At 47.0% G+C, this 121,896-nt stretch overlaps 2 protein-coding genes and 2 non-coding genes across 9 annotated transcripts; 2 read left to right on the top strand and 2 right to left on the bottom strand.

Moving 5' to 3' along the window:
• Nucleotides 1–747: 747 nt before the first annotated feature.
• On the top strand, nt 748–819 carry Trnac-gca (transfer RNA cysteine (anticodon GCA)). Its single transcript has one exon. It is a non-coding gene; the product is annotated as a tRNA-Cys (tRNA).
• A 1,658-nt stretch (nt 820–2,477) lies between these two features.
• On the bottom strand, nt 2,478–2,549 carry Trnac-gca (transfer RNA cysteine (anticodon GCA)). The gene has a single exon. It is a non-coding gene; the product is annotated as a tRNA-Cys (tRNA).
• Nucleotides 2,550–2,582: 33 nt separating this feature from the next.
• On the top strand, nt 2,583–42,902 carry Lasp1 (LIM and SH3 protein 1). The gene is made up of 8 exons (XM_075990880.1): nt 2,583–2,767; nt 3,214–3,429; nt 9,863–9,957; nt 19,435–19,519; nt 28,954–29,061; nt 37,703–37,853; nt 38,238–38,341; nt 40,320–42,902. Exons 1-8 carry the CDS (start codon nt 2,639–2,641, stop codon nt 40,491–40,493), a joined length of 1,062 nt encoding a protein of 353 aa, XP_075846995.1. The 5' UTR covers nt 2,583–2,638; the 3' UTR covers nt 40,494–42,902.
• An 11,725-nt stretch (nt 42,903–54,627) lies between these two features.
• On the bottom strand, nt 54,628–85,453 carry Fbxo47 (F-box protein 47). Of its 6 annotated transcripts, none has more exons than XM_075990875.1 (12): nt 85,319–85,453; nt 84,973–85,058; nt 81,416–81,620; nt 79,835–80,002; nt 75,161–75,237; nt 71,029–71,106; nt 67,897–68,005; nt 65,416–65,592; nt 61,632–61,778; nt 60,171–60,313; nt 59,436–59,595; nt 54,628–58,010 (listed from the first exon to the last, which is right to left on the bottom strand). In XM_075990875.1, the coding sequence occupies exons 3-12, from the start codon at nt 81,594–81,596 to the stop codon at nt 57,898–57,900; spliced, it is 1,353 nt and encodes a 450-aa protein (XP_075846990.1). In that variant the 5' UTR covers nt 81,597–81,620; nt 84,973–85,058; nt 85,319–85,453; the 3' UTR covers nt 54,628–57,897. The 6 variants fall into 6 exon arrangements, 5 of the variants coding, with proteins under 5 accessions (XP_075846990.1, XP_075846991.1, XP_075846989.1 ...); XM_075990876.1 differs by lacking the exon at nt 85,319–85,453 and adding an exon at nt 83,931–84,000 and having other exon boundaries at nt 84,973–85,143; XM_075990874.1 differs by lacking the exon at nt 85,319–85,453 and having other exon boundaries at nt 84,973–85,143.
• Nucleotides 85,454–121,896: the final 36,443 nt, after the last annotated feature.

The following is a 121,896-nucleotide window of genomic DNA, read 5'->3' as shown; positions in this document are numbered from 1 at the left end:
ACTGAGTGGTCTAAGACTCAAATGTTCTAAGACTAAACTCCAAATGCCTCTCAGTGGGTGTTCTGATTGCGGTGGCATTTGTATTCTGATGAAAGCAGGGGGATACTGTTTTGCAGGAGAAAGATAAATGGAGATTGGATAAAGTATTAAGCCTAGCAAAAGGAGCTTGCATTCCAGGTCAGATGGAGTTACATTATGAAACACTGCTTTAAAAAAAAGAAAAAAAGGAGTTTGCAACCTAAATTCATGTTTGTATTTATTTATTTATTTATTTATTTTTTGTTTTTCGAGACAGGGTTTCTCTGTAGCTTTTGGTTCCTGTCCTGGAACTAGCTCTTGTAGTCCAGGCTGGCCTGGAACTCACAGAGATCCGCCTGCCTCTGCCTCCCGAGTGCTGGGATTAAAGGCGTGCGCCACCACCGCCCGGCAATTCATGTTTTTAAACTGCTAGTGTGCGGGGCAGTGGGGGCGCACGCCTTTAATCCTAGCACTCAAGAGGTAGAGGCAGGAGGATCTCTGTGAGTTCGAGGCCAACCTGGTCTACAGAACTAGTGTTACACAGAGGATTCCCAGTCTCGGGAAAAAAAAATTGTTTTTATAGTTCCTTTTTTTTAAAAAAAAAAGTATGCCTTTTATTGGTTGAATTCAATATTAACAAAAACACGCTACTTTTAAAAGTATAAACAAGTCTCAAAATGAAAGTATGCAAGTTATGTAAAAAGAATTTTCTAAGCACTCACCACCAGAGGGGGTATAGCTCAGTGGTAGAGCATTTGACTGCAGATCAAGAGGTCCCCGGTTCAAATCCGGGTGCCCCCTTAAAGGTGATACATGTTTTTCCTATATAATTCCATTGCAATACAAAAAATGTCGCCTACCCTTCAAAATTTCCCCATCAGAATGTTCCTGGCACTCCAGAATCAGCAATACTCATGCACTTCTGACGTGGTGGGCTAGTGCTGGTCACATCTTTCTCTTCTTTTTTGGGCCACAAGAGTGTTGAGGTGTGAAAGCAGTATTACTTTTACCTAGTTTATCTCCTGACTCAAAAGACAAAGGATGAATCCAGATGCAGAATGTTTATATACTTCTTTAAGATATGTTACAGCCAGGTGCGGCTGTACGTGCCTGTTACTCCCAGCCTTTGGTGGCAGTCAGAGACAGGAGGATCAGATTTCAAGGGAGTATAAGATTAGCCAGGGCCTGTATATCAAAATGAAGGCCAGCCTGGGCTCCATGACATCTGTAGGGAGGGGAGAAGAAAAGACATGATCATAAGATATAAAAATGAGAACCTTCTTCACTGAGAAGTTGAGGCCTGAAAAGTACAATTTTGAGCCCAGTGCCTGGGAAGCTGGGAAGCGAGAAGCACTAGTCAGGTATTTCTCGGCTTTGCCCTGCAGCTCTGTTCTATCCCCCTTCCTGTTCAGCCCAGCAGAGAACCGCAGTGGGAACTGGGAGGCAAAAAATGCACGAGAGTATTCCCCTGGGGTCCTGGGATGACACAACCAGATTCCGTGTTTAAAATACCACAGCCGCACCCTGACCCAGGCAGCACGCCTCTGCACGTCTCTTTTGCCTTTTTTTGGGCAAAACCTAGTCGAGGGGGCTGCCTTTGATCCCCTCTTCTCACCGAGATTTCTTCCAGCACAGGTACCTTAAGCCAAACGCTCGGCGGATGAACACCTGTCCCCATTTTGAGGATTTGAAACCCGATGGCTTTGTAGGAACACTCCTGTGATCTTCAGAGTGGTCCTCGGGTCCCTGAGTGCCTTACCTGGAAAATCTGTCAAAGTTAACTGGCAAGGCCTCACCACTCCAGGTCTACACAATAGGAAACCGGGGATGTTTTAATGAGCCCTCCAGGTCATTCTGGAGCACGCTCGAGTTCGAAGACCACCTCATTAATTCATATTTCTTGGCTTTGGGATCCTACTCCTTGGCTCTGTAGAGAGCTGATGGGTTCGCATCTGCGGGTTTCACGTTCTGGAAGCGCTTTTACTCGGTCCACATCACCAAACAACAAGGAAGCTAGAGAAGAACATAGAATAATAAAGAGCACAGGATGAAAGAAACAGGAAAAAAGAAAGCTTAGGTCGGTGAGTTTCCCTCTTCTGACCTACCCCTTACCCTTACCCTCAAGGGACACAGAACGCCAACCTCGGGAGTGACCTTGACTCCTGAATCCAAAGTGTTGAACCATCCAATCAAAACCCGCAAGGCTACCGTGGGTAGAAACTACCACTCTGGCGCCAGTCAAATGAAGTCGCGCAACTTCTATTTCTGACAGCTGAACATAAACACGCGGCATTCTTCTGCTGCGTACAAGGCAAAATGAAGGCTTTCTGCTTAGACTGTAAAATGAACAATAATATTAATCTCTTCTTCTTTACACATTTTAACCCAGGACTGAATCAAGACCACATTTGAAATGATAAATATTTTTGTTTGGCTATTAAAGTGAGGAAAAGACTCCGAGGGGGCACCCGGATTTGAACCAGGGACCTCTTGATCTGCAGTCAAATGCTCTACCACTGAGCTATACCCCCGCGCCGCAACAGAGCTTGGAGCAAATTCCTTTCAGTAGTAAGATACTGTTGTCGTTGCTACACGGATATTACGAGGGTAAGGGAAAAGAATGAAAGAGCAAAGGGGTCAAGCTAAAAGTAGAGGATGTCTGGATCCTAGGAACCCCAGGAATGCTGCAGTTCAGAGGCGTAGCGAGCGTGAACACCCGGACGCGCTGAGTCCAAAGGGAAAGGGGCAGGTACCAATGTAGGAGAAGACGTGGTCGGGAAGGGAACTAGCTGGGGCACGGGGCGGGGCAGGTGGGGTTCCCCGCAGGTTCACCCTGGGTACCCACTGGTATAAAGAAAGTCCCCGAATCTGGAGAATCCGTATCATCCCCACCCTTGTCGGGTGCGTGGGGTCGGCTCTCTCACGGGAGATCTGGCTTTGCCGCAGTGGCGTACGTGTCTTCAACGGGGGAAGGGCCGTGGCCAGGGGCTGCCGTCAGTCGGGGAGCCTAGGGGCGCGGGAACCCAGGGACTTAGGGGCTTCAGCACCCACGTCCTGCAGCCCTCCCCGGAACCCGCCCCCACGCAGCCCCCACGTCGCCCGGGGAGCGCGCCTCGTCGCGCGCGCCCCTTTCCGCGTCCGAGGCGCGTCCCCGCCCCAGCCAGTGCAGCCCCTCCTCCCCACCGTGTTTATTAGGGGAAGGAGGGCGGAGGCGGAGGCCAGTTCCCCAGTTCCAGTCGCCGTCGCCTGCACAGTTGCAGCCGCCGCCTCCCAACTGCTCGCCCAAGGAAAAGGGAACGCGCACGATCTCGGGCATCCCCGCCCCAGTCTTTCTCCGGAACCATGAACCCTAACTGCGCCCGGTGCGGCAAGATCGTGTATCCCACGGAGAAGGTGAACTGTCTGGATAAGGTGAGCTCCGGCACCCGGCGCCGCGGGCTAGGCAGTTCCAGTGCAGCTCTTAATCGGGGAAGGAAGGAGGGACGGGGTCCTTGTGGGCTCTTTCCTGTGATCCCCTGAGCAGGGAAAGAAGGCGGGAGGTGACTTGGGGTGCGGGCACAGACCCCAGTCTGGAACCCGGGAAATCCAAGCGAGGCGGTGGGCAGCCACCGCTGGAGAAGGGTGGGTGGGCTCTGTGTATTGGGGCTGAGAGGGCTGGGAGGGCGGGAGGGCATCAGGGAACCAGGATCGTTGGGGTGTGTGCTGGAGGTTAGAGGTGCAGTCCCGCCCCTCCGGGGCCGGGAGTGAGAGAGGAGACGGCCGCTCCCTTTCCCCGCGGCGCCCAGCGCCAAGTAGGCGGAAGCGCGGGGCGCTGGGGGGGGGAGGGGGGGGAGGGGGCGGCGGGGGCGGGGCGGAGGCTGGGGCCAGCACAACCCTCCGGGCTTGGGCTTTGGTAGTCCAGCTTCCTGGCCTGGAAGCTGGGTCGGGTCCATCGGCCAACGAGTGCCAATTGTGGTGAAAAGGACTTAGGGGCAGGACTGGAATCTCATTTCGAGACCCCCCTCTTTTGAACGACCTGCTGGACTGCCCCCCTTGCGGGTTCCGTGGTTGTGGAACCCGCAGACCTTCTTCGTGGCTTTCCCAATCCCCAATTCAAATTGCAAGCCACTCTGGGTGCTGGGCAGCCCAGCAGGAGCTGGGCGGGGTTGGGTGCTGGGATTGGGAGGGTTGGAGAGGACGCTTCTCCGAAATCTGAAATTGTGCTTAGCCTGGAGACCAGCTTGGAGAACAAAGAGCTAACTTTTCAGAGCTGGTTTCATCGATGGAGGGTGGGATTGGCTGACTTCTGGGGAAGCCAAGGAAAGGGGGATTTTTTTTTTTAGCGTGGGGAGAGGGTAACCTTCTGGAAATTAGCTGTCCCCTAGGGGCTCTTACATGTCCCCAGCCCAGGCTGGACTCGTTCATCTGGTTGCCATTACACTTTTGCAAGGGGGACTGAAGAGTAGATCTGGGTGTTTCCGGTATAGTTTGAGGTAGGACCCTTCTGCCTAAGGCAACTTGTTCCTTCTCTGTGTACCCTTCTACAGGGACACCTCTGTGGTTTTGGCTTCTCATAGGTACATTGTATCTAGCATCCCAGGCTGAATCGGAGTTTACCTATTCCCACCTTTATGTCTGAACAGGCTATAGGCCGGTGCCTGAAAGAGGGGATCTAGTTTTGTTGAAAATGGATACTTCATTGGATACTGTGTCTCTCCTCTCCGGGCTAAGATTAGTTCATTCTGAGGAACCTTTGACCCCCAAGTTCAGGTTAGGAGGTGTGTGGGGGGGACTCGTTGTTCTGAAACATTTGAACTTTTTTTCTGGAGGAAAGTGACATGGGGTTTGCGAGAAAGGAGGCTTGGAGGAGTTTATGGAAGGTGCCCACCTGCTTAGTCACTGTACTAGCCCCTGGAGGGTAGGGCTTGAGTTTGTTACTACTAGATTGAGACCACCCCCCCCAAAAAAAGCCCAAACCTCCAGAGATAAACTGTCTTTACATGAAGGTCTTTGCCGTCCCTGGCCAGGTATTTTGACCCCTGCATTTGCAGTTCCCTAGGCCATCAAGAGGCGATGAACGGTGGAAGGGATTGCTAGCCTGGGAAGTGGGGGACTTTTCTAGCTCCAGGTCTGTGCCCATGAGCTTTATGAATGGTTCCAGGCCTCCGTATTCCCGGTCACCAGATGTGTATTGATGATGTCATTGGCTTGGAGGTGGGCAGTGCAGGGAGTGTGGTCAAGGCTGTTCTCTCCTCTTTTCTGCCCAGTACTCCAGCCACACTCCTTGTAAAGACCTTCAGTGCTCAGTGTCACGGGGAAAAGGGCAGGATCCTATGTGTCCCAGCTAGAAGAGGATACTTAAGTTGGGGTTGCCCTGGGAAGTGGGAGTGGGTGATTCCTTCCCGATTTTAGAACTCCCCCTAGCGGAAGTGACCCCGGACAGGCATCTGCCTCTCCCCCCCCCCCCCACTGGAAAATCCTGCTGTCCCTTCTCTCCCTTCCGTGCCCTCCAGGCAGTAAGAACAGATGGGAGGAGAGTGCTGAACTGAGTCCTTGGGTTTGGGGAAAGCTCAGTCCCACAGGCCGGGTCGCCACTCAACTTCCCAAGGCTTCCTTTCTGCTCCACAGTTGGGAGAGTCAGGTGGGCTGGCCTGATTTCCTGGAGCAGGGCTGGAGCAGGGCTGGAGCAGGGCTGGAGCAGGGCTGGAGCAGGGCTGGAGCAGGGCTGGAGCAGGGCTGGAGCAGGGCTGGAGCAGGGCTGGAGCAGGGCTGTGTCCTTGATGGCAGTCTTTCTCTTCCCTGAGCCTTATCGCTCAAAGGCAGAAGTAGGTAAACTTTCTCACCAAGGAAAGCCACTCTGTCCCCAACCGGTAGTACCGGTGCAGAGATTGGATAGATAGGTAGTACCCGTGATGGTGTTTGAGGAAGGAGGGTGTCTGGGATTAGAGCAGGAAGGAGAGCCAGGGTGACCTCATTCATTTAGCAAATATTTATTGAACACCTACTTTGTATCCAGTGACCTACACTGTTGAGAATCTGCCACATCTTTCTCTCACTTTCTGTCTCCCTCAGCTTCTGAAAACAAGCGGAGACAGGGGATTGGCCCACTGACAGCTGCTTTGGAATGGCCCAATAGAGAGGGCCTCCTGCCCTAAATGGCTGTCAGGCAAATGGGGGTGGGGTTCGAGGAAGGTAGCTCCGATAGATAGGCTATGAGCCCTATGAGCAAGTGTGTCCCGCCTTTTGACATTGGGGCGAGACACTGTCATTACAAAGTTCTTGATAGAGAAATATACAATGAAGTTGCTCAAATTGCAAAAAAAAAAAAATTCTCATACTATTTTAAGTAAGTTTACTGTTTTGTGTTGTGTCGTCACTTTCCCGATGACCTTCCCCACCCAGAGGGAGGAGGCTGATGGACAGTCAGTCTCCTTCCTTTTAGCTGAAGTTTTATCTTTTATTTTTTAACCCTCCTACCTCAGCTCCCTAAATGATTATAGTCATGTGTTACTATGACTTGCAAAGTTTTTTTTTTTTAAAGACGGGGTCTCATGTAGCCCAGGCTATCCTTGAACTCCCAAACCTCTTCTTGCCTCTACCTCCCAGCTGCTGGATGTCAGATGAGTTCTGCCACCACACACAGTTTTTGCAGTGCTGAGTTGTGAATGCAGGATTTTATCTTTGAGGCCAGTAGTCTGGACTACATAGTGTATTCCTGGGCCAGCCAGAGCTACACAGTGAAACCCTGTCTGGGGGATGAGTGTTGGGCCTGGGACCCTGAGGGCTGTGGCCCAGGAAGCTTCAGGTTAACTAGAAAGGAACTGTAGAAGTGCTTTGGGTTTATAAGCTGGGGGCCGAGTTAGGCTGGAGGCCCGAGCCTGGGTCCTGCTGGTGTTGTGACCCTAACTCTAGGCTACAGGAAGGGAGGAGTCTCATACTCCAGCCCTGAGTCACTGTCACCCTAGGGAGCAGGTGACAGGCTGCAGGTACAGGGACCTGAATGAAGCTCCTCTGCCCTCCTCTACAGCCTTGGAGCCACAGGGTCTGGTTCCAGAGAGTGGGATGCTTGTGGGGGCTTCTGTCCCCACTGGCCTGCTTGTCTTTCTGTGGAATCACCGTCCTACACAGCATTTCCGACAGAACGGGTTGTCCTGGCGCCTGGGGTCTGACTGAGCAGCATCACCTGTGACGAGGGGACACCTTTGGAGTACTATGTCCCCAGGTGTGTCACAGATCCTGGGAGCGCATGCTCAAAGCCTGTCCCAACCTCGCAAACGGTCACTCTGGCCCTCTTGGGATAGTACCATTTTCTTCTCTTAGCGTCCTTCCCCCATACCCGACAAGAGACGGGATGAAGTTTCTCTCATTCTGGAGTTGGTTCATAAGCATTATTGAATGAATGGCCATTTCCTGCCTCCCCAAAGCAGTGGCCTTTTGGTTCTCCTACAGTCCCTGGGGGAGATAATTGTTGTGTCCCTACTTTACAGATGTGGAGTTAGTTCTCCCTTGGTGAGTCACCCAGCAGATCCTCAAAAGAGTTTCTTTTACTCTTCTCCTGAGCAGCCCAACAAAGGACAGATAACCACTCTCCCTTGTCCCAGACTGATGTATCAGATTGAGAACACTGGATCCCTTAGGATCTCTAGGGGTAAACCGCTAAAGGGAGCAAACTCTTGGGGGCAGCCTGGAGTCTCCTGAGGGAACCCTAGGCCAGGTGTTGCTCTTCCTCCCAGGGCTTGGCTCTAGGGTGAGGGCCTGGCCATCTGCCAGAGATCTCTTTCCTGATGCAGAGTCTGACAGGAGGTGGCCTTGGAGGTCCCTAGCCCTAGGACAGTGTATTCCTGCCTACCGTGTGAAAGTGGGTCATGGTCTGGATTCTGCAGAATGTTTTTCCTGGCAGGCCCCTGCGGGGGTGGGGGAGGCAGGGGCCCCGGCAGGGGCGTGCAGGCAGAGGCGCAGACTGGCTGGTGACAGAGCTGGGGCAATCTGCCAATGCCTCCCAGTCAGGGGAATCTATGGGGGAAGGACCACCCTGTTGTGATTTTTCTGGGGGTTTTTATGTTGGGGTTCTGTGACACCAACCCCCAAACAGTAAAGATTCTGAAAGTTACCGAGGGTGGGGAAGGAGGCCGTGACTCTAGGTTGGACCCAGGTGGGGGGTGGGGCCAAGCTCAGACCAGCCGACCCTTTACTTCCAGAGGTACAGCTGGCTTTCTTCCCAAAAAGTCGTTTCCCACATTGCCTTGCTAACATTCCCTGTTAGATTTTTTCCCCCCTTTGGGTCCCCTTGATAGGAAAAATGTCCCAATAGAGGACGATTGCCCCCAGAAATAGCCCTGGTGTCCGGTTGAAGTGTGCTGAGGTTTGGGGGCGGAGTCCCAGCGACTGAGCTTCCTTTCTTCCGGCCCCTCCTCCAAGTGTGTCTGAAACTCTCCTAGTTTGGGAAACGCGTTCTAAAAAGGACTTTACCGGAGTCCTTTGACAGATGCCTGGGAGTCAGACCAACCGTTCGCTCAGGCACTTTCTGAGGTCTCCCTGGCCCCTCCCTGGCCTCTGGCTACCTCCTTTGGGGATCGGGAGTGTCTCCATTGACTGCTGAGACAGGCAGATACAAGCAGCCAGATGCCCAGCCAGCCTAGATTCTGGAATGGAGTCTCTCTGCTTGGTTCCCCCCACCCCCAAACCTCCCTGGATTAGTCTTACTGGCTCCGTTCTAGAACTCTGGGTCTACCGGGCTTGCTCCTCTGTCCCACGTACACATGAGCTCTAGTTGGGCTGTGTGAACGCCTCCAGTGTCCAGCACCTGCACGGAAGAAGGAGGTGCCAGGTGCTTTGCTGGGGGCAGGTGGTTTCTCATAAATCTTTAACAGTCCCAGGAGGACTGACATTATTGTATTCTGCAGACAGGAAGTAGAATCCTACTCCCAGGTGTGGTGTGGACAGGGGTGAGGCCAAGGTCATCCAGCTCTTTGGGTGGGGTGGTGACGTGGACACACCTGGAGTCTAGCTGCAGGACTTTAAGACAAAGCTCTCTTCTGCCCCTGCAGGGTGTCTCCCACCCTTCTCCCGGTGGGGGTGGGAGAGGCGGCACTGGACAGGATGTGGGTGTGGCTGCGGCACTTGGGACTCCTCTAGTCGGGATCTTTTGGGAAGTGAGAGCTAGCTGAGCTGGAGCATCCTGGAGGGTAGCTCAAGAGGGTCAGCCGCTTAGATGGAGGATAGGTGTGCCCTGGTCTGGGCTTTGTGCCACTGCCTGGGCTTTCTTCTCCAGGCTTGGTAACAGAGGACATGCTCCTTCCTAGTGTGCTGCTTAGCAACGGAGTGCCGCTTTGCATAATCAATGAGGCCCATCCAATTCTGGCCTGAAGTGGTCTGGGGAAGTGGAGATGGCCTTTCTGGGGGCTGCTACCTCCTTCATGACTGGGTTTCTCCCCCCCACCCCCGCCCCTTACTCTCGGATCTGATCTACTCGCTGTCCAGACAGCTAAGTAATTGCCTGGTGGGACGTGATGGGGGGAGGGGCGTGTCAGCCGCCGGAGCCTGTGACCTGAAATGGCCCTGTTCACCAGGTGGTGTTTTTTTTTTATTTGTTTGTTTTTTTGTTGTTTTTTTTTTAAAGGCAGGGTTTCTCGGTGTAGCCCTGAGACTGTTCTGGAACTTTCCACTCTGTAGACCAGGCTTGCCTGGAATTCAGAGATCCTCTGCCTCTTGAGTCCCGAGGATTAAAGATGCGCACCCCCACCCAGCTTCCCCAGGTGTTCCTACAGCCTTGGGCATGGGTCCTACCTGGGTGGAGAGCTTGAGTGCCCGTGCCTAGGGAAGTCCTGCTGTCTAACAATCACGTCTCCCTTCTGTTCCCGCCCAGTTCTGGCATAAAGCATGCTTTCACTGCGAGATCTGCAAGATGACCCTGAACATGAAGAACTACAAGGGCTACGAGAAGAAGCCCTACTGCAATGCGTGAGTTTCAGGGGGACAAAGGAGTTTTCCGGGCACATGACTTCCCTCCCAAGCTCTTCTTTCCCCTCTGATAGCCCAAGGTGACATTGTAGCACTTGCACACCCTACTTGATAGATTGTGATCACATCGTCCCTTCATAGCAGAGTGTTCTGTCCCCATTTTACGGATGAGAAAACAGGCGTGCGCAGGGCAGGAGGGGACTTTCCCAGGATCACCTGGCAAGGCTAACGTGAGGCTGGCTTGTAGACCGCCTCTGGGCTGTAAAGCCAGTGGGCTGCTTCCATTGTACCCTGTTGTGCAAAGGGCACGGCAGGGATTAAGAGGCCTGTCCTGTGCCTGCTGCATTGTATCCAGGCTTGGGGAGTGTGAGTCTCCCCTTGGCTTTCTCTCATTGGGTGGTTCTTTTCTCTATTGTCCCTTCTAGAAGGTTCTATAGACCTCTTGCTTCTTTTCTTTGTTTTTGAGAATACAAAAACATAAAAGATTTGTTCATTTATTTTATGTATATGAATGTTTTACCTGCATATATGTATGATACCACTTGTGTGCCTGGTATACATGGAGACCAGAAGAGGGCATTAGATCCTCTGGAACTGGAGTTATAGGTGGTTGTGAGCCTCTATGTGGGTGCTGCAAACTGAACCCAGGCCCTCTGCAAAAGCAGCCAGTGATCTTAAACACTGAGCCACCTCTTTAGTCCCCTTATCGTAATTGAGATGGAGAAGGGTGTGGCCTGACACTGTCCTTTATTCTGAGAGTTGCTAGTTTGGGTTCTGTTCCTTATATAGAATCCTGTATTGTGGGCCAACTGGATGCAGGGCTTGGGGAGAGAGGCCACTGTCTCCCACCCTAGAGGGACACCATCCAGGAGGAGATAGGGTTGAAAATCTGTCTCTAAGGGGACTCATGAGTAGCAAACACAACCTCGGTGTTAGGTCCAGAGCGGGTGCAGCAGCTGACCTCAGGCCACTTGCAAGGGCTGGGCTTTGAGGTAGGTAATCAATTAAGTTTCTGTACTCGTTTGTCTCACATATTCCAGGCTAGTCTAGACTCGTTACGTAGCTGAGGATAGATAACCTTAAACTCCTGTTCCCCACGCCTTCCCCTCCAGATGTGTGGGTTTCTAAACACGCTTCACCATGAGCAGCTGGTCTCCTAATTGAATTCTCCTTAGCCAAAGTTTACCCGAAGGGAAACTGGAGACTTGTCTCTTTGAGGATAGACCATATGCCCCATCTCCTTGGCCCAAGGACCTTGGGGGCTTGAACACTCACCAGACACTTGTTGCCTGCCCTCTGCTGCATGCCAACCTGTCACAGGTGCTGGGAACCTGATTTCTGATAAAATCTCAAACTCAAGAGGCAGCATGACCATTGTTCCTTCTAAAGGCCCAGGCCATGGTGGATTTGAGTAGAGGAAGGCCCACAGATTTTTTGGCCCCTTAGTTCTCCTGATTTCTATGGCTCCTTGGCCTACCCAGCCCCAAGGGAAATGGGACATTCTTTGAATTCTTAAGGGCTCACACAAACCCTGATTCTCTGCCACTTCCTCCCTCCTTTGGGGAGTGGGGTGGGGTTCAGAAAAACCAGGGCACTTAACTCTTTGGGTGCTGGACTGCTTCAGACTGGTCTGCCAGGCTCCTTTGCGGGCATCTTCTGGGCGGGCCTCCACTTCCCAGAAGTCTGACTGAGCTTCTGTGAGCCCAGGCTGTAGTTCTCCGCTCTCTTCTCGAGAGAGTTTACTTGCTGCCCGGTGAGCTCTGGAGAGACAATGCTTTCTTTCAGAATGTCCGTAGCCCTGGTACCGGAGTTCTAATTTAGTCTTCTTGGGGGAGATGGGCAGCAAATCGGAGAGGAGGAGAGCCTGAAGCCTTTGGGGTTCTGGGAGAAGCAGGAGCTGAAGTCTTCCCTGCTTGGCCAGTCACCAGTCCTATCCCCTTCCTGACATTTGGCTAGGGAACAGATTGGTATCTCTCCTAACTTTGGCCCTATACAGGTGACCTTTGACCTCTGGCCCAGTGGGTGTTTGCTGGAAAGGACCTGCACTGAGTCGTGTGTGTTGGCATGCGTGCATGCTTGTGTGTGTGCTGGCATGCTTGTGTGTGTGCTGGCATGCGTACATGCTTGTGTGTGTGCTGGCATGCGTACATGCTTGTGTGTGTGCTGGCATGCGTACATGCTTGTGTGTGTGCTGGCATGCGTACATGCTTGTGTGTGTGCTGGCATGCTTGTGTGTGTGTGTGCTGGCATGCGTACATGCTTGTGTGTGTGCTGGCATGCGTACATGCTTGTGTGTGTGCTGGCATGCGTACATGCTTGTGTGTGTGCTGGCATGCTTGTGTGTGTGTGTGCTGGCATGCGTACATGCTTGTGTGTGTGCTGGCATGCTTGTGTGTGTGTGTGCTGGCATGCGTGCATGCTTGTGTGTGTGCTGGCATGTGTGCATGCTTGTGTGTGTGCTGGCATGTGTGCATGCTTGTGTGTGTGCTGGCATGCGTGCATGCTTGTGTGTGTGCTGGCATGCTTGTGTGTGTGCTGGCATGTGTGCATGCTTGTGTGTGTGCTGGCATGCGTACATGCTTGTGTGTGTGCTGGCATGCTTGTGTGTGTGTGTGCTGGCATGCGTACATGCTTGTGTGTGTGCTGGCATGCTTGTGTGTGTGTGTGCTGGCATGCGTACATGCTTGTGTGTGTGCTGGCATGTGTGCATGCTTGTGTGTGTTCTGGCATGCTTGTGTGTGTGCTGGCATATGTGCATACTTGTGTGTGTGCTGGCATGCGTACATGCTTGTGTGTGTGCTGGCATGCTTGTGTGTGTGCTGGCATATGTGCATGCTTGTGTGTGTGCTGGCATGCGTACATGCTTGTGTGTGTGTGTGTCTCAGCTGTGCTGCACTTCATTGCAGCTGCATCAGCCTCTTGGCTGCTGCACCCTGCTGGCTTTGTGTCTGCTGTCTGCTGAGCTCCTTGTCCCTGGCCAAACACAGATAGGTGGCCCCTGCACCTGTCTGAACTAGGGCTTCCCCTGCCCTAGACCAGATTCCTCCTGTGTGCAAGGCCCTGGGTCAAATGGTCACTTTATTCTCTCCCATTTCCAGCTGACTCTGAGCCCATGTACATTCAGGTTCCTGAATCTCAGGGCTTCTGGGGACTAGTTCCCTCCTGCACGCTGCCGCCGGACTCCTTTCGGTCCTGGGTTGTCCGTGGACCCCAGGGTAGGCCTCCTGTTGCAGGGTGCTACTCCCCTCCACCGGACTAAGCCTGGCTAGGGTGGGGACACACAGGACCAGGTGACGTCTCTTGGCACTTTGCCAAGGCTCTAGGCCACCCAGGGAGTGCGGGCTGAATCTGGTGTGCAGGGAATTTCTGTGTGCTGCCTATTCCTGGCTAGTGTCAGCCTGGGGGCAGCTTAGGCTCCTGTGGAGACGAGGAAATGAGGGAAGAAAGCCGCGTGTCCCTTCTGCCTTTCTTAGAAAGTGACTGAAGAGTGGAAAGGGCTCTATTTCTCTCCTTGCAGCGATGTGTTTGAGGTCGAGGCAGGGGCATGGACACAGGCTAGTGCTTGCAGCCAGCCTGCCTGGTGTGGTGAGCCACAGTCATGCAGTTACACACTGTCCTGGAGTGGCCCTGCACCCTCCGCTGGGCACCCTCGGGGCTCCCACTGAGATTCCTGCAAGTCAGCTCTTCACTGGGGGTTGGGGGTGGGGCACACTCCTACCTGTACAGCAGCCCAAGGTGCCTGCTCACCTGTTCTTTCATGAAGCTTCCAGGTGGGTGGAGTGGGCCCGCTTTGTTGGCTAGAGAAATATTTATGCCCTGGATTATTTGCTTTGTAAATTGGATCATCATCATCATTATCATCGGAACCCTGGCTCCTGCAAACCTTTTTCCTCCCGCTGGTTCTATGCAAAGAAGCCACAGAGTGTGGAGGTCGGGGCTGGGGGTGGGGTGACAATGGGAATTAATTGCTTTGGGAACCTGCAGGCCGGCTTGTAGGCTAGGAAAGGAAGTGAGACCTCCATAGAACCTTTCCCCTCAGAGTGACCGCAGAAATCTGGGTTCCTGATTCAGTTTACCTGAACTGTAGGGTGAGGGGCTAAGTTGAGAAGAGTGGAGATGTCCTTCCTGCTGGGGACTGTGACTCTACCCGTTTCCAGGGTCGAAACTGGCAGTAGGATCCAGTCACTCTGTTCTAGCATCCGGATCCCAATCCCAGTGTGCGTGAAACAGTCTCAGGTAGCCCAGGCTGGCCTTAAGCTATGTAGCCAAGGATGACCTCGAACTCGTGTGTGTGTGTGTGTGTGTGTGTGTGTGTGTGTGTGTGTGAAGGGGAGATGTCCACGTCTGAGTGCCCGCAATCACACGCCAGTGCACTTGGGTAGAGCTTGATGGGTGACATGCAGGAGTGGGTTCTCTCTTTCCGCATGGGGTCCTATGCCTCGCTATGATGGCCCTGGGTGGGGGGCACTGGTGGCATCTCAGGCTTGCCTACCTCTCCCAAATTATCTGCTTCATACTGGAAAAATTGAATCAAATATGTTGGGGAGTTGGGAGAAACAGGGGTGAGGGGTGTGTGTGGTATATTTGGGGGTGAAGGAGGCCGGCAGAAATAGGGAGACAGAGTGTCAAATGCAGCCATCAAGCCCCACTCTGCCACACTCCCCCTCATGTAGACAGTCAGGGCCTTAAGGAATCATGGGGACCACTCTCTCTCCCAAAGCCCCGTTTTTATTGATAAGGAGTTTGAGGCCCAATATGTCCACGCCTTACTTAGCTTGGCACAGGTTTTTCTCTTTAAGAGAAAAGTATGGCCATTGTTTAAAGTTGTTAGTGAATGAAAAAAGAATGGAAAGGATGCAGGGTTTCACTCTGTCCGCAAAGCCTGAGCTCTTTCTCCAGGCTACCCCTCATCTTCTCGATTGCTCACTTGGACCCTCTGGCCAAACAATGCCTCCTTGTTTCTTTCCTACCCCTAACACTTCAGTCCTGTAGGCTGGGGTGTGGGGATGTGGGGGTGGGAGGGGGTAGCTGGTAAGAATCAGGGCTAATGGAACCCGCCCTCTCTGCCTGCTTATGGGCAGTGTTCCCAGCAGGAGCTTTGCGGGGAGCCAGAGGCCGGATGTTAAGGCCTTTTTCTTCTCTCCTTCCTTTTGGTAGAAACCAAAGTTCCTTGTATTCTGCTGATGTATTTTTACTCCTTTCTTTGAACACAAAGCTGTGGTTTTTGAAGAAGTCCCAGCCTAGAAGGGATGATGCTCCCTGCAAAAATGGGGAGCTGGGCATTGAGAGTCTGTAGCCTGTCCTTGTTCAGTCTCTGGGATACAACTCTTGCCCACGCTGTCCCACACACCCCCTGTCATCTTGGAGCAGCTTCACGATGTTTTCCTGCCGTGGAAGAGTGTCTTAGGTCCTCGTTGCCTGAGATGGAGGCCACTTCTGATGCCTTGGGTCGTTGTCCTCTCAAGGGTTTCAAAGGTCAGACTGGGAAATAGGCTGGGCCTGAAGGGTGAAACAGTGTTTGGCAGCTACCTTGCCTATGATAGCTTTCACAGAGCTCTGGGAGCTGGAGCCAGACCAGAACCATCTGCCCTAACAGGTCTGCATGCCCTCAGCTGGCCAGGCAGCTGTGGGCAGAGGACAGTACGCCAAACAAAGTCTCTCTCCTCAACTCCAAGCCTTAGTTTGTATGCAAAGTTGGCATCCAGGTGATGCCTGCCCTTTCCAGCCTCGTTGGGTATTTGAGGAAGGTTGTGCACCTGACAGCCCATGGAGGAGCTGAGCTGTGAACTTGTGGCATCTGTGTCTGTGTCTATGCCTCCCCATTCCCGCCCCCAAGCAGCTGCCCAGCTCCCCAACTACCTTCTGGATACCACAGACTTTTCCTGCTTTCATCTTCCTGGATGCCAGGTAGCTTCCTTGTCCCTCAAAACCCAGCTTCCTGTCCTGTTGGCCTCTCTATGTGTCATTCTCCCACCTCCCACCTCCGCCAGAGCTGTCACAGGCAAAGACAGGTCTGTGGCTCGCGAAGGCACCACAGTCTCTGGGAATGATTGATAAGGGGCTAGCCCAGGAAGGGACAAAGCAGCTGTGCTCTATGGCCTCAGCTCTGCCTCTGTACCTTTACACTGCCTCTCATTTTGTTTTTGTTGTAGCCTGGAGATGTGGCTGGGGTGGGGGGGGGGTCTTGTGGTCTTCCACACTGGTGTGCTCCTGTCTCACCCCTTCCCCCTGAATCTGAAGGTGAAAGGTGACTTCACCCCGGGTCGGAGAAGGAGGAGAAAAGTAGAATCCTAGCAATGGTTTCTGGAAGGTCGTTTGGAGTCCTCTTCAAAGACCACCATACTGGGGGAGGGGCTGCGCTGGGGCTCTGGTGTCCTGCATTCTAGAAACAAACCTGAGCACAGCTGTCTACAAGAAACCAGCCCAGGCCCCTTGGGCATCTTCTGGGTTGAGGATACTCTTGCCGTCTGTCTTCCCCTGCCCCCATACCCCATAGACCTCTCTCTCCCTCCTTCCTCTCTCCCTTTCTCTGCTCTCCTGCCTGGAGCTGAGGATGAGGTTGCCATGGGAACCTGAAGCACAGCAGCTAGCAGGAGAAGGGAAAGGCAGGGTTGTCTCACCCAGGGTTGGGGGCTGTGGGGAGGGGACTGGGCTAACCCATCAGGAGGAAGGCAGTGGCGTCCTTGTGGAGCCCTGGGGTTGGGTGTAGCCGCCCACTGGACTGTCTGGAGCTCCTTAATCCACTAGCAGTGATAAAGGATTAAAGTCCTTTCCTGTCCCTAGCACTCTGGAATCCACATGTAGGCCCCCCCCATTAATATTCCTGCTCTAGGGGGTGGCTACAAAGAGGTGATGAAGTACCCCCAATCCCATCCAGAGTGAAGGATTTGGTGCTTGTTGGAGGGGCTCCTGGGATCTTCTGATGGGGTACAGGGTGTAGCAGAGGGACAGGGTGCGTGGAGGAGCCATGTGAACATGGAGGGTCCACAGCTGCCAGCTCCATGTCCAGGAAATGCTTTTCAGTTCAGAGGACACACCTATGTGTTAATCACTCCCGAGGAGGATGCTGTGTGTGCGGGAAGCTGCAGAACTAGGGAGGGGGTGTGACTGTCTGCACGTGTCTGGTTATCCCTGGGCCGATGGAGATGGCTTTCTGCCTTACGTCTGTGCATGTGGTCAAAGGAGAACAATGCGCAGGGTTGTGAGTGGGCTTCTGTGGCTGTGTGCTTGTTGGGTTCCTGCCTTCTCTCTCCAGGCCGCCTCCACTCTGCCCCGCAGGAAGAGAATGCTAGCTGGTTCTCAGACTTGACCCTTCCCAGCTGGCCAGAGCTGCCTGGATCCTGGATCCCCTATTTCTGCTCTATGCATCTCTGCTGACAGATGCCCCACTCACCCTGGTTTGTGTCCCACTTCCCTTCAGAGTGGGCCCAGTTTGTGTGGCGGGTCCTTTCTTCAGTCTTATCTCCCAGGCTCTCAGGACCCAGACAGCTCACTTCTGTTCACTTCTCGTCTCTAGGAACAGAATCCTGCTTGATCCTCCTGGCCCTGGGCAGGAGCAGGAATTTTTGGATGGGCTCCTGAGCTGTGGGTGGCCTGGCTGCAAGGCACTGGGCCAGACCTGGGGGTAGGACCTTGCCTTTGCCTGCCTTCATCCACAGCCATGCCAGCTGCCAGCTGCGGGCACCTGTGTTTGCTTTTCCCATCATCTCCCTCCTCTGGCTAACTGGGATGGATGGCCAGGACCCACATGGGCATCACCTAGGCCTAGGACAGTGACATCAGCAAGGGGGTGAAGATGGTCACTTAGAAACGGAGCCCGTCACTGTGTCCCTTCTAGACTGTGTCCCTTCTAGACACACCTTCTTTGGTTGTCCTCTCTATCCAGAGTGGCCCAGGGGCATGTCATATTTTGGTACAGGTGACTGGAGAACATGCTGGGTTTGGCTAAAGCATCCAGCATGCGGCAATTCATGACCTGCTGTGAGCATGTCGGCCAGCCTGCATAGGTCATATCTAGAAAAAGGCCCCACTGGGCCATCTGTCTCTTTCTTACCTAGTGTTTGGCTGCCTGTGAATCAGGGGGTCTGTACTGGTCACTGCTGTGATAGGTGCACTCACCCAGAGCTAAATATGTCCAAGTCAGACTTGTCAATACAGTTCTTGCTTGGAGCAGCCACCCACCGGTCCCTGAGATGGGTGAGGTCCATGTGGACCCTACCTATCACATTCCAGCACCAGACACAGATCATGGCCCGTCAGCACCTCACTGTGACACAGGAGGTTGTGGAGGAGTTCTCTAGTCCTGGCCCAGCTTCAACACCTGGCGTGACACTTGTTCTTTCGAGTATTTGTTGAGCTTCAACCGCTGTTCTGGAAAGCTTAGATCAATCAATAGACAAGTGATCAAAAACCCTTTCCTCCCTTCGTGGAGAACTGGAGCAGAGAGTGGCGGTGTGATGAACGCATGAACTCAGACCGCTGAGTGGCAAGCACCAGTACCCACACACTGTTACCTCTGTCAGTAAGGACATTTTCCTTCAGGTTCTTGCAGGCAGGCTTCTGGGCCACCTCTAAGGGACCGTTTTCTCAGGGTCAGACTTCTGACCCATTTCTGTGTGTTTAGGCTGTACTGTTCAGCCTCTCTAGCCTCTGCTCTGTCAGAGAGCAGTGACAGCAGTTCATGAAGTAACAGCGAGTTTGATAAACTAACTCACATAAGCCCCGAGCGCAGGACAATATTAACAGCTGTTGCCTGTCATTGGAGTGTGACTAGCCACAAGCCGATCTTCCCAGCTACCCTGTGATTTGGATGCTATCAGCCCCTTGAAACACCATGTTGGACACGTATTCTCTCTCTCTCTCTCTCTCTCTCTCTCTCTCTCTCTCTGTCTGTCTGTCTGTCTCTGTCTCTCGTTTTCCAGACAGGGTCTCTGTGTAGCTCTGGCTGTCCTGTAACTCACTCAGTAGACCAAGCTGGCCTCGAACTCACAGAGATCCTCCTGCCTCTGCCTCCCGAGTGCTGGGACTAAAAGCGTGTGTCTCCACCACCCAGCACTTGCATTCTTTTAGCGCACCAGTTGAGAGTTCTGACAGGGAACCTTCTGGGTATTTGGTATTCATTTTTCCTTCAGTCCTGGGTCTCTCCTTTTGCTCTCCACTACTGGTCTCAGTCCTGATCCTGTGCCCGTCTGCACAGCTGACTAGGCTCCTCCTGGGTGAGCTCTCCCTGGGATCCTCTATGGGAGACTCCAAGGCATGGATTACCTGAAACAAGGGTAATCAGAAACCCTTAGAAGCCTTCCTGTGGCTCTGGACAGTTCAGTCTGCCAGTCAGTCACTCAGGCCTGCTGTGTCTTGCCCACTCAGCTAGCCTAGGCTGTGCCTGGGAAGTTCCTGACTCCCTTCAGCGGGCAGGGGTTGTTCAAGGATTGGAAAACCCAGAGTGAGTGATGTCCAATCTTCTTTTTTGTCCGGCAGACACTACCCCAAGCAGTCCTTCACCATGGTGGCTGACACTCCGGAAAACCTCCGCCTCAAGCAACAGAGTGAGCTGCAGAGTCAGGTGAGGGGCGGGCACTCTGTGGCTGGGAGAAGGGGAGGGCCTGTGTAACCGGATTGGGCAAGGGCTCCTGTGGTCTCTGTGAGGCCCGAGATGCTGAAATCCTGGGCCCTGCTGTCTCCCCACCCCCACCTTTCCTCAGTTACTTCACACTTCCTGACTTCTGTGGGGCGGGGGTGGGGGGGGGTGGGGAGGGATGAATACTGTCTACCTACTTGAAGTTGGTTGGAGAAATGGGGGCATCTGTTTGACTTTGTTAGGGTTCCTACAGCCCGCCTTATCCAGGAAGCTGTCCTCTGCCTGCCTCTCCGTTCACACCTGGCACAGAAGGGCTTGGAGCCAACCAGAAACTTGCCAGTGTGGGTTACACAGCCTGTCCTCTGTAACCAGATATCTGGATGCCTTTTGCATCCCTAGGAGAGAGGACAGTGTGAGGAGGCCCGTGTTCTTTAGCCTGGCTTTCCTGAGTGGCACAGGCTCCTACATCGTCTTCCCTGGCTCAGAGAAGATTCTGTCCTTTAGGGTTACTGAGCTACAGTGAGCTGGGTGGCCTGGAGCCCCGAGACCTTATTAACAAACCCTTGCCTGGATCCAGCCTGCTCTGCCTCAGCAAGGATTAAAAGATTAAATGAGAATACAAGTAGGGGAATTTGCTGGGTTGGCAAGGTGCCCAGGGTGGTGCCAGCTGGGCCACAAGGACTCACTCCTCATCCATGAGAATTGAGGTGGCGTCCTTCGCAGGACTGTTTTTGGTGGTTGTTGTTTTGAGATGATTATGTCACGTAGCCCTTTTTAAAAAATTGCCTTGGGGGGGGCGGGGCGGTGGAAAGACAGCTCAGAATGCTTGTCATTACAACCTGTGTAACTCCAGCTCTTGGGGATCCAAAGCCTCTGGCCTCCACAGACATCTGTAATAACATCCAGATAGCCCCATGGAGACACATACACCTACATATAAGTGAATGTTAAAAAAAAGAAGAAAGAAAGAAATTTAGCTGGGCAGTGGTGGCGCATGCCTTTAATTCCAGTGCTCGGGAGGCAGAGGCAGGCAGATCTCCATGAGTTCGAGGCCAGCCTGGACTACAAGAGCTAGTTCCAGGACAGGCTCCAAAGCTACAGAGAAACCTGTCTTAAAAATCCAAGGCAGAGGCAGGCGAATCTCTATGAGTTCAAGGACAGCCAGGGCTACACAGAGAAACCCTGTCTTGAGAAAAAAACAAAACAAAACCAAAAGCAAAAACAAATAGAGGGGCTGGAGAGATGGTTCAGTGGTTAAGAGCACTGGCTGCTCTTTCAAAAGACCCGGGTTCAATTCCCAGCACCTGTGGCAGCTCACAACTATCTGTAACTCCAGTTCCAGGGGATCCGACACCCATGGCAAAACACCAACGCACATAACAATCTTAGGAGGGGGAAAAAGAGTGACCTTGAACTTCTTATCCTCCTGTTCTCCCGTGTTTTGGGATTGTAGGTTGTAGCACACCTGCGGCTTTATGTTTTTCATCCACTACAGGAAGGGAACAGTCTCCTCCTTCTTAAAAGACACACAGCAGTCTCTACTGCTGCTGAGAACTTGTGAAACCTAACAAGTGTAGTTGCTTCTCCTTTCTTGTCCTTGGTGCAGCTCCAGGGGTAGGTGGAAGGTAGCTCCCTTCCTGTACCTGCTTGGAAAGTGAGTCTCCAAAGAGTCCCCAGTCACACTGAGCCAGGTTGTAGGGTCTGGGCTCTAGTCTTTTCGCTCATGCACACAGGTGTGGTGCCTTGAGTGTGTGAGCCCTCCTGTGTGTTCCATAGGACAGGCAGCTGCTCGTCCCCAGCAGTTCCAGGGGAAGTGACAGAGCAGAAACTCCCGCTGCCTCCAGTAGGCAAAGAGAGGGGTCAGAGGGCCAGCTGCCTGGGTCAGGCAAGAGACCTTTCTTTTCCTTTCTACATCCTGCTCCAAGGAGTGATTCAGCACCCTTGCCCTTGTGAGCCCAAGCTCACCCTCAGCCCTTTTTCTTCTGGAATTTTACCCCTATGGGGTGGGGCCGATATCAGGAACCAGCCAGCCCTGCCCTTTACCCACCCCTGCTTCTCTACGTAAGCACCCAGGGCTGGGGTTGCAGTTGGGAGGGCTGTTCTGCTCCCCAAACCCAGATCTGGACGCTCTAGACTATATCAGGGGCCTGGTGTAGACTCCTGCGGGTAAGAGAAACAGCGTCATTCTTTTAGGTTCTTGGTAAGGGACAGGCCTGCACACACCACACACACACACACACACACACACACACACACACACACACACACACACACAATCTGTGTGCATCAGTCTTCACAAACATGCATGATGTCAAAAAGGGAAAATTCCCTTTTTGAGGGGCTCCCTCTCTGGTTGTTGGTGTTTTGACACAAGGTTTCTCTAGCTTTGAAGCCTGTCCTGGCACTAACTCTGTAGATCAGGCTACTTGAACTCACAGAGATTCGCCTGCCTCTACCTCCCCGAGTGCTGAGATTAAAGGCGAGCGCCACCACTCACCAGCTGACTGTTGAGATTTTTTTTTTTTGAGCCAGGGTCTCACTTTCTCCTTGACTGGTCTGAAATTCCCTATGTAGTTCAAGCTGGAATTCTGCCTCAGCCTCCTGGGTTCTGAGATTTTAGGTGTGAGCCGCTACTCCTAGCCTAAGAAGGGATTGTCTCTATTATAAAAAAGGGGGCCATTGAGGTTTGGGGAGGTCATGCTGACGCATCTTTGTTATCCAGTCACAGCCCCTGCTCCCTCTCTGTCTACTGGGGAATCTAATGGCTTGTCTCTCAACACCGCTTGACCAGGGAGGGGCCCAAGGCAGGCAGATTTTGTGCTTAGCTGGTCGGGCCTCAGAGTATACGGCTGGAACTGCTCTATAGGGCTGACTTCCCATAGCACCAGCTTACGGGAGGTTCACCCAGGCTAGCCTCAAACCCCATTAATCCTTCAAGCTCAGCCTCCTGAGGGTTATGTGCCAACATGCCCAGACTAGGGCACTCTGGAAGCTTGCTCTGCTGAGTTGCTGACTAGGTGGGAGCTGGGTAGAGCTTTGGGATGGTGCCACACTGGAGGATCCGTGGCAGTCAACAGAGTGGGAGGCGAGGGTGTTGACCTCTCCACTGGGGGCACAGCTCTATTCCTGGACCCGGGGACCTGGAGGAGGATGTGCAAAGCCAAGAGCCTGGTCCCTTTTGCAGCGTGTGTCTCTCCCACCTCCTACCATCTGTGCAGTCTGAGGCTTTTTTTCCCTTTTCCCCCTCATAGTTTTTTTTCCACCTCTGTTAGTGGTGAAATGGGGACAACAGAGACCCATTTGCCGAGACACTGGGGGTGGGGCCTGCTATGAGGCTTGGAAGGACAGGCCTGCCTGGCTGGCCTGGCTATAGGACTGTGGCTGCTGGGGGGTAGGGCTCCTGAGAGCTTTGTGTGGCTGGAAGAAAAGTGGGAGCCTTCTGTCCCTGTGCGGCCCCACCCCAGCAGGGTGTCATGGACTCCTTCCAGGGCTGGCTCCTTCCTGGCCTGGCTTCGTGTGTCGGTTCTTCTTCCTTTGGGGAGTTGCCCGGACCATTTCAGCTTTGTTTCCCCACGGCTGTATTAGTTCCCAAAGTGGCACTTTGGGTGTTTGGGATATCTGTAACCTCTCCAGCCCCAGACTGCCCAGTAGTGACGCTCAAAGTGGCGCTGTCAAAGCTGGCACCTGTCCCCAGGTCCCCCTCTTCTCACTTGCACCCCACCAAACGGAGGCAGCAACTTTGGGGTGGGGCTGGGTAGAGGATGTGTGTGTGTGTGTGTGTGTGTGTGCGCGCGCGCGTGTGTATGACTGAGTCCAGGCCCTCTCCCAGGCAGAAGTGCTGGGAGTGTCTCTCTGGGTTTTTTTCTTCCCTGTCACCTTCATAGTGTGTTTCAGGAAATGCCCTTGAGGGGAGGGAAGTGTGTGGCGGGTGCTTCCCTGCCACTCTTCTTGGGTCCCATGACCAGCACTAAAGTGTCACACCCCGAAGAGTGTCACTCTTACTAAGTGTGGTAGCACCTGTCTGTGATCCCCAACTAAAGGACTAGGGAGAAAGCTTCAGTGGTAAAGACCTTGCCCCCTCAAGTAATCGGGACCCAGATAAAGAATGCCGGAGTAGTTAGTTCTTGCTTGAAATCCCTCTGCTGGGAGCCCAAGACCCATGGATTCCTGGGACTCTGTCCTGATTGGTGAGCTTTGGGTCTATAAGAAGCCCTGTCTCAAAGGAAGAGGAGGGGTATCCGTGAGGAAGCATCTGAGGTTGTGCTTGGTGCTTGTGTGCATGCGTGCTGGATGTGTGCGTGTGTGCGCGCGCGTGTGTGCATACCCAAACATGAACATGCACACGTACGTGTACACGAATCTTCTAAAGATGCTCTACTAATAGTGTGAGCCACTCCTGGAGGTGCACAAGGAGGGTGAGGATTGACATGCCTAGGCTATGTACTGAGACCTTACCTCATTCTCACCAGAGCCCGCAGCCTACCGGCTGAATCTTAAATTGCTACCACTAGCTGTGACTCGGGGCTAGTTATTTAACCACCCTGCCACGGGGCCACCCTGTGTAAAGTGGGGATCATCTCCCCCGGGGTTGGCTGTAGGGATGTTAGTATGTGTTAGGTGGCGGCCACTCTTGGCGCGGTGCCAGGGCTTGATAAATGTTTCCTTTTACTGTTCTCTCTGAAGGGAGAGGAAATGGATGCAATGACTGTGACCCCCACCCCCACCCCCAGCTCTTTGCGGCCGTGGGTCTGATGTAAATAAAATGCGCTTGCTGTTTTGTTAGAAGGGAACGGGTTATGTAGTGTGGGTCCAACACAAGGATGAGGTCATTGCATTGCAGTGCGGAGGAATTGGTGGGTAGAGTGTGTCTGTGTTTTTAAGGCATTCTTAATACATACCCCTCCCCTGCTGGCCTTGGGCTTGCCCAAGAGTCCCTAAAACTCAGAGAGAACTACTTGCCCCTGTCTGGGGGTTAAAGGTGTGCACATGCCCCCTCCCCACCCCCCCTTTTTTTTTGAGAAAGAGACAGTACAGTGTCTTGCTACATAGCTAGGCTGGCCTAGAACTTTCAGTTTGGCCCAAGCTTCGCTAGGATTACTGTGTGCTACCGGGCCTGGCTCTTTATGCCGGATCATGGTGGATGATGTATATGGATGGATTCAGTTCGTTGCTTACTTATCCGGCAAACACTGGTATGTGCCTGCTCTCAGCTGGGATCAATGAGAGGGTAACCAAACCTGCCTGAGAAAGGTAGAGCTTCATGGACACCGGCAGTCTGGGCGTCATGCCCTGTGCTTTGTGGGAATTTCCAGAGAGGGAGGCCCTGGCAGCACCAGCAGGGCTGGAGTCATCTGGCCGAAGTTCAGGCTCTGTTGTAGCCAAACTGACAACTGGGTTGAGTGACCTGGCAGACTCTGTCCCCTGCTTCCTTGTCACAGCCGCCGAGCCATCCAGAGAAATGCAGGCCCTCCTGCGTGGGTGAAGGGAAAGTCTCCCCGAGGCCCTACCTCTCAGAACTTTTCCTCACCTCTAGTCCGTTAAGGCCAGAAGCGACTTCAGAACCAGTGGACCTTAGAGACTGGCTAGCCAGCTTTTCTTCCCTGCATCCCAACCTCAAGAGGGGACCTGGCTTGCCTTGGGACCTGTAGTCACACTGTGTGGCACCCAGTTAGGGCGAAATGGATGATCCTTCCAGTGAGGCAGAAAGGCCATTCCTAAGCCTGGGAACCAGCTGATGTCATCGCAGTGTTGCCATGGTAATTGTTCCCTGGATTAGGGGCCTGGCCCTTGCAGAGCAGAGCCAGGAAACTGGAGGGAGCGGGATTTGGCCTTGGGTCAGCACATTGGCGTTCACACATTGGCGTTGACAGAGCGCCTGCACACTTGCCCTCATGTGGCGTGCGACACAGCACTTCTGCCTCAGCACTGGCGCCACCGACAATTGCCCATTTTACAGATGTGGAACCTGAGACTTCAGGGGTAAGGCCCCGGTCCAAGATTATGAAGCAGGTTCTGGTTCTGGGCCAATATTTAGTGACAGGAAAATCTCCTGTCTTTTGACATGAAGGAGAGAGAATCTGATCTCATTGTCTAAACTGGGCTGGCCTCAAACTCATGATCTTCCTGCTTCTCCCTCTATTCATAATGTTACAGGCATGCGTCACCAAACCCAGCTGTGTGCATGCGTGTGCGTGCTTGTGACTGCATATTTTGAAATGGGTCTCATATAGACCAGGCTGGCTTCAAACTGACTTTGCTATGTCTCATCCATCTATCTATCTATCTATCTATCTATCTATCTATCTATCTATCTATCTATCTATCTAATCTACACACACATCCTAGATTGTCCGTGAACTCTTTTGTTTTTTCCTTTCCTAGACGGTTTCTTTGTTTAACAGCCCTAGCTGTCCTGGAACTCACTCTGTAGACCAGGCTGGCCTGAACTCACAGAGATCCACCTGCCTCTGCCTCCTGAGTGCTGGGATTAAAGTCTTAAAGTTGTACGCCACTGCCCGACGTCCGTGAACTCTTACCTTCCTGTACCTTGCGAGAGTCGCGACTATAGGCGTGTATTGCCATCCCTGACGTCTCTCATGTTTTAGCCAGTGTCTGTGATGGCTCTTTTACAGGAATCTACGGCTGGGTAGGACCCTTCCTGGTCTCTGCGCTCTCCATTTTTCTTCTTTTTCCAGATGTCTCTTTCCGAAGGGCCTTCTAGTGGTCATGTGATATTTCAGGCCTTCCTAGTAGGGTGGCCTGGGCCTGAACCTTTCTTCTGTAGCTTCAAGCGTCTCTCCCAAGCCTGTCAGTCCAGGTTTATTTCCTTGTCTCCTGTGAACCCACTGCACTCAAACTGCAGATATTTTTGGTCTCTAGATACATCCTAATCTTGCCGGTTGAATGTTGGATTACAAGCCTGAGCTACCAAACCGGTTTAGGCCTTTTTTTTTTTCTTTTTCAATCTGCGTCAAAGAGGAAGGATGCACCAAAATTGTGATCCTGACTGTGGAGGACCGGACAGAACACACAAGCTGTAAATCCTCCGTGCGACAGCTCAGTGTGTGACCAGTGACTTTAGGCCTGGGAGCTGCCTGGGCTTCCTGGAAACTCCCAACATCCTGGCCCCTCTGTCCTGGGCTGACCCGTTTCAGGATAGTGCAGCCACTGTAGAGGAAATGCAGGCAGCTGGTGCGGCCTGGAACAGACACTGAGGTGGAACCGTGGATATTCGAAGCCAAGAAACAGTTCTCTGTCCTGCAAGTGTTTCCCAGCCTCTGTTCTGTTTTCTAAAATCCCCAGGGAAGGACAAGCTGTTCCTTCAGTGTCGGGGAAGTCCTTTCTGTAGTATCTCCTGAGTGCCTCTGGTTTTCCACAGAGTTCTTAAGAGAAGGAGCAGCAGTGGCGTGGGGCTCTCCCCAGAGCTCGTACCCCTGATCTGATCTGAGGTTCTGTCTGTGCAGCTGTCTGTCTGTCCTGTAGTTTCCTCCATCTTGGCAGGCTCGATGGGGTCGCCACTCTCCTAGGCACAACCCTTGTCTAGTTGGTTGCTGAAAATCTCCCTCACGCTCTTCGTGTGTTCCGCCACGTTGTGGCTGGGTTGTGGGCTGCTGAATCCTCAGATTTGGCAAGGACTTTCTTATAGTTTTAGGCAAGAGGAGAATGTTAGGAGCCAGGTGTCCGGGAACCTCAGGACATTTGCTGCTAAGTCATGTGACCTCAGACTGGAAAAGAGACTTTGTGGGTGTGGGTGTGTGTTTCAAGACAGGATTTCTCTCTGTAGCTTTGGAGCCTGTTTTGAACTCACAGAGATCAACCTACCTCTGCCTCCCGAGTGCTGGGATTAATGGCGTGCGCCACTATTGCCCAGTGAGACATGACCTTTTTTTTATAAAATATATATGTGTGTGTGTGTGTGTGTGTGTGTGTGTATGTATTGCTGGGCAGTGGTGGCACACACCTTTAATCCAGCTCTCTGGAGGCCAGCCTGGTCTATAGAGTGAGTTCCAGGACAGCTAGGGCTACACAGAGAAACCCTGTTTCTAAAACAAAACAAACAAAAAGGTATTATTTTATGTATCTGGGTGTTTTGCCTGCCTATTGTGTAACATGTATGTGCCCTGTACCCTCAGAGTAGAAGAGGGCCCCGGAGCCCCTGGAGCTGGAGTTACAGATGATTGTGAGCCACCACGTGGGTTCTAGGAATGGACGTGGGTTACATGTACCCGAGAGGCACTTTGGTGTCTTTTTGGAATGAATGGTTTATTGGTCACATGTCACACTTTAGGGAAAGTGAGTAACTCCAGCGAATGAATCTAGCTCTCTAGCTCTAGGTTGATGCCACGGCTATCTGGATATCCACTCACAGTAAGCAGATCCACGGCTATCAGTAGATCCATGGCCATCTGGATATCCACTCACAGTGAGTAGATCCACGGCTATCTGGATATCCACTCACAATGAGTATATCCACGCCTATCTAGATATCCACTCACAGTGAGTAGATCCACGGCTATCAGTAGATCCACGGCCATCTGAATATCCACTCACAGTGAGTAGATCCACGGCTATCTGGATATCCACTCACAGTGAGCAGAGTTGGTAGAAGCAGGTTGCAAGTCCTGTGCAAGCCTATTGCACAGCAGGCCACCATGTCCCCTGCTGGGGAAAAGACAGCTGCTCAAGGCCTCAATTATACTTATCCAGGTCAACCAGGAAGTCTGACGTTCAGGGGTCACCAAAGTCACTAAGGTCAGAGCCAGGCTGAGGCACAGGATCCTGGTGGGAACTCCGTTCATTTGAAAGGGTCCTTTGTCACTAGAGTTCACGGCCTGTGTGCACTGAGGTACACTGGAAACCAGAGTCTCCCAAACTGCCCGGAGTTCATCTTTGCAGACTTCTGGGTTTGTGTGTGTGTGTTTTCCTTGTTTTTGTTGTTGTTGTTTTGTTTTGTTTTCAAGACAGGCTTTCTCTGTAGCTTTGGAGCCTGTCCTGGAACTCTCTCTATAGACCAGACTGGCCTCAAACTCACAGAGATCCACCTACCTCTGCCTCCCGAGTGCTGGGATTAAAGGCATGGACCACCATGCCCAGATGTTTTCTGGTGTCAGCATGTTCTGATGTCAGGAATGCCTCCATCTTTATTTTGTGTTCTAAGTGCTCGCTGCAAGTCCTCTGGAAGAGCTGATAGTACTCATAACTAACGAGCCATCTCTCTAGCCCCAAGAAGTTGCTTCTTTATGGGCAGGCATTCAGTGTGTGACCTTCCCTCAGAACCTTCTAGATAGGTGGTTATTATTGCTCTGACCCTTTCTGCCTCAGGCTTCTGCTTTCTATGGGGGTTTCTGCCTCAGGCTGGGCATTGCCTAACCTCGCATTCCTCCTGACCTCAGGCTTTTCTCTTCCCTCTTGGCCTCCAGGTGCGCTACAAGGAGGAGTTTGAGAAGAATAAGGGCAAAGGCTTCAGCGTGGTGGCAGACACACCCGAGCTACAGAGAATCAAGAAGACCCAGGACCAGATCAGCAATGTGAGCTTCTGCCCCCTGTTACAAGTTACCCAAACTGTCCTCCTCTCTCATCTGCTCCCCAGGAGGGCCTGGGCGATGGTGGTTTGAATAGAGGGAAGGGAGAAGTGGAGGCTCCCAAGTGCCTTTTCTTTGCTCCCCCTCTTTGCTAGGCATTCTGCCCAAGTAGCATTTACTCCTTAAAGAAACTGGCCTTTTAGTGTGCATGCGTGTGTGTGTGTGTGTGTGTGTGTGTGTGGTGTGTGTGTGTGTGTGGTGTGTGGAGTTATCTTCCGATCTCTAGAGCAGGCTCCCTTCACCGCCTGGGCATGGTGGGGATCAAAGTACAGATCAGATGTTTGCTTTAGCACCAGGGTCAAAGCTGGGGTTGGGGGGGTTGAGCCTCCTGTCTGCCTCTGGTGCTAACACTGCAGTCATTTCCGCCCTCCCTCGCCAGCCTCCCACCTCAGCTTGCTCTTCCTTCCTGTGTGAAAACCCAGCTGGCGCTGCCCGCCAGCCGGCCCTACACCCACCTCCAGGCCTTTTCAGGCCGGAGCTGGGGCTGGTCACCGGTGTCTGTTGGGTGTCAGCTGTTAGATGGGCGGGCGTGGAGAGTGGGTGGTGTGGTGACAATCTCTGTGTGGTCCCTCAGAGCATCTGGGGTTAGAGAACGGGCCTCAGTTTCCTCCTTTGCGTAGCCACAGACTAGCAGCTGGGGTGACTCTGGGCTTGCAGGGGCCTGACTTGGTGTACGTGGGAGTCGGATGCTGCCGTGAGTGACATCACAGAGTACGGGCACGTGCCTGGGCACGGAACTTTAGAACATGCCCAGTCAGCTGCAGCAAGACTCCTATAAATGAAGGACGAGGCAGGCCATTGTCCTTCTGTCTGTAACAGGAAAGGGTCCACCAGGTGCCCCTGTCACTCTGGGCTGAGGGACTAGGGATGGGTGGATAGGATGCAGATTCAGATGGCCCACCTATGCTCCCACTCTCTAGGGTCCACAACCCTCCCCATCCTGCCACCCTCATAAGCTAGCTGGGCTGTGCCCCTGGTGAGCTACAGTGGAGGGTCAGGGAGATTCCATAAACACAGCGCCGAGACGGAACCGCCTCTGCCCAGGGTAATAGCTTTCAAATTCTGCCCTCTGTCTAGAAAAAAAACCATTTCCTTTGTTTAGTGGTACATGCCTGTAATCCCCACTCTTGGGAGGCTGAGGCGGGAGAGTCTTGGATTCAAAGCCTCTCTGGAGGTTGAGGCACAGATCAAGAGGCTGAAGCCATGCCTGTATGAAACAAAGAAAACTTCCTGAAGGAGGACTGAGGATGTAGTTTCGTGGTGAAACAGTCACCCAGCATGCATCGGGCCCAGAGTGCCCTCCTCAGCACCAAAAAGAGGAAAAAAGGAAACCACTGTTGTGAATAAGTGCTTTGTAGTTGGAGTGCTCATTCAGATACTTTCTGTTCTTGTTTCATAAAAAAAACCGACAGGGACAGTCTAACCAAAAGTGAGTTTTACAACCCAGTTGTTGAGCTGAAGTCTAAAATGAACGGCCTGAGGACATGGACTGCGTCTCCTGGGCTGGAGAGTGAGCCTCAGATTGTTTCAGGCCCTGTCTGGCCCGCACGAAACCCTCTTACAGTCGCCCTCTTCCAGTCTGGGCCAGACTCACAAGCCCTGGAGTTTCCTTTCTGGCTCAGACCACACAAAGGGCCAAAGGGTGTGTTAGGGAGCTCTCCCTAGACGGAAAGAAGGGAAGTGGTCTGGTCTTGGGTAATTGGGAAACCGTGAAATGGCTCACAGGGCTGGAATCTGTAGCTTTGTGTTCTGAGATACCTCCAGGCGATGCTGCCAACTTCTGGGGCATTCTTTCCTGTGAGTTTGGAGACTCAGGTGAGACAAGTGAAGCCCTGGTCTTCCCTGCATCCCGTGCTGGGAGGTTTCTGACACCCAGTCTGTTTCTCCTGCCCTCCTGCACCCCGCTATCGCACAGTGGAGACATTAATGCCTGAGAAGCTCTGGTAACAAAACACTGGCTGTGTCCAAGATATCCACATGGGAGCTAGATAGCATCTTATCAGCCACCTCAGGGCTGCAATTAGCTGATTGTCCTGGTTCTGAACTGGGGGAGGTACCTTGAACCTGACCTGGGCTTTCAGAGCCACCAGACGGAGCCTGAGCTGGGAGGACGTTAGAAGCCTTTGCTTAAAGTCTGTCTCTGTCAGAGCCCCCGACCCCCAAGTCAGCTGGGCTGTAGCTCGGTGGTAGAGCACTTAGCATGCACAAGGACCCATGGGTTCAGTTTCCTCCCTGTACGCACAAAGGGTCCCCGGCTATCATAGGGCGCTTGGTGAAAATGCTGTCTTTCTGTTCCCCCAGCATTCTGGTTTGGCATCCCTGGCCTGGAGCCGGAGATTCAGCATTGTAAACACATCCCCTGGCTTACTGTGAGCCTTACTGAGAGAGAGTTGTCACTTCAACTCCAAAGGTTTCACCAGCCCCTCAGTCAGAGAACGCCAGGCCTGGCTGTGTCCCAGAATCCTGAGGGAACTTTAAACCGCAGGCAGAACTGTGACTAAGTTGTGCCAACCTCCAGCAGAACTCTGGGAAGGCTGCTGTGCAGAGCCACCCTGTAGTGTGGTTCGAAAATGACATCCCTGTGTGTGGCTCGTCCCTTCCCAGATTAGCGCCTAATGACAGGTTCCCAAAGGTCAGGCCGTCCTATAGACGGAGCGGTTGAAAACCAAGTGCTAGTCCTCCTGGGATGGTGATATTTGCTGTGTAAGGCGAGAGGGTGAGGGAGACATGGGCATGCCGGCTGGCGTGAGGGCTCCTGTCTTGCCCGTTCACAGTGGCTAGACTGCTCTGAGCTTTAGTTTACTCCTCTGTAAAAGTAAGAGTAGTCACGTGACTGCTGGGGCATACTGAGTGCGCCTCAGTGATGAGCTGTCAGTGTTCAGAGGCAGAGCTAGCTCCTCTACACTGAGAAAAGGTGGTCTGCTCTGAGGCAGACTGTGGAGTTAGCATGTATGGAGGCCGTGAGTGCATCTCCAGGAGTGAGGGGGAGAGGAGGGAGGGAACTGTATATCTCTTACAATTCTGTCTTCCTGGACGTGTGCCCTGGCCCTGTGCTGTGTACAGAAGCTTAAAGTTCACATACGTGTTTGCTCCAGATTGCTCAGGACTTTATTAATTTTAAAAAATAGTTTATTATAAATTTGTATCTATAAACAAGATCCTAATCAATTTTTGGAGGTCCCCTGTCGGCTCCACAGGACCAAAAAAATAGTTTATTTATTCTTATTTTATGTGCATTGGTGCTTTTCTTGCCTATATGTCTGTGTAAGGGTATCAGATCTTGGAGTTACAGACAGTTGTGAGGGGCCCTGTGGGTGCTGGGAATTAAACCCGAGTCCTCTGGAAGAGCAGCCCGTGCTCCTAACTACTGAGCCATCTCTCCACTCTCGCTGAGGGCTTTAATGAATAAGAAATGGCTTTTTGCTGAAGCCTTTTGTGGAAGCCTTGCTTTCCCTTGTTCACACGCCTGTACCTCCAGCCCCGATTTTGTGTCTTTTTCCCCCTTGTGAGCCGAGCCACACCGTCACAGGCACAGAAACAGCTCCTCCTCTCACTATGCAAATCAAGGACTAGGGGTGTCAAGCCATGGTAGAACACTTGCCTTCCATACATGAGCTCTTGGGCCTGATCTTCAGTACCACTTAAAGATAAAGAAAAAAGTCAGGCGGTGATGGTGCACACCCTTAATCCCAGCACTCAGGAAGCAGAGGCAGGCAGATCTCTGAGTTTGAGGCCAGCCTAGTCTACAGAGTGAGTTCTAGGACAGCAAAGGCTACACATAGAAACCCTATCTCAGGTGGGGTGGGACACGAGTCTCTGATCGGAAGCCATATTACATGGTGGTTCAGAACTAAGGCTCTTAGGTCAGTAGTAGGTTGTTGTAGCCTGTTTAACTTCCCTGTCTCTTCAGCCTTGGTTTCCCCATCTGTGGAATGAGGACAGTCATGAAATGCTATTCTTGGCCTAGGGGAGAAAAGTAGAGGAGTAATATATTAGGGCACAAAGTAGGACTGCACCCTGCCTCCCTCACAAAAGGGCAGGCTCAGGAGAGCAAGCCGATTATTCCGTTTACAGCGTGATGTTACTGGCTAAGCCATGACGCAGCGTCATGTGGGGACAGACATATGGCCAGTCAGACTTTTCCACCGCAGCCAGGAAGCAGGTGCTTCAGAAAGCAGAACATAAGCCAGCCAGCCTTGGAGGGGACCCACCTAGTCACACCAAGGGCTTGCCCAATAAGAGTCGTTCAGCCCTAGTCACTAAACCCACATGCGTGGAGACCTCATGGGACAGTAGATGACTGGCTTCCTTCCCTAGAGGCCCTGGACCTCGTCTGTCCTCATTTGCTCTTTCTCTGAGTTTGAGGCCAAGTCTGGTCTATAGAACGAGTTCCAGGACAGTCAGGGTTACCCCCCCACACACACACACACAAAAAGGATCAGAACTGTGGGGAGCACTTATTGCTCTTGCAGAGAATCTAATTTGGTTCCCAGCACCCACATGCTGGCTCTCAATCACCTGTAACTCCAGTTGCAGGGGGTCCAATGCCCTCTTCTGACCTCTGAAGGCACCAAGCATGTGACATGTGACAAAACACACACACACATAAACTAATAGAGTTGAGGAAAGCGAAAGGATCAGAGTCACACGTGAGTCACGGTCGCAGGCCCGTCTGGAGGATGCTGCTTTGCCTGTTTGCTTAAGAAACTTCTAAGTGGGCCAGGAGCAGTCACGCAGCTTCCCTGTTTTGCTGGAGAGAAAGTAGAGGTAGTGGCCAGTCTGAGCAGGGTCTCGCTTTTCAGCCATTCTGCCCCGTGCTTCCCCTTCTTGTTTGCAGATCTAGGTCCTCCCATTTTGAGGGGGCTAGAGGTACCCTCAGTGTTTGGGAAGAAGAGAGGGTGATGGGTAGGCGTGCAGTCAGCTCCGCCCTGCGCTTGTTCTCAGGCAAAGTCCTGTCTGTCTACCTGGGACTTTGTCCCCAGTGTCCGCTGTCCCAGTGAGATCCCATCATGGAGCTCTCCAAGCCCTTCTCCCTCCCCCTCCTCTCTGAAATGAAAATGAAAGTGTGTCTCTGTCTTGAATTATCGCTTACTTAGCTTGTGTGTTGTGGAGGTCAGAGGACACCTTGAAAAGCCCCCTGCTTATAGTTTAGGGTGACTGTTTTCTGGACCAGGGAGATAATGTGTGGGATGCTTTTATGACCTTGGTGTGAAGAGCTGTGCAGACGTTAAGGTTGGGAATATTTTTGTTTTGTTTTGTTTTTTGCTTTTTCAAGACAGGGGTCTCTCTGTGTAGCCCTGACTGTCCTGGGACTCGCTCTGTAGACCAGGCTGGCCTCACGGAGATTCACCTGCCTCTGCCTCCAGTGTGTGCCACCACTGCCTGATTTGCCAATATTTATTGATTTGACAGTGGCAAATGGCGTCTGTGGGTCAAGGGAGGATGAAGATGTCTTGTGCTCAGGCTGCTACTGTTTACCGTGCCTGAGCTTTTGGGATCTAATCTTATACACATCTTAAACATTTTTTTTGTTTTTGTTTTTCGAGACAGGGTTTCTCTGTGGTTTTGGAGCCTGTCCTGGAACTAGCTCTTGTAGACCAGGCTGGCCTAGATCCGCCTGCCTCTGCTTCCCGAGTGCTGGGATTAAAGGCATGTGCCACCACCGCCCAGCTTTTTTTTTTTTTAAAGACAGGGTCTTTCTATGTAGCCCTGTCGGGCCCAGAGCTCACTGTTTAGACCAGACTGGCCGTCAAAGTTTGTGGCATTCTCCTGTATTCACCTCCTGAGTGTTAGGTTTGTAAGTGTATGTCACCATGCCTAGCAGCACGAAATGACTTCTAAGGAGTACGGTGGGTGGAGCTAATGTGGAAACACAGGTGTCCACACACCTGCCTTAGGCACTGATGGGCATCCCCAGGACTACATGGGAGTAGGTGGTACTGCTGCCTCCCTTATGAGTGAAGATGCAAGGCAGTAGTAAACAATGCAGATTGCCAGTCTTTCAAGAATGAGTGTGAGCCTATAGGGTAGTGATGGAGCCCTGTGTTCCCCAAGAGCCCTTGTTGTGGAGGAGGAGCTGTGGGCCCCACGTGCATGGTTTTTTTTCCCTCTTTCTTTCTTTCTTTCTTTCTTTCTTTCTTTCTTTCTTTCTTTCTTTCTTTCTTTCTTTCTTTCCTTTTTTTGGTTTATTATTATTATTTTCCCCAAGACAGGGTTTCTCTGTGTAACAGCCCCTGTCTGTCCTGGAACTTGCTCTGTAGACCAGGCTGGCCTCGAACTCACAGAGATCCACCTGCCTCTGCCTCCCAAGTGCTGGGACTAAAGGCATGGGCTACCACCGCCTGGCTCCTGCATGCATTTTACAGCTCCCTTTCACCCCATTGATAACACAGAACCCCACCCAGGGAAAGGTTTTCATGCAGGGCCATCTGCTCTGCAGCCACCAGCTGGAACCCAGGGCTTAGGTGCAGACCTGTTCGCTCCTTGGCCATGGAACAATAAGGAACTGGAGCTGAAGGGATTCCCCCTTTACCCTGCTTCTGTGCAGGCCTCACGCCTGGGTGCCCTTCTGGGTGGTGTTAGGGGTTTACCCTGTGGAGTTTGAATCCAGCCGGAGCCGGCTGTCTTATCCCAGCCTGTCTCACCATCTGGGCGTGAAAAGGAGAGGTCTTAGTCTCCACCCAAACTCTGAGAGTGAGCAGCTCCCTGCCTCTAGCTGACACCCCTCCCACACTCCATGCCAGCTGCTGCCCTGGCCAGCCCGGGCTACAGTAATAACCATTATATTTAGCCAGTGGTGGTGATCCCAGTTGACCACAGCTCCGTGCCTCTTGCCAACTGTGCACAGAGAATGCTAGGAGAGGTGGCAGCAGAGAATGCGTGGGGAGTGGACAGTCACAGCCCTCAGCAGGACTCCAGAGCCAGGGCTCCGCTTCTTCCTTTTCTTTTTTCCTTTTTAAGGTTTATTTATTATGTGTATAATGTTCTGCCTGCAGGCCAGAATGAGGGCACCGGATCTCATTACAGATGGTTGTGAGCCACCGTGTGGTTGCTGGAAACTGAGCTCAGAACCTCTGGAAGAGCAGTCGGTGATCTTAACCTCTGAGCCATCTCTCCAGCCCCACTTCTTTCTTTTCTGTCCTAAGAAAATAAACGGGCTTTGCCCAGCTCCCTTACTCCTTCTTTCCACTATCATTCTCCAGAGTCAGGAAAGGGCAGGGCAGGGTCCTGGTAAACAAGCGAGGAATAGCCTCCAAGGCAGAGCTGAGGCCCCTTTAGGATGCAACAGTCAGGCACTGTTCTCCCCGGGATGAGGAGCAGCTTGTCTCTGCCTCGTGCCTTCAACTGGAGTTCTCCTGTCCCCTTGCTTGGTCTCCCCACCAGAGAGCGGGGAGGTGAGGGTGTGTCCCCCGAGGGTGTGGGAAGCACACTTAGAACCTTTGGACCCACCTGCCGCGTCCATAGTTCTGCTTGTGCACATTTTCCAGGATACACTCTGTCAGTACAGTGCTGTTTCTGTGTTATCCTTAAAGGAGTATGTGCTCTTGAGGATTGGCTAACGTCGCTCGAGGGAGTATTCCGCCAGTCTTTTGTCAGGCACAGGGGCTGGCACAATTGTGTCACATTCTGATCCTGTAAAACGAGCAGGCTGCGATAGTAACCCAGCATGTGCCTCAGGGCTTGACCATAGGGAGAACCTAAGGCGTGACTCCGGTGGTTAGGACTGACCATAGCGGGAGCTAGAAAGGTTCAGCCCCTACCATGTGCCCCCTCCTCCCTCACCTTCTTGCTCTCTCTGTGTAGCCAAGGATGGTCTTGAACTTTTGCTCGTTTTGAGATCGGGTCTCACTGTGCAGTCTTAGTTATCCCGGAACTGGCTGTGTAGACCAGGCCGGCCTCACACTCAGATCCACCTGTCCCTGCCTGCCAGGTGCTGCTGTTAAAGGTATAGACCACGGCTGATTTTGTGCAGAATGTGGGGCTTTGTGCATGCTGTAATAGACCACTCCATCACCTGAATTATAGAACCAGCCCTCAAGACACAAAGCTGGTCCTTGCATGAACTTGGCTCTTATCTCGTTACCCCTGTAGTAACTTGTAGCATACACATCCGCGATCCATTTTAAGGAGGTCTAGCTAAGCCAGGAAGCAGGTGAACATCTGTTGAGTTCAAGGGCAGCCTGGTCTATGTGATAAAACCTTGTCTCGAAAGGAAGGAAGGAAGGAAGGAAGGGAGAGAGGAAGGGAGAAAGGAAGAGAAAAAGGAAGAGAGAAAGGAAGGAAGAAAAACAGGAGAGGTTTAGCTGAGGCTTGTGGTTAAGTTACTTGGTTACTTAGACAGCTGGCATTCTGTCTGTCTGTAGCTCTCCAGGAGTAGTCTCTTATGTTTTCTCTCTCTCTCTCTTTGTGTGTGTATGTGGTGTGTAAGGGTCTCACTATGTTGCTCAGACTGGCCTTTAGTTCCCAGCTCCTCCCTCCCCCTGCCCCAGTTGCTAGGATGACAGGTAGCCCACCCAGCTTGAGCGGCAGTGGGAGAGGACTGGTTGGCTGGCAATGGAGCCCTTCATCCGTTCCTTCTGCACTGCAGATCAAATACCATGAGGAGTTTGAAAAGAGCCGCATGGGACCGAGTGGAGGTGAAGGAGTGGAGTCAGAGCGCCGAGAACCCCAGGACAGCAGCAGCTACCGGAGGCCAGCGGAACAGCAACAGCCACATCACATCCCAACCAGTGCCCCTGGTGAATGCTAGCCTGGGATCTGGGGCAGTCTGGGGGGGCTCTGGGCAGGGGAGTGGGGCAGTGAAAAGTGGCTGCGCGCGCGCACACACACACACACACACACACACAGACATCTGTGCCTGTAGGACTGCTCCTCAGAATCGCATTGCCGTCTCTGCTCAGGGTGTGAGTGCAGGGCATCTGGGAAAGTGGTCCCAGTATATGAGGGGCATGCAGTTCTCATGAAGGTCCAAGACCCTAATGAGTGTGCACGCCTAGGCATCAAGCCTTTGTGGGGAGGGGGTTGCTGAACAAGGCTGGTGGGATTGAAAAGTCATGCCTTCGGCTTCCTAGGGCCTGGGGGAAGACACAGAATTCCTGAGTCCTCTCTCTTCCATCTTTTAGCTTACCAGCAGCCCCAGCAGCAGCAGCTGACCCAGTCCTACGGGGGCTACAAGGAGCCTGCAGCCCCTGTCTCCATATCGCGTTGTGCCCCAGGTGGCGGCGGGGTGAGTATCTGTCTGGACTGGGGAGACCCTGGGGTAAGAGAGTTCATCACAGCTGTGTGCATCTGTGTATGGGCTGACGCGCGCGCGCGCGCGCACACACACACACACACACACACACACACACACACACACACACACAAAGGATAAAAGAGTAGAGCACTTGCCCAGTATGCAAGTTGGGATTCTGTTCCCAGTACTGTGTCCCTTCCCCCTAGAAAACAATAATGTACGTCCAGCTTTTGTGTCCCCACGTGGGCAGGAGGTCACCTTGTGCTGCCATCTTGAGCCAGGCCTATCGTAGGACCCATCGGGTTTTTTCTGGATGAGAAAATGAGCAACAGTAAGAAGCTGGCAGTCCTGGGTGTGAACTTGCTCACCTTGATGTTCATGGGTACCTCCCGCTAGGATGCTCTAGGCTGATCTCCATGCTGGGTGCTTGGGCATTCAAAGCAGTTCATGTAGGAGTGGAAGCCAAATAAACTAGCCTGGGATAGGTGGCCCCAAGAGGTGGGTGAAGGCTTAGATAGGGAGTGACCTATAGCACGCACACAGCGTGGCAAGGGCTCTCAAACAGCAGAGTCAAGCTGTAGTGTTTCCTGACAGTCCTTATTAGAGCAAAAAAGGAAATGGTACAGGGAGCAGCAGGTACAAAGGCCCTGTGGCAGAGCATCCTTGAAAGGCCCAGTATCTTTTGGGGAGGTCCAGGTTCTTGGAGACAGGGGAAAAGGAAGCAGATGAGGTCAGGCCAAGGGGAAGGAAGCCTTTGTGACCAGTGCGCTTGACTCTTGCTTCATGAAAATCACCCTGGGAGTTGGATAGGGGTGTAATCTCAGCACTTGGGAGTATGAGGCAGGAGACTTACTGCAAGTTCAAGGCTTGCCTGGTTATATAGCTAGGTATTATTTCAAAATTTTGTTTTTTTTGGGAGGATTTTTGTTTGTTTTTGGTTTTGGTTTTTTTCAAGACATGGTTTCTCTGTGTATCCCTGGCTGTTCTGCCACTCGCTCGGTAGACCATGCTGGCCTTGAACTCACAGAGATCCTCCTGCCTCTGCCTCCCGAGTCCTGGGATTAAATTAAAGGCATGTTTGTTTTTGTTTTTTAAAGACAGAAAAGAGAAAGTTCTCCCTGGTGCCTGTGTGGGGAAAGATGCGGTAGCAGCCTGAGGGGGCTAGTGTGCTGAAGCATAGCCGTAGGCTGTAACAGGCAACTCCACTGGAGAGAAGGACACAGTCAAGAGACAGACAGAATCTGTTGGCCTGCCGTGATAGGTTTGGAAGGCAGAATCTCTGAGATGCTTTTGTCCCCTACTTGGGACTGAAGTCAGACTAATAATGGTTTCAAAAAGAAAACATTGCAACTGAAAACACTTCAAATAGTAGTGGCCACCTGTACCCCTTTTTGTTTTGTGGTGTTGAGAATCAAACCCAAGACCCGAGCATACCAGGGGTTTTATTTCAGACAGCTATGTAGCCCAGGCTGGCCTTGAACTCAGGATCCTCCTGCCTCAGTCTCTTGAATACTGAGATTAAAAATTCTGTTACCACATCCAGTGTGGTATATCACATTTTATTTGAGTTTTGCATTTTGAAGACAGGGTTTCTCTGTGTAACTTTGGCTGTCCTGGAACTTGCTCTGTAGACTCATTCTCACAGAGATCTGCCTGTCCCTGCCTCCCAATTGCTGGGATTAAAGGTGTGCACCGCCACTGCCTGGCTGGCTAGTCACATTTTAAAACCACTATCTTAGCGTTGAGCCTATGGAACTTTACTGCTGGCCTGTGGAAACAGGTACAAGGCACTCCATGGCAGAGGCCATCCCCAAGCCAAGCCCTATCTTCTGGTTCATTGTTCTCCTGAGGTCCTTGAGGGGTCTGGGAGCCCCTTGGTTGAGCACTTACCTGGCTCTGGTGAAGGAAGGTCTGGGTATGGGAGAGCCCCCATCCAATTCCCAGGCTGACTGTTGACTGTGCTCCCCAGAAACGGTACCGAGCCGTGTATGACTACAGTGCCGCCGACGAGGACGAGGTCTCCTTCCAGGATGGGGACACCATCGTCAACGTGCAGCAGATTGATGACGGCTGGATGTACGGGACCGTGGAGCGCACCGGCGACACAGGGATGCTGCCAGCCAACTACGTGGAGGCCATCTGAGCCCTGCCTGTGCTACCCCACCCTCTGTTTTCAATGCATTCCATGGCATCACGTCTGTCCTGGAGCCTGACCCACCCACCCTTCAGTGTCTCTGTCTTAAGACCTGCGACTGCTTCCTCATCCCCACCCCTCCTTCCAGCTTCTTTTGCCAACCCAAGCCTTGCTCTGCCACTCTGTCTCGGGCTCCTTCCTCCGGCAGATTTTCCCTTGGACCAACTGACTGATTGATTTTTCTCTCTGGATGGAATAGGCTGGGCACTCTGGGGAGGGCAGGATTGTTCTGGGGAGGGTGGGCTCACAAGGATGGGCTGAGATGGGAGACCCGTTAAAGAGATCGGATAGGCTAGGCAGGCATAGTGGCATACAGCTTTAGTCCCAGCACTTGGGGGACAGAGACAGCCAGATCTCAGAGTTCAAGGCCAGTCTGGTCTACATCCTGAGTTCCAGGGCGACCTGAGCTATATGATGAGACCCTGTGTGGGGGAGGGGAGGATTGGTTAGCTTCCAGCTTCACTTCCTGCCTTCAGAACCCCTGGCCTAGCTCCCTTGGCACCCTACATCCTAGGGCTGGGATGAGCCCCATATTCCTCATACCTCCAGATGGGGTTCTGCACATTCCCCGGGGGTAGGTATTAGGCCTCATTTATGTTGGGACCAATGTGGTGAGTTTACCTTTCGGCTAGTCCGCCCTCCTGACCCTGTGTGTGTTCCTTCACACACTAAGTGTGCTGTCCTGCCCACACACACACCTAGGGTGGCCAAAGAACTCCTTGGGAAGCACAGCTTGGGTCAAGTTCTTGCCTTAGTTCTAGGGGCAGCAGCAGGAAGGAGGGAACAGGGTGTTCTCCCAAGGCCTGTTTGCTTCCCACCTCCCCCAGCCTCCAGGAACTCTCTTTATCTCCTTGGCCGGGAGCATGCTGTGAAGGGTAGAGCAAGGGCTGCCTTTGGGACTTGAGTTAACTGAGCTGTTCCTTCCTGCTCCCCTGGGAAGAGGTCCCTGGGTCTCCTGTGGCCTTCCATCCCTGGAACAAGGCTGGGCTTGTAGCTCTGCGAAGCCAGAAAGTTAAAACAGTCTCCCGGCCACACGGGAGGCCCCATCCTTTCTCTCACTCTCTGGGGAGGTGTGAGAAGGCTTTCCTGTCCTTGTGTCTGAGGCTACAGAGTACAGTAGGACCAAGTCACCCACACTGTGGCATCTCCCTCGAGGTTCTCCTGTCCTTGGAGCCAGGGGGAGAGTCCAGGGCTCCACAATTGGCAGGCAGCACCATCTCTGGACCGGTGCTAAACTCAGGTTCCTCCTTTGCACCTGGGGCCTGAGACAGTCCTCACGTGGCTTCATTCATCTCTCCTGGGTTTCCTGACTCTCATCTTCACTCTGAGTCTCGTATCCGGTCCCTGCACAGCACACAGACCCTGCTACAGATGAGGTTTGAACCTGAAGGCACTGGTCAGGTCAGCAATGTCGTGGTCAGGACAACCTTCGAGGGCTTGCTAGATGAGCTAGTGACCACCCTCCTTCCTGGTCACCTTTCCTTCTGACCCTAACCTGGGTGAGCCAAAGCATCAGGAGTCCCCTGGGGAGGCGTCAGCCAGTCCATTCCATTTCTTCTTGATCTCAAAGCACAATGCGGTTCCAGGGACCAGAGGTCAGGGACTCGCTCTCAGAGGGCCTGTGCTTGGGAGGTGCCCCCAGCCTGGTTCCAGTCAGCTGAGCCTCCTTCCCAACATGTCAAGCTAGTTGCTCTTCTATTGCCCTAGAAATGGGGGAGACTCTCACACGCCCACAGAGGGAAGAGGAACTATCTATTGGTGCTGAGGGCCCCAGCTGGAGTCCATATTCTTTTCCCAGAAGCATCCACCCCTAGAAGAGCACAGGTATCCCCAAACCCACGTCTCTTCCTTCAGAAATGTCTTTCAGCCAGTCAAAACCCAGGAAAAGAAAGGCACCTTGGCTAGACTGTGAACTTAACTTTTGTGGGCCAATCCTGCAATGCGAGAAGCCCTGTGGTGAGGGACTTGAACTCTCCCCACGCCGCTTCCTGTTTTCCGCCCTCACGTCCCTCCAGGGAACATTTTCTTTGTTAATAGCTGGACACAAGATAAAAAGTACCACCCCACAAAGCCTGTATTTAAAAGGAAACAAGTGACCCTGTGAAATTCGCCTCTGTCCAACATTTCATCTGTGTGTGTGTGTGTGCGTGCGCGTGTAGTGTGTGTGTGTGTGTGAAGCCACCCACTCATCTTTTTTATGGGGTTGTCATCTTTCCTTGGTCTGTTTGGTCCCCTTCCTCCTGGCCTTGTGCTCGGGATCAGTTCTTTCTGGCCTGTAATGACTCTGAACATTGACTTGAACCACAAAGGGAATCTTTATCCTGGTGACGCAAATAAAAATCTAATTTTTACCTGCGACTGGGCTTCCTCTTTGGCTCTAAAAGTAACTTCTGTGTGTGTCCTGTCTGCTCCCCGACAGTGAGCCCAGGTACCCGTCAAAGAGGAGGGCTGGCTCTTCATCAGGCCTGCCTCCGCCTTGAGGATGTGGCCCCGCCCTCCAGTGTTTTCCACCAGTGACGCCGTGGGATACGATCCAAGACCGGCTTTCCCTGCGCAAGGCTGGCTGGCATTCCCTGCTTTCTGAGACCCCTCATTCTGTCCCCCCTGTTAAGCATCTTCCTCCCTCCTAGCCAGGGTACTCGGTCTTTTGTTGAGCTCATTCAAGTTCCTGGTGTCTGGCTATGAGAAGGAGCACTCGAGGCAGCCAGTGAGCTCAGCCCAGCGAGGCACAGTCTAGCCCAGTGTGTACCGCTGCCTCATTTGAAGTGTAAAATGCTAACAACTAGGACACTGCACAGTGCCGCAGAGCCTGGATAAACCCTCCATCAGGAGGCCTGGCAGGCAACACAAGGCAGTCTTCCCATTTTTCTACCTCTTCTCCCAGCCGTGTGATGGGCTGTCCCCAGCCAGCTTGACCGCAGGCAGTATAACCAGCCTCTTTGTTCAGTGGGTCTGGGAAGGGACCTGTGGTAGGCGATACTGCTCTCCTGGACCCTGACTCCTGGTCATCAGCTACCTGTCCGGAGGCTTTGTGGGGAGGGGCATTTTCTACTGGGGCCACACAGGATTCCCTGGCCCCAGGGGAGCAGTAGATGAGAGGCAATGAGCTAAATGTCATCAGGGGAATGGCCAGACTGAACCCAGCAGAACAGGAGTCTGGGGAGTGTTCCAGGTGTGGGGAGTGCTCCAGGGGTGGGGAGTGCTCCTGGCAGTGCTGAGCTAGCCCTCAAGGAGCTGTCAGCTTGTGGTTCCAAACAGCAGCAGAACAGCCTGCTCGCCTGGTGTCTATGTGCCTGTCTCTCTGCTCCAGCTTCCATCCTGGAAGCTTGACTTGTTACCTGCTGAACTGCCTGCTCAAGGAAGGCTCCTTTTCTGGGAGTGGCCTACGTTCTTGAGGCCTCCTGTTAAAAGGGATAACTAATATCTCAAGGCTTGGGCTCTACAAATAAAATATGTAGGCCTCAGAGGTGGCCTACAGGAAAATTTCCCTTTTATAATAAATAATAATAAACATTTGGTGCACACAGCAGAAGTCAAGAAAATATATCATTGCTGGGCGATAGTGGCGCACGCCTTTAATCCTAGCACTCGGGAGGCAGAGGTAGGCGGATCTCTGTGAGTTCGAGACCAGCCTGGTCTAAAAAAAAAAATATATATATATCATTGAGGTGTGGGTTTTTTGTGGTTTTTTTCAGTGTACGTGTGTGTGCAAATGTGTATGTCTTTATACCACAGGGTGACATCACAGGACAATTTACAGGAGTTGGTTCTGTGTTTTCCACCATGTGGGGCACAGGGATCGATCTCAGGCCGTCAGACTTTGTGCAAGGCACCTTTGCTCTCTGAGCCCTTTTGTTAGTTCTGATGCTACTGATTTTTCTTTCTTTCTTTCTTTTTTTTTTTTTTTTTTTGGTTTTTCGAGATAGGGTTTCTCTGTAGCTTTGGTTCCTGTCCTGGAACTAGCTCTTGTAGACTAGGCTGGCCTCGAACTCCCAGAGATCCGCCTGCCTCTGCCTCCCGAGTGTTGGGATTAAAGGCCTGCGCCACCACCGCCCGGCGATGCTACTGATTTTTAATAAGACACCATCTTTTCTCCCTCAGAAAAATATTCTTGAAAGCCAGCTGTAATCTAACACTCAGGAGATTGAGAGGTGGAGGCTGGCAAATCCAACCAAGGCCAGTCTGGGCTACATGAGACTTTCTCAAAACAAAACAATAAAAAAAATGGGGAAAAAAAACTCCAGTTAACTATGTATTTCTGGACACTCACTACCCAGGAGTGGGTGTGTGGGTTTCTCAGGGTCTTCTCTGAGGATGACCCTGGGCTAGCCTCTCTAAAGAGACAAAGAAAGCAAATACAGGTAATGACAGAATGCCATGTAACACAAAGGAGCCTAGGCTCTCGGCTCTCCCAGACCAACAGTGCAAGCCAATGTGAGGGGACTACGGATCTAGGCCAGGCCGTGGTGGCGGCCGTGGTGGTGCATACCTCTAATACCAGCACTCAGGAGGATCTGCAAATCAAGTTCCGGGACAGCCAAGGACTGTTACACAGAGAAACCCTGTCTCGAAAAACCATAAGTAAATAAATAATAATAAATACATTTAGAAATGAGAGCCTTGCTTTGAGTCCTGCCCCCTGTTGACAAACTGAAATATCTCAAGCTCTTGACCACCTCTGAGCCCAGGATATACAGACTTCAGACAGGTTGAAATTACCCCTTGTGTGCAATACCGGGCACGGTGTAAAACTTGTGTCGGTGCCAGGGATGTTCCCTGAGACCACGTGAGTCATTTGAACTAGCCGATGGCCCACACAACTGGTAACAATTCGTTTTTGAAATAAATTGCCAGAGGTGCGAGAGGGAGAAGGAAGGCCGGCAGGAGAATCCGATCCTCAGGGGTCTGAAGAGATTCTCCACTCAGCTCCCCGAGCTGCCCACTCAGTGCGGAAACTCTATCTAAATACAGATAGCGGTTCCACGCAAAGGGGCGGGGCTGGCTTCCTGGGAAAAAAACTGAACCTCTCCGGTTTTGCCTGGTCTAAAAGTAGCTGTTCCCTGGATACCCATCGTGGGCTTTGTGATTGGCTGACCGTGATGATGGAGGTGGAGAGTAAGCAGCGGATGGAGTTGCAGCATCCCTTAACCTCAGGTCCCCGGGAGGTGGGGGAGGGAACAGGAAGGGGGAGGGAATAGGAGCCATTTCTCTGCGCTGACCGACCTCCACGCTTGCAGCTCCCGTTTTCCCGGAACCCGGGCGGCTCCATTGCTTAGTAGTGCGCCATGCTGGATATTTTCATCCTCATGTTCTTTGCCATCATAGGCCTGGTGGTTCTGTCTTACATTATCTATCTGCTTTAGTGGCCTGGAGCTGCAGGGGCTGCGAGGGGAAGGATGGAGCCGAAGCGCCGAGCATCCTGCTTGCTGACGCACCGGTGGAGTTTTGCTTCTGGGCATTATTCGGGTATTGATTCAAAAACAAAATGAAAAGAGAGCTTGTCTTTGTATCTATTTCTCAGACACGTTGAGGTAGCATTTCTTGGATCAGTCTGAAAAGAACAAGAAAGGCAAGGTTCCTTTGGGAACCAATTTAAACTGTGATTTCTTAAAATTAAAAATAAACCTCACAATGCACTGGGTTTGAGGGAGGGAGAGAGGGAGGTGTATGACAGAGAGGGACTAGCATGTCCTAAGTTCCTCTTCCATTCGGACATTTTCTACTGGCGATGACTACAGTACATCCTTATGGATGGGGCGCGGTGGTTTCCAAATCTGCCCGCATAACTGCTTTCATTAACTATTAACTCACTAGTGATCCATTCCCACTCGAGAAACAATAGCGAATGACATTTCCTTGGGGTAAGGCCTGGGGGAGGTGCCCACTTTTCCCAGCTATGGAATTTGATGTGGAGGGGTTTCCTGACCCGCTGAGCACTTTCTTTCTGGTTTCCCACAGCTCCGGTGTTCCGGCCAGCAAGAGGGCTCTGCCCAATAGCAGGACTGCTGAGGTCCTGGCTTCTTCCAGTGCGTCCATCCGGAGACGGCTAACCCTTGGCCAGCAGGGGCTCTGTGAGGCAGAGGGGCTCCTGGGGACATCAGGAGTTCAAGGACGCCACTGGCAGCTGCTGCGTGTGTTTAAGCTGTAGACAGGGTGCACGGAAAATGTGGAAGGTTGAAACGCAGAACCAGTAAAGTCAGTGGAGAACTGCCCAACATTTCATGTGGGCAGCCTTTCCTTCGGTCTAAACGCAGTAACTGCACACGATGCCAAACTTTTCTGTCCTTTCTATCTTCACGAGCAGGCGTTCCCTTGTAAACTCAAGGGCACATTCAGCTTGTCTGTCTTATCAGCGTCTTTATAGATTGTACAGTATGAGGTTGGGTGGTTTCCCTCGATCTCCAGCCTCCCCCCCAAAAACCCCTATCATTTGCAGTTTTTAAGATTTATCATTTCCTCCCTCCTGACCCCATATGTCCCCAGCTTCTTATTTGATGAGAGACATGGTTGTGTAGTTCTTATTCTTTGTGGTTACCTATAAAGCATTGAAACAAATGTCTATACTAATTTAGGAAAATAAGTTTTACCCCTAAGGATGGGGTTTTAAAACTTTTTTTGATTGTTAAATGTTCTTTTGGTTTAAAAACAAAACAAAACTGTTTTCATATTTCCTTGTCCAGTTAGGGTTGGGGAAAAAAACCCACGTTTTAGGAAACAGTGGATTTGGCCCCCATCTGTGGTGTCTGTTATTCCCTTGGAGACCCCATCTTAATTGTTCCATATTGGTTTTCTTCTCTAGTGTAAGAATAAACAAGGAAAAAGAATTAATTAAGAATTTCTTGTGATAGTATTTTGTTCTGTTGCTGAATTTAATTTATTTGGGTTTTTGAGACAGGGTTTTTCTGTAGAACTCTGGATGTCCTAGAACTGGCTCTGTAGACCAGGCTGGCCTCAAACCCACAACTGGAAAGATGACTCAGTGGTTAAGAGTACCTTCCAGAGGACTGGGGTTCAATTCCCAGCACCCACATGGCAGCTCACAACTGTCTGTAACTCTAAGATCTGACACCCTCACTCAGACATATATGCAGGCAAAACACCAATGCACATAAAATTTAAAAGTGTCTCACACCTTTAACCCCCCTTCTTGGGAGACAGAGGAGGGCAGGTCTTTGTGAGTTCAAGGCCAGCCTGGTCTACAGAGTGAGTTCCAGGACAACCAGGGAAACCCTGTCTCAAAATAAATAAATAAATTGAGAAGGAAAGCAAAATTGAGATTTGTGTAATTTTTTTTTGTTTTGTTTTGTCTTGTTTTTCGAGACAGGGTTTCTTTGTGGCTTTGGAGCCTGTCCTGGAACTAGCTCTTGTAGACCAGGCTGGTCTTGAACTCACAGACAACCGCCTGCCTCTGCCTCCCGAGTGCTGAGATTAAAGGCGTGCATCACCACTACCCGGTTTGAAATTTGTGTAATTTGTATCACAAGTTTGTATCTTAAATAATTTCCTGGACAAGACCGCACAAGGCGGAGAGCGAGCCTGTGGTCCTCCAGATGAGACAGGAGGACCGCTTAAGCAGCAAAGGAAGACCTCACCTTTTCCCATTTTTTACTTTTGCAGTGCTCAGGTCTGACCCCAGGGCTTCGTCCATTCTAGTCAAGCACTCTACCACTCCCCCAACTTCAGCCCAAGATCCTCACATCTTACAAGTAATGATGATAAAATGTAGGCAAGAAACGCTGCTGACCTTCAATATGACATTTAAACTTTAGGGCTTTAGTTCACTCCTAGACTGGAAAAGATTTTCTATCCTTTCTCATGTTAAAATTCTAAAACTCACAGAGCTACATGGCTAGTCCCAGCACCCGGGAGGCAGAGGAGGCAGATCTCTGAGTTGAGCCCAGCCTGGTCTATGGAGTGAGTCCCAGGATAGCCAAGGCTACACAGAGAAACCCTGTCTTGAATTTTAATACTTGGGAGGCAGAGGTAGGTGGATCTCTATGAATTCAAAATTAGCCTGGTCTACAAAGCAAGTTCCAGGACAGTCAGGACTGTTACACAAAAAAACCCTGTTTCAAAGAACAAAGAATAGATGGGCGGTGGTGGCGCAAGCTTTTAATCCTAGCACTAGGAGGCAGAGACAGGTGGAACTCTGTGAGTTCAAGGCCAACCTGGTCTAGAGCTAGTTCCAGGACAGGCTCCAAAACTGCAGTGAAACTCCGTCTCAAAAAACAACAAACAAACAAAAAACCCAAAAAACAAATCTAAAACTTTTGGTTACACAATCTTCAGAAATGAGAGCACTTAGCGCAGTGTCCCTAGACTCTCATCCTTCCCCAAATGGTTTTGTTCCAGGCTGGCCTCAAACTCAGTCCTCGTGCTGAAGTGACAAGGTGTGTGCCCACCTTAACACAGTACCTTATAATGAAAATGCAACTGCAAGATAAATTTGAGGAGGAAATCTACTTATTTATTGCAAATATTATGTCCGATAATTTGTCTGTGGTGTTAGCACATTATCAAATACAAACCTACGTGACCATGTGGATCTGAGACAAGAACCCCACAGATTCACCAATGTAATAAGCATGACCTTAAACACTGATATATTTAGGGGTGACCTTCATGGGCACCTTGACCTTCCCCTTTCAACTATTTCTCTGACTTTAGCATAATTTTATTATTTCAAGCTCCAATTCCTTCCTTCCTCCCTCTCCTTCCTTACCTAACCTTTTTCTTGAGACGGGAGTTGGGAGGGGGGGTCTTCTTATGTAGCCCAGGCTGGCTTCAAACTTGAAATCCTAACAGCCTCCACTCCCGAGAGCTGGGATTACAGGTCTGTACTACCACGCCCGGCCCAAACTACAATTTTCTACCAAGATAGCAGTTCTGTATCCTTACCTAAGCAAGTATCAAGATTGGAAGGAATCCAAAGTCCAGAGTTAATTACGGTGGTTAAATCTTTATGGTGTAGTCTCTAATCAAGCTCACTCTGAAGTTTTATGAAACCAAAGTTCTGCAGTCTGTATCAATATGAAACTGAAATACCTTGTCAGTAACTCAGGGGGAGGGCAGGGCTGATCTCTGTTATACACAAGGTGACGTAAGTCTCTAGACGTGGGCCCAACATAAGAGCAGAAAGATTATCCTCTAATTTTTTTTTTAATTTAACTTGTATGTAAGTGTTGCATGCCTGAGTGTATGTCTATGCACAATGTTCTGCTGGAGCCAGGGAGGTCAGAAGAGGGTGTCAGATCCCCTGGAACTGGAGTACAGATGGTTGTGAGCCACCATGTGGGTGCTGGGAACTAACTGAATCTGGGTCCTCTGCATGAGCAGTAAATGCCCCTAACCATTGGACCAGCTCTCCAGTCCCAGACTAGCCTTTTTTTTCAAAATGCTGTTTATAAAATAAAACATCATAGCTGAAAAAAATAGTGTGTGTCTGTGTGTCCTTTCCTGACAGTATGTGGGTCTGTCTGTGTGTGCATGGGTACCACGGTCTGTATGTGGGAGTCTGTCCTCTCCTGACAGTATGTGGGTCTGTCTGTGTGTGCGTGGGTACCACGGTCTGTATGTGGGAGTCTGTCCTCTCCTGACAGTATGTGGGTCTGTCTGTGTGTGCGTGGGTACCACGGTCTGTATGTGGGAGTCTGTCCTCTCCTGACAGTATGTGGGTCTGTCTGTGTGTGCGTGGGTACCACGGTCTGTATGTGGGAGTCTGTCCTCTCCTGACAGTATGTGGGTCTGTCTGTGTGTGCGTGGGTACCACGGTCTGTATGTGGGAGTCTGTCCTCTCCTGACAGTATGTGGGTCTGTCTGTGTGTGCGTGGGTACCACGGTCTGTATGTGGGAGTCTGTCCTCTCCTGACAGTATGTGGGTCTGTCTGTGTGTGCGTGGGTACCACGGTCTGTATGTGGGAGTCTGTCCTCTCCTGACAGTATGTGGGTCTGTCTGTGTGTGCGTGGGTACCACGGTCTGTATGTGGGAGTCTGTCCTCTCCTGACAGTATGTGGGTCTGTCTGTGTGTGCGTGGGTACCACGGTCTGTATGTGGGAGTCTGTCCTCTCCTGACAGTATGTGGGTCTGTCTGTGTGTGCGTGGGTACCACGGTCTGTATGTGGGAGTCTGTCCTCTCCTGACAGTATGTGGGTCCAGAGGCTCAAACAGGTCGTCAGGTATGACAGACGGGCACCTTTACCACTGAGATGTCTCATCAGTCTACTCCATAGTTTTAAGAAATAAACTTTGGCCATGAATGGTGGTGCACACCTTTAATCCCAGCTCTCGGGAGGCCTATGCAATCAGATTTTTGTGAGTTGGAGGACATCCTGGTCTACAAAGTGAGTTCCAAGACAGCCAAGACTACACAGAGAAACCATATCTAGAAAAGCCAAAGGAGGGAGGGAGAGAGAGAGAGAGAGAGAGAGAGAGAGAGAGAGAGAGAGAGAGAAAGAAAGAAAGAAAGAGAGAGAAAGAATTGCTACTTTGTGCCTACTCACTCATGCAATAAAACACTCAGGAGTAACAGTAGGTTTTTGTTGTGTTTTCTCTCTCTCTCTCTCTCTCTCTCTCTCTCTCTCTCTCTCTCTCTCTCTCTTTCTTAGACAAGGTCTCACTAAATAGCCCAGTGAGACTGGCCTCATCTTTATCTTCCCGTTTCAAACTCCCCAGTGCTAAAATTGTTTTGTTATAATAAATTTACTTATTTTTAAAATTTCTTATATTGTTATCTTATGTATACAGGTGTTTTGCCTGCGTGTATGTCTGTGTACCACACGTGTGCCTGGTGCCCATGGAGCAAAGGTCAGAAGATAGTGTCTCCTAGAAATGTAGCTACGGACAATTGTGAGCTGACAAGCGGTATTAGGAATTGGACTCTGTCCTCTGCAAGAGCAGCTATTGCTTTTAATTGCTGAGCCAGCTCTCCAGCACTGATAAATTTATTTTGCCCATAGTGGCACATACCTTTAATCAGCAGGAAGCAGAGGCAGGTGGATGGTCTGTGAGTTTAAGGCCAGCCTAGTCTACAGAGTGAATTCCCAGGCCACATAGTGAGACCCTTATCTCAAAAACACAAATCAAAACAACATTTTATTTATATATAATACTTATTTATTATATATACTTATTTATATATAAATAAAATGTATATATTTTATAATATAATATATAATAAATATTATATAATATTATACATAATAATATATTGTGTATATATATATATTTTGAGACAGGGTCTCTCTATCCTGAAATTCATTTTGTAGACCAGGCTGGCCTCAAACTCACAGACTATCCACCTGCCTCTGCCACCTGAGTGCTGGGGCTAAAGGTATGCACCCCCACTACCCAGATAACATTTTATTTTATTTTATTTTATTTTATTTAAGATAGTTTCCAAACTCTGTCTAGGTCAGTCTCAAGCTTCTGGGTTTAAGTCATCTTCTTGCCTCTCCAATAGTTAGAAAAAAGTAAACTTTTTTTTTTTTATTCTAGCTGTCTTAGAATCCATTATGTACTTTAGGCTGGCCTTGAATTTGTGACAATCCTCTTGCCTCAGACTCCCAAGTACTGGGATTACAGGCATAAACTACTACTATGTCTAGCTGGAGAATGCTATATTTCATATTTAAACTACATGTATATTGGCATTCTCAAGCACCATAAAATACTGAAATTTTTTATTAACATTCTTTTTCTTTATATGAATTTTTTATATGAATTCTTTAACTTTTTATTGTTGTTATTTTTGGTTTTATAAATGGTTTCTCTGTAGCTTTGCAGCCTGTCCTAGAACTAGCTCTAGTAGACCAGATTGGCCTCAAACTCACAGAGATCCGCCTGCCTCTGCCTCCCTGAGTGCTGGGATTAAAGGTATGCGCCACCACTGCCTGGCTATTTAACTTTTTTTTATGTGCACAGGTGTGAAGGCTATCAGATCGCCTGGAACTGGAGTTACAAATGGTTGTGAGCTGCCATGTGGGTGCTGGGAACTGAACCCAGGTCCTCTGGAAGAGCAGCCAGTGCTCCTAACTGCTGAGTCATCTCTCCAGCTCCTAACACTAAAATTTTTATTTGTGTAATATGAAATTTTGTATACATTTTACAGATTTCTGTTCCAGTGCCATCATGTCCAGAAAGATGGGAGTTAAATCTGGCTCATGCCAATGTGGTAAAACGGATCTAAATCACTAAAAATTATACTGAAAAAATTAAGATGACATAATCCTAAGAAATATTACACTGTTTAATTTTTTTTTTTTGAGGCAGGGTTTCTCTGTAGCTTTTGAGTCTGTCCTGGGACTTGTGCTATAGCCCAGGCTGGGCTCAAACTTGCAAAGATCCGCCTGTCTCTGCCTCCCGAGTGCTGGGATTAAAGGCATGCGCCATCACCACCTGGCTCTACACTAATATTTTTTGATGAAAGTCTAGAAAGTGATATAATTTATTTTATGAACATTATTAAAAGGGTAAATTCTTTTTTTAAAAAATATTTCTTATAGTTTATTTAGTTTTTATGTGCATTGCTATGAAGTGTCAGATCCCCTGGAACTGGGTCTTCAGACAGTTGTGAGCTGCCATGTGAGTGCTGGGAATTGAACCCTGGTCCTCTGGAAGAGCAGTCAATGCCCTTAATCGCTGAGCCATCTCTCCAACCCCTAAAAGGGTAAATTCTAAGAAAGTTAAATAAAAGAATGAAACGCTGCAAAGCCAGACACCTTCAATGTATTTTTCTGAGTATGTGAATTCAAACTGGAAGTTTATACTTGAAATGGGACTGAAAACATTTATTAAATTTCAGAAGAGACCTTGCTTTTCAAAAAAGATGTTTAAATTTAGCATTATTCAAAATTTAAAATCCTTTAACGTATCATTTAAACTTGAAATTATAAATAACATTTTCCCTTAGAAACTTTAGCAGAGCTGAGGTGGAAACTGTCTATTTATTGAACTTGGCTTTTGTTAGTCCTAGAATCAATACTTCATCTTAATTTTAATATTTTTTTCTTAAAACCAGATTTAACTGTGTAGCCTTGGCTAGCCTGGAACTTGTTCTGTAGACCAGGCTGGCCTCAAACTCACAGAGATCCGCCTGCCTCTGCCTCCCAAGTGCTTGCACCACTATGCCCAACTAAAACACAGAAGGATCACTTAGCTATCTTAGGCAATGTCCTGGGTTGTCTCTGCCTCCATCCCACTGAAGGAAGGAATACAGACACACACTGAAATCTTGAAGTTTCAGGCAGTTACTGGTAACATACCATATTTACTTAGGGGTTTGGAAGTGGGTTAAACTGATAATTCTAATATCTCTGTTTTAGTAGCAATTGGAATGATGCTTGGAGATTTCTCTGAATTAAAAGAGAACAGTGTTCTCCTTACAGATTACTGCTCAGTTTATGAGAAATTGCTAGCAAATGAAGTTATTAATCTCTGGATGTTATACTATTAAGGATAAGATAGATACATTAGAACTGTCTGCTTCCCTGGGGCCTGCACTGTAGCCTAGGAGTAGAGTGGTGTCGGGCACGCCTGAGGCCCTGAGCTCCCTCCTCAGCTCCAGAACAGAGCTTTCCTAGCACGTGCAAGGTGCTGGCTTCGGCTCCCACCCCAGCGTTTGAAAACAGGGCTCAGTTTGTTTTGTTTTGAGACAAGGTCTTGCTGTGGATGCAGTTCTGACTGGACTAGAACTTGGTGTGTACATCAGGTTGGCTTCAAATTAGCAGCAATCTTCTTGCCTCTGCCCCTACCTCCCAAGTGCTGGGATTACAGGCACACAACCAGCTCTAAAATTCAGTTTTTAAAATCACTGTAGAGTTTAATTGATAGCTTAGTCAGGCAGTGGTGGCAGGAGTCTTTAGTTCCAGCACTCCAGAGGCAGAGGAGGAGCTCTGTGAGTTTGAGACCAGCCTGGTCTATATAGTTCCAGTCCAGCCAGAGCTACATAGTAAGACCCTGTGTAAAAACAGAGAAACAAAAGTTAACAGCTTAAAGAAAGAGAAGTACATTTCAAGAAAGTTAATGACTAGAATAATAACAAACTCTGAACATAATCAAAATACTTCCAGTTTAAACTTAATTTTATTAAAATGAATAAGGAATTAAATAAAATTTAGCAAATACAATATTAGGTATCAAAAACATTTAACACAACACAGTTCTTTTGAGATAACAGTGCACATGGCTAGTGGACTGCTAATAAGATTTCCAGAACACACAGAGGCTGTCAAAGGCATGTTCAAACCTGCAATCATTTGATTGAGTACTATTTACATAAGGATGCTGACCTTGAGAATAATCCCACAAAGACGGTAGTGTTTATTTCTTAGACATAAAATTGTTCTGCCATTACACCTTCTCCTGGGCACCTCATGCTGGCTCTGCTCTCCAAAAGTGAGCAGTTACCCTAGCAACAAAGTCCTGAAAGGGCCACGGAGTCAGCCCAGGATAAGGAACTCAGAAGCAGCTGCTGAGGAGCCGTGCCGAACTTTGGCTGGATCCTACTAACTGCCACATACGACGGAGGGGACAGATGGTGTCATCCACAACAGTGTGAGAGGAATTTATAGGTTCACATGGTTAAAAGAGTCATCACAAGATATAAACTTCAGTTCTAAAACAAGTAGTTACGTTGTGTGTGCACCACCAACAACCAGGAGCAGTGTTGTGATGGAAAAGGAAAGCCCACTCTAGAAACCAAAGCCAAGGGGAGCCCTGGGTCTCCAGTGATCGTGGAGGCTGATGTGGTGTGGGAGAGACGGGAGACACTGTGTCTCTGGTGGAAAATGGGCGCAGTGTTTTGTGGCCGACCTAGTCTAGTCAGTCCTAGTGCTCTGGGCTCCTCACTCTCAAAGGCTCCATTATTTTGTGGTTAATTAGACGGCCTGTTACTTATCCCCCTGAACAAATGCTTCCTTCAGTTAACGTCCTCTTTAAAACTCAAAATCACTTTAGTTCTGATGATAAATGTACTCAGCAAAACCAACTGGATCACAATTGTGGAAATCACAAATTTGTTTCCAAATTTATTTTGTCTGTTAACAATTACACGAAAAACTTGTCAATTTACTTTTTAGAGAGAGGAAAAAAAAGTGGTGGCACACACCTTTAATCCCAGCATTTGGGAGGGAGAGGCAGGAGGATCTCTGTGAGTTCGAGGCCAGTCTGGTGTACAAGAGCTAGTTCCAGGACAGGAACCGAAATGCTACGGAGAAACCCTGTCTTGAAAAATCCAAAAAAAATAAAAAAATAAAAATAAAAAAAATCAAAAAATAAAAGCTTCTTTGATAAAATTTCTAAAAATGACTTTGGTGAAAACTTATATGTCATTCAAGGAATTAAAGCAAACGTCATAATTACACATTTCTGTCTCTAAGAAAATAAAATTATCTTTTAGAAAAAGATTTATATTTATCCTGTGTGTACGGGTGTTTTGCCTAGATGGATGGATAGGTGGATGTGCACCATGTGTATGTCTGCAGAGGCCAGAAGAAGGCATGGATCCCCTGGAACCGGAGTTACAGATGGTTTTAAGCTATGTGGGTGCTGGGGACTGAACCCAAGTTCTCTGTAAGAACAGTCAGCTCTTAGCCCCAGAAAATAAAATAATCTATTTATCAAAATCTTTAGAGGAGGATGTGGTGGCATAAACCTTTAATCCCAATACGCGGGAGGCAGAGGCAGGCGGATCTCTGTGAATTTGAGACGAGCCTGGTCTACAGAGTGAGTTTCAAGACAACTAGTGGTGTGTAGAGAAACTCTTGAGTCAAAAAAAAAAATCAAAATCAAAAATAAATAAAAATAAATAAGTATAATCTTTAAAATACTGTTCATAGTAACATTTGATTTTTTTCTTTTCAAGATAAGGTCACATTGAAATCACTAGTGCTTCAGAAGTCAAAATAGTTATCTTTCCACAGTGGTTATGGAAATATCACAGACAGAGGAAATATGAAGGGCTCTGAGGTGTTACTTTGTATTCTAGTAGGTGCTGTTACCAAAGCTGCCTAGCCTGATTGCTACAGATCATTTCCTCAACTGAGCAGAAGAAAATGAATGAGGTTTATAAAAGCAAGACTCTTCCCCCACCCCCAAATCTTCAAATAAAAAAATTCTTCCTACAGTAGAATTATAATTGGACAGCACAAAGGCAATTAATTTTGATACTTCTGTATTGACGGTATTATCACAATTTTTATTTCTCCACAATTTTTACTGTTCCTCAGTCCTATCAATTTTCTGAGCCCTTTTGTTAAAATTCATGAATTTTCTTTACACCCTGCCATTGAAGATAATTTCCTTATCTCCCAGTGTTTTGAGGAAAAGAAGTCCAGCGGAAGGTATTGGTGGGCTAGGGATCCAGTTCAGAGGCAGAGTGCTCCTTTACTCATACAAAGCCTTGCATGAGACTGAGGCCAGGGGCAGGAAGAGAAAGCAAGAGCTCCAGAGTCCCTGCGTTACAGGTCCCTTCCTAGGAAGTGGAGATGAAGGGAGGTGGTAGGTCTACTCAACGGGCTGGAGTTCTTTCTGCCTGTCTCCGCTCTCTGGCTACTCTGAGCATGTATGTTTTCAGCTCCCATCATCAAACCCTACTTTCTGGGATAGGGAGGACAGGCCTACCAAGAAGGGGAGTCATTTGTGAAGATGTTCAGACAATTTACTTTCATTGTGTTTATCTCCTGCTTGCATTCTCTGCTCTAATCCCCAGGGAAGTTACAAGATGATTCCATTATCTGAAGATCCTCTCTTTGTAGACCTTTTGTATGATTGTCTTGCAGAAAATATATGTATATGTGTCTATATGTATAAAATATACATATATGTATGCATTCCGTTAGTTCATACAAATTATAAATGAAATATAAGATTTATTTTGTAAACATATGCTGAGAAGGTGGTGAAGAATGTGACTTACATAAAGCACATTCTGAAACAGTATTACAGATCCTCACAAACATTTGCGCCATATTTGCTCAACCTAAGCAAAATGAACAGATAGCACTAGTTAGCAACTGTGAATCTGTTCTGAATAAAGCAGAATTAGCTCCTGTTTCAAAGAGTCACACGAATAGGTTGAGCAGGCTGCAGATTCTGAACATCTTAACATCCTGTTGTGAGTTACCAAGACTGGGAAGGCAGAGCTTACTTTCTAGAAGAGTCACAGCACATTCTTGGGTTTGCTGTTATTTAACATTAATCAGAGTAAAGCAGTTACAGCTAAAATCCTGTGCAGCTGGAGTTTCTGGCTAATTAGATTGTCAAAAGTCCAACAGGTGCTACCCTTGGATGTGAACAATCATCACTCTCCTAAGGACTAGTCTGGTGACACAGTCTTTAAGTGACGAGGGTCTTGACTTAGGAAGAGGAAGTATTCATGGACAAGTATAGCACCTCCTTATGGAAGTTCGCCTGAGCATGCAGAAGATGGAACAAATTCAGGAAGCCTCTGTCATCGTCATCACGCTCTCCTGTGACATATATACAGGAACAGACAGCAGGGAGAGGAAAGAGTTAAACATCTGAGCACATGGCTTAGGAATGTAAGTTGTTCTAAGTGTTTCTAATAATATTTAAAGAGAAGAATTTTTGTTGATGGTCTTTACTAAGCCAGACTTTCACCACTAAAGCTATGAAATTAGACACTAGAGAAAAAACAGGAAAGGACACCTGTCTAAGTTTTAGCATCTTTAAATTTATGACCTTGGGAAAGTCAGGTTATTTCTGTGTTTCCTTTTCCTCATCTATAACACAGGGCTAATGAGGAGCTGGAGAGATGGCTTATTGGTTAAGAGCATCAGCCAAAGCCGGGTGGTGGTGACGCACGCCTTAATCCCAGCACTCGGGTGGCAGAGGCAGACGGATCTCTATGAGTTCGCGGCCAGCCTGGTCTACAAGAGCTAGTTGCAGGACAGACTTCAAAGCTACAGAGAAACCCTGTCTTGGGAAACAAAAACAAAAACAAAACAAAACAAGCACCAGCCAGTACCTTATTGCAAAGGACACTGGTTCAATTCTCAGCACACACTTGGCGACTCACAACCATCTATAAAGTTCCAAGGGATCCAACACCCTTCAGACATGCACATGGTGAACAGACACAAATGCAGGCAAAATGAAACGACAACAGCAAAAGCCAGGTGGTAGAGGTGCACAACTTTAATCTCAGCACTTGGGAGGCAGAGGCAGGTGGATTTGTATGAGCTCCAAAAAAAGCTTTTTTAAAAAACAGGGTAAACTGGGCAGTGGTGGTGCAAGCCTTTAATCCCAGCACTTGAAAGGCAGAGGCAGGTGGATCTCTATGAGTCTGAGGCCAGTTCCAGGACAGGCTCCAAAGCTACAGAGAAACCCTGTCTTGAAAAACAAACAAACAAATAAATAAAACCCACAAAAAACAACCAACCAACCATCCAAACAAACAAACAAACAAAAAACAGGGTTAATTGTCATGCTGGTCCCCTAGTACACTAAATTAGTATCTATTAAAACCTATAAAAGGTCCAGTGTGGTAGTCTCATGCCTCTAGTCTCAGAATTTGGAAGGCAGAGGCAGTTACCTATCTGTGAGTTCAAGGCTAGCTTGGTCTACATAGCGAATTCCATGTCAGCCAGGATGAGAGAGAGAGAGAGACAGAAAGACAGAGAGAGAGAGAGACAGAGAGACAGAGAGACAGACAGAAAGACAGACACCCTATCTCACAAAACCAAAATCAATCTCCCAATCTCCCAGGCTCGGTTCCACTATGTAGCCCAGGCTGGCTCAAACCTCAGATCTTTTGCTCAGGCTCAAGTAGATGGACCATAGGTGTGCACAACCAAGCCCCACTAGTTGCATCTGAGGCTGAGACCTGAAGGCACTGTCACCCACTCCTATGTGCTGCCTACACTCTCACCTACCAGACATGATAGGCTGCAGCATTTCCATGGTGATACAGGCAAAGGCATTGGCCACACTCTGCAGGAAGCTCTTTCTCTCTGCTGCAGTGCTGAAGACCTTGCAGACCTTCTGCATCATCCTCACTGTCCAGTCCATGCAGTACAGCTCCTTCTCACACACCTGAGTCACATGCACAAAGCACTACTGTCGGTCTTCACGTGAAAAAAGCTGTAAAGCTTAAAGTGGTGGTGACAAGGACAGCTTACAACGTAGCAGTTTACGGACTAAGATACCCCACTGAGTCGGCTACAGGAAATGCTCAGCAACGACGGTGCGGGTTGGCCCAAGCCTGTTAACCCAGCACTCAAATTCAAGGTCACCTTTGCTTACGTAGTGAGTTTGGGGCCAGCCTGGGCAATATAAGACTGTCTCAAAAACCAAAAACAAACAAATAAAATATGTACTTTAATATGTAATATTTTTATTTTATTTAGTTTTTCAAGACAGAGTTTCTTTCTTCCTTCCTTTTTTTTTTTTTGTTTTTGTTTTTCGAGACAGGGTTTTTAATATTTTTTTCTCTAAATCTCAGTTCCTGGTAGACTGTGCGTGCGTGTATGTGTGTGTGTGTGTGTGTGTATGAGAGGCGGGGCGGGGGTAGTGGGGCTGGGGCTTTGTAAGCACCAGGGAAGCAGCTCCATTGCTGGGTCAAATGAATGCTAAATAACTTGTCAGAGAAAACCTTAGTTTCTACTTACCAAAGCCAAAAAGACTATGAGCCTTGCCAGCTCAATGGCCCTTCCGTTCACAGCTTTACTAGCCATGAACGTGAAGCAGATGTTGTTCCCACTCAGGATTAGGAGGCGTGCATTATTCTCCAGAAGCCACTCCCTGGGAACCACTTTTATCAGAGGAAGAACAGTTATTTAATGATAAATTACACAATTGCTGTAGTAAACATCTTTAAACACATTCAATATTATATTACTTATTGGAAATGTAATTAGTGCCAAGGGAAATACTCAGAAACAATGTTTTAGGTTTGTTCTTTCTTTCCTTTTTGAGACAGGGTTTCTGTGTGTATTCCTGGCTGTCCTGGAACTTACGCTGTAGATCAGGCTGGCTTCAGAGGTCTGTCTGTCTCTGCCTCATGAGTGCTGGATTAGAGGTGTGTGCCACCATGTCTGTCATATTTTAGTTTTTCAGTTACAGCATTTAGCCAGAGACAGGGATCACCCCATGTCATGGTGTTTATCATTGTGGTTTTTTTGTTTTTTTTTTTTTTGGTTTTACGAGACAGGGTTTCTCTGTAGCTTTGAAGCCTGTCCTGGAACTCCCTTTGTAGACCAGGCTGGCCTCGAACTCACAGAGATCTGCCTGCCTCTGCCTCCCGAGTGCTGGGATTACAGGCGTGCACCACCACTGCCCGGCATGGTGTTTACCATTGTGCTGCCATAGCTGAGTCAAATCAATTTTTCTACACATTCTTCAGCAGGCAAAGTGACATGACATGTAAGGACAAAGTCTTTGTAAACGTCAGAGTAACTACTTAACCCTCCCATACAGCACCAGAGGGCTTTTATATAATCTAGAAGGTATGTATGTGTAAGAACTTGTAAATGAGAGCAAGAAAACTCATTAAACTGTGAAGTGACCTAATTATATTATATATAAAATTGGGAATTGAATCCCTCCTGGGGAACTGTTGGCTTTGATGGATGCTATGGCAATGGGAGACATTGTTTCAGTTGTGTACCCACTGGGGAGTCTACCAGGCTCCGAGTGACAGTTCCATGTGGACAGACCTGGTTAAACTTAGTGAGTCACAAAACAAAAAGACATGATAGAGAGAAAGTCTTATAGGGAGGAGGAAGGGAGTCTATGGGGGGAGGGAGCTAAAAGAGGGCAAAGAGCAAGAGTAATCAGAATATATAAATGCATGAAATTGCCAAAGAACAAATTTAATTTAAAAAATTGCAAATTGAAATAAACACATTCTTAAACCACATGTATTTACATACTACACACACACAAACATAACATAAAACTAAAAATGTTTCAGAGCAGTAAGTAACAAAACATACTTAAAACTACATATTGAGCAATTAGTGATTTCTAATACTCTCTTCATTGTTACCTAGGGGATTTTCTATATAATTTTATAGCTGTATTCTAAGCATAAGTTTCTATTACTCTATATTAGTAAATACACATTTTACCTGAGAGTTCATCTACAAGACTGATAACATCATCTGCTGTCCACTCTTTGGTACCCGTTTCATACAGCAGCTTAATGGCATCAGCCAAACCTTTCAGACTGGATTCATCTGTGGGCCCTTCCACCATTTCCTGCCAAATCACCTGCCCTGGATTGAAACAATAAGTAGGCTATGACAGAATAGATAGTTTTGTGAAAAAGACTTCAGGATTTGTTTAGAATGGAAAGGATTACACAATCCTATTACTTATATAAACTACATTCACCATTAAAATGTAAATTCTACTATCATCATAAATTTGAGTTTCTTGTTAACTGTGATGAAACACAGCAACAATTTCTAAACCAAGCAACTTGAACTTGAAGAACAGTGTGTTTGTGCCTTCTCCTGAGGAGCTTGTACCCATGCTCTGGTAAGTCTTCCTTTCAACAATTCTCTGAGAAACCCACACCCATGTTGCCATGTTACTTTCTTCTAAGAAAGAGTTCTCTTAAAGTCTCTGCTTAAGCCTATATTAACATATATTTTTAATTTAAAATTTTGCTATAGGGGATTATAGAGGTTTTGCTTTATATTATTTTATGTGTATGAATGTTTGCCTGCATATATGTCTATGTAACATGTGTACACCTAGTGCCAGCAGAAGGCAGAATCCCCTGGTATGGAAGTTACAGACAGTTTTGAACTACCATGTGGGTGCTGGGAATCAAGCCTAGGTCCTCTGGAAGAGCAGTCAGTGCTCTTAGCCACTGAGTCATCTCTCCAACCCTTTATATTAACATATATTTATTTTTGTTGAGACAGGGTTTTTTTGTAGCTTTGGAGCCTGTCCCGTAACTAGCTCTTGTAGATCAGGCTGGCCTCAAATTCACAGAGATCCACCTGCCTTTGCCTCCCGAGTACTGGGATTAAAGGAGTGTGCTACCACTGCCCGGTTTAACATATCTTTATTAAGCCCCAATTCTGCTTCAAAACAAAACAAAACCAAAGTGCTTTTATCTATTTATTATTTGTTTTGTCCTTTTCATGTGTGAGTGTCCATGCATATGAAGGCTAGGGTGTCCTTCCTTAAGAATCATTCACTTTTTTATTTTTGTTTTTTTGAGACAGAGTCTTTCACTGGAACCTAGGGCTCACTTCTCAGGTTAATATGACTGGGAGGTCCAGGGATATGCTCATTGCTGCATCCCCAGTGCTGGGATTACTAGCGCAAGCCATTACACCCAGATTTTTTTTATAATTTATTTTTATTTTATGTGCTGCACTGGTGTTTTGTCTCCATGTTTATCTGTGTGAGGATGTCGGATCCCCTGAAACTGGAGTCATAGACAGTTGTGAGCCGCCATGTGGGTTCTGGGAATTAAACCCAGGTCCTCTGGATGAGCAGCTAGTAGTACTCTTAACTGCTGAGCTATCTTGCCAGCCCCTACACCCAGATTTTTATCTGGGTACTGGGGACCAAAGTCAGTTCTTCATGTTTGCACAGAAAGCACATTAAGTACTGAACTTTCTCCCAGCCTCAAAGAACAGTGTTTTTAGTTCAAAGATATTACCCTATAATACAGATTAGAATATCAACTGCTATAATTTTACTAAAATCAAGTCAAATCTATTGGTATCCTTCTAGAAAGGAGCTTGCTTCTATTAGTATCTTTCAAACATTTACATCACAACAGAGCAGCTCAGTCATCTTCTATTTATTTATCTCCCACAATCTTCTCTGCAGCTTATACACAACAACATTTCCATTTTAAAATAAAAGTCCTGGCTGCTAACCAATATGCATTAAAACTGGTTATCTATTGATAAAAGTTGAATAAGGAAATGTAAGATAATTTTTGACACTAATGTAAGCACAATCTAGGTAATAAACTTTTTTAAAAAGTTATGAATCTGAAAACCTAACACTAAGTAAATCATCAATTTGGACCACTGTTTTGTTTTTTAGTATCATTAGCCCCTTCAAGTTGCAAATATAACTTTGAGTTACATTAATGTTTAAGATATAAAAGCAGTCAGGTATGGTGGCCCACACCTTTAATCCCAGCACTTGGAAGGCAGAGGCAGGCAGATCTGTGAGTCTGAGGCCAGCCTGGTCTACAGAGTGAGCTCCAGGACAGCCAAGGCTACAGAGAAACCCTCTCTCAAAAAAAGAAAGGAGAGGAGGACAGGAATATACCTGGTTTTGACTCAGAGAAGAACAATTCCTGTCTTGAAGCTCGGGGAATGCACAAGTTAATGCGGTATGTTTTGAAACTGTGAAGCACATTTTAAACTAGCACTGATGAAGCTGAGTAAAGACAAAAGATCTTCCCAGGGTCTGCAACGTGGCCCAGTGGGTGAAGGTGTAAATATGCTTGCTGTCAACCTGATGACCTAACGGCCATCCCAGAATCCCACAGTAAAAGTGAGAAGTGATGCCTGAAAGTTGTCCTCTGATCTCCACAAACATGCACATTACACACATACAAAATAAATAATAAATAGATGGTAATTATTTATTTTTGAGAAAAAGTTTTACTGTGGTGGTTTGAGTAGGTATGACCCCCAGAGATGCATGGGTTTGAATGCCCATGGGGAGTGGCACTATTAAGAGGTATGGCCTTGTTGGAGAAAGTGTGCAACTGTGGAGGCAGGCTTTGAGGTCTTATATGTTCAAGCTATGCCCACGTGTGACACAGTTCACATCTACTGTCTGAGAATCAAGATGTAGAACTCTCAGTTCCTTCTCCAGCACTGTGTCTGCCTGCATACCACCTGCCATGATAATGGACTAAATCTCTGAAACTGTAAGCCAGCCCCAATGAAATGCTTTCCTTTATAAGAGTTGCTGTGGCCATGGTGTCCCTACACAGCTATAGACCCTAAGACACTATGCATCTCTGACTGGTCTGGAACTCTATGTGTCGGAATACAGTCCAAGAATGGAGCCATGTGAGAAGAGTTCTGAGTGCTTGTGAGAAAACTCCAATAAAACAAGCCGAGTGACTCAGTTTCTTCAAAAGTATGAAATTTTTCTTGGGATATGTTTTCATGCTTTTCCCAGGTGTAGCGACAGAAGTGAGTTTATTTCAGATTATTCATTACAAATAGAAACTGTTATTTGTTTATATGCCTCTGTGGAAAAACATGTTTTTACCATGTATGGCTTGTCCTTGTGATACAACACTTTACTAATGTAAATCTTCTTCTTTTTGAGATAGGGTTTCTCTGTGTAACAGCCCTGGCTGTCCTGGAACTCACTTTGTAGACCAGGCTGGCCTTGAACTTACAGAGACCTGCCTGCCTCTGCCTCCTGAGTTCTGGGATTAAAACCTTGCACTACCACCGCCTGGCTTCATGTGACTCTTCTTTAACCCTCAGAGTTAGAAATTGTCTGATGTTCTGAATAAAGTTGGCTATTGTGTGAGATTTTAGTCTGCCTCATTTTTAGGTTCCATTCTTCCAGGTCCCATTGCCTCTAGAGTGGTAAAAAGATGTGTAGAATAGCCTGGCCTTGAACTCACAGAGACCTGCTGCCTCTACCTCCTGAGGAGTGCTGGGACTAAAACTGTGCATCAACCAGTAGAGTTTTTAAAAGCCTTCCTAAAGTAAAAGTAATTAACCATGGGGAGAGGAGTAGGGGGCGGGAGAGAGGAGTTGGGGGAGGGGGAGGGAAATGGGAGGCGGGGAGAAGGCGGCAATTTTTTTCAACAACAAAATAAATAAATAAAATAAAAATAAAATTAAAAAAAGTAATTAACCAGGTATATAACATACATCCCTGAAAAAAAATGGTGCTTACCATCCTGAGGAGATGTTGGTCCAAAGATAATATATAGCAATCTTGCCTGATTCACCATTGGCCATGGTTTTAATATTCGAGTCAACCAAAATGCAGAATCACTTCGTTGTGTCCAGTGATCAAGGAGGACATTTCTACAGAATAGTCTAATCCTTAACTCCAGCTTTCGGGCACTTCCTATAGATAAAAAGTTGTAAATCATTTTTTTTTTTAGAAAGGTAAGTTCCATAGTGGATAGTGATCAGAGCCAGGTGTTAACCACTGTGGTTAAAAGAGAGATCATAAACTGAGTGTATAAACAGGAAGTCACCAAGAAGTAAAAGGTGCCCTAACTTTAGAGTTTGGCTTTCTTCTTGTGCTTACTTTCCTTATTTAGTTTCAATACTTTGAATAATGGTTAAGTCAAATCCATACTCAATTTTACCAGAATCTTATATAGTTTTAGATTTATGTATTTAGACAGGGTCTCCTGTATCCCAGGCTGGCCTTGGACTCAGTATATAGCTAAGGATGACTGTGAGTTTCTGGCCCACCTGGTTCCCACTCCAAAGTGCTGGGGTGATAGGCATGTATCATCACGATCAGTTTTATTTAGTGTTGGGGCAGGCTAGGAAAGCATTCTACCACCACCTGAACTATATATCCAGACCCCAAATTGACTCTTAAAGCATGAGATAGAAAAATAGTATTAGGAAAATGAGAAAATGAAAAAAGTTCCCAGTGAGATACGACAAAGGCATCAAGGACATTGGAGACACAGTGAACAGAAAGAACAATATGCTCAAGTTAGACTAAAACAGTGGACAGGAAGTTTGATTATTTTTGACACAGAATCTCTCTGTGTAGCTCTGGTTATCCTGGAACTCAGTATATAGACCAGCCAGGCCTCAAACTCACAGAGATTCACTGAGTCTACCTCTTGAATGCTGGGATTAAAAGTCTGTGCAATGAATTTGAGAAAATAGGTGGGGACCAGAATCTGAAGGCTAGTTTATATAGCTTAGATTTTATTTTGAATATGTTAGGAAGTTTTTTATCAGAGGAAATGCACGTGAAATTGTGTTATCATCAGGCAGTGGTGGCGCATGCCTTTAATCCCAGCACTCAGGAAGCAGAGGCAGGCGGATCTCTGTGAGTTTGAGGCCAGCCAGATCCAGAGTTAGTTCTAGGACAGGTTCCAAAGCGACAGAGAAACCCTGTCTCAAAAAACCAAACCAAACCAAACCAAACCAAAAAACCCCCACAAAACCCCAAAACAAACAAACAAACAAAACCCAAAAATGTGTTATCAAGTCAAGGCAGGAGGATTGTAAGTTTGAGGCTATAATGGCCTACATATTAAGTTGGAGGACAGCCTGTGCTACATAGTGAACCTTTTTTTTTTTTTTTTATTTTCGAGACAGGATTTCTCTGTAGCTTTTTGGTTCCTGTCCTGGAACTAGCTCTTCTAGACCAGGCTGGCCTCGAACTCACAGAGATCCGCCTGCCTCTGCCTCCGAGTGCTGGGATTGAAGGCGTGCGCAACCACCGCCCGGCTATAGTGAAACTTTTTTTTTAATTTATTTATTATGTATATAGGGTTCTGGGCACCAGATCTCATTATAGATGGGTGTGAGCCATCATGTGGTTGCTGGGAATTGAACTCAGGACCTCCGGAACAGCAGTCAGTTCTCTTAACCTCTGAGCCATCTCTCCAGCCCCTATAGTAAAACTCTTGATGCTAGGGAAGTAGCCTAATTGTAGACCCCACCACAATCAGTACCCTAGGAAAACTCTTAGTGCTAGGAATGTTGCCCAACGGTAGACTGTACCACATTCAATATCCTAGGTTCAATCCTCAGCAGGAAAGAAACATGAGACATAACAGGCAAAGACATAAATAAATCTGCCTTTTTATCCATCACCTTTTCTTTGGGGGGGGGTCAAGACAGGGTTTCTCTCTGTGTAGCCTCAGCTGTCCTGGAACTCCCTCTGTAGACTAGGCTGGCCTTGAATTCAGACTTTTGCCTGCTTCTGCCTCCCAAGTGTTGAGATTAAAGCCGTGCACCAACACGGCCTGAGTCATCACTTTTTTAAAAAGTGAAATGTTTCAAGTTGACAGAAAAGTAAAAATAGAATGAGAAATACAGTATACAAATCAAGTAATTTAGTCAAAGTTTTATATCTATGTTTGCTTTGGGGTTTTAAAATAAATAAATATTAGAAATGTTGAGTTTTTCGTTTATCAATTCCAATCACTTTCCCCAGAAGAATCACCATCTTGGATTTAGAGTTTGTCCCTGTCCCTTCTATGTTGTCAGAGAAATAACCAACAGGAAGTAGACTATCCTAGTTTCTGTGGTGCTGGGGATCGGATTGAACCTACTACCAGCTGAGCTACAGCCCACCCCTCCACGACTTGTTTTATGTATACTTTTGAACGCTACCTCTTCTTAACATTTCATTTCTATACAATATTATCTTTGAAGTGAAGTTCTTTACCTGCTTTGTTACAGACAACAGTCTGCATCTTACGGGAGAGATTAGTCAACTCACATAAGAAGTTATAAACACGGTGGCACTCGAGTTCATCCCAACCTGCTGTTAAGGTCTGAGGAAAACAGAAGAAACATTGCACAAGTTCAGATTGGAAGGGTAAGCCACTACTTCCTAGGCAAAACAGGCTGTTTGTAGTATATGATCTACGTGATGTGCAATTTTTGCTCTCAATTCACAAGAAATCTATATAGTCACAACCTAGAAATTCTCCAAAATCTTGCTTCTTTTTCATTAGAAGAAAGTTTTACTTATTTTTTTTTTTTTTCAAGATCCTGGAACTCACCATGTAGTGAGGCTGGCCTCGAACTCAGAGATCTGCTTGCCTCTCCTGAGTTCATGTGCCACAAATACCCAGAAAAAATTTTAAGGTTTCTATAAATTTATTTTTAATGATGTGTATGTGTGTATGTGTCTCTGTGAGGTTATGTCACATGAGTGAAGGTGCTTGTGGAAGCGAGAAGAGTGGAGCTACAGACAATTGTGAGCTGCCCTGCTGTGCTGCTGGGAACCAATCTTTGGTGTTCTGCAAGAACATCAAGTATTCTTAGCCGATCTCTATAGCTCTCTCAGTTTGTATCTCTCTCTCCACTGTGCTATGAGTGGCCTCAAACCCTAGCTCTGCCTGTAGGAAGTTTGAGTAATGGGACTCTAGTCCTGGTTTTGTGAATCAGTTTTTAAACTTAAATTAAATCACACTCTAAACTAACTATTAATTAATTTTTGTGTATATGTGTGTGTATGACCAAAGAGCCCACCCATACAGCACAGAAGGGTGTCAGGTGTCTTCCTCTACATGCTCCTATTTTTTTGGGACACTCCCTCACCAAACTTAGAACTTGTAGTTTTTGGCTATGCTAGCAGCCAGCAAGCCTCATGGATGAGATTACAGGTCACCATGACAATGGAAGCTTCTTACTCGGGGGTGCTGGGGATTTGAACTTACACATCAATTACTTTCACTTACTGGATCATCTTTCAGCCTCTGTGGATTGGTTTTACAGTAACTGTCTAAGATTTTTACACCTGCCATTTCGATATTGCTTACAACTGATAATGATATTATGTTAATATGGCAATTAATTATAACTTGCTTGTTTTTCAATAAATGAAAAAACAGACAAAATTTAATAACTGTCTGGAACATATAAAAATATACAAACATATAAAACGTAGATTTAAAAAGCATACCATTATATACATTCATTAATCATGTACTTTATTAATTTACCTACTTTTTACTATTTATTTACAAGGTCTCACTATATAACCCTGACTGACCTAGAAGTCATTAGGTAGACTGGGCTGGCCTCTGCCTCTGCCTCCACCTCTGCCTGAGTACTGGGATTAACGGTGTTCGCCACACGCTTAGCCTCCCATATAAATCCTTAAAATAACTGGATTCCAGTGGTTTAAAAAATAATCTTCTGGGGGGCTGGAGAGATGGCTCAGAGGTTAAGAGCGTTGCCTGCTCTTCCAAAGGTCCTGAGTTCAACTCCCAGCAACCACATGGTGGCTCACAACCATCTGTAATGGAGTCTTCTGGCTTGCAGGCATACACACAGACAGAATATTGTATATATAATAAATAATAAAATATTTAAAAAAATAATCTTCTGGGTCAGTGAGATGGCTCATCAGGTACAGTGCGTTGGAGGGAGCACAGCTCCTACAAGTTGTCACTCTTACAGTGACACAAATACAAATTTTTTAAAAATTTAGATTTATTTTATTTTATGTGTATAAATGTTTTGCTTGCATATATGTATATGTACCATGTGTGTACCATGTGTGTGCCTGATGCCCAAGAAGGTCAGAAGAGGGCTGTAGGACCTCCTTCAACTGGAGCTGGGATGGTTATTGGTCACTGTATGCATACTGTGAACTAAACCTGGAAGAACAGCCAACCCGTATCTGCTGATCATCTCTCCAGACCTACACACATCAAAAATAGTCTTCAATCCCAGCACCCCACGATTTAACTTTATTCCTTCTAGAATGAGAGAAATTGCTAAGCAGTGATTATTTCTGGTGAAAGGAAATCAGAGGATGTGAGGTAGGCCTGGGAGGAAGACTTTTTACTTTATAAATATTTTGTTCCTTTTGAATTTTACATGAATGCATATCTTAATACTTAATCCAAAGATAGAAAGTACAACACAAATGGAATAAAGTAAAAAAGTGTTTTGTAAGATTGTCAGTAGGGTCCTAGACTCTGGGTGCTGGCGGCCTGGGATACAGCATATGACTTTCAGGTAGTACTGAGGGATGTGGTAAGAGCCTAAGGTGGCTATAAGTTTTAATTAGATAATTCATGAAGACTGTTTAGGACAGTGTCTGGCACATAGTATAAAACTTAATAAATGACACCTTTAACTTTTATCTGTTTAAAAGAGATTAGTAAATATTACTGAAATAATAATCTGATTTCTAAAGTCACTTTCCAGGAAACTAGTGCATAAATTTAAACTGAAAATACTCATAAAAAAGCTGGGTGTAACGATGGACTCCTTTAATCCCAGCACTTGGGAGGCAGAGGCAGCAAATCTCTGAGTTTGAGGCCATTTTGGTTTACATAATGAGTTCCAGGACAGCCAGGGCCACATAGTGAGACCAGGACTAAGGAAATAAATTACAAACACATGCACACATCTGTGCCTTTAGTCTGCTATGGCTAGTGGCTTGGGTTGCAGGTCAGAGATAAAGTGCTTACCTAGTATGCCTAAGGACCTATGCTCAATTCCCAGGTCTCTCTCTCTCTCTCTCTCTCTCTCTCTCTCTCTCTCTCTCTCCAGGTCTCTCTCTCTCTCCAGGTCTCTCTCTCTCTCTCTCTCTCTCTCACACACACACACACACACACACACACACACACAAACAACCAAACAAAATTTAAGTACATTTGTATAAAGTAAGTAAATGCTAAACATTCTCACTAGTTAAAAAAAGTCAAATATACTCTTAACAAATTTTTACAATGTTATTTTGCTTTAAGATTACTAGAGCTTCTATTAATGTACATAGGAATTCCATACTCTTCTTGTTAACAGTTCAAAGTCATTCTTTCATTAAACAATGTACCTGTAAAAATATGCCATAACATGGTAATCCTAAACATTGCAAAGGAGCTGAACAGCCACTGAATTTAAAGCAGGAAACCTATAAAGAGAGCGACTGTTAGTGGATCTATACAACAACTTTACAGTCGGTTTACTGGAGATACCTTTTTGTTGTTGTTTTGTTTTTATTTTTTGAGACAGGGTCTCTCTGTGTAGCCCTGGCTGTCTAGGCTGACCTTGAACTCAAAGACCCACCTGCCTCTACTTCCCTCTGCTGAGATTAAAGGCTTGTGCACTACCGTGCCTGGCAATGGGCGGTACCTTGAGACAGGGTCTAGCTTTTATTACAGAAAGAAACTTTGCAACAGAGACCATTGCAGAAAATCTCAACAAATCAAAATGCATGCAGAGCAACAAGGAATTCTGTGGTATCCAGCCCCAAATGATGTATCTCCAACACAATTCCTGCACCAAATCTGAGATCATCTAGGGAGAAGGGATGGAAAGATTGCGAGATTCAAGGGAACAGGAACTCTGCTGTGAGAGTGTTTCCTAGAAATATCAGGGAAGCCACACCCATGAAGTCTCATCACCGCAGCTCTCTAAGTAAGACCTGAACAAGGAAGACACTAATAGACAGGCTGACAGAGAAAGGGGAAATGTCACGGGACCCCAAACCTAGACAAAAAAGGCAACTAAGGAATGCTAATAGCAAGAGAAATAGCCTTCCCCAGGGAAGAGGCATCCAACTGGTTATCCAATAACGAGTGGTCAGCCCTAAAATAATGTATATACAAATAACAGTATATGGACTGAGAAGGCTATATTTATATATATATTTATATATTTGGGAGTGCTTGTATGAAGAAGAAAAAGAAGGCATGAATTTGAGATAAAGAAGGGGGTATATGAGAGGAGGTAGAGGAAAAAGGGGGAAATGATATGATTATATTTTAACTTAAAAATTATTAATAAAAAATTAGTGCTGGGCCGGGCGATGGTGGCGCACGCCTTTAATCCCAGCACTCGGGAGGCAGAGGTAGGCGGATCTCTGTGAGTTCAAGACCAGCCTGGTCTACAGAGCTAGTTCCAGGACAGGCTCCAAAGCCACAGAGAAACCCTGTCTCGAAAAACCAAAAAAAAAAAAAAAAAAAAAAAAATTAGTGCTGGGCATGGTGGGCACAACCTTTGTCCCAGTTCTTGTGAGGTAGAGGAAGGCAGAATCCCCAACATCCATGTAATAACAGCTGAGTGTGGTAATGTGAGCCTGTAACCCAGTGCTAGGGATGGGTTTGGAGAGAGACAGGTGGACCCCAGGGCTTTCAGGTCTGCCAGACTACCTGAAACAGCAAGCTGGAGCTCCAGGTTCAGCAACAAATGTTCCCAGAACATAAGCTGGAGTCAAGTGTGGTTGCACACACCTTTGATCCCAGCACTTTAGATGCAGAGACAGCCTGATCTCCCTAAGTTTGAGGCTATCCTGGTCTACATAGAGTTCCAGGCTCCCCAAGGCTACATAATAAAACCCTGTCTCAGAAATAAAAAACCCAAAACAAAAAAAACCCCTCCCCTCCCAAAACAATAAAAAAAAAAACCCATAAAGTTGAGAAGCTGGAAGAATGGCTCAGCAGATTAGAGCACTTGCTGCTCTTGTAGAGGAACCTGTGCTCGGATCTCAGAATCCACATGACGATTCAACCATCTATAAACTCCAGTTCCAGGGGAACCTTTGCCTTCTTCTGACTTTTGCATGCACCAGGCATGTACATAGTACACATATATACACTCAGGCAAAATATTCATATGAATAAAAAAATCTTATTAAAAGATATAAAGTGGAGAGCCAAGTTTGGTGGCATATACCTTTAGTCCCAGCATTTGGGAGGCAGAGGCGGGTAGAGCTCTGTGTTTGAGGTCAGTCTCAATAACAAGAAAAAGCTGGAGAGATGGCTCAGAGGTTAAGAGCACTGACTGCTCTTCCAGAGGTCCTGAGTTCAATTCCCAGCAACCACATGATGGCTCACAGCCATCTGTTATGAGATCTGGTGCCCTCTTCTGGCATGCAAGCATACATAGAAGGAATGTTGTATACATAATAAATAAATACATCTTAAAAAAAATAACAAGAACAAAAATGTCAAGAAGTTTTCTGATATCAACTGTGGCCATGACATTGATATACAGGTATGAATACATACAACAACAACAACAAACACCACACACACACAATTTCAGCCTGAGGGTATAACTCAGTTATAGTTATATAGCATACAAGAGTACAAGAGGCCCAAGTTTTAATCTCAGCACAACAAAACAAAAATCCCAAATCTTTATTGTTTAGTACACTTACATAAAGATTTTAACATTTAGAAATTATTTCACTTTAATAAAATACCTAAATCTTTAGGTTTTTTTTCCTTTTAAATCTTATTAAAGTTTAAAAGAAAAACACCCAGGGCAGGCAAGCTATAAATCTCAGCAGCTGAGGAGGAGAGGAGAGGAGAGAAGGAAGAAAACTCATGCCATTTAAGTTGGCATGGAGGTCAGTCACATGCAGACAACCAATGGAGAGCAGCCAGCTTCAGAGAAAAAAAAAGGAAGCCCACAGGATTCAAAAAACCTGCTGAGGCTCTGCCCCACATCGGGGAGAAAGAGATAGAAGAGGAAAAGCTGTACCTATCTGATTCCTCAACCAACTCCATGGTGGCTCATAAGGACCGCTTTGCTTTATTTTTGAGACAAGGTCTCTAGTAGTCTAGCCTGGCCTTGAACTGTGAGTTCCAGATCCTCAGCCTCTGCCTCCTGATTGCTGGGATTACAGGCCTGTGCCACTGTACCTAGTTTAAGAGGTGCTAGAGACCAAATTATAAGCAAACATTCTATGGACAGAGCTGTTTTACCAGCCCCTATGTCACCCTTTTTGTTTTTTGTTTGAGGCAGTGTTTCTCTGTGTAGCCCTGGTTGTCCTGGGACTTGCTCTGTAGACCAGGCTGGCCCCACACTCACTCACAGAGATCCTCCTGCCTCTGGCATGCACCACCACCACCCAGCCTCTAAGTCAGCACTTTAAATAACTTTGGAGACTGTGAGAGAGGCAGCTCAGTGAGTAAAGTGCTTGTCCCAGGAGAACCTGATCTTAATCTTGGAATCCATGGGAAGAAGAGGACTGCCAACCGGGCAGTGGTGGTGCAAATCTTTAACCCCAGCACTCGGGAGGCAGAGGCAGGCAGATCTCTGTGAGTTCGAGGCCAGCCTTGGCTACAGAGCGAGTTCCAGGACAGCTAAAACTGCTGCTGGGATTAAAAGTCTGAGTCGCCACTGGCCAGCTTCATTTTAATTATCTGTATGTGTGTGTGTGTAGGTGTGTACAGGTGCCTGCATAGACCAAAGGTCTTTGATCACCTGCCAGTGGAGTTACAGAAGATTGGGAGTTACCCCACTATGGTACTGGGAATCAAAGTTGAGTCCTCTTCAAGAGTAGTATGCACTCTTAACCACTGAGTCATCTCTCCATATGTTTTCCCTAAATGTGCATAGTTATGATAAGCTTTAATTTATAAATCTGACATTTTTTAGCTGGGTAGTGGTGGCACACTCCTTTAATCCAAGCACTCAGGAGGCAGAGGCAGGAGAATCTCTGTGAGTTCCAGACTAGCCTGGTCTACAGAGTGAGTTCAAGGACAGCCAGGGCTACACAGAGAAATACTGTCTTGAAAACAACAACAACAACAACAAAAAACCCAAAAAACCAAAACCAACCAAACAAAAAATATGACATCTTTTGACTTCCATTGGCACACATAAATAGAAATACACACTTACATGCAGTTAAAAAATAAAATAAATCCTGTTTTTAAAAGATAGGTTTGGAGCTGGAGATAGCTCAGTGAAGAGCACTTGCTTTTCCTGCAGAGGATCCAGGTTTGATTCCCAGCATCGACATGGTGACTCACAACTGCCTGTAGATCCAATTTCAGGGGATATGATGCCTTCTTTTGGCTTCCATGGCACCAGGTACACACATGATGCATATGCAAAACATTCATACATATAATAATTTTAAAAGATAGGCTTATAAATAATATTTGACATTAGTGATAAGTTATCTTTACTAGAACTCAAGATTGTGAACTAATTCTGGTATATGATCTTACTTCTGAGAGTATCTTGTGAATGTATTTTAGTCTGTCCTTGGTGGGAAGCAGCAAGGTGCATCTTTTAAATAGTAGACCTGAGAAAGGAAAGAGACATAAGAAAAAACAACAACATTGAAATTAATTAAATTTATCAACAGCATAGTCTAGCAGACTTTCTTGAACTGCCAGCCCCCAAATCATGACACTGTGACCTATTATTATTAGTTATGAATGTTTGGTCTTATCTTATGCTTGTCCCACTACCTCTTAAAATTTATTTTAACTTGTTTCTCTTCATCTACATTTTGCCTCAGGGATTTTTAGCTATCTTTCATTCTTTTTTTCCTACTTTCCTGTTTCTTCCTGTCTGTCTTACTTCTGGCAGCTAGCTGCCTGACTGGCCCTGGGCATCTCCCTCTCTTTCTCTCTCATGTGCACTCTTTATCTCTCTCTCTCTCCCTTAGATTCCTTCTCCTACTTTTCTCTCTGCCTGTCAGCCCCCTCCCCATCCTTCTACTGCCTAGTTGTTGGCCATTCAGTTTTTTATTAAACCAATCAGGTACTTTAGGCAGGCAAGGTGAAATAGCAACACATCTTTACATAGTTAAACAAAGGCAGTATAAACAAATGTAACACACCTTTAGATAGTTAAAGTAATATTCTGCAACAGCCTAGTACAACGTTTCCTTAAAATTAAGTATGTTGGCCAGGTAGTGGTGGTGCACACCCTTAATTTCAGTACTTGGGAGGCAGAGGCAGGAGGATCTCTGTGAGTCGAGGCCAGACTGGTCTACATACTGAGTTCCAGGCCAGCTAGAGCTATATATTTTCTGTCTCAAAAAATTTTCTCTCTTAAATGTCATTAAGTATTTAAAATTTCAGAGGTTACAAGTCAGTTTCAGTTTTGCTAACATAAATAACACAGATTGGATTAAATACCTATCTCTCTCCAAAGATCCAAAGAGTTATACTTTTTTTTTTGACAGAGTTTCTCTATGTAACCTTGTTTGTCATGAAACTAGCAGTGTAGATCAGGTTAGCCTTGAACTCATAGAGATTTGCCTGCCTTTGCATCCGGGGACTGGAATTGAAGGTATGCACTACCACACTTGGCTTTATTTAACTTTTCTATGTATGAGTGTTTCATTGACACATGCTATGTGCACAGGGCATTGGATCCCCTGGAACTGGAGTTACAGACTTGTAAACCACCATGTGGGTGCTGGGAACCAAACCCAGGTCCTCTTAGTCACTGAACTATCTCTCCTTCTCTAAGATATTTTGCAGGGCATGTATGTTAATAAGGTGTAGGATTCTGTTTCATGACATTGAAAACAATTTTTAAAAAACCTTCCAATTCTCAGTAAGATGCTGTTTGAACTATAGTGACAAGAAGTGTATAATTTATTTCCCCTAAATGGTTTGTTTTCTTAAAATGACAATACATTGTTAACATTCCTGTAAGGACAAATGGCATTCACTAAAAATGGTATGTGTGGTAGGGGAAGATACTCTTGAATATCACCACTTCCTCCAGTTTTACTCCTTACATAATATAACCACCACTTCTCTACATTTACTCTTTACATAATAAAATGCTTATATAATCCTGAAGATCTATAGGAATCATTTAATTTTAGAAGTTGCTATGTTTGCGTAACACCAATGACCAGAATTGAACTTTAAACATAAACTCTCTTGCTTATAGGAAGTATTTTCAGTGTTTGGCTTTAGTCTGCATTCTTTTCCCTTCATGTTTTGGCATTGTGTCTCATGCTATATCATAGCGGGGACTGCAAGCTATAATTGCATACTGCTTGCCTTTTCTACTGCAGATTTCCTATTTTTAAGGATTGCGGTTTACCATAAAACCTTACTGTTTAGTTGACTTTTTTTCTAAACACAGGTACTCTTTTTCAGAGACCAATTTCTTTTAAGTTCTCCTAGTAAAATAATGTCAGATGCAGTATTCTTTCCATATCGGCCATCTGCTCTGTTCAGTAGAAAATGCAAATTAAATTTATAATCCTCAAAGTTAAGATTCTGAAAAATGTTATTTTAAATATCTAAAAACAGGAACAGATCAAATAAGAAGGAAAGCATGGGAAAATGCTGAGTGAGTCAAACATTTACCAAAAGAACCAGTCATAAAGCAGGTATCTACAAAAACCTGAACAGAAAATTAAAGCTAATATATTAATCAAACCTTTATTGAAGATTAGGTATTAAGGTCAATGTTTATGTATTTTAATTGAGTTACCCATGTAATTATTTTTTGTTTTCAATGTGGTGCTGAAGTTAGAACCTAGGGCCTTATTTATTTATTTGAGACCATCTCAGGTAGCCCAGGCTGGCCATATATTCACTATGTAGCTGAAACTGGCCTTGAATTTCTCACTCTATTGCCTTCATTTCCACAGTGTTATGATTAATAAGCTTGGACTACAAGTTAGGCAAGTACTCTGCCATTGGATTCAATTCCCAGACAATATCATTGGGTTTGCTAAAGCAGTTAAGACTTGGCCAGTAAAAAAAAAATTCCTTTAGACCAAACCTAAAAAAAACAATCATCAAGTACTTGCCATATTCAATTCCAGGCTTTACCAAATCTACTTCTAAACACTGAACCAACCACACTGTATTCAGACTATTTTCTTTAAAAAATTTACTTATTTGTCTATGTTTTCCCTGTATATGTATGCATATATATGTATATGCATACACACACACACACACACACACACACACACGCCTGAGGCAGTTAGAAGAAGGTGGTGGATCCCCTGGAACTGGAGCTACAGACAGTTGTGAGCTGCCATGTGGGTACTGAGAACTGAACACAAGTCCTCCAGAATAACAGTCAGTGCTCTTAACCTCTGAGCCATCTCTCCAGCCCAGACTATTTTCTTTCCTTCTCCCTCCCTCCCTCCCTCCCTCCCTCCCTCCCTCCTTCTCTTCCTCTCTCCCTCCCTCCTGTTCTTTGGTGCAGTTGGAGACTGAATTTAGGCTCTCATTTCATGCATGCTAAGCATGCTCTGCCACTGAGTCTCTCTAAATTGCTCAGGTTGGCTTTGAACTCTATAGTACAGGCAGTGCTGGAATTTACAATCCTCCTGCTTTAGCCTCTCAAACAGCTGATATTACAGGCCTATACCACAAACCATATTTGAGGAATTTGCATATTACTTCTCTCTTTTAAAGCTAGGCATTCTTACGTTTCTGAATGGCAAGATTCACTAAAGGCAAGATTCACTCGACTTACTATCATATGTTTATTTAACTCTCAATAACATCCTGATATTTGCTTTTATTGCCATGTTTTGGTTAATTATATTTTAGTTTCATAGTTAAATTGGTATCATTAGTCAAACTGAAATTAGAATTTTATTTCAGCACTCTAGGGAAAATAAAATCAATAAATGGAATAAAAGATACAAATTATTTTATATCAAGTGAAGAAAAAATGATATAGTATTTCCTTGTTAAGGTCAATTTAATTATAGTATAATGATTTAATTAAGTAGAGTACTTAAAAAAGTATTTAAAAAAGAAAATCACAGATTCTGATGAGAGTAAAGATCTTCCAGTAAGGTGTCTAAATTTATACTTTTTTTTGTTTTGTTTTCCAAGATAGGGTGTGTGTGTGTGTGTGTGTGTGTGTGTGTGTGTGTGTGTGTAGCCCAGGCTGTCCTGGAAATTGCTCTGTAGACCAGGCTGGCCTCAAACTCAGAAATCTACCTGCATCTGCCTCCCAAGCCCTGGGGTCAAAGTCATGCACCAGCACTCTTATACTTTTAAGGACTAGATCACGGCTGAAAAGGAATATAAGTACAGAATAAAATTTAGCTGGGTATGGTGGTGCACACCTTTATCCCAGCACTCAGAAGGCAGAGGAGGCAGATCTCTGTGAGTTTGAGGCCAGCCTGGTCTACAAAGCGAGTTCCTGGACAGCCAGGACTCTTACACAGAGAAACCCTGTCTAGAAACACCAACCAACCAACCAAACAAACAAACAAGCAAAAACTCTAAGTCACAAGAAACAGAGACAAAGCACATAGAAAACACGTCAACACCCTAAGCTGATATATCACCTAAATAACAGCACAGGTTACACTATATCCATGTAAAATTTCAAAGACAGGCACTTTAAAGATTATTTGTTTAATTTAGTTAGGATTACGTATCTGTCCCTTTTCCCCAGAAAAGGTTTCATGAAGGTGGCCATAAACTCACTATGACCTTGAACTTCTGATCCTCTATCTTCTACCTCTTGAGTACTGGGGTAACAGGCAAGTGCCACAAACATGCAGTTTATTTGGTGCTAGGGATAAAACCCAGGAAATCGTGGGTGAGCACTCAAGCAACTGAGCTACACTCTTAGGTGTAGAAAGGTGTTTGGAGGCAGAGTCTCACACCTTTGTCCAGGCTGACCTAGAACTCAGGAACTCACTATGAGGCACAGGCTAGGCTCAAACTATGATTCTTTGGTTTTGGTTCTTCAAATGCTAGAATTACAAGTGTGAGTTACTGTGTTCAGCTTTCATGTTTAAAGTATGTAGGACTACTGTTAAGTACTTTTACATTGAAAATAAAAATACTATAGAAAAAAAGAAAATTTCCAGGAAATATTCTTACAGAATTATATAATAAAATATACATATTTTTTGTTGCAGTTTGCATTTCATAAATTACCTAGAGCTTTGTAGTGCTCCCGTAGACGAGTATCTTCTGTTCCAGATAGATCAAGGTTATGAAAGTTCTGGATTAAAAGTCTTCTACTTCCAGATGAGGTTGAGATATAATTAATTATGTGCTGGCTGACTGTTTTGGACACCATGCTTAACATGCCAATATCCTTCACTATCAAAAAAATAAATAAATTTAAAACAAAACCAAAGAGAAAAACAAATAAATGTATATAAAATATGGGTGTAAATGATCTAAATCACTGTTAGTATACTCTATTAATACTCTATTAACTTGGGTTAACTCACTAATAATACAAATGACTTAAATACAAAAGATCACCATTACTACAGTCTATTAACTTACATATTAACTTATTAATAATGAACCCAGTGCCAGGTGTGTTGACTCACAGCTGTAATTTCAGTACCTGGGAGGCTGAGGGAGACAAATTGCCAGGTGTCTGAAGCCAGCCTGAGCCGTAGACTAAGTTCCAGGATAAGCCTGGGTTATGAGTGAAAGCCTGTTTTTTTTTTTTTTTTTTTTTGGTTTTTCGAGACAGGGTTTCTCTGTGGTTTTGAGCCTGTCCTGGAACTAGCTCTTGTAGACCAGGCCGGTCTCGAACTCACACAGATCCGCCTGCCTCTGCCTCCCGAGTGCTGGGATTAAAGGCGTGCGCCACCATCGCCTGGCGGTGAAAGCCTGTTTTAAAAAAATAAAAAAAAAATAAAGAAACCTAGTGCTTAAAAAGATCTTAACATTGTCTTAAACCTAGTTCTCATTAGAAACACGCTGGGAAATAACAATTGAGCTACCACATTATAATTTAGAGGTGGTAATAGTTGTTTTGGGTTTTGGCGGGTTTTTGTTGTTGTTGTTTTTTACCTGAAATAGTCTCTCTGTGTAGTCCTGGCTATCCTGAAACTCACTCTGTAGCCCAGGCTTGCCTCTGCCCTTAAATGCTTCATTTAAGGATGTGCCACTACCTGCTGGGTGTTGATTTTTTTTTTTTTTTTGAGGCTGGGTCAGTCTTGTCTGTCCTGAAGCTTCCTATATAGACCAGAATGGCCTGACACTCAAAGAGATAGTCCTGCTTCCTGCCTCCCAAGTGCTGGGACTTAAGGCATGTACCACCATGCCTGGCAAGGCTTCTGTTTTTTGACAGGATCTTGTTATGTAACCCAAGCTGGCCTGATATTGTGATCTTGCCTTAGCATTCTTGGTGCTGAAACTACAGATGAGTGTTGTATCCTGCCTACGATTTTATTTTATTTTTACAAAATTTGAATAGTATTGTGGACAGTCCTCATGGTACCACCATGCCGGCTGTGTCTTGTAGACTCCTAAGAAAACTTTTCTGTAGAAAAAAGTAACAGAGAGGAGAGAGACAGAGGAGAGGGAGCAAGAATGGTGGAACTTTACACGTAAACTTACCTAAAAGACAGAGAAGTGGGTGGTGGACCCTTAGAAAAATAAACTCATTATGAATGTTATCAACAGTCTCAAATGGTATTAACGTAGCTGAAATAAAGAGGAAATTATAATATTCTAATGTCTTATATAACATTTCTAATCCCCAAATCTCACCTGACAAATATCTTAAAATTATGTGGAATATTTCCAATGGTAAGACTTTAAAATCTCCAAGTGTAGATAAGAGTCGAGGGTCTAAATCAGGGTTGTTGAAAAAATAGCTGGATTGGTGGTTAGTACGTTTACATTTCTGGTTGGGTATCAAAGTTAAACTGGTATTTACTCTAGACGCCATTTTTTCTTATTCCATGAATTTGTCCTGGTTAGAAAAATAAAGTACAAGACACACACACACAAAAAAATTAAGACAATGAAGTAGTTTCTTTTTAGGTTGGGAGTCACACTCCCCCCCCCCCCTTTGTGTTGCTGATCAAACCCAGAGCCCTAGGCAGGCCAGACAAGCTCTCTACCAAGTGAGGTCCAGCTCCAGTCTGAGGTGCACACTGTGATGGGCACACCTGCCTGTCCACATTAGAAGATACTTACTATGATGTGTAACTGTGGTACACTCATCAGGAGTCTACTTATCTATCTTGGCATTATTTGAAAAAACTTTTAAATCCTTAGCACCTTTTGGCATCCTATCTATTTTTAGATAGAATAAGACTTTTAGTAAGAAATTAAACATTTAGTCAGGCGGTGATGGTGCACATCTTTAATTCCAGCACTCGGGAGGCAGAGGCAGGTGGATCTCTGTGAGTTCAAGGCCAGCCTGGTCTACAGAGCTAGTTCCAGAAGACTTCAAAACTACACAGAAAAACCCTGTCTCAAAAAAATCAAAAACAAAACTAGGTGTGGAGTCACATGTTCGTAACCCCAGAGGTGGAGGCTAACGGATCACAAATTCAAGGCAAGGCAGGGTTGTTGAGACCCTATGTGTAAAACAAACAAAAAAGACCTTTGGCAACCTGAATTCACTGTCCAATATGAATTTCATTAAGTATGAAGAAACATGATGGGAGAGGAAAGAGAAAAAAATTGACATAAAATTTACAGCAAAAATATAGTCAATAGCTATGGGGGATGGAGTACAGCTCAGTGACTGAGTAATCATTGAGTATTTCAGCCCCTATGTTAATCTCAGCCTTACAAAATTAAAGCAACAAAGCCCAATAATGTAACATCTATCATCAATATATTTCTATTACTCTCTTTTTGTTTTGTTTTTGAGACCAGTTCTCTCCCTTAGCACTGGTTGTCTTGGAACCTCTGTGTAGATCAGGCTGACCTCGACCTCACAGAGAGTTTTTTCCTTCCTGAGTGTTGGAATTAAAGGCATGCACCATCAGGCCTGGTTTACTTTTACAGTTTTTTTCCCTCCTCAGACAGAGTTTTTCTGCTTAGCCCTGGAACTCACTCTGTACACCAGGCTGGCCTTGAACTCAGAGATCTGCCTATTTATGTCTCCGGAGTGCTGGGATTAAAGGCCTCTGCCATTAGGCTGGCTTACTTTTATAACTTTTATAGACAAAAAAAAAATTAAAGTATTAATGTAGCTTTAAATATTTTAAGAAATATTTTTATGTTTCATTAAAACTGTGTACTGACAGTCTTCTGTTACAAGCAGTAAAAACAAAGAAAAAGAGATTTTAATTTTAGAGCAATTTGAATGTACCACCTTCAATACTATTACAAACTTTACTGAATGATACACAGATAAGCAGTGACATTCTGGAAATATCTATTCAGATCAATTATTATTATTATTTTGGTTTTTCGAGACAGGGTTTCTCTGGATAGCTCTGGATCCTATCCTGGAACTCGTTCTGTAGACCAGGTTGGACTCGAGCTCACAGAGATCCACCTGCCTCCCGAGTGCTGGGATTAAAGGCGTGCACCAACACTGCCGGCCGGATCAATTATATTTTAAGGAGATTTGAGAATAGAATCTAACTATGTGGCTCAGGTTGTTCTCAAATTTGATGAATTCCTGCTTCAGTCTTCCAAGTACTGGGATAAAAGGTGTATTACCACTGCATGCATCTTGTGTAAAATTAAAGTTAAAAGTGTTGGGGGATCTCCAGCTTGGGGGGTGGGGGTGAAAAACATTCCAACAGCTCCCTCAGCAGCTCCAATCTCTCCAGACCCCGCCCAAAGACAGCCCACCAAGGCTTAGCTCCTCCCCAGGGTCTGTGCATGACCACGCCTACAGGGTATTTAAGACCTGGTTGCCAGCCCCGACAAGTGATTTTTCTCCCCTGTCTTTCTGAGAGCTACCTGGGAGTTGCTTTGCTCTGTTTATTAAATTCAGCTTGATTTTAAAACATGGCTGGTTTGGTTTATTGCATCAGTGGAAGATACCCAATAACTGTAGATGCAATACTTAAAAATAAGGTTACACAGGAGCTGAACAATACATTTTCCTCCTTTCTAGAATTTGTTGTAACAGTTATAATTACGTGCCAATACATGTTTTTCTGTAAGAATATGTATTTTAGTATTTTCATGTAATTCCAAATGGAAGAATTCTGATTGACTTAATCAACAGTGTTGTTTTTAAATTTTAACTTTTTGTTTGTTTGTTTGTTTTATTTTTTGAGAAGGGTTTCTTTACATAGCCCTAACTTACCTTGAATTCGCTCTGTCGACCAGGCTGGCCTCAAATTCACCAAGATCTGTCAGCCTCTGCCTCCCCAGTGCTGGAAATAAAGGTGTATGCCACCACCACCCGGGTTAATTTTAACTTTTAACAGAATTTTAAAGTATTTTCACTATAACAAAATATAAATTTGACTTAGTTTCTGATTTGTGCCTCTTCCAGGAACTTCCACCCTAGTACGGCTAGGGTGGGGTTTGTGGGCCCTTCAAAGGGACATTGACTGCCTCCTCCCAAGGGGCTTTATCATCTGCTAACGGTGTATACAAATGTGTATATATAGTTTTTCATTTAAATCTCTGAAAGACTAAAAATAACGGCCCCAGTTATTTCAAAACTTAAGTCTCGATCAGGCAGTGATGGCAAATTTTTGATCCCAGCACTCAGGAGGCAGAGGCAGGCGGATGTCTGTGAGTTCAAAGCCAGCCTGGTCTACACAGTGAGTTCGAGGCCAGCCAGGGCTATACAGAGACGCCTCGAAAAAACCCAAAAGCCTTAAGTCTCTTATTTTCCTCACTCAGACCTATTTTAGAGATGGAGGAAGGCAGGTTTTTCTGAAACACTAACGGTATCCACCAAACTATTTCTCGTTTCCTCTTAGCCTTTTAGGGTATGGAGCTCATGAACCCAAATGACAGTAGGGTATTTTTTCCCCCCTTTTGGATGGCTGGCGTTGAACTCTTGACTCTCCTATCTGCCTCACTCAGCCTTCGGCAGAGCTGGGTGACAGGCCAGCTCGTCCCACCCACTAAGGGGCGCGTGCGCGGGGGAGGGGTGTCTAAGGCCTGGACTTCGTCCCTATCCCCTGATTCCCTTCCGGAGGGGGGGTAAAGAACCCAGCAAAATACCGGGATTTGTTTAAACGTTCCGACGTCAGCCCTAAAGGTTTGTCTCTAAAGAGGTCATCTAGGGGGCCACAGGGGAAACTGACCAATACGAAAGCCAAACAGGAGGCGCTGAAGAACACGGAACTATTTCCACAGGACAGTATCGGGGAAGATAAAACACTCTTTACCACAGCTCTCGACAGTTTTCCGGCTACGGTATCACAGGAAAGTGGGATTTAGTCGTCTGCACTCCCCATCCTCAGATTTCACAAAACTTAAAAAAAAAAAAAGAAAGAAAATCTCCTCAGGGTTTTTCCCGCCAGAGAACAGGGGAGGATCCGGCTCGGCTCCGCTCCGCCCCGCTCCAGAGCTGCGTTCTCAGCTCTCGGGCGCCCCCGGCGCCTCAAATGTGTTTTAGAATTCTCCCAGGAGCCCCCGCGGGCGAAGGCCCCGCCCCCTCGCCTACAGCGGGGACCTCGGCCGGCCCGCCTTCCTAGGAAACCCCCGGAGGCCCCGCCCCTCGGGGACGCTCACCCGAGGCTCCCATGATGCCCTCCGCCGCCGCCTGACGCGCTATCCTCGCCGCCTCGGTTCAGCGCCCAGCCGCGGACCGTTGTGGTCCGGAGGAGCGAAGGTGTCAAACAAGAGTTCAGACGTGGGAGCGGAACATGCCCGCCACTCCACTTCCTTGTTCTACTTCCTTTTTCTCCCCCCTCCCCCCCGACAGGGTTTCCCCGTGTAGCTGAATGTTCTGGAACTCGCTCTGTAGACCAGGCTGGCCTCGAACTCACAGAGATCCGCCTGCCTCCCGAGGCTTGCGCTACCACCACCCGGCCTCCATTTTGTTCTTTCCACTCGGTTTTAAGGCCATTTTCAATTCCCTCCGCCCCCAAGTCAACAGGGTTTGTCACAGAGCTTTTCTCAAAGGCTGTCAGATGCCACGTCCCTGCACAGAGAAGATGGAGGCAGGAGGACTAAACCAGCCTGAGCTATCTGAGAGCCTGTTTCAACCCCTGTACCCCCCAAAACAATGTTAAGTTCTCATGTATTTACAGATCCTGTGGTGGCTTTCTCTGTTCTTCTTCTTCTTCTTCTTCTTCTTCTTCTTCTTCTTCTTCTTCTTCTTCTTCTTCTTCTTCTTCTTCTTCTTCTTCTTCTTCTTCTTCTTCTTCTCTCTTCCTCCTCTTCCTCTTCCTCCTCCTCTTCTTCCTCTTCTCTTCCTCCTCTTCCTCTTCCTCCTCCTCTTCTTCCTCTTCTCTTCCTCCTCCTTGTCTACTTTTTTTTCCCTTTTGAGGCAAGATCTCCTTTGGTAGCCTAGGTTAGCCTGAACACTGACTCTAGCCATTTAGAGTACTGAGATTATAGGCATACACCAACACTCTGGGATTGATTCAGTGTCTGTGGAAGCCTTAGACACAGAGAATGATACATATGTTTCCTGCCGTAAGGGAGTTTACTAAAAACTGTCTCAGTAAAAAGAATGAACAAAGTAGCTGGGTTACAGAGGAAATAAGGCAACAGACACGGACATGTATTGGAGGATGAGGTAGGAGAGATGGACTGGATTATAAAGGTCTCTTTGTGGAAGGCGATAATTAATTTGAGAAATTGATGGAGAAGGCACCCATTGGGGACAGGCTGAAGGAAGACTGAAAAGATTCTCTTATTTCAGAGTGATCAGTTTTATATTAAAGCCAAAAGTTCTTAATGTATAAACAAAATAGCACACATGTGCTTATATACACACGCACATGCATAGGCACACTGTGACTGAAGCTGGGCCATGTGAGACCCTAGCAAACAAATCTGGATTAATTTGACATGCTGTCATACATATCAATATCATATCATACATATCAATATTCCAAACATCTATTCGTGATTTCTTATTAGCTCTTTTTCTTCTCTCCCCCACCCCAGGGTCTCTGTGTTGTGGTAGTTTGGGCTCACCCCCCATGAGCCCAAAGGGGGTGGCACTATTAGGAGGTGTGGCTTTGTTGGAGTAGGTCTGGTCTTATTGGAGGAAGTGTGTCACTATGGAGGTAGGCTTTGGGATCTCATATATGCTCAAGATACCACCCAGTGTCTCAGTGTACTTCCTGCTGCCTGCATATCAACATGTAGCTGCTACTTCTCCAGCACCATGTCTGCCTGCACACTGCCATGTCCCACCATGAGAATGGACTGAACCTCTGTACTGCAAGCAGTCACCCCAATTAAATGTTTCCCTTTATAAGAGTTGCCATGGTCATGGTGTCTCTTCACAGCAACAGAAATCCTAAGACAAGCCAGGCGATGGTGGCACATGCCTTTAATACCAGCACTTGAGAGGCAGAAGTAAGTGGATCTCAGTGGGTTCAAGGCCAGCCTGGTCTAAAAAGTGAGTTCCAGAACAGCCAAGACTGTTACACAGAGAAACCTTGTCTCAAAAAAAAAAAAAAATACCAAAACAACAGCAAAAAGAAATCCTAAGACATCTGTGTCTTATCTGTGTCTTTGTAGCTCTGTCTGTCCTGGAACTTGCTCTGTAGACCAGACTGGCCTGAAACTCACAGGGATCTTCCTGCCTCTGCCTCCTGAGAGCTGAGAGTGCTAGGACCCAAGGAATAGGCCATCATGCTCTGCCCATTTCTCTTTCTATCATATGGTTTCTTAGGATCAAACACAAGTCATCAGGCTTGGCAGAGAGAAGATGAAGAAGACAGGAATGAATTCCAGGCAAGTCAGTAGAAATGAAACACATTACTTGATGGAGGAAGGTCATTGGTTAAATAAAAAGAAACTGCTTGGCCCTCATTGGTTAGAAGATTGGTGGGAGGAGTAAATAGAACAGAACGCTGGGAGGAAGAGGAAGTGAGCTCAGACTCCACAGCTCTCCTCTCGGGAGCAGACGCCTCAGAGAGACGCCATGCTCCCTGCTCCCGGGAAGACAGATGCGATTCAGCTCTGACCCAGGATGGACGTAGGCTAGAATCTTCCCAGTAAGCGCACCTTGGGGTGCAACACAGATGATTAGAAATGGGCTAAATTAATATGTGAGAATTAGCCTAAAAGAGGCTAGATAGAAATGGGCCAAAGCAGTGTTTAAATGAATACAGTTTGTGTGTAATTATTTCGGGGCATAAGCTAGCCGAGCAGGCGGCCGGGGTGCTGGGAATGCAGCCCCGGCGCTCTTATTACTACAATTACTGTAGTAATATACAGAGGAAGGAGCATTTTTAATGCAGACTTTATTTATTTATTTATGGATAAAGGGCTTATTACTTTGGTTTATGGTTCCAGACAAATAGAGCCATGGCAACAGCGTGGCAAGGCAGGAACCCGTCGCTGGCTCATCATACTGCATCCACATTCAGGAAGCAGATCTATTCATAGTTAGAGACAGGGTCTCTCTGTGTAACCCAGGCTAGCTTCTAGCTTGTGATCCTTCTGCCTCAGCGTCCCGACTGCTTAGATCACAGGTGTACATCACCATGTCTAACATCACCGTGTTGAATTTTTGTCTCTAGTTCGGAGTTTCTCTCCCAACATTCAGATTTTAAAACCAACTGCCCCTTGACAGTTCTACTCAGGTATGAAATTTATTAAACCAGTCGGTGGGTGCCTTGGCAAAGACACATCTTCACAGTGTACGAAAAGACCATTCCACAGCATGTGTGTGTTCTTGCACTTAGGTCATCCCCCAGGTACCATCTACCTTGTTTTTTTGACACAGGTCTCCCTCTGACTGTTAACTCAGCAAGTAGGTTAGGCTGGCTAGACAGTGACCGCCAGAGATCTACTATCCCTGCATCCTTGGCATTGGGATTACAAGTGCACAGCACACAGTGAGGTGTGGTGGGATCCCACTCTCAGCCTCATGCTTGCCTGGTGAATATTTTACTCACTGAGCATCTCTTCAGCCCTTGAAATCAACTTTGAACTTACGTTTTCTTTTCTTTTTTTAAATTTTAATTTATCTATTTTATGTGTATAGGTGTTTTGCCTGCATGTATGCCTGTGCACCACACGCATGCCTGGTGCCCACATGGGCCATAGATGAGGTTGGATCCCTTGGAACTGGAGTTATGGACAGCTGTGAGCTGCCAGGTGAGTGTGGAAATTGAACCCAGGTCCTCTGGAAGGGCAGCCAGTGCGCCAAACTACTGAACCATTTCTCCAACCCTGCAGTTATGTTTTTGGTTTGCAGTGGGTTTAACAATATATAGCACCATTGTAGTCAATAAGATCTTATACAAACAACAATAACAACAGTGAAAATATAATCATATACAAGTGAAGAGTGTGTGGAACCAGGGGCTGTTGCAGACAGAACCTTAGAGTATATTGTGTTGACTAGATTTCATCCCTAAATAGACTTTGGTATAAAAATAGCTTTATGGGGGAGCTGGGGAGATGGCTTGGTGATTAAGAGCACTGGTCTCTCTTCCAGAGGACCTGAGTTCAATACCCAGCATGGTGGGTTACTACTATCTATTATGGGATCTGGTGCTCACTTCTAGCATGCAGGCTTACATACAGACAGAACACTCATACCAAGAAGAAAATGACTTTATGATTAGAAAGTCTTTATTATTATTATTTTTTTAGATGAGATCACCAAATTCCAAGAAGGTCAATGTCTTCCCCAAAACTTTCAACAGTTTCATTCGTTACATGTGGGGCACATTAAATTTGGACGGAAAGTGTATTTTAAAAAGACAACTATAAAATAATATGTATAGTGTTATGCCATGCAGTAGAATACTGTACATATTATTTTATAGTTGTAATGTGCTAGTAATCCTGGTACTCGGGAGGCAGAGGCAGTGGGAATCTCTGTGAGTTCAAAGCCAGCCTGGTCTATAGAGTGAGGTGCAGGACAGCCAGGGCTACACAGAGAAACCCTGTCTCAGGAAACAAAAACAAAAAAGATTAAGAGAGATTTATATTTTTCTATATTTTATGTCTGAGTTTTCTAAGCTTGCTCCCAAACCCATAGTGTTTTATCTATTAGGAAAAGTATTTAAACTATGTTCTGTTGTACATTACCACAAATGGAAGAGATAGGGGAGGAAAGTATTTGGGGATATTTTTAAATGGATGTCATCATAAACTGCAATAAATGGAAGGATTAAAATATGCAGGCCAATGACAGCTGTCTGGGAATTCACGGGGCAGTGGGGCAAATAGCACAGCCTTGAGTGGGCCATGGGTGTTGTCTGCTTTCCCAAGGTCTTTTCCTGACTCCCTCTCAGAAGAGCTCCCTTCCCAACACACACTTTTAGAAAAATATAGGGTTTGGATCCTGAGATAATGGGAATCAGGGACTCCATTCAGAAAGTCCATTCATTCATTCATGCATTCATTCATCTTATATCTTAACACTATGGTGGGTGGGAATTCTGGATGAATATATTTTTGTTTGTTGGTTAATTGGTATGCTCTTGGAGAAAGGGTCTCATCATGCAGCCTTAGTTGGCCAGGAACTCACTGTGTAACCTGTGCTGGCTCACAAGGTCCCCCTGCCTCTGTCTCCAAAGCGTTGAGAGTACAGGCAGGTGCCATTGCTCCAGGCAGGAGTTTTATTTTTAAAATTCGGGGCACTAGGAACTGGGTATGGTATGTAGAGCGACTATGTCTCAAAAAACAAAACGCAAAATGAAACAAAACAAAAAGCCTTAGGGACAACCAGTTGCGTGTGGTGGCGCCTGCCTGCAATCTCAGCCTTTGGAAGGTAGAGGCAGGAGTGTCAGGAGTTCAATATCGTTCTTACTCTACAGTGAATTTAAAGTCAGAGTGAGATGCATACAAGACCCATCTCAAAACAACAACACAGACAAAACAATCCCTCTACAATAAGAATGAGCCTCTGTCAGGGAAAGTTGGTCAATACCTGTCAAAGTTCAGGACTAGATTCTGTTACTTAATGAGTTCAAGGACAGTTGGACTACTGAAGACAGTCCCAAAACAAATAAGGCAAACAACGCTCAAGAGTCTAGAGAGCTGGCTGAAAGGATGAAGCACTTTCTGTACAAGCATGAGAACCTGAGTTTGGGTCCCTAACACCCATGTAAGAAGCCAGCTGTGGCAGTGCACTATGTAAGCCCTGAGCCAGTGGACAGAGACAGGCAAATCCTGGGGGCTAGCTGGCCATCCAATCTAGCCCAAATGGTGAGTTCCAGGTTCTCGGAGACCCTGTCTCAGGAAATAAGGTGGAAAGCTGCAGAGAGACATTGGATAATAGAAAAAACTATGGAATTAAATCAGCTGATACAAAGATGTACTGACCTCAGAATGGAAACCAGGACATGTATTACATTGAGGAAGGGGTTTTGCTTTTGTTTCCATAGGAGAAGAAAAGCTATGGATACCATCAAGGTTGATAAAGGTTTCATTTGAACAAGAGAGATCTCTTAATTAGAAAAGATGACAGTTCATCAAACAACATGGCTGTTCAATCTAAACTAACCTATAAAACTAACAAATGCTTTTCATTTGATCAGATATAACTTGCCAGAAAGGAACCTCTCCAAGATTAGGATTGGGGAGGGGCTTTATTTTTTTGTCTTTTCAGGAAAATGAAGACATACAGCTAAGGAATCTGAAGACCACTGGACAAATGAGACATCTAAAGAAAAGGGAAAAATTCTCCAGAAAAAAACGTGCCAAGAAAATGAGTAAATTAGTCTATCACATCTCCAACAGGATAAGACTTCATAAATCTTCCCAAATGTTTGTTTCTGTTGTTCTCTACAAAGACATAATGCAAATTATCTTTTTGTAGTCCCAGTCTAATTAAAGATTAAAGCTGGCTTTGGAGCTGTAGCATGATTCTCCTCTTCTCTAGACTCAAGCATGATTGTTAAAGTAAAACCCAAAATCTCTGTCTCATGTCAGAAGAGCCACCTGACATGAGACAGAAGAAAAACCAAAATTCAAATATTATTTTATTGCTTCTAATCTCATAATCCTTTGGTTTTATTTTGATTCTCTAACAGCTTTTCTTGGGGTATGAATATTATCTCAAAATTTATGATATATATATATATTAAACTTTTTGTCATTATATTAATGGTCATATAATTAGAATTAGTACTCATCTAACTTCATCTAGTTTCCTGTACATGATGTCAGGTTTGAGTCTATATCAGGTAACAGGTAACTAGAAATTAAATTTTTTTGTTTTTGTTTTTGTTTTTCGAGACAGGGTTTCTCTGTGGTTTTGGAGCCTATCCTGGAACTAGCTCTTGTAAACCAGGCTGGTCTCGAACTCACAGAGATCCGCCTGCCTCTCCCTCCTGAGTGCTGGGATTAAAGGCGTGTAGCACCACCACCCGGCTAGAAATTAAGCTTTTGTATATTGGAAATATATAATGAAATATGATCCTTAACAACTTTGAGATCTGCTGCATAAGACATTTATATTTTTGGTTGTGAGGCTAGCCCTTAATGGCTGATCCATCTCTCCAGTCCTGCATATGACATTTAAAATGTTTAAGTTTTCTGCAGTAAACCAAGATCATGCCTAACATCAACCTCTGAAGTCTCCTAAAGGAGGATGGAGCCCCACAACAATGAATCCACCAGCACTGTGTTAACACCACTAATCTGACAAATGTTACCTAAAGATTGGCTTTGGACTACAAACTGCCTAGGATAATTTTGAGGTGGCTAGCTGAGATGATCCAGTCTCACAGAGTACTCTAGCCAGGTCTTGAGACAAGTCCTGTTCTTTCCTATTATGTAGAGACTGAACAACAAATGATACAGCTACCTCTCCCAGGAGTTGACAATTAACACAAATTTTTCTTTTCAAGATCCCCTAAAAGTGTCCCCCTCCACATCAGGAAGTAACTTTAAGAAGAGTTCAGCTTCAGGGTTCTTGTTTTGAAAAGAAAAAAGGGAGATATAGCTATGACAGGATATAACAATAGATTATTGAATCTATTCTGAAAAGAAAAGGGGGGGATATACAAATAGGCTAAAAGGTAGAGTGTTGAATATACTTTTAAACCAAAAAAGCAACTACTAGTTTTAAATATTTTACACTGATACGGAGTTTTGTATACTGATACAAATTTAAGGTTATTTTTGTTAGAATATAGTATACATACATTTCTAATCTTGTTCAAGGTATTTTACCTATATAGCTGATTTAACAATTTAATTTAAATTTTTAGTTCTTGAGAGTTATTATTACCAATTATTTAGAATAATAAGGAAATGCAGGTAAGTAATTGGTCATCTATTACAATTGACTTGTAGATATATTAGGTATGTTTTGAAGGTCAAACAGAGATATATTTTAAATAGATAGGTAATCGTCAAACACTTCTGAGATCTACAGAATATGGCATTTAAGATGTTTTGATAACATAGGTTCTTTTTTTTTGGATTAAATTTTTTTAAGATATTTTTTATTGAGAAAAGGAGAAAAAAAACAAGTTTCCACCTCCTCCCAGCCTCCCATTTCCCTCCCCCTCCTCCCACCCTTATAGGTTCTTTTTTTTTATGACAATGAGACATGTCTGCTTCTGGTAGCACCAATCTACTTCAGAGAAAATGATGGGCATCAAAGAAACTCCATATGGAATTTACTTTCTTTGTGGCAAAAGTAAGCCACAGGTAAGAAGTATACTTGCCTTGACAATATGCTGTCCAAATTGGACAAGCAGAACACAAAATAAAGGGCTGCTGAACTTTACCAAGACAAGGTAGGACAGCCCTTCCCAGTATCTGCTTCACAGAAAAGCCTGTCAGATATGCTAGCCTGTAGGCTGAAGCTGGCTGCTCCAACACTGCAGAGGAACCTTGGGTGACTGTCCAGGCAGCCAGCCATTTCTGTCATATCTCATATATTTGGGAAGTTGCTTGCTTGTATTTCCTGCTTACTCAGGTGATGTGGGATTCTCCTCTGTATGCTGTGAATATGTTTTGTTACCATTGGCTAATAAAGAAGATACTTTGGCCTATGGTTGGGCAGAATATAGCAAGGCAGGAAGTCCAAGCAGAGATAGAAGAAAAAAGGCTGAGCCAAGTAGATGCCCAAGAAGCAAGACATAACTGAACACAAGCTTCATGGTAAAACATAAAATAATAAATATGGGTTAAGATATAAAAGCTAGCTAGGAATATACCTGTCCAAATTGGACAAGCAGAACACAAAATAGTCGTTGGCCAAACAGTGTTGTAATTAATATAGTTTCTGTGTGATTATTTGAATCAGGGCGGCCAGGAAACAAAAGTGATCTCCATTTACAAAAGGCATCCATCATCTTGCATGGATCCATATAAGACCTAAAAAACTTAAAAAAAAAAAAAAAGAAAAGAAAAAAAAAGGACTGGAGAGATGGCTCAGAGGTTAAGAGCACCGGCTGCTCTTCCAGAGGTCCTGAGTTCAATTCCCAGCAACCACATGGTGGCTCACAACCATCTGTACTGAGATCTGGCGCCCTCCTCTGGCGTGCAAGCATACATTGAGGCAGAATGTTGTATACATAATAAATAAATCTTTAAAAAAAGAAAAAAAGAAAAAAAAGAGGACTTCTAGACTCACAAAATGAGAGCCAAACACAGCTTCTTGGTAGCCGCATTTTTTTTTTTTCAGATAGGTTCTGTTTGTTGGAGGCAAACAGATGTGCGTTTTCTTTAAGAAATGACTTCCTGTCTCCTGCTGACAGCACAGAGGGAATCTTTGGAGAGGTTCTCCTTTGGAGCCCTTGAATGGGGCTTATGGGCAGCACGTTGCAAGTTGCTTGATGGCAGCGTGAGCCAAAGGCCTCCCAGTGTTGGGGTGGTAAACATGGCTCCTGGAGCTGGTGGTAAACAAACCTCTGCAGCTCTGGCCTCTAGTGGTGGTAATCTGTTTGTGTCTTAATTATAAAACTTGCCTGAAGATCAGAGTGCGGAGCTAGCCACACTAGTTAGCCATAGAGGTCAGGTGCTGGTGGCACACACCTTTAATCCCAGCACTCTGGGAGACAGAGGCAGATGGATCTTTGTGAGTTCAAGGCTACCCTGGGCTAGTGAGACTGAATCAGTCTGAAAGAGAAACAGAGCCAAGCAGTGGTGGTTCACACCTTTAATCCCAGCACTAGGGAGGTAGAGACAGGAAGGAAGATGGCTCGGCAGAGAGGGGAATATAAGGCAGGAGGGGATAGGAGCTCAGGATTCAGTCTGAGGTTTCATAGAGACCGCATTCAGCCTGAGGATTTGTGGAGACAGGATTTTGCCCTTTCTGTCTGAGAATTCTGCAGAGGTAAAAAGTCTCTCTAGTGCCTGGTCCTTTACTTCTCTGATCTCTCAACATTTGCCCCGATAAATGATTCTGGGATTTTATTAGTAAGACCAATTAGAAATCACACTGCAATCCTCAGTGCTGGGGACAAGGGTTTGGGGAAAGGTGAGTCTCTGAAGTTTGTTGTCCACACAGCCTAGCCCAACACATGAGCTTCAGGTTCAGTGAGAGACCCTGCCTCAAAAAAAGATTGTGAGAAGTGGAAGAAAAATACCCAATGTGGACATGAGACAGGGATTCTCTACAAGCACCTCCACACGTTCCACCGCAAAAAAATGCCACACACACACACACACACACACACACTGGGGGAGGGGGGGCAACAGAAAGTGTACAGTACTACAAGATACAATGCTATACCCATTAGACTGGCCACGTCCCTAACACTGATAACACAAATGGCTGGAGAATGTGCAAAGAGTAAGGAAGGGTCATTTGGTGCCATGGGCATACAAGTAGTTCAACCTCTTGGGACAGCTCGGCCTTTCGTTCCCTCATTCTTTCCTCCTTCTTTTCTTTTCCCTGCCTGTTGTGTTTTGAAGCAGTCTTCCTATGTAGCCCAGGTTGGTCTCAAACTCCAGATTCCCTTCCTTGGCCTCCTGGGGAAATGGAAAAATAATTTTTAAAGAAGAAGAAAAAGGCTAGGCAGTGGGGGTACACACCTTTTATCCCAGGACTTGGGAGGCAGAGGCTGGTGGATTGTGGGTTTGAGGCCAACCTGGTCTATAGGACTATAGAGCAAGTTTCAGGACAACCATGGCTACACACACACACACACACACACACACACACACACACACACACACACCTGTTTTGTTTTTTAAAAAGAATAAATAAATAAATAAGAAAAAAAGAAACAGAAGGGCATTTCAGAAAATGTTGGTTTTGAGACTGAGTCTCACAATGTAGCCCAGGCTAGCAGGCAACTCCTGATCCTCGTTCCTCCATTTCCCTAATGATAAAGTCACAGGCTGTACCATTAGACTCAGCTTCAGGAATCTTTCAAAGATAATGTAAAGTCAGGTGTGGTGTTGCTTGCCTATAATTCCACTGCTCGATAGGCTGGGGCAGGAGGATGACTGTGAGTTTAAGGTTAATCTGGACTATATTATGAAACCCTTTGTCAAAACAACAACAACGCAGAATTTAAGCAGTTTTCTTCTGTTCTTGTAAATTATTAAAACAAATTCTTTGAATCAACGTAGAGGAAAGTCACTGCAAAACACCAGACAATTATGAAAAATATTCCAGTATGGGAAAAACTACTAAAATATTAATTTCCAAATGAGCAAAGTTCAGGCTTGACTCACTTGAAATGAGTTACGAACTGGAAACTCTTAAAGGCGGAAAAGCCAGGAAGTGATATTTCTCATGAATTGGCTGAAGCCATAAGTAAACAAGCCACGGTATGAGAGGGACTGTGTGACAACAGCTTGGGAGCGGTATGTGACATCATGTCCAGCAGGTGGCAGAAGAGAGCCGTACAAGAATTACTGTTCTCCTTGCGGGTGGAAGGCAGAAAACCAGCAACCTCTGTTTATGGAGACAGCGCCCTCCGTTTATGGAGGAAACAGCCGCAGAGAGAGACAGTCTGGCTTTGCTGTTTTTGTTTTCGTTTTAGTTGTTTTTAATATTAGGTCTTAATGGGAAGCACTGGCTAGCCTACAGCTCAATTATCGTTGTTCGTTTCTTTTGTTTTTTTAAGGCAGCATCCCTCACTGGCTGGAACTTGCCAGTGAATCCGGTCTGTCTTCACATCGCCCGTCTTGGAAAGAGCCTAGGGTCTCAATCATGCTACATAAGCATGCTACCAGGGAGTTACAGTCCTTTTTAGTTTTAATTTGTTTTTAGATTATTTCGAAAGTGTGTGCGCACGCGCATGTGTGCACAGGTGCCTGAGGGTGTCAGGTCCTCCTGAGCTAGAAGCTTTGTGAGCTGCCCTATGTGGGTGCTGGAATCAAAAGCCAGTCCTCATCACACAGCCTCAAGTACCCTTAACTGTTGAGCCCTCTCTCTCTGCCCTGTTTAGTTTAGTTGCTTTTGTTTATTTGAAAATGAGTTCAGAATGTTACTCTATAGCCAGGTTTGCTTTGAACTCAAACTGATCCTCTTGACTCAACCTTCTGACTTTTTCTCTTTTTGAGAATCATCTTTAAATTATACTTTTTTGGTTTTTTTATTTTCAAGACAGGGTTTCTCTGTAGCTTTGGAGCCTGTCCTGTAACTTGCTCTGTAGACCAGGCTGGCCTCAAACTCACAGAGATCTGCCTGCCTCAGCCTCCCGAGTGCTGGGATTAAAGGCGTGTTCCACCACTGCCCAGCTAAATTATACTTTTAAAATTAATTAATTAATTGTTTTTCTTTTGAGACAGGGTCTCACTATGTAGCTCTGGCTGTCCTGGAACTCTCTCTGTAGACCAGGCTGCCCTCAGACTCCCAGAGATCCATCTGCCTGCTTCTGCCTCCCGAGTGCTGCGAATAAACACGTGCACCACTACCACCCGGCATAAATTATACTTTTTTTTTAAACCTGAAGTTAAAATTTGCCTAGTGTTCTGATTCCTGTTTGTTCACTTTGTCAGCCATTTATCTGTAGTGCACAACAGAGGCTCAGCAGAACTGAGATCACTGGGTGAGTTTGTAACTCGAGTCCTGAGAGATCGGACGCCCTCTTCTGGGGCCCCTAAGACACCAGGGACTTACGTGGTGCACAGACATAAAGGCAGGCAAATCACACATAAAATAAATAATTAAAAAATGGCAACAGGCTGAACACGGTGGCACATACCTTTAACTCCAGTACTTGGGAGGCAGAAGCAGACAGATCTCCGTGAGTTCAAGGCCAGCTTAGACTACATAAAAAAACCGGGCCTCAATAAAATAAAATAAAACAACAAAAAAAAAACAAAATGAAACAAAAATAGCAACATTCAAACAGCATGTGTACTGAACAATAAAGAAAAATATATGTGCAAAAGTTAGCTGTGGTGTTGCAAGCCTGTAATCTCCGAATTCCCAGCGGGAATAGGGAGAGGGTGCGGAAACCACACAGGAGTTCCAGGCCAGTCTGGGCTATACAGCTTTGTCTCAGAAAAAGAACAACATTAAAACAGCAATAAAATGATCAGGATGAGTTAGTGGCCAGCCCAGAAAGCAAGCAGCATCATGTCTGGGAAGTCACGAGAGGCCATATCCCCAGCAGCTGCATCTCCTCCCTTCATCCCAGAGACGATGTTGTCTGTGGTTTTATGGTAACCGTTTCGTTATAGTGGGAAAATACACACAACTTGAAACTCATCGTTTTAACTACTTTTAAGTGTTCAGCCCTGTGGCAACTTTTAAAATGTTGTTCCCTGATGTCCACATGCTCATGACATCACACAAGTCTCTGTGAGCAAGCGTGTGTGCACGCACACACACACACACACACACACTCTAATAATGATGATGATGATAATTCAGGCCTCCTATAACCTATCCCTAGCTATATTAGTGTGTAAGTTCCCCTGAGGACCAGAAAAGGGTGTTGAATCCTCTGGAGTTGGAGTTACTTGTTGGTTGTGAGCTGCCTGATGTGGGTGCTGGGAATTGAACTCAGGTCCTTTGGAAGAGCAGCAAGTGTTCTTAACCATGGAGCTCTCTGTCCAGTCTCTAAGTTCTTTTATAATACTTTTTTTTTTTTGAGATAGGGTTTCTCGCTGTAGCCCTGACTGTCCTAGAACCCACTCTATAGATCAGGCTGGCCTTGAATTCTGCTTCCAGAGTGCTGGGACTAAAGATGGCTATCACCACTGCCTGGCTTAATACTTAATACTTTTTTTTTTTTAAGACAAGCCTTGGTAGATTTGAGCCCAGGTCCTTCTGCTTTCTGTGTAAGATACGTTCTCTCTCCTCTTTTCCATCCCTCCTTGGGTGGGTTGGGGGAGCGGCAAACATCAACCTTGGGTTCCCGAGACACTGTCCATCCTGGAGGGTGTTTGTGTGTTTGTTTGGCATTGGGGATCACACAATGACCTGCGGACCTCCCATTAGGAGAGGATGGCTCCTTAGAGAGCCCAAGGGATCTATCTGGCTGTCTCTGCCTCCCTAGTGCTGGGGTTATAGGCATGACAATCACACCTAGTTTTTTCTGTAGGTGCTTGGCCCTGAACTCAGGTCCTTAAGCTTAAGCACCTAGTACTTCACCAACTGAGCGTCTCCCAGTTCGACCAGTTTCTTAGTGTGTTGTTTTGTGGAACAGACGCTTGCTAAGGTTAGTGCAGTAGAGTATCTCAGACCTGTAATACTGACATTTGCAGGAATATCTGTCTGGTGTGTGTAGGAGTTGAGTGGCCTGGGCAGGAAACTTACAGCATCCACAGTGTCTACTCAATACCAGAAGCACACCTTGGACCCAGCTGTAACAACCCAAACTGTCTCCAGATACTGCCAGACATCCTTTGGAGGTAGGAACCAAATTGCCCTTGGTTGAGACAACCAGCAGGTTGGTAATTTTCTGCCTTGGATTTAAGAGATCTTCTTTTCCTCCAAGGTTATGAAACATTCTCTTCTAAATCCCTTATGAGCTGGGGAGGTGGCTCAGTGGTTAATAGCGCACACCACTCTTCCAGAGGACCTGGGTTTGGCTCCTGGTGCTCACAACCCCCTGTAACTCCAGGGAATCCAACACCCTCTTCAGGCCTCCTTTGACACCCACTTGCAGGTGGCAGACACGCTACACATGGACACACACATACATATAAATTAAAATGAGTCCTTGACATCATTCTGGTTATTCCTTTCACCTCTGAGTCTCTTGCATTCACTTAGAGTGGAATGGCAGAAAGTAGGGCACGATTTGATTTTCTTTTCCAGTGTAAAAAATGTCCCTATCTGCCCCACTCCCCTGCAGGACGACCCATGTGGCCACGGAGCACAGTGTGTCATTGCTCCAGCGTCACACTGCTTTGAATACTGTTGCCTCTGAAAGGGCCGGATCGGGAGGAGAACTCTTTTGGTCTTAGCTCTTCCTGGCCTTTGTACCCATTATGCTTTTGAATAAGCTTCTCAAATTCTTTACTTTTTTTTTTTTTTTTTTTGGTTTTTCGAGACAGAGTTTCTCTCTGTGTAGCTTTGGAGCTTGTCCTGGAACTAGCTCTTATAGACCAGGCTGGCCTCGAACTCACAGAGAGCCAACTGTCTCTGCCTCCTGAGGGCTGGGATTAAAGGTGTGCACCACCACCACCCAGTTTACATTTTTGTTATTTTACGGAGATTGCCTGATTCTAGTTGAGAGAAGTGACATTTTCACAAACGTAAGTCTTGATGTGTGTGAACATACCACAATCTTCTATTTATTCTAGTATTTGTTGGTAGTTTTTCATGTGCATTGGTGTTTTGCCTGCATGTGTATGTCTGTGTGAGGGTGTCGGGTCCTCTGGAACTGAAGTTTCAGACAGGGCGAGCCACACGTGGGTGCTGGGAACCGAACCTGAGTCCTCTGAAGATGCTGAGCCATCTCACCAGCCCCTTGTAGGTTGTCTTTCCTTTACTTAATTTTTTGGTTTGGTTTTTGGTTTTGGTTTCTGTTTTTTTCAAAGAGGTTTCTCAGCTGGGCGGTGGTGGCACACACCTTTAATCCCAGCACTCAGGAGGCAGAGACAGGTGAATTTCTGTGAGTTTGATGCCAGCCTGGTCTAAAGAGCTAGTTCCAGGACAGACTCCAAAGCTACAGAGAAACCCTGTCTTGAAAAACTAACAAACAAAACCAAAAAACAAAACCCAACAAAAGACAGGGTTTCTCTGCATACCCCTGGCCTGCCTCTGCTTCCCGAGTGCTGGGATTGAAGGTGTGTGCCACCGCCACCTGGCTCTATTGTTTTAAGGATGACACACACATTGTGAATTTCAGCATCGGAGACTGCTCGATGATGGAGAATTATGTAATGCTAGTTAGCTGGAGAAACATACTCAGGGGCAGCTGAGGTCTGCAGTGTTCACTCAGTTAAAACATTTTTTTTTTCTGTTCTTGTTTTCTCTTATGGTTTAAGCTTCAATTTTGAAATTCTCCTAAATGGCCCTGCTGTTTATTTTCCTTGTGAACGTTTCTGGTAAACATAACAGTTTAATGATTATCAAAGGACGTTTTTAGGGACAGCGTGATCGTATTGGATCATCTCCATTGGTAGCCTGTCTAGTTTTGAAGTACACAGTGGAAACTTTTGGAACCTCTGACTCAATGCCTTTGTTAAACACCATGCTTCATTTTCTGTGAATGTACTGCTTACTGTAGCCTGAGTCAAGCAGAGGAGAGAAGGGAGGGAGGGGAGAGGGTGTGAGGGGAGGGGGAGGGCTGAGAGGGGAGGAGATGTGAGAGGAGGGGAGGGAGGAAAAGGGGGGGAGGGGATGGGAGGGGGGAGGGTTGAGAGGGGAGGGGATGTGAGGGGAGGGGATGAGAGAGGAGGGGAGGGTCAAGAGGGGAGGAGATGTGAGAGGAGGGGAGGGTCTAGAGATTCCATTTTTCTTCTTCTGTTCTTAGGGCACAAGGGTCTCCTTCCTCCTTTTTCCTAGGAAAGCTGTTCTTCCCAAAGGAAGCAAGTGAGTGCGGGGCTCGTCCTGTCTGCTTCTCAGAGCACGCTCCTGTGACCCCTGGGTCTCTGTGTGTTTGATGGAGGACGTCCTTTTCTCCTTTCCTCTCTCCCTCTCAGCCTCCCCTTCTCACATCCTTCTCAGGGCCCTTCTCTTCCACCTACTCCATAAATGCTGCCACTACTCAGAATGTGTGTGTCTGGCCGGGCAGTGGTGGCGCACGCCTTTAATCCCAGCACTCAGGAGGCAGAGGCAGGGGGATCTCTGTGAGTTTGAGACCAGCCTGGTCTACAGAGCTAGTTCCAGGACAGGCTCCAAAACCACAGAGAAACCCTGTCTCGAAAAACAAAAAACAAACAAACAAAAAAAAAAGAATGTGTGTGTGTGTGTGTGTGTGAGAGAGAGAGAGAGAGAGAAGAGAGAGAGAGAGAGAGAGAGAGAGAGAGAGAGAGAGAGAGAGAGAGAGAGAGAGATGGAGGGAGGCTTGGCTGTCTTCACCCCTATGAAAAGGCTCCCCTATGAAAAGGACTCCCACCTCCCACGTAGCTCCACCTCTCCCTGGGGCTCCAGACCTCATATCCACTTGCTGGCCCAACACTTCCTCCTGGACAGTCACAGGCTTCTCAACCAAGGCATCCTGGATTTATTTCTCCCCAGTCCTCCTCACCCTGTAGTACCACTTCCCCATCTGTTTCTGTTCAAGCCATACCTGGTAATCATACTGTCTGTTTTGAACCAGGACCGCTGGCTTGAACTCAGTGTCCTCCTCTGGCTTCAGCTCACAATGCTGAGACAGACTGCAGGAGGCAACCACCATGCACACCAGCTTAGATGTCTCTGAGGCTGGCCAAGACTTGCTTCATGGTATACATGTGTACGTACACATACATGTATGTTTATATATGTGAGTATCTGTGTGCTTCAGTCACTCTTCTATGGCTGTGTTAAAACAACATAACCAAGGCTTCTTAGAGAGGCCAAGATTTAGGCTTACTGTTCTGGAGGCCTAGGAGGTCATGACGGCAGAGTGGAGCGTGGCGGCTAGACCTGGAAGCTGAGGACTGACATCTTGAGCCCCAAGCAGGAAAAAGAGTGAACTGGGAATAGCACGGGGCTTTGAAACCTCACATGCCTCCCACCTCTTGCCTCTCCCTCCCCCCAAACACTTCCTAAAGCAAGGCCACACCTCCTAAACCTACCCAAATAATGCCATCAACTGGGATCCACGTATTCGAATGCCTGAGTCAATGCGGGCATCTCATTCACTACCATACTGTGTATGTGCGCGTGCACACACACACACACACACATACACACACACTTACTGTGTGTGCACATAAACATATACGAGTATACTATATATCCATTCTCTACTGTATTACACATCTGTCGCCTCAGTCCGTCCTTTCTTGCCGAGGCTACCTGCACTGTCACTGGCTCTTTGGCTTCGTATGGTTCTCCTTTTACCCATCGTCCATGGTGCTCCCAGATCTCCAGGCTATTGCCCTAGAATGCGCATCTGATACTTTTTCCTTGCTTGATCAAGGGAAAACATTACAATTCGTCAGCACAGTGTGCCGTTTCCCTCTACCCCCGTCTTGGCACCCTGCTCTCCTGTACCCAGCCACACCTACCCTGTCTTCCGGAACAGTGAATTGGTCACGGTTCCCAGAGGCTCAGGCTTGAGCATACTAATCCTGTTGTCGGGACTGTCACTCACTTGTCAGTCAATCTTCCCTTTTGGTCTTTCAGACTCGAGCTAACGTTACCTCCCCTTGATCTCCTCCTGCATCCTCTCCCTTTCCCAGGAGAGCTTGGGCTTCGCCTCTGAGCCTCAGAGCAGAGTGCATCTGTTAGTGGGTGGAGCTCAGCCTACTGATAGCGCTGTGAGCCTGTGAAGGCAAGAGCCCACTTCCTGCTCTCTTTGGGTCTTTGGTACCTTAGGCGTCTCTCTCTTTTTCAGACAGGTCTCATGTAGCCCAGGCTAGGCTCTAGCAAGCCTAGTTGTAGCCAAGGACAACCTTGAATTTCCAATCCTCTTGCCTCCATCTCTCCAGTGCTGGGATCTTGAGCCACCGGGCCCAGTTCCTGCAGTGCTGGGGGCGGAGTCCAGGGCTTCCTGCATGCCAGGCGAGCACTCTCCCAGATGAGCCTATGAGCGCCTCTTAATTGATTCCTTGATCCCAAGTTCTATTGATAAGCTGTGCTATCTCGGCGGATCCACTTAACTTCCTCACGTTTTAATAGAAACACTACACCCTTAAATGACGATAAAATGAGATAAAGCACAATCGTGCTCTGTAGCTTGCACTCCCAGCTTCTCAAACACAGGGACTTCCTACGTTCACTATGAAGTATTCCTGTGGCCTGTATGCCTGAACTCTACCGCTGCGGTTCTGGGGATGAAACCCAGGTTCTGACACAGGCTAGGCCAGTGCTTGCTATCCTAAGCCTGACTGTGCACGCTCTTGCCTTTCAGATCCCTTGGGACCTTCTTTCCTCCTTCCAACTCTACCTCACCTCTCCCTCTTCTTCTGCCTACAAACTCCCTTTTGTCTCTCCCACTCTGGACACGGACTTCCCCAGCCCCACCTCCATCTGAAGCGTGACTTCCTTTTCTTCTCCCCATCCTGCCAGAGCCCTTCCCATAGGGCTCTCCTTGGCACCCTCAGCCCTCACACCCACTTCTTTGTTAACCAACACAGTCTGGATCCTGCCGGCCCACAGCCTCTGAGAACTCTCTTGTTGCTGCTGGGTGGTAGCCCAGGTTTGCTCACTGGGTCTCTGGGGCATCCTGGGTCATCTCTTGACCCGAACCATTCCTCCCTGTCTGCTCTGACTCTGCACTTGCCTGATTCTCCAACAGTGAGCTGTTTGTTTTTTTCTCATCAATGCTGGCTCGAGGGCCTCTTGTCTTTTCTCTTCCCCCTTGGGTGGCCTCACCCTCTCCCAAGACAGCCGCTCACGACTCTTTGCACTATGCCTACTGCTCTGATTTTAACTAGCAACTTGACACAACCTTGACCCATCTTGGAATTAATCTTTTTACTTCTTTTATTTATATTTTATTTACAAGTGCTCAGCATGTATTCAGGCCAGAAGAGGGCATCATATCCTGTTCTAGATGGTTGTGAGTCACCAGGTGGTTGCCGGGAATTGAACTCGGGACCTCTGGAAGATCAGCCTTAACCTCTGAGCCATCTCTCAAACCCCCAGAATGAAACTATTTAAACATTTCTTTTTAAAGACATGGATGCTGAGAACCTAATTCTCATCCTCTGCAAGAGTACTACAGGCATTAACTGCTGAGCCACCCCTCCAGCTCCTTTGGTAAGAGCGCTTATTGGGGAATTACCTAGATCAGGTTGGCCTATAGGCCTGTCTGTGGAGGGTTGCCTTGATGATTGATTGATGGAGGAAGACCCAGTCCACTGTGGGAAGCACCGTTCCCTATGCAGAGGGCCCTGAAATATGTAAGACAGAATACAGAGAGATGACGGCGAGCTTACTCGCTCTTTGCTGACTATGGAAGTGGTACTTTAAGTTCCCGCCTTGAGTTCCCTGAAAGAAAGGACTATAACCTGCAATTATAAGTAGTATAAACTTTTCTTTCTTAAATGGATGGTTGCCAGAATCTTCTATTACAACAGCAGAAATGAAGCTGGGACCCCTCCCAGGCCATAAGGTTAGCGGAGCTGGAGTTCTGTGTGTCCAGCTGCGAGACAGATATTTTTAGTGGCCTGGTCCCAACCTAGAAGCCTCCGCTCACTGCCTTTCCCACGCATGCACTTCCGTGCCTGCTTCTGTTGCTTCCTTAAAGGTTCTGCTGTTCTTCTGCCTTCAGATGTTCTTGTTTCATAGTCAGTCACTGGGCAAGTAGGTGGTCACATCAAAGCCTCTCAGGCTGCGCGATTTGACTTCCTGGAGTCCTGCAGAGGGGCTTCATTATCCTCCTCTGAACCATCTCCAAGGCCCTCCATCAACAATCCTGTGTTGAGCACACACACTGTGCCAAGCCCTGGGAAATAAGAAACCAGTGTTGACCGGGTGGTAATGGCGCACACCTTTAATCCTATCACTTGGGAGGCAGAGGCGGGTGGATCTCTGAGTGTGAGGCCAGCCTGGTCTACAGAGCGAGTTCCAAACAGGCTCCAAGGCTACACAGAGAAACCCTATCTTGAACCCCCTACCCCCGAAAACAAAAAAAAGAAACCAGTTTGCGTGGCTGTTCCCATGGTGCTAAGAGCCAGGAAGGGACACATCACAGCTCACTCTCCAATGGGGCCAGAGAGAAGTAAATAACAACAGCAGAATTGAAGCTGGGACCCCTCCCAGGCAATGGCAGGATACACCTGGGCTACATTCACCTGCTCTGCCATTCTATACAAGAGGTTTGGGGATTCTCAGACTGTGGCACTCGCTTGGGTCCCGATGCCTGTGGACATCGAGTGATGGTTGTATTTTGTTTCGTTTCCCCTGTCTGACAACCAGACTCTTTCAGATGAGATCTGCAAGCCCCAAAGCGTGGCAGTGGGTGGTGACTGCAAACTTGAATTTGGGATGCTTTCTACTGTGGTGAGGCAGGGCAGGCACTACAGGACAGGAACCGTATCCTAGACCTGATAGAGCCATACTGGACGACTCTCAGAGTGGTTTACTGCCTCCTGTGGCATTTCAATGTAGGATCAAATTCCTAGTCAAATGGAAACTTGAACCACAAAAATATCGAGTCAACATTTAAAACCCAAGTGTTATGTTGCTGGCACACATGGAAATGCCTAGCTCACACAGTATGCCCGACACATAGTAGGCATGCCTAGTCAGTGTCAGCATCGCAATCCTCAGTGTAAGAGATCCCCTCTGAGCTGGAAAGGGCTGGGTGGGCATCTTTCGCTTTCCTCTGTGGGTGGGAAGAACGTACAGAACAGGACAGAACTGCCGCGCGCGTGGCTAGCTGTTGCGGGCTGTGGGGCTGACAGGTGCCCGTTCCTGAACTTGGCAGACACTGGCTGCGCCACCACATTGTGCTAACATGCCCACCGAGCTGAGAAATTGCTTTGCTCCCCTCTGGGGTGACATAAATTGTGGAATCTTTCTGTTTCAAAGAACAATAGTACCTTTTCTTGGTGAACTTTCATGTCTGGTCATAATTCTGAGAGGTGGAAGAGTGTTCTCATCCTTTGGAGAAGAGCGCTGAGGTATTTACAGATGAAATAGCGTGGTGTCTAAGACGTGTGTCAGTCAGCTTGGTGGCAGCAGGTAGCTGGGCAGAGCTGCGGCAGGAGCAGCCCCTGTTGATAGCTGCTGTCCTTGGTGTTGGGTGTGTATTCATCCATGGCGCCGGCTCGTGGGGCCTTTGTGAATGTTAGAAAGTTAAATTTTAGAAAGTTAAAATTTTTTTCAAGCACAGATTTTTAAAAAAAATATTATTATTATTATTGTTTTTTCGAGACAGGCTTTCTTTCTCTGTGTATCTCTGGCTGTCCTGGAACTCACTCTGTTGACTAGGCTGGCTTCAAACTCACAGAGATCTTCCTGCTTCTGCCTCCCTGAGTGTTGGGATTAAAGGCATGCACCACCACCGCCTGGCTCATTTTTATTTTTAGAACAGGACAGAACTGGATTCAAATTCCCACTCTCAGGTCTGGCCCTGGGCTCAATCCCCAGCACCACAGAAAGGAAAATGAGGACCAGGAAGGTGGCTTAGTTGGTAAAGTATTCACCTTGCAAGCCTGGGGTCTGGAGTTTGGTTCACCAGAATGCTCATAAAAACCCTCTGTGTTTGTGATTTCAAGGACAGCAAATGGGATGTGGAAACAGCAATCCTAGGAAGCTTGCCAGCTGCCTAGACTAAACTACTTGGCAAAGTTCCAGGCTAGTCAAACAAAGGTGGGAGTTACTGAGGAATGACACCTGAGGGCTGTTTACACACGCACAGACAACGCACACACGCACACATACACGAGGTAGGGGATAGAGAGACAAAAGGAAGAGAGACCGAAGGACAAGAGGAATACAAACTCCTCCCGTTACTTTTATCTGGGTGATCTTGTTACATAAGTCTTCTAAACCCAGTTTAAACTGTAATAAGAATAACTCCTGGCTCTCATCTTTGGTGCAAGTCGACACAGCGCTGCACAGGCTTGACACACAGTACTCAACCTGTAAGGCTCCTGTGGCTCTGCATGAGCCTAAACACCCTGGTTATCATGACCTCAGGCTTATCTGTTCTTGTAATTCCCCGCAAATGGCTGCCCTGGGTTTTGGCTGGGTACAGGGCCTGCCATGCCGACGTAGCTGAGGCACAACAGTGGGCCAGCTGGTAAGCCTTGGGCTCCCAGCTAGAACTCCTAGAAAACATTTTTGTTTGCTTGCTTGGCTAGGCTCTTGAGACAGGTTCTCATGTAGCCCAGGCTGCCCTCTCACCACCGCAGCTGATGAAGAAGCTGGCCTTGAACTCCTGATACTTCTGCCTCCACTTCTCAATTTCTAAAACGACAGTCGAGAGCCACCGCGCCCAGCTCTCTTTCATTTCCTTTTGAGAGGGATGCAGAGGATATCGAGAGGAGGCAAGGGGCGATGGCAGGGTTGGTGCCTGCACTGGCACTAGGGGGTGGTCTGTGGCCGTTCTTGGGTCTACAGCTTGATTGTCACCTTGAGGGGCTGCAGAGGTGGAGCAGATGCCCAGGAAAGCAGAATCCCGTAGTGAAATCTCTAGCAGGGTCCTGACGGGAGATGCCTTTTTGTGTTCTGTCTGGACATTCTCCCAGAAGCAGGCAGCCGGGGTTCTGAGGCTGTCTCGGGACTCCTGGTTCTGTCTACCTGGGCAGCCTTTCAGGACCCAGCTGGCGAGGCAGCCCTGCCAGTTCATGCAGAGGAGAAAGTGCTAGAATAAGAGAGTGAGCTCACAGTACCTGGATTCTTCTCTCCCCTACCTTTCTCCTCCCCCACACCCATCTCAGCATTTCCCCCTCCTAGAGTAGCTGAGGGAATCTGTCAAAGGCGGGCCAGAAGCTTGCCTTTTCTGGTGGGTGTTTTTTTCTTTCTTTTAAAGACACACCGTTCAGCCCCTGCCAGATGGGAACCTGTCGGCTGGCTCGGCAGGAGACAATTGCCCTTTCAGCTGTGGGCGGCCTTTCCAGGAATGGAACCCCAGGTATTCGCTTCAGCTGCAGCCCCGATGCCACACCAAGCAGGCAAGAGTTCCCTAAATAGGTTGAGAGTGGTGGTAACAGGAGATTAGGCTCCTACCAGTGAAGTGCCCTGGAGCCTCTTCCTAGAAACCAGTGTGACCCAGGCCATCCTTCCTCTGTGGGAACCCTGAGCTCCAGTTGGGAAATAGTGGGAAACGTTGCCTCTGAAAATAATGAACCTGCCGGCCATGGTGGCGCATCCCTTTAATCCCAGCACTCGGGAGGCAGAGGCAGGTGAATCTCAGTGAGTTCGGGGCCAACCTGGTCTATAAAGCAAGTTCCAGGACAGCCAGTACTGTTATACAGAGAAACCCTGTCTTGAAAAACCACAAAAAATAAAAAAAAAGGAAAAGAAAAGAAAGAAAAAAATGAACCTTCGCATTCCTAGATGTATTTAAGCAATGCTCTCTCTGCCTTCCAGGGATACTGCAGAGGGAAGATCTCTGTTGGTGAAAGGTTGCCACCTATGCTCTCTCTGCCTTCCAAGACTCTACCTTAATGAGTTCTCAGGGGTAAAAGCACAAACCTGAAGCCATCATAGGGCCAGGGTTCAAGTCCCGACTCCCCAGGTTGCTAACTAGATGTCCTTAGGCAAGACTATCTCCTTTAAATCATTATTATCATTTTACTTCTTATTGTTATTGTGTATGTCCACACACACGTTGTGTGTAGGGTGCACATGCGGAGGACAGAGGACAACTTTGTGGAACTAGTTCTCTCCTTCCTCCGTGTCCCAGGTGTCATACTCGGGTGATCAGGCTTGGCAGCAAGTGCCTTTGTCCCTGAGCATCTCATGGCCCTACTGTATCTTATTATTTTTGAAAGACTCTCACAGTCGAGTCCAGTGTGGTCCGGAAATCAAGGTATCTTCCCTGTCTCACCTGCCTGTGGGCTCAGATTCCAGGCGTGCATCACTGTGCCCTGCAATGTCTGTTGTTTTTGTTTGAGACAGGGTCTCCTGTAGTCCACAATGATTCCATATGTAGCTGAGGCTGGCCTTGAACTCCTCATCCTCCTGCTTTGTCTCCTTATTGTTTGAATGACAGGCCTATGCCTTCCTCTCTGTCTGTATGCCACATGCACGTGTGTGCCCACAGAGGTCAGATGTCCTGGAGCTGGACTTGCAGGTTATGACCTGCCCAGTATGGATTCTGTGAATCAAACAGCAAGTTTTCTTAACTGCTAAATCATCTTTCCAACTCCTGGCAATGATTTTTTTTAATTTTTTATTTTTCCAGAAATTGTACAGCATATTCAAGGCCCTTGTTTGACTCTCAGCACTGCCAGTCATAAAGAGTTGGATGCTGGGCAGGCAAGCTGGCTTAGTAGATAAAGGGGCCTGCAGTCAATCCTGAAGACTTGGGTTCAATCCCTGTGACCCACATGAAGAAGATGAGCGCTGGCCCCTGCAAGCTGTCCTTTCACTCCACATATACTAAGGCACGTGTGCACCCATACACACACCCACAGGCCCACAAAGCAAATAAGCCGGAGAAAAGGCAGGATGCCAATCCCTACCCTGCCAACTTCAAAAGAGACCTGTGATGGTCAGACGAGACCTAGCAATAAGGAAGTGCTTTGAAAACAATGCCAACAGAAAGCACGATTGTATTTGTGCTGAATACTGCAGCACGCTTGTTTTAGTCCAAGCTGGAGAAGGCCAGCACTGGAGCGAACCGCATCTGAGCATGCGAACCGCGACTGCACCTGAGCATGCTCTCCACTCCCACTCGGCTGTCTTTAAGACGTGAGTGTGTGAAGTGTTTTGAGAGCTGTGAAGTGCCACGGAGGAATCCTTTGATTAAGCGTGGGGCGGAGGCAGGCGTGGGGGCACTGCCTTGCCAAACTGATGAGCTCTGAAGAGAGTGTGGAAAACAAGCAGCTGGAGAGAGCCACATAATTAATTGTTAGTTGTCAGTTCCAGCTGTGTGGGTGAAATGAAGACAAGGTGGGAGTGACCATGGGAGGGTCTTCCTTTAGCTGTCGGAGACAAGCAGGAATGGGAGGAACCTTGGGGGACCTGCAGAGATCGCCTGCTTTTTTTTCCCTCTTGCAAATTTATTTATTTATTATGTATACAGTGTTTTGCCTGCCTACATGCCTGCAGGCCAGAAGAGGGTACCAGATCTCATCATAGATGGCTGTGAGCCTACATGTGGGTGCCGGGAATTGAACTGTGGTCCTCTGAAGAGCAGCCAGAGCTCTTAACATCTGAGCCAGCCCTCCAGCCCCCTCTCCTGCTTCTATTGCTGTGAAGAGACAGCGTGACCATGGCAACTCTTTTTTTTGGGGGGGGGTTTCAAGACAGGGTTTCTCTGTGGCTTTGGAGCCTGTCCTGGAACTAGCTCTTGTAGACCAGGCCGGTCTCGAACTCACAGAGATCCGCCTGCCTCTGCCTCCCAAGTGCTGGGATTAAAGGCGTGCACCACCACCGCCCGGCCATGGCAACTCTTATAAGCAAAACATTTAAGTGGCGGATGGCTTGCTTACAGTTTCAGAGGTGTTGGGCCCTAAAGCCCCACCAAGGAGAAGGTTGCCCCAAGAGACACAGCACTGTTGATGCAATAGCAAGAGGAATTTTTATTCTGCCACGGCAGAGGTCCCTCAGCCTCGAGAAGAGAAGGACGCCTGCTTTGTCTATTACAAGCTCTTTTAAAGGAAAAAAACCCACAAAATCAGGGAGGGGGTAGTACAGAATCAAAGGGAAAGTCCAAAAATCATTTGTCAACTATTTTGACTAGTTCATACAATGGTCAGCTAACTCTACTTGATCAATGTTATGGCGGTTACAAGGAGGAACACCTGCAGGTCGTCTCACCCCAGTTCCAGGGTCCAGGTCTATTGAAGAAAGACTACAATGGGGATGGAAAGTACTCAAAGCTCCTGTGCACGCGTGGTTGGTTACCAGGGTCCTGGTTCCCAGGAAGTGGGGTGCAGTAGTGCTAAGGTGTCTCCTAATGCTAAAGGCCTGGTTCCCAGGAAGGGGGTACAGTAGTGCCCTCAAAGTCTTTCAGAGGTTCAGTCCATTTCATCATGGTGGGACGATGATGGCGTGCAGGCAGACATGGTGCTGGCTACATATTGATCAGAAGGCAACAGGAAATCCACTGGGACACTGAGCAAAGCTTAAGCAAAAGAGACCTGGAGGCCCCACCTCCCCAGCGATGTACTTTCTCCAACAAGGCCATGTCTACTTCAGCAAGGCCACACCTCCCAATAGTGGCACTCTTGTGAGTTTATGGGGGCCGATTACATTCAAACCACCCCAGTAGCCTTTGGGCATCCAGTTCTCAGTAACAGGACAAGAACCCCTACAGATCTCCCCTCCTCTGTGTCCGTATCATAGCAGGTGGCTTTCCCCTGAAACTGGGACCTGGCTAGAAAGAAGGTTCTGGGAAGTGGTTTGTTCACTGCAGTGCCCTGCCGTTCTTGGTTTTGTGCCCGTTCTCTGTGAAGTACACTGCCTATGAGTCATGTATTTGGGGGCTAAGGACTAAGACTCAATTTTCTGATCAAGAACTGGCAGACCCAGGCCTGTGTGACCTTTGTGCGTGGGAAAAGCCTCCATTGCCAGGGCTCCCTTGTCCTTTTGCTGGGAGCTGCCAGGTCATTGACTTCCTGTGCTCCTGAAGAAGAGAAGACAGGGAAGGGGAGAGGAGGGCCCTAAGTCTGGTTTCTCCATCCACTTGAGAATAAGAGGCTCCTGCAGGCAGGCAGGCCCCAGGCCTTACCTTGCCCCGCCCCATTCTCAGCCCGAGGCTCCAAACACACTGCAGGCAAGAGAGCAGCACCTTAGCTCATAGTGACTCCTCCCATGACCTTGAAAGAGTGTGACAGCTTTCCAGTCTGCTTCTTTCCAATATAATACCCTTGGGGGTGGGTGGGGGAGGGTGGGGGTGGGTGGGGTGGGGTCTGCTCTGACAAGGAGAAGAAATGTCAGCCCATCAGGCCCACATTCGCTTACCTTATCCACTGAAGCGCCTGTCCTGTGCTGAGTGTCACTGAGGCACTGTGTCAGGCTAATATGTTTGTTTGGTTTTGTTTATTTACTGATGCTTGGGATCAAACCCAAGAGTCTCATAGACTAGGGAAGTCTCTGCCACTGAACGACACCCCAGTCTAAATGGTTTCTTTTCAGGAGGAGGGGGAGTTTGAGACAGACTTTCTCTGTGTAGTCATGGCTGTCCTGGAACTCGCTCTGTAGATCAAACTGGCCTACAAATGGCCTTGAACTCAGAGAGCAGCCTCCTTCCGCCTCTTGAGTGTCCGAGTGTCCGACCTGTTCCTAAAAAGAATTTGTATTGGTTAATGTAAACAAAAATTTAGAAGGAAAGAGGAAAATAAGCTTAGGACCTTATCTAGTTTACAAAGAGGACATTCTAGGTACTCAGCCCTCTCTCTGCCGCCACCCCCAAAGAGAGAGAGGGGGGAGGGGGAGGGAGGGAGAGAGGGGGAGAGAGAGAGGAGAGAGAGAGGGAGGGAAGGAGGGAAGGAGGGAGGAGGAGGGAGAGGGAGAGAGAGAGAGAGGGAGGGAAGAGGGGAGGGAAGGAGGGGGGAGAGAGAGAGAGAGAGAGAGAGGAGAGAGAGAGAGAGAGAGAGAGAGAGAGAGAGAGAGAGAGAGAGAGAGAGAGAGAGAGAGAGAGAGAGAGAGAGAGAGATATTCCAGATATAGAAGCTCACTATTGTCTCTGTTGCCTAGGTTAGCCTCAAACTTACCATCCTCATGCTTCAGCCTTCTAAGTGATTGGATTACGGGTGTGTTGTGTGTGTGTGTGTGTGTGTGTATATATGTGTGTGTGTGTGTGTGTGTGTGTATATATATATGTGTGTGTGTGTGTGTGTGTATATATGTGTGTGTGTGTGTATATATATATATATGTGTGTGTGTGTGTATATATATGTGTGTGTGTGTTGTGTGTGTATATATATATATGTGTGTGTGTGTGTATATATATATATATATATATATGTATGTATGTATATATCAGTGGTGACTAAATGTTCAAATCCGAGAGTCACCTTGAGAGTCGCCCCTGCTGGGATGGAGGTGTCTTTCATAACCCTGGATTAGCAGGTGTCTGAGAGAAAGACGCAGGCAGTCAGCCAAGCAGAACCCTTCCTTCTGGAAGAAGTAGCCAAAAGCACTAGAAAAATCCCGTCTCCATCCTGGGCTAATGGATGAGTGTGGTCAGCCATTAACGAATAATACAAATGACAGTAAGTGCTTAGTGAGGGTGCATGGCTTCAAACACTGAGGGTGTCGATCTTCCCAGAAGCCTGATGTAGCGGGCGCGGCCATCCCAACATTTCCTCGCAAATGATGCTGACAGCGAGACAGGGATACTGAGGCACCAGAAGTGGGCTCAGGCCCTGTAGTGTCCGAGGCCAAGTGCTCACTGTCCCACCCCCTTGCTCTGGTGCCAGCAGTTACTCTTCCCCACATACTCTGGGGTCCTGGGCAGGTCACTTTGTCAGGGTTCAGTGTCCCTTGTATGAAACAACAAGGCTGAGGGACTGGATAGGAAAGCCATCCAAATGGCTGGAAAATAACAGGCGCCGGTGTCCTGAGAATTCATTCATGGAAGGCCAGAGCCTACTACACGGGGTCACCCAATGGTGAGAAGGCCAGAGCTTAGCCACACGGGGTCACCCAATGGCGAGAAGGCCAAAGCCTAGCCAGGCAGGGCCACCCAGTAATGGGACCTCAAGACTCTTGGAGCTGAGCGGATTTCCCTTCCTGGCTGGGAAGTTAAGCTTCTGTGGAAGAAGGGCCCGCGGAGCCCTTGACTGAGGGAGGGTTGACAGTGAAATCATGAGAAGACTCACTCTTTACCACCGAGCCAGCTCTTCAGCCTCCAGAGTGAAGTTTATTCGTTTATGTTTAGGAGCTCAGGTGATGTCTGAGGAAGGCAATGAGGTCTTACCTGAGCCCATTTGTATTCAGACCCAAGACTATTGCTCACCTGAAGTGTTTCTATGTCCAGGGAACATTAACCCCATCTAACCCCATCAGCAGCTTCTCAGTTGGTGAGAAGCGTCAGATCCCAGGGTCAGGTGTTCCTCCCTTTCCTCGGAGCCCCATGATTTCTATATCTTCCTCCCCTGCCTCAGGCAGGGGCTGTTGTCTATAGGCTTCGCCATTGCCCAGAGCTGTTCGTTTTGATCCCTCTGGGGCTGGAGGAGGCTGCGAGCAACAGGGGAACTTTTCAGACCCTGGCAGGCTTTGGGGAGGAGACCTGAGGGACAGAGGAAGGGCCAGCAGCTGTGGAGCCCTGAGGAAGAGACAGGTCCTGGGGGGAGGCTCTTGGACCTTGCGAAGGGGCTTTCGAATATCCCTGAGAGAATGGAGTCAAGGCAAGGGTGGGGGACAGCAGTCTGTCTCTGTGAGTGAATTCAAAATGGTAACTAGGCCTAGTGATGTATCTCATTGGGAAAAAACACCCCCTGTCCCCCCGCACACACACATCCTGCTCCCAGGACCTCAGAAAAACAGAAATAAAAATAGAATCTACTGGAACAGACCTAGGGCAGGCTGTTGAGGGAAACCAAATCTGTTGTTGGTTTGAAGATTTTTCTGCCTTTTCTCAGCCTAATTGGGCAGGATGACTCTTGCCTCTTCTGGACACTCCATCAAATCGCAGGGTGTTTACGACCATTCAAACCCAAGGACCCAGGGATGACTAATTACACGTATTTATTTAGTGTGTGCCCTCGCTGCAACGTTTGCGTGGAGGCCAGAGAGCAATTTGTGAGGATCGGTTTTCTCCTTGCGCCATACGGGTCCCAGGGATCAAACTCAGGTTGTGACGCTTGGTGGCAAGAGCTTACCTGCACCGAGTCATCTCACAGCCAGGCCTGCTGTCAGAGGCCTCATTTTCAGGGCTTTCAGTTTTGTGGAGAACATTGGGTATCCTTTGGACATTGGCTGTCCTTTGGGAGCTGATATGAAAAATGTTCTGTGAATATCAGAAAAAGAGAACAGCCCCTACTCTCCAAAGAATTCCTCTTTGGTTTTAACAGCTCAAGCAGAGACCCTCCTTCCAGAAGCAGAGCAGCAGACTGGAAAGATGGCTTAGTGTTCCCAGCACCCACATGGCAGCTCACAACTGTCTGTAACTCTTGTGGTCTCAGCAGGCACCAGGCATGCACCTGGTGCACAGACATACATGATGTGCAGGCTTAATACCATACACATAAAGGAGGTCTTAAAGCATTCTTGTCATCTTCACTGTCATCATTATCTTCATCATCATCTTTGCCATCTTCATCACTGTCGTCATCATCATCATTGTCATCACCATTTTCATCACTGTCATTGTCATTGTCATCATTATCTTCATCATCATTGCCATCTTCATCACTGTAGTTATCTTCATCACCATTGTCATCATCATCATTGTCATCATCATCATCATCATTGCCATCTTCATCACTGTCATCATCGTCATCATCATCTTTGCCATCTTCATCACTGTCATCGTCATCATCATTGTCATCATCATTATCTTCATCATCATTGCCATCTTCATCACTGTCGTTATCTTCATCACCATTGTCATCATCATCATCGTCATCATCATCATCGTCATCATCATTGCCATCTTCATCACTGTCGTCATCTTCATCATCGTCATCATCATCATCATCTTTGCCATCTTCATCACTGTCGTTATCTTCATCACCATTGTCATCATCATCATCATCATCATCGTCATCATCATCTTTGCCATCTTCATCACTGTCATCATCTTCATCATTGTCATCATCATCATTATCTTCATCATCATTGTCATCGTCATCATCATCATTGTCATCACCATTTTCATCACTGTCATTGTCATCTGATCATTATTGTCATTGTCATCATCATCATCGTCATCATTGCCATCTTCATCACTGTCATCATCTTCATCATTGTCATCATCATTGCCATCATCATCATTGTCATCATCATCATTATCTTCATCATCATTGCCATCTTCATCACTGTTGTCATCATCATCATTGTCATCATCATCATTGCCATCATCATCATTGTCATCTTCAACATTATCTTCATCATCATTGTCATCTTCATCATTGTCATCTTTATCACTGTTGTCATCATTGTCATCGTCATCATTATTGTCATCTTCAACATTATCTTCATCATCATTGTCATCATCATCATTGTCATCGTCATAGTTATTGCCATTATTATTATTATTTTTTAAAAATATTTATTTATTTATTATGTATACAATATTCTGTCTGTGTGTATGCCTGCAGGCCAGAAGAGGGCACCAGACCCCATCACAGATGATTGTGAGCCACCATGTGGTTGCTGGGAATTGAACTCAGGACCTTTGGAAGAGCAGTCAGTGCTCTTAACCTCTGAGCCATCTCTCCAGCCCCCATTGCCATTATTATTATCGGCGGCGGTGGCAGCAGTCATGGCTTACTCATCCAGGGTGCTTTCTTCCTGTGGTCCTGTTGCTAAGGCAACAGGATGGAGATGAAGATGGAGATGAAGGAGGCAGTAGCAGCAAGGACATCTGCATAATCTTGGGGTTGTGTAAATGAATGGAAGATGCACATAGGGCTTCAGGAGCCAGGAGTGAGGACTGGAAGTCGTGACTGTGCACCTAAGGGAGGGTCTCCGTGGGCCAGGGAGGGGCACTTTGTCAGAATCTAGAATCTGTTTCTCTGTCACACTGTGACCGTGTGGAGCTGTTCTAGTGTGAGGTACACAGAGGATAATCTCCAATGGGACTTTGAAGGCCTGGGTTTGGGGCTTGTCTGTGTGAGACCTAGGATGGGTCACTTGGTCCACAACACACATGATGAATAGATAAGTAAGTCATTATCTGAGCCTCAGTTTCTTTGTCTGAGAAATGGGGAAAACAAAGCCTCTCCCATAAGAAGTAACTGCTTCCCATGAATCCCTAAGGCTGCTCAAATGTGTGTTCTGACTCAGTGTGTCTGGAGTGGGTGGGCCTGAGTGCTGTGTTTTCATGCTGACTCACTCATGTTGCTCACACTGCTGGACCTGTGTGGACCAGCAGGGCTCCTGACTACAGCCCTAACGTCCTTCAGCCGGTGGAGTGGGAGAGTCCCGGAGATAGTATGTCTCCGGTGCCTGGGATCAAAGAACCTCCCAGGAAGCAGGAGGTTCAGGACTAGAGCCAGGAGAGTCTTGGACCAACTGGAACAATGTGGTCATCCTGTCAGGATGATAAACGAGAAAAGGATGCTTTAGTTCAAATTGCTGTGTGAACAGCAAACAACTAGGTGAGGGCGAGCACTTCGGCCTCTCCTTGGGCCAACTCTACCAGCCCCTCCCACTTCACAGAGGTGGAAACAAGCCCAGAGAAGTTCAGTGATTTGACCCATGTCACACAGCCCCTCGGGCACTGCTCAGGCCCAGCTCCCACCTTCTGACTCCTTGCAGCTCCTCACCTGCTCCTCAACAGCCTCCACTGCTTTTCCCAGCATGCCCCCCTTCGTTTGGCGAGCAGGGTATGTTTATTTATAAATTGGCTTGTTTGGAGCCTGAAATCTGGCGTCAGTGGTTTTGGCTGTGAGGAGTTTGAAGATTTTTCTGTTCGTTTGGTCTGATAACTCATGTTTGTGAGGGGGAAACAGGACTGAAAACACGAGGCTGCTGGAGCCGTGCGAACGTGAGGCGTCCAGAAATGCAACGATGTTAGCTCGCTCAGGCTTATTCTTCCTTCCATATAGTGATTAAAAATGCGTGGAGTTGGCTCTCAAGGACGTATAAACTCAACAAAAGTCCACCACTGGGGGTTGTTCCTGGATGAGCCTGTCAGTGTGGGGCTCCTGCTGGGCCAGTGTCTGGAGCCTTTTCCTCCATAGTCAGGTTTAGGTAAGAGAGGGGCAAGCATTGGCCCAAGGGGTGTGGACTCTACATCCTTAATATCAAGCTCTTGGCGTGAAGCCAAGGTTGTAAAAGATGTTTATTTATTTATTTTGGTTTTTCGAGATAGGGTTTGTCTGTTTCGCTTTGGAGCCTGTCCTGGAACTCACTCTGTAGATCAGGCTGGCCTTGAACTCACAGAGATCTGCCTGTCTCTGCCTCCCTAGTGTTGAGATTAAAGGCTTGCATAAACACTGCCTGGTTCTTTTTATTCTTAATGCCGCGAATTCAGACAAGAAATACAAATACAGTGTTTGTAGGGCAGCCAGAGTCCCCTAAAACCCAGATCCTTCTAGATATATTGAAATTCCAGTAACTTCTCAGAAGAAGACAGACTGTTTTAATCGGTGACGTTGGTTCTTCTGCTGTGGGTTCTCATGACCAGGGAGTCTGGGCACAGCCCCTAAGTGTTACTCCATGCCAGTCCAAGCCTGTCCCCATGACCAGGAAGACTCGGTCCTGCTCAGAACCAGTCTGGGTCAGCTCAAGTTGCGAATACTCTGCTTCTGGAAGTGTGTCTACCTGGCAGCTTTTGCCACCATCCCAATAAACTGTGCTAACTGCTGAGAGTAGCTCTGACCTTGTCCAGCATATGGTTATTGCTATTTGCTTTATTGAGATAGGAATTTATGTAGCCCAGGTTGGCTTCGAACTTGGCATGCAGCCAAGTGACACCTGATCCTGTCACTATCACCGCCTCTCAAGCACTTGTTCAATGTTCTCTGTGAGTTCGAGTCCGGGCCAGAGTGAATTACAGGACAGGCAAGGCCACACTGAGAAACCTTGTCTCAAATCCACCCCCCAAAAATTAAAAACTGTTTCCATAGGTTCACCAAGAACCTTTCTTCTGGTAACCAAAGGACACTTTGAACCTCAGCTCCAGGTTTGTGGCAGTTTGAATGTATTTGGCCCCATTAGCTCATAGAGAGTGACACTATTGGGGTTGTGTGTCTTTGTTGGGATAGGTATGACTTTGTTGGAGGAAGTGTGTCACTGCGGAGGAGGGCTTTGAGATATTTTTTTAAATATTTATTTATTTATTATGTATACAATATTCTTTCTGCGTTACACCTGAAGGCCAGAAGAGGGCACCAGACCTCATTACAGATGGTTGTGAGCCACTATGTGGTTGCTGGGAATTGAACTCAGAACCTTTGGAAAAACAGGCAATGCTCTTTACCTCTGAGCCATCTCTCCAGCCCGGGCTTTGAGATCTTATATATGCTCAAGACACTCCCAGTATCTCAGACCTCTTCCTGTTGCCTGTGGGAGCCAGATGTAGCCCCTTTTCTATTATCAGCTCCTTCTCCAGCACCACGTCTGCCTGAGTGCTGTCATGATTAAACCTCAGAAACTGTAGGCCACCCAGTCAAACGTTTTCCTTTATAAAAATTGTCATGGTTGGGGAGGGAGAGGGAAATGGGAGGCGGTGGAGGGGAGGAGGCAGAAATCTTTAAGAAATAAATAAATAAACAAACAAAAAAAATTGTCATGGTCATGACGTCTCTTCACAGCTACAGAAACCGTAACTAAGACAGGATTGAAAAGTGACCTCCAGAGTCCCAGGGTCTGCTGGGCTAGGTGGGGTTCATGGCTGGAGAGTGATTTCCTGCTAACCGTGGAAAGCCAGTCTGTGGTACCTAGTGGGGGTCTCCTGGGTGTTGGGGCTCATATGCCTTGTGTTCTAGAATCAGAAAGCCCAGGAGACGAACCTACAAATCTAGGAGTGGCTGAATGGAGGAGGCAGCGATGCCCTCTTGTACCCAACCCTTGCATTCTCCTCACATTCCCATTTTCTTTGACTATTTCTCCTGTAAAATTGTATTTATTGAGCCGGGCGATGGTGGCGCACGCCTTTAATCCCAGCACTCGGGAGGCAGAGGCAGGTGGATCTCTGTGAGTTCGAGACCAGCCTGGCCTACAAGAGCTAGTTCCAGGACAGGCTCCAAAACCACAGAGAAACCCTGTCTCAAAAAACCAAAAAAAAAAAAAAATTGTATTTATTGTTGTATGTGTGTGCACACACATGTTCGATGGTGTGTGTATAGAGGTCAGAGGCCAACTTGTGGGAGTCAGTTCTCTCTTTCCACTCCGCAGGTCCTAGGGATCCAACTCAGGTCTTCAGGTTTGACAGCAAATGCCTTTACCCACTGAGCCATCTTGCTGGCTCTTTGGCTGGTTAAAGGATACAAAATACAGACATCCTAGGACCTGCTGGGCTTTTTGAACAGCAGGGAAATTTCCCCAGTCCAGTTTCACAGATTGAAGCTTCCTACTGTGTGATGGACTTTTGTAGAGCCCCTACCTGCTTTCCCTAGGGTACTCAGAGCCCAGGCTAACACATTATGACTTTGTTTCCCCACCTGCAGTGGAGAGAAGCAAGGTGTCCCTGCCTCCCTCCTGTTTCCCTGTTTCAGGAACCCAGAATGGTTACCCAGGTTCAAAGTTGAAGAAGTGTGACAGAATTTGGGTGGGGGCAGAGTGTGTTGTGTCCCCCCCTCCACACACACTAAGTTTACATCATGAGTTTTTCCATTAGCCGACTGTTCTGGTTGGGTTTTTTTCAACTTGACACAAGCTAGAGTTATTGGGAAAAGAAACCTCAGCTGAGAAAATGCCTCTATCACCTCTTGTAGGCAGGTCTACAGGGCATTTTTCTGATTAACGGTTGATGTGGGAGGGCCCAGCTCACTATGCATGGTGCCCTCTCTGGACTGGTGGTTCTGGGTGGCATAATAAAATAGGCTGGCTGGGCGGTGGCACTTGCCCTTAATCCCAGCACTTGGGAGGCAGAGGCAGGCGAATCTCTGTGAGTCTGAGGCCAGACGGGTCTACAGAGCGAGCTCCAGGACAGGCAGGACTATTGCACAGAGAAACCCTGTCGAGATGGGGCAGAGAGCAAGCCACAGGGATTAAGCCATTAAGTAGCACTCCCCATGATTTCTATACCAGTTCCTGACTCCAGGCTTCTGCCCTGATTACCTTTCATAAGGGTCTGTGAGCCTTTCCAAGTTACATTTGGTGATGGTGTTTAATCGCAGCAATAGAAAGCAAAGTACAGCACCATCTCAGACCCAGTGGCCCTTGGCGTTTTGCTGGTTGGTCACTGGCAAAGACAGTGCAGGGCTGGGTGCCCAGGTCACACGTTTGGCTGTCT

This window comes from Microtus pennsylvanicus, chromosome 11 (genome assembly GCF_037038515.1).
Source record: "Microtus pennsylvanicus isolate mMicPen1 chromosome 11, mMicPen1.hap1, whole genome shotgun sequence".
Taxonomy (NCBI): Eukaryota; Metazoa; Chordata; class Mammalia; order Rodentia; family Cricetidae; genus Microtus; species Microtus pennsylvanicus.
This window is presented reverse-complemented; position numbering and strand designations above follow the sequence as displayed.

What these genes read in the sequence shown, in the direction of transcription:
- Lasp1 (XM_075990880.1), top strand. Translation starts at nt 2,639, where the DNA reads ATGAAAGAGCAAAGGGGTCAAGCTAAAAGTAGAGGATGTCTGGATCCT. An exon ending in CCCAGGACCAGATCAGCAAT is followed by an intron (nt 29,062 to 37,702) that starts GTGAGCTTCTGC and finishes TCTGCACTGCAG; the next exon opens with ATCAAATACCATGAGGAGTT. An exon ending in GTGCCCCAGGTGGCGGCGGG is followed by an intron (nt 38,342 to 40,319) that starts GTGAGTATCTGT and finishes TGTGCTCCCCAG; the next exon opens with AAACGGTACCGAGCCGTGTA.
- Fbxo47 (XM_075990875.1), bottom strand. Translation starts at nt 81,596, where the DNA reads ATGGCGTCTAGAGTAAATACCAGTTTAACTTTGATACCCAACCAGAAA. An exon ending in AATTTTAAGATATTTGTCAG is followed by an intron (nt 80,003 to 81,415) that starts GTGAGATTTGGG and finishes TTTTTTTGATAG; the next exon opens with TGAAGGATATTGGCATGTTA. An exon ending in GCTGCAGCCTATCATGTCTG is followed by an intron (nt 58,011 to 59,435) that starts GTAGGTGAGAGT and finishes TATATGTCACAG; the next exon opens with GAGAGCGTGATGACGATGAC.